A 144,179-nucleotide genomic window follows, 5' to 3' on the forward strand; every position below is an offset into this window, starting at 1 on the left:
AGGCCAGAATTTAAGTTAATAGTGTTAGAAAACTTTGAGAACCCTTCACAATGTGGTAAATGCAGTTACTGCAATTAACCATGAACTTATTCCGCTTAGCTTAATCACTAGGTCACGACCTCATAAGGTTTGGAAAGTTGTCATTGTTTATTATGAGATGTGCCAGTATTACTGACTTCAATGTCGTTTGTGGTCTATTCCATAAAAAAAAACATAATGTAGAGATACAGTAATGAACAAATAATTTACTTGAATCTTTTGTCGTATTTATTTTTGTAAAATATTCTTCAAGGTCAGGTTTAGTAATGGATTGAGAGATTAAACCTTTACTCAGTGTCATTACGTTTAGATTTATGAACATTTATTTTCGATGTCTTGAGATCAACAAAATGCTTTAAACAAGGCTTCAATTATTGAGTTCTAAATCGCATAGTTACTTTTTCCTCCTGTTACCTAAATGTTAAATGTACACTGTACATGTACAAATGTAATGGATATACTTGGATCCTACTTTCTATTACCTAAGTAGAATTTGTTTGTTTCCTAAACAAGAAAGGTCTGTATTTGCAACAATTCGTATTAATGACATGAATCAGTTTGTAGGCATACCAGCACTAGCAACTAAACTCTGTGCTATATTAAAGTGAAATAAACTGAATATTTCATCTAATGCCTTCAGTTACTTACGGGGTGGAAAAGCCAGTTCCCGATCCGTTCTCGTTAATTTCTTTTCACTTTATTTTAATTGCACTGTTGGCCTTTGTAAACAAAATCATCTTATTATAGAGAACTCGCAATGAGAGCGTATTATCTTACAATCATAAAGAGAAGTCACAGGAAATTTTACTATATTACACACATACACAGAGAACTCACAAAGTCTATTATATTATACACCTACACAAAACTTACAAGGAGAGTCTATTGTATTAGACATATGCATAGAACTCACAACCAGTCTATTATATTGCACACATACACAGAGAACTCACAAAGTCTATTATATTATACACCTACACAAAACTTACAAGGAGAGTCTATTGTATTAGACACATGCATAGAACTCACAACCAGTCTATTATATTGCACACATACACAGAGAACTCACAAAGTCTATTATATTATACACCTACACAAAACTTACAAGGAGAGTCTATTGTATTAGACACATGCATAGAACTCACAACCAGTCTATTATATTACACACATACACAGAGAACTCAAATGAAGGTACATTATTTTAAAGACATACACAGAGAACTCAAATGAAGGTACATTATTTTAAAGACATACAAAGACATCACTTAATGAAAGTCTATTATATTACACACATACACAGAGAACTCACCAAATCTATTACATTAACAACATACACAGAGAACTCACAATGAAAGTGTATTATATTAAAGACAGACACCGAGAACCCACAATGAAAGTATATTATATTAGACATATACACAGAGAACTCACAATGAAAGTATATTATATTAAAGACAGACACAGAGAACCCACAATGAAAGTATATTATATTAAAGACAGACACAGAGAACCCACAATGAAAGTATATTATATTAGACACATACACAGAGAACCCACAATGAAAGTGTATTATATTAAAGACAGACACAGAGAACCCACAATGAAAGTATATTATATTAAAGACAGACACAGAGAACCCACAATGAAAGTCTATTATATTACACACATACACAGAGAACTCAAATGAAGGTACATTATTTTAAAGACATACACAGAGAACTCAAATGAAGGTACATTATTTTAAAGACATACACAGAGAACTCAAATGAAGGTACATTATTTTAAAGACATACAAAGACATCACTTAACGAAAGTCTATTATATTACACACATACACAGAGAACTCACCAAATCTATTACATTAACAACATACACAGAGAACTCACAATGAAAGTGTATTATATTAAAGACAGACACCGAGAACCCACAATGAAAGTATATTATATTAGACATATACACAGAGAACTCACAATGAAAGTATATTATATTAAAGACAGACACAGAGAACCCACAATGAAAGTATATTATATTAAAGACAGACACAGAGAACCCACAATGAAAGTATATTATATTAGACACATACACAGAGAACCCACAATGAAAGTGTATTATATTAAAGACAGACACAGAGAACCCACAATGAAAGTGTATTATATTAAAGACAGACACAGAGAACCCACAATGAAAGTCTATTATATTACACACATACACAGAGAACTCAAATGAAGGTACATTATTTTAAAGACATACACAGAGAACTCAAATGAAGGTACATTATTTTAAAGACATACACAGAGAACTCAAATGAAGGTACATTATTTTAAAGACATACAAAGACATCACTTAATGAAAGTCTATTATATTACACACACACACAGAGAACTCACCAAATCTATTACATTAACAACATACACAGAGAACTCACAATGAAAGTGTATTATATTAAAGACAGACACCGAGAACCCACAATGAAAGTATATTATATTAGACATATACACAGAGAACTCACAATGAAAGTATATTATATTAAAGACAGACACAGAGAACCCACAATGAAAGTATATTATATTAAAGACAGACACAGAGAACCCACAATGAAAGTATATTATATTAGACACATACACAGAGAACTCAAATGAAGGTACATTATTTTAAAGACATACACAGAGAACTCACAATGAAAGTATATTATATTAAAGACAGACACAGAGAACCCACAGTGAAAGTATATTATATTAAAGACAGACACAGAGAACCCACAATGAAAGTGTATTATATTAAAGACAGACACAGAGAACCCACAATGAAAGTATATTATATTAAAGACAGACACAGAGAACCCACAATGAAAGTCTATCATATTACACACATACACAGAGAACTCAAATGAAGGTACATTATTTTAAAGACATACACAGAGAACTCAAATGAAGGTACATTATTTTAAAGACATACAAAGACATCACTTAATGAAAGTCTATTATATTACACACATACACAGAGAACTCACCAAATCTATTACATTAACAACATACACAGAGAACTCACAATGAAAGTGTATTATATTAAAGACAGACACCGAGAACCCACAATGAAAGTATATTATATTAGACATATACACAGAGAACTCACAATGAAAATATATTATATTAAAGACAGACACAGAGAACCCACAATGAAAGTATATTATATTAAAGACAGACACAGAGAACCCACAATGAAAGTATATTATATTAGACACATACACAGAGAACCCACAATGAAAGTGTATTATATTACAGACATACACAGAGAACCCACAATTAAAGTATATTATATTAGACACATACACAGCTTAATGACTATGAAAGTCGATTATACACACATACACAGATAACTCACAAAGTCTATTATACTAAACACATACACAGATAACTCACAAAGTCGATTATAGTACACACATACACAGATAACTCACAAAGTCTATTATACTACACACATACACAGATAACTCACAAAGTCTTTTAAACTACATACAACACAAATTTCTATGTTCAAAAAATTAGTCATTTTATTTATATTTCACTGTATGTATGTGTGTGTGTGTATGTATGCATGTATGTATGTATGTATGTATGTATGTGTGCATGAATGCATTTACATGATGCACAAACGGGCACTGGTAAAATGTAATTTTGTATATTCCGTCTATATTTGACCTCTAGGTATTAAGTATATCAACCGTATGCATGTTTACATTTTAATTCTACTTCTTCAATAGACTGAAACACAGGCCAATCGCTTGCATGTCAAATGCACATATATCGCGTGCAAACATGAAAATACGCCATAAAAAGCTGTTCCTCTGGCGTTAACCGTTTCTTAATTAACTTTCCAGAACTGAGGCAGTCAGAACAAGATTTCGTATTAATTAATAATGAAAATGATTTCCAAAGTTGTTTATTGGCCATCTTTTCGAGTTAATTAACCAATATATTGCCATGTGTATTTTGAATTCGAACCATATAACATTTGGGTTTGATATTGCATTACTGCATTTAGTCTTATACTGCGCGCATTAATTTGCGATAACTGTTCAGTTAGGGCTCTATGCAGCATAATGCATCGGCGGATTTAGGCATATGTTGTTAGCTAAATATCAGAGAGGATACGAACAGCTTATACTCTAATATGCCTGCGCATTATTTGGTGGAGATCAAAACCTACACTTTTCACATTTGTGTGCGCGTTATGCACGAAGATTTACAGTTCTTTCCAACATCCTGAATGGAGTACATTCGTATTTTTGAGTGTGAAGAGTTCGCTGTTTGGTCTATAGAAGAGTGCTAATCGTCATAACGTTTATTCATTCAGCCAACTGAATGTATTGCCTTAAAAAGAGGAAAAATAGTGCTTATCAGTAGTTGTTTCGTGGTTTGCTAAAACCTGCTTATACACTGGGTAAGCAAGGGGTTACATATGACGAAATCTCAATCATTTAATCAGGTTAATACAAATATGTCTGGAAGGATTGCATGCGCAAAGATTCCATAAAGTGCGTAGGTCCACGATATTCTAGTCTGGAGTGAGAGCGTGAGAACTGTATATCTTGATAAACAGACCATGGGTACACATGCAAAATCAAAGGAACAGATAAACTGGGCTAACATTAATAATTGAAGATTTTACATTTATTAAGGATGTAAGTTGCGGTTAGTACTAAATAAGAAAAGAAAAGTAAAGTATGCCTAAAATTTGTATTATGTGATTGCCTCTTATTATTTCTGAGTTTACTAGAGGTTTTATTCATCTAAGATTTAAAAAAAAAATCTTGATGTCTTTCCAAGCTATCTCCTGACCATGCATCTCTCTCTCTCTCTCTCTCTCTCTCTCTCTCTCTCTCTCACACACACACACACACACAATATAGGGCGAAATACTTTAAATTTAATCTATAACTAAGCCCAAAAAGAAGTTGCTAAATGGTATGTGTACTTAACGGTTTGATCAGCACGATACGATTATCATGAACATTGCTTTAAAAAAGTTAGAAATAGATTGCAAATGATATCAACAATAACCTGAGTTCTGATGAAAGCAAGTCCTTACAGATGTCCCTAATTGTTGGATTGAAATGGATTCAAAGCCGTACTCACTGAGAACTAGCAAGTTCACACTATCGGAACCCATGTTCCTGACATCTTATTTTCTTAAAACACATCGCAACGTTTTGCTGATTTTCAGGAAAATCGCTAACATTTATATAATCAGTTAGAAAACGAACACTTAGAAATTGACGGAAATAAGATAAATTGCACATAAAACTTAAAATAAATGGAAATCCTACAAGGAAGACGAAATTACTGCTTGCACTAGAGCTGACAGGGGAGGTAATATTGTCAACTTGAAAGTCCGGTATGCCGCACACAATAGATTACCGTTACCGCATCCCTAACAATATGATTGCTGTACATGCTATATTTGATGTCAGGTGTTCTTTTCTTTGTTACGTTTTATTTTAATTTTTTAATCTCATTATATATGTTCTGCACTCAGGTTTAAGTGGAAAGTTCATTTATTAATGCGGATTGTGAGCAACTCACCCTCCTTCGCTTCAGCCTTATTGCCAGAGATGTTCCAAAATACCATCACCAATTAATAATAATAATAATAATAATAATAATAATAATAACAACAACAACAACAACAACAATACTACTACTGCTACTACTACTACTACTACTAATAATGATAATAATAATAATAATAGTAATTGCCATAATGATGTGCTTATTTGCAATTCAGGGGATATGCCCAGGACAGAGATCCATCCATGATGCCGTGCAAAAAGGTGTTTTGGTGTGTAACAGTAGAATATTGTGTGTCTGTCAAAAATAGTACCCATACAATTAGTCATTACTGTATTTTTTTTCTCATTAGATTAAACATGCAAAGATGTTGCACAATGACAAAACAGTATAAATTAAAGACAGTCCTAAAACCTGCAAGCAGCAAAACAGGTTTTCGTGAAATTAAGAAATACTGAGCCTATGTAACAGCAGTTGATGAATACAATAGGGATCTCTTATCTCCAAGGCTTGAACAATAAACAGTAGGTTGATGGATTAATCAGTTTTTTTAATTATAAAAAAGGCTTTCATAATAAACAATGAGTTGATGAATAAAATTGGTTTTGTTCTAGTCTTTAAGGTTCTTATAATAAACAATGCCAAATCAATCATCGGTATTTTTCTGTTATCTTTCTGTATAAAAGCCATAAATCGTTTTTATCTTGGGTTTTTTATAGGAAAGAAGGTAAATACTTTCTTCGTAATTCTCTGTACAGCAGATATGTAGTTATAAAATAAAAATCATTTTCAACATTAACATTACAAATTTGACACCATTTTCCTTCATAACAAATATTTCACATTTTTATTTATAGCCTATGATATGGAAGTTACCCGCTCTAAGCACAGTGATTGTGTAACAAAGTCTCTATCTCCAAATAATTTAATATATCTTGAAAAAGGGAATCCTGTTCCCAATGACTTATACAAATGCAGTCTTTCCATTGACAAGTGAACCATATCCACAGTGACATATATAAACAGTCTTTCCATTGGCAAGTTAATCCTATCTTCAGTGACCCATATAAACGTATTCTTTCCATTGACAAGTGAATCCTATCCTCATTGACCTATATAAACGCAGTCTTTCCATTGACAAGTGAATCCTATCCTCACTGACCTATATAAACGCAGTCTTTCCATTGACAAATGAATCCTTTCCTCAGTGACCTATATAAACGCAGTCTTTCCATTGCTTCAATCTGACTATGAAGGTTCCGATATGTTAACACATTAACCCCCGGAGATTTTTGTCAAAAAGTATACTTTGTCAGTTTAACATCGAAAGTATAACTATATACCGGTCAGAAGCCATTACAGGTGTATTTGAGGGAAAGAATTTATTTTTACAAACACGGACCGGCAGTGGAAAATTGCGTGTTTATGAGTCCATTCTAGTTGTGTGTTCACCAAGTCTCAATCGTGTCGGAAGTGTTCAAATTTGAACAAGTTTACTTTGATTGGAATAAACAATATACATTATTCTCATTTGTACATATGATGTTGCATATATATATATATATATATATATATATATATATATATATATATATATATATATATATATATATATATATATATATATATATATATATATATATATGAAGGGATATGAAGGGAACAGTCCTGTATGATGAATCCTCCCCAGACTCATTCCCCACCAACAGCGGCGTGAAGCTGGCGCCGACCCTTTTCGGGATCTTCTTCTCGCTGCTCCTGTCCTCCTGTCCTGCGCCTTCGACTCGTCCACTGACGGCGTATATCTGCACACCAGGTCCGACGGGAGACTGTTCAACCTATCACAACTGCGCTCGAAGACCAAAGTAAGGTCGGTGCTCATCAGGAATATCCTGAAGCTGCTCTTGTGACTCACAACGAAGATGCCCTCCAGAGAGTGGGAGACCGATTCGCCGATGCCTGCAAACAGTTTGGGCTCACCATCAGCCCGAAAAAGACAAACGGCAGCGTGCAAGATACCACCATTGCCCCTTCCATCAAAATCGACGGTGTCACCCTGGAAGCAGTCAACAACTTTACTTACCTGGGGTCAACCATCAGCAACACTCTCTCGATTGATATGGAGCTGGACAGAAGGCTTGGAAAGGCAAACACCATCATGGCTCGATGAACGAAGAGGGTGTGGGAAAACAACGCGCTGACAGAGCACACCAAGATCCAAGTCAACTAGGCCTGCATTCTCAGCACACTTCTGTATGGAAGTGAGACCTGGAGCACCTACATGAGGAAATAGTGCAGGCTCAACTCCTTCCATATAGGGTGCTTAAACCGCATCCTGAAAATCAGCTGGCAAGACTGTGTCCCATACAGCGAGATTCTGCAGCGTGCACGTATCCCCAGCATGTAAGCCCTGCTGGGCAAACACCGCCTAAGATGGCTGGGACACGTCGGACGCATGGAGGATGGGAGGCCGCCAAAGGACATCCTATATAGACAAGCTGGCCACTGGCACCAGAAGAGTCGGCCGCCCCTCACTCCGTTTGAAGGATGTGTGCAAGAGGGACATGAAGGCATGCGGCATTTCACCCGACGGCTGAGAAGTGCAGGCAGTGGCCCGAGGCACTTGTAGACTGACGGTCCGCAAATGCATAGCAGTCGCTGATGTGAGGAGAGGCCAGCTGGCGGCAGAGAAACGTGAGAGAAAGAAAAGCGCTGCAGCAACCTCAGCAGCTCAGACTCCCTAGTATGTCTGCATCAACTCTAATAGGGACTGGCACTAGCGCATAGTCCTGCACAGCCACAATGCCAAAATCCCGGAGGCAGATGACACTCCGAGGTGCCATTCGCATGGTCTCTTGAGACTGAAGCGCCAATGATATATATCTATTATAAATGAAACAAGCATCACCAAGAGCAAGAATTACCTATCAACCAAATCACATTGAAAAAAATAATAGATCCATTCGAAACAATTGCAAAAATGATCAAGCAAAAAACTTAACAGCCCCAGGCACACAAAAGGCGACCTATGCAAATGCGGTAAAAAAATGGGGCGAAGAAAACTACACAAGAATCCAACAGAACCGTTATAGCAACAATACGAAGTCTAATGGAAACCCTCAAGGATCTGTTAAAAACTACACAAACAGAAGAAAGAATAGGAGATTCATTAGAATACAAAACAAGAACAGATGGAGGAAAGAAAAGAAAAGAAAAAAGGAAATCGAAAGAGGAAAAGAAATTGTGTTAAACCTTTCTAAACGAATTCTAACTAATAGTGATTACATTCTTCTAGGTAAGGGATTATCATATTGTTCGAGAACCAAAGTGCATGATAATATTAATTTAACAGAAGCATTTTTCAAATACACAAGATCGTTAAAATTAAAAGAATTTTTCTCACAATCATGTACATCTTCACAATATGAAAATAGTTTCCATCTACAAAATAAACCCTTTTACAATAAAAAAGAATCAACATTTACACCTTCTAGTGGACGAGATATTTATCTCGATTTTTATATTGAAGCAACTAAACAAGAAATTTTAAATAGCAGTCCTAAAAGAAAACATTTTACAAACATATTTAAAGAAGAACTAAATTCTTTACGTAGCTTATCGCAAGATGAAAGTATTATTATTAAAAAAGCGGATAAGTCTAGCACCATAGTAATAATGAATAAGGAGGATTATATTAAAGAAGTAGAAAGACAATTAAATGATGAAGAATATTACACAAAACTTTCCTATAATCCTTCTGAAGAAACGAAAGAAAAAATAAGCCAATGTATTAATCAAATATCTGTACACAATTGTTCCATATATGATGAACTAGATATCTTCCCAAATAAAATACGCACACCTCAGTTTTATATTTTACCAAAAATACATAAAACGGTTGATAAGTCACTACCTTTAGGATATCCAGGTAGACCCATTATTTCTACATACAACTCAGTTACAAATAATATATCGCAATATATTGATCACATTTTACAACCACTAATGAAATCACTACCTTCACACGTCAAAGATACTTTTGATTTCATTACCAAATTAAAATCTTTACCGAAACTAACTGAAAATTCATTCCTTGTTACACTTGATGTGGTTTCACTCTACACGAATATACCACACAATGATGGTACCGAAGCGTGTAAATATTATCTTGAAGATAACGAATCAAGAACATATTTGTGATTTGATAAAACTTGTGCTCGAAAATAACTTTTTTTAAATTTGGTAATACAAACTATCTCCAAAAAATGGGAACAGCAATGGATAGTCCTATGGCACCTGCTTATGCATCTTTATTTATGGGAAAATTAGAAAATGATTTTCTAAATCAATGCCTCTTAAAACCGGATGTATGGTTAAGGTTTTAGACGATATCTTTATGATTTGGAGTTATTCATTAGAAGATCTTTATTACTTTATAGACAATTTAAACAAATTACATCCAGCAATAAAATTTACATTCAATGTCTCTAAAACTAGTTTCATTTTTGGACGTTGATGTCGTGAAAAATGAAAATAATGTCATTACTACCATGGTTCATGTTAAAAACACGAATATTCATCAATATGTTGAAGATTCTTCATGCCATCCTAAATCATGTAAAAATGGGATACCATATAGTCAAGCAAAAAGATACAGAAGAATTATTTCGGATGATGCTGTTTTTAAATCATCTTTGACAGAGCTAGGTCAGCATTTTTTAAATAGAAATTACCCTATTGACATCATTAATACTGCTTTCCAAAAGGTATCTTCTCTTACACAGCTTGAATCTTTACAATATAAAATCAAAAATAGAAATGAAGATATCATTCCTTTTGTTATTGAATATAATCCAAGTTTGCCTAATATAGGTAAAATTATCAATAAATATTGGGATTTATTAAACTTATCATGTAAAGCAAGTGTTAAATCGCTACACGAAAGCAAACCCACACTTGCTTATAAAAGAACTAAAAATCTTAATGATTTCCTAATTCCAAATTAGAAAAGCCATCATATAAAATAGGATCATCAACTAAATGTAATAGACCTAGATGTTCACACTGTTCATTTATTAATGAAAATACTTCTTTCAATAGTAATAATACGAAAGAAATTTTTAATATGCGTTGTGATATTAATTGTGCAACATTACATGTTATTTATTTGATAACATGGAAAAAATGTGGCACCCAATATGTTGGACAAACCAGTCAACAAATATCTAAACGTATGAGCCAACATAGATCAGATATAAAAAATTATATCGATCAATCATTTTCATCTCATGTTACCGCACATTTTAACACAAATTCCCATACATTGCAAGATTTCTCCTTCCAACCTATTGTTAAAGCTGATTTTGAAATGGAACGTCTACTAAAGGAAACCTATTGGATTCACCATCTTAATACGCTATATCCAAAAGGTCTAAATTCAAAAACACTATATGACATTTAGTAAAATTTTTTTTATTTTTTTATTTTTTTATTTTTTTCTGAATTATGTCCCCTGTTTACAATTGGATATGAATATTTCATATTATTTTACTTTGCAGAAAATCTTATTTGGTGAAAGTATAATCTAATAACATAAAAATAAGTTTACTAATTCTTTAAAAGTGAAAGTGAATTTGTAAATTATTTTCATTGTAATATGATTAATCATTTATAAAATACTTGATAGTAAGCGTTATGCACACCATATTTTTTATTATATAAATTGAGTTCTGATACCTTCTTTAACAGTTGTAAAGATTATGATAGTATGTATATTTTAACCATTTATCTTAATAATTTTTTTATTTTTAAAATTAATTATTTTTCTTTCGCTTTTCTATGTATTTATTTTCTATACTTCTAAATATTATACATAATACAAATATTACTAAAACTGTTTATCTCTATTTATTAATAAATTTTATATATATGTATCGTTCCAGTTGCAATTACAAGTGGATGAAATGTTCCCGTGATTGTGGGTTGGGACGGGTGAGAAGTTGGGGATGTGTTAGTTCTTATTTTTACCGATGCTTACAGTATAAGGGAAACTACTTTTAGAATTTTAATGGTGAACTCGTAGACATTGAGTGTACTCTCCCTTTGGCTTTAAAGCTCTTGAAAAACAAATATGATGGACATGAAACTCGAGAATCCAGCTGGGTCCACTTGTCACTTTTTAAAATATAACCTTCTGCCCCGATATTTGTTTAATTCTTGTTATTTTTTGTTTTCATATAAGTTTGGAGAAACGTATGTGAGATAAAAATGGACATTACATAAATTAGTAAAATTATCTGAATTTGAGTTTTAGGTTGTTATATTCAGTAAAGCTAACCACCTAGTGACTCTCATTGAGAAAAGCTAAGCACCTAGTGACTCTCACTGAGTATGAGTAAAGCTAACCACCTAGCGACTCTCACTGAGTAAAGCTAGCCGCCTAGCGACTCTCACTGAGTAAAGCTAGCCACCTAGTGACTCTCATTGAGTAAAGCTAACCACCCAGTGACTCTCATTGAGCAAAGCTAACCACATAGTGACTCCCATTGAGTAAATCTAACCACCTAGTTACTCTCATTGGGTAATGCTAACCACCTAGTGACTCTCATTGAGCAAAGCTAAGCACCTAGTGACTATCATTGAGTAAAGCTAACTACCTAGTGACTCTCATTGAGTAAAGCTAACCACCTAGTGGCTCTCATTCAGTAAAGCTAACCACCTAGTGACTCTCTGAGTAAAGCTAACCACCTAGTGACTCTCATTTAGTAATGCTGGTACACCAAAATGCAAAGAAGTCAAAAGCTGACCTTCCTCAAGTAATTGTTTCTTTTTTTTTTTTATTCTAAACTATTTTTTTGGAAAGGTTCCACATCTCTTTAATCCTATGTATTGTTGTCAAATTGGATTTGTTTACACGCAGTAATACATATATAATTTCTGATCGTAAATATGTTACAAATCTTATTTTCTTCGACAATAAAACAAATTTGAATGAAGAAAATACATTTAAAAAAATACTGCAGTTCACACGAATTCCTTTCCCCATCCACGGCTCCCGATCCCCCAACAAAAGAAACCTTTCACCCCCATAAGAACCCCAAAAACAAAATACGACAACTTATATCGACTCCCATTTTATCTCCTGGTCTTTTAAAAGTAAAGGACAAATTGTGCTTATTGGGAAGAAAAATTAGATAGCCATATTTCAGTTTTCAGGTTTTAACGCTTCCTTTCTTCTTCTTTTTCTTCTTTATTTCTTCTTCTTCTTCGTCTTCTTCTTCTCCTTATTTATTATTATTATTATTATTTCGCGCACCTTGAACTGCGTTTAAACATGGTTCTAGCTTACATAATATTCAGAGTACAAAGCTCATATAATGTTAATCCGATCAGATTACAAAGCTGATACAATGGTAATCTGATCAGAGTACAAAACTGATACAATGGTAATCTGATCAGAGTACAAAGCTCATACACTTATAATCCGATCAGAGTACAAAGCTGATACAATGGTAATCTGATCAGAGTACAAAGCTCATACACTTATAATCCGATCAGAGTACAAAACTCGGGAGGAAGGGAGGGAGGGGGAGCAGTTTAATTTAGGTGTAGTGTATGTGTTTATTCTTTTCTGCACACTCCAAAAACGAAGGGTACATTGTTTTGTAACTGCATGATAAACTGTCCTATTTATCCATGCGTGATAAACTGTCCTATTTATCCATGCATGATTAACTAGCCTATTCATCCATGCATGGTAAACTGTCCTATTTATCCATGCATAATTAACTAGCCTATTCATCCATGCATGATAAACTGTCCTATTTATCCATGCACGATAAACTAGCCTATTCATCCATGCATGATAAACTGTCCTATTTATTCATGCATGATAAACATGTTCCCTGCTTGAGTATGGTTTGTTTAGCACAGAATGTAAATGCATTGGTGGGTCTGAAATTTGCGTGCGGAGAGTTTCATCCCTTATCTTTTTGTCATATTCATCTATATGTGATTGAATATGTAGATAATGTTTTGTCGGCTAATGAGATAAAATAACATTTTATATCTAAAACAGGCCATAGTGTTTTCACAAGTATGTCCAATAACTTTGAAACGTTACCAATAGTAAGGAAATAGCAAGCAAGAGAGCTTTGTGACTTCATTAATAAGGAAGATAGCTTTGAAGTTTCACCAGTAATAAGGGAATAGCAAGAAGATAGCTATTTAACTCTACCAATAGTAAAGGAAAAGTAAGCAAGTCAGATTTGAAGTTTCACTGATAACAAAGTGAATATCAAGCAAGATAGATTGAAAACTTCGCCAATAGTAAAATAATAGCAAGCAAGATAATTTTTTAACTTCACTAATATTATATAACAGCAAGCACGATAGCTTATTAACTTCACCAATAGTATATAAGCAGCAAGCACGATAGCTTATTAACTTCACCAATAGTATATAAGCAGCAAGCACGATAGCTTATTAACTTCACCAATAGTATATAAACAGCAAGCACGATAGCTTATTAACTTCACCAATAGTAAGGGAATAGCAAGCAAGATAGCTAAATCTATAGCTATGTATATTTAAATTTTGTTCTGTTTTTGTGCGGATTTTGTCGAATCGTTAGAATAATAGTGTTTTTTTTTTATATATACTATAAATATATATTTTCTGTACAGCCTCACAGTGTTAATATTCTGATATTACATCGTGCATAGTGAGTCATGGTTGGGTGATACGACATTTATCCATCTTTTTCTCTTTCCTTTACAAAATTTTTTTTTCTCTGATAAACTATGTCAGCTTTCTAAAAGAGCAGTTGCGCAGTTACAAATGGGTAAAGCCTTTGTACATTGACATCACACGGGAATAAATAGTGACGTATATCTCATATAAGTTTCATTTGTTATTGGACTTGACAGAACTCTGTTTGTTCAATTAAGTTGTCGTGGACTTTGAGACAACTTGCATGCAACATTTAAACTGAACGTTCGGATGTCATGCATTGCTGACAGATGAATGCTACACGACCAAAGACACCGAGCTATTTGAGGATCTAAACATCCGTTCGATATCAGCTTAAACTTTTAGGCCCATTTTAAACACAACAGCCCACAATCTATTTGCGAATAATATATATGACTTTCAAAGAGACGATCCCAGGTGTCCGCAAAAGATTGTATAACATCAAGAAAAGATCTGACGAGATGGATCATTTGTTATGAAACTACTTGCACAAATTTTCTAAAGGAAAATATTACAAGCAGATCTTTTTATACTGTGTACTTAAATTAACTTCCTAAATTTTTGTGATGAACAAGAGTTTGAGATTAAGTTTTTGTCGAATAGCATTAGAGATTAATACGTAATTCATGTGGGGGATTATCTTCCAATGGATTAAACGACGTTATGTAGGAGAATTCATTACATTGCACTGCTGTGACTTCGTTGACGAGTGCGTGATGACATAATCTGTTTTGATGACATCATGTATCTGAAATGGTATTTCAACTATTTGCAGCAAAATAAATATCATAGTTTGCACTAAATCATGTTATGATACAATTATAGATGTTTGTTTCGGTGAACACGAGATTTTAAGAACCAGCAAAAATAGGTCTATTGACCTCCCCTCTGCAACGGTCAGAATTATGTTCATTGCTTTATCAAACTTGATATTCATCTCATCCAAGGTCGATAACTGTAGGTTGTTGTTTTTGACGTTAGCTGTATTTCACCATACCGTGACATACAATTTTCATTAAGGAGAATTTATGACTTTAGTTGATGTGATAAAGGTGTCAAAGGTTTTTTATAATCTAACCTTGGCGCACATAACCTAAGATAATATTAAATTAAAATCAGAATCAATTTATTTCAATAATTTAGGCCTTAGGTCTATAACACAAAATTCTGTTTTTGATATACACAATTAGGACGCCGCATTTTCTTTATACACCTAAGACGTATTATACAGAACAAAACAAACAGCTAGAACACTTTGTTAGAAAGTTGATGACCAGTGGAGACCTGTCTAGAATAAACGAAAAGGAGTTTGTTTAAGTCTTCATGTTTAATTCATGACTTTTTCCTGACCATACATTTAAGACTTTGTTGGCATAAGTCAAAAAATGAAAAGTCGCAAGAGCCCGGCACGCTAACAACGGAACTACCGTGGCGCACGCCTCCATTATTAGTCTCATGTGACTGCCTCCATTATTAGTCTATTGGGACCGCCTATATTAGTAATCACTTGGAACTGCTTTAATTAGTAGTCTCTTGGGACATGTCATATGGTGCATGAAACCTATCCAATATTCCAGAACCTGCAGGGGTAAAGTGGGTAGGTGATTTTCCAGATGAAGAAAAAGGACGTTGGTTTATATGATGTCTGCGAGTTGTCAGAGTCTCAGGGTACTAAATATTATACATTTTCTCGAACCTGTTTTTAGGAAATGAAATTAAGTGACTAAAGTGATATACCCATCCATCCATCCACCCGTCTATCTATCTATCTATTTATCTATCTATCTATCTATTTATCTATCTATCTATGTAAGAATATAAATGCTGGACTAAAAGCGTTGTTACAAATTAATGACCTTGTCCCATCTCAGATCTGGCTAGAAGAAAGAAAAAGGAGAGGTTCTGTTTGTAACTTAAGTAATACATTGCCAAAAGATGAAGCTGTCTTGGTCACAACGCTTTGGAATCGTTATTTATAAACAAGGACACAAAACAAACATGTAAGTGATATTTCACTAAGGCAACGTAGATATTAGGAAATGCATTCTTTCCAGACCACGTCCTCGGCCGTCAAAACACTTAGACCTTTTGGGCTGTTGTTTTGATGCCCGACATGGCGGACGACTTTCTTTGAATTTAGTAAAATATTACGTTTTTCAACAGCAGTCGTATAAAACAAGATAAAAAGGTTTTGTAACCAGATTGTTCTTTATCGTATTTTGGTAAACACTGGCAAAGTTTCTCTACAAATGAACATGGTACAAAACTTTCAAGTAACTACTGTCATATTTTGAGAACCCACATGAATCATTTGTTCAGAATAGTAAGGTTGAAATGATAGCGGTTCGATCATTTATCTATACGTCATATATATAATGATGCAAGAATGTGGCCTGACAGATTTTACATGAAGGCATGAAGTATGAAAAGGTTACTGACGTCAGTTAAATAAAATAAAATTTGGAAGAGCGATTTTGTTAAAAGTAAAAGATAGTATACGTTCATGGACGGATGATGTTTAAGGACGGCTGGTCATATCATTTGGTCATACCATTGACATAGGGCAGAATATAATTTCATTAGGTCATACCGTATGCTTGAACACGGAGAACAATTTTAAAAATATCTGTGAAGCGGACACGAAATGACCTTTGATTCAATACTCTAAATTTTGTACAATACATATCAAGAAAATATCGGTCTTCACTCTCAAAGGTTTTACTCAGATAAACTAAAAGACGAGAATACTAAATAGTAAATCCACTGATTGATAAAATCTCGGTTTCATGTCCAGTTTTACGTGACCACATATGAGTAACTGTTTGCGTGGTGACGCACCTTGTGGGATTATCAATAATTGTGCCCACCCCAGTGTGCAAATTAATAAGTTGCACACGCCCTTGTGGGAAAGAGAGGCGATAAATTTATTGGACAGGTGAAAACACTGGGATCACGCTGGCTGATAAAGCTCAAAAATCAATATGCCCCTTTTAATTAGCGCTACAGGTATTTCGACTGGGGTTCTCCTGGGGGGAAAGTGAAAGAACGAACAAAAAACTTAAAGCTGAAAATGTCCAGCGCTTTTCTTTGTACGCTTGAAGTTAAACTTCGATAAAGGGTTTACAATATCAATATTTACTTGTCTGGCAGCAAGTACAGCACATTAAAAACAACTAGGAAATAGAAGGTGGGCAGATCTCCTGATGGTGGAAAATGGAGGCTTTGAGAAAGTCATCGTCGTTGATTGTAGGTCGTTTTAAACTTGCACGTGCAAGTAACGGGGTTCGAAAAATAGACCGACAAGGTATAAAGTGTACATTACTAGTCTTTTATTCGGAGACGAAGCTGCATATCCTTATTCTCTTTCTCCATTTTCATCATCTTTTTCATCAACAATTAATAAGTCATGCAAACAATATTTATCTGAAATGTTCTTGAACCAATGTTAAGCACAAAAAGGAAGTTCAAGATCTAAGTTCCAATATTACGGCATTCTATAACTTGCTGTAAACTGAAGTTCAAATGAATGAATTTTATATAAAAAAATAGTTATACGCCCCTATTCGTTAGTATGAAGGGGAATAAAATGTTCTTTCAAAAATGTTCGACTCTAAATAACGTTGAATATGTACGGCGTCAAACATTTTGTTGATAACTTTTGAAAGACTACTTTACGGTTCAAATCAAATTTAGTACTGTAATAAATGTAGGTATGTATTATTTGTATTTGGGTCTCGGTTTAGGACTGTTTTACCTTTTAGTGATAGTTTGTTGATTTTGGGTAGTCGGTGTTTCGAAGATATTTCTGAACTCGTGTAATTAGCCAATTTAAAGGGTCAGGCGTCATACTATACCATACTATACAGCATTCACTGAACTTTATAATATCATGGATTTGTGTCGTTCAATGGACCTTCTCCAAAAGTTATTGTGTTAGGGAATTATCTGGTAATTGTAGGCATACCTATTTAATTATTTGAGACCAGTATAATTCTTTGTATCAGGTGTTTGAGTAGTGTTTTTTAACTGCATGGTGTGAAGTACTAATATTCGACTTGGAAAGGCTTACTGGTGAATCACACAAATGTGAAACAAGAAGAACCATGCAAGTGTGAAGTTAGATTTTAATGATGTATGGTCATTAGGTAATTAGAGAAAAATTATTTGTAATTTGTAGTATTTACTGTTGTCTTGAGGTTCTTGGAAATAGGGAAAAAAACTGAGTTCAAGGTGCGTTCACGCAGATTTTTTAGTCCTTTGGTAGGGAAACCCCTTGCGTGTAACAAAAAGATTATTTGGTGGCTTCGGTAAGATTTGGCTTAGCACATGATATTTAGCTTTTTCTGTTATATATATTTTTTATGAAACTAACGTCAGGTTATTCTACATGACATTAGGAACAAAACCGGGCCTTTAGGAACTTCAAAGCTTCCCTGAAAGTTCACTTCGCGTCTCGTAACAATTATATAAAGAAAGAACACTTATTTCATCCTTTTAACCTCCATTCAAATGTGAGTAGATATACGTCTTTATGAGTCACTACGGTTGCCAGTATAATATAATCAGGCTTGGCAAGGCTTACTGGGAATAAAAACAAATGTGAAATAAGATAAAAACTCGAAAGTGTGACAATAGAGTTGCTTGATGTGTTGTCATTAAGTGATTAGAGAGAAAGTATTTATAGTATTCGCGCGTTAAAGAACATTTGAGTTGTCTTGAGGTTCTTATGAAATAGGGGAAAACAATGGATTTTAAGCAGCCATGCTCCGGCAGGTGTTTGGTTCCCTCAATAGAGAGGCCACTTGCTTGTAACGGCATGAAGCTTAATATCGAGAAAATATAGGCCAAGTTCTGTTCTCACTTTTTCACGCCAAATATTGATCTCGTAATTACTATTAGAAGATCGAGGACAAGTTTGATTCTCATCTTTTTCTGCAAACATTTGACCTAATAATGGCTCCTGTTCGACTAATATTAACGCTCTGTTATTATGAGCCTTATTTTTGCTCAGTACCTTTGAAATTAGTGCATGGAAGGAAACCAAAATCGATATGAGTTCTAAAGTAATAACCACCAAGTCAAGTTCATTTTTCATCATCTGTTGTTTCTTTCTGCTCGAAATGTTTTATTGTCATAGTCCACTGTTTTACGTAAAGTTTTGCCCTTTCATATTAGCGTGGCTGTCTGTATTGTTCGAACAACTTTGTTTCTTTTACTGTTCGAGTTTTTGCATCCTTAACTTGAGTGACATTTTTATCATCAAGTTATAATTTTAAAACATTTAACTGGATCTAGAGCCGTGTGCTTCAAAGCATTTGAGAAATGAAGGGTATGGATTGTGCAGAAACTTATTTGCTTCTTAAAACACTTTTACTGCGAAAAAAAAAGTGCTCACAAACATCGATACAGAATTACCAAGTCACAGGAGAAAGTTCTCTAAACCCTTTCTTGTGCCTCGATTGCATACCCTTATCAACATAACGATGTGTGGATTCGTTTTGACGCACTTTAGGGATTGGTATACGGCACTCCAACTTATCACTTCCGATTTACTTTGTTACTCTCACAGTTTCACCCTAAAACAAAGTTCCGAGTAAATTAAGTGGATTAAATTTCAAGGCTTTCACAATCGTCTTGACAAAATCCAAGCGAGCAACAAGGTAAGTGAGACAGCATATACAAGTTTAGATTATTAAGTCACTTGCGTTGTTGTGTTATGTATAAAGACAATATTTGCAAATAGCTAAGAAAGCGAAAATAAGATGTGAAATTTAAATATTTCTTATTATTTTTCTTTACTAAAACCCCATTGTTTATTACAACAATAATTAAGAGTTTGGTCATTTTCATTTAAACACACGTAAAAGCCTTTAGCTGTGCCGCTGTAAATCTTTTGGAATATGGTGGAGATGGATTGTTGTTGTTGATGTTGTTTTCAGTTTCTATTCTTAATGTGAATGTTTTAAGAATATTTATATTTAAAAAAAACGAAAAGAAAACAAACGACTTATACAAATTGAAGATGAAAAGATATAAAATAAGTACATGTTTCACTTTTTATGATTAAAATAACTGCAAAAGCTGTTTAAGTTCCTCATTGTCTCATGAAGGAAACATTTTTATTTGAAGAATTTTAGTGTGTGTGTGTGTGTGTGTGTGTGTGTGTGTGTGTGTGTGTGTTGGGGGAGAAGCTTCTGACACGGTATTTAAAGGTTGATTTTACTTTGAATATTACTAGCATACGGTTTGGCAATGATCAGTTCCTGTTTGAAGTTCAGTCAAGATGTTTCATGACCTTACTGTCAACATATATGACCTACTTCGTTTGAACGGAATCTTTTACTCAGATAATTTATTGCCAACTTTCAACCGCTCCGGTGGTCTAGTGGTTAGAGCGTCAGCCTCGGATGCGGGAGGTCGTGGGTTCGAGCCCCGGAAGAGTCATACCAAAGACTTACAAAAATGGTAATAACAGCTGCCTCGCTTGGCGCTCAGCACTGAGAACTTAGTGTTAGGACTGGTCGGCCTGGTGTCAGGATAAACACTATAAAGTGCCACACTGCAGGCATCGTAGCGATATGACTGAAAGATTGTTAAACCTACGTTAAAAATCAAAATCACACACACACACACGCACGAACACACATTGCCAGCTTTCATACTGCACTATCAGGTTTGTCCGAGACTGCCTCCAACAGAAACAACATAATGTTGTATGCTGAGATCATATCGCTAACATTGATATATCCTGAAAGTTATAGCAGTATTGGAACTCGATGTTAGGCGCAGCATGATAAAGTTCGGACACACACACACACACACACACACACACACCTCGCTTATAATTTGAATGCAAATTATAGATGTTTTTGGTCTTAAATGGTGTTGCTCTGGCGACGCACAGTTTCCGTCCTCTGACATTTGTCAGCATTAGAGTAACTCACTGCGGTTCTGCGTAAGGATAACACACATTTACGTAGATCCTCTGACTGTGGCCTGTGTACGTGTGTAACTTTCGATATTCTGATCTCAATACACCATTTCCATTTAGCTTACACATTTCGATAATATTTGATCTTTTCTCATTAATTAAATAATTTTCTTTGTAGATTCCCCTTGTCATTCATATACATAGCTCATGGTTCCCCTGTCATTCATAAACATTGCTCATGTTTCCCCTGTCATTCATAAATATTGCTCATGTTTCCCCTGTCATTCATATGCATAGCTCTTGTTTCCCCTGTCTTTCATATACATAGCTCATTTTTCCCCTGTCATTCATAAACATTGCTCTTGTTTACCCTGTCATTTATTAACATTGCTCATGTTTCCCCTGTCATTCATATACATAGCTCTTGTTTCCACTGTCATTCAAATACATAACTCATGTTTCCCCTCATTCATGCTACGTGTCGATTTTTATTTTCTGATTTGTTTCTTCCCTTGACAGAAAGCTTAAGTGTTGGAATCTGTTTTGTAACTGCGCCCTTGTCAATTTATTGTGTAAATGTGTGTGTGTGTGTGTGTGTGTGTGTGCTTATGAATACAGGTCCATCCACTTTAGTTAGATATTTTATTTTAATATAACATATTTTGTGCTCTTCTTCTTTGTAAAATACGTCAATTATGACTGCACTATGATATATCACCTTTACATATGTGTGAAAAGTTCGTGTCGACGAAATAAGAATGCTGCGCCACAAGAGCTGTATGGAGGAATATTATGTGGAAAGTACATATAGAAAGTAATCACTAAACCATATAGAAAGTAATTACTGGGCCATATAGAAAGCAATCACTGGCCATAAATAAAGTAATCACTAGGACATAAAGAAAGTAATCATTGGGTCATATAGAAAATAATCACTAGGCCATGTAGAAAATAGTCACTTGGCCGTATAGAAATTAATCACTGGGCCATACAGAAAGTAATCGCTGGACCATAAAGAAAGTAGTCACTTGGCCATATAGAAAGTAATCACTAGGCCATATAGAAAATAATCACCAGGCTATTGAAAAAACTTAGAATTTCAATTTTTCTCTTTTCATGTTGATTTATTTAACTTAAGCATATTTTCTAATTGTTATTAAATATGTATTTAAAAACTCAGAATAATCAGTATAAATTATTACACAAATTTCCTGTTCTATGTTTAGTTACAATGACAATAAAAAGTAATACAGAAACAAAATAGAAAACGTATATAACTGAGCGTTCATAAACCTATAAAGTGTATATTTAATGCGCCCCTGTAGTTTACCAGTGATTAATGTCAACTGCAGAGGTTGTCAAAGGAAAGAGCAAAGAGAGCAAAGAGTAGACATATATACACCCCCATCATGTCATCGAATCGAATAATAAAACCAAGTAAGTTTTAGGGGACAAAAGCTAACTGTTGTCTCTTTAAAATAAGCTTTGGGATCTTATGATTCTGCTAAACCAGACAATTCCTGAATTTATTCTATGGCATGAAAAAATGAGTATTATATATATATATATATATATATATATATATATATATATATATATATATATATATATATATATATATATATATATATATATATATATATATACACTTATCCCATGAAGATGGTTTACAAGATATTACGCTTCTTTTTGCATCCAATCTCTCAGTATCCACCTTACTTTTAAATACATATAATATGTCAAAAAATATAAGTAGGTGAAAATGTTTGATGCGTGACAATGACCTTAACATGCTTAAAAGGTGTATTACACATTCAGTGAATGAACCAGCATATACCATAATATATCGGAAGGAAAAGGGTCGTAAGAATAAATCGAGGCAGAAATTTGGCTTCTGGATTTGAAACAAACAGCAAAAGTCATCAATCCATAAACATAGGACTTTAGTGTATCTTTTTATATACAGTGGCATTCTTTAACACTGGGTTGACAGTTTCGAAATTCAAAATCGCCAAGCCATGCAATCTTGAATAAACTAGAAACGAAAATATTCTTGGAGGAGGTCAACTCGTACGTCATGTCGTAATGAGTGTGGACTTTGAACCGTGGATTTTCATGAAGTATGCCATGTCGTTATGGCGTGAACTTTAAACAGTTTTATGTAAAGGAAGTTTATTTGTTTTCATGTTTATATCGGCATATTTCTCTGACCAGATACCTGTAGACGTGTACACACAGGTGCTCGCAAACGAATCGTGAAAAGTTAGAAAAATCAACATTTTTGAAGTAAGTAACTGATCTACACACACACACACACACACACACACACACAGAAGATATTTTAAGTATAGTTTTTCTTTTCTTGCACAAACATGCATGATATAATATATACTGCAAATATATTCTGACACAATTAATAGTTAGTCACTGGTATTTATACGGACTGAATGTACAACAATGCGACTGAGTAAACAAATAAAAGGAATATATTCTCTTTAGATTATGCAGATCCACTGTGATGAATTTTTTAAAATGAATATTTTAATATCAGCCATTGAAAAGAAAGCGACAAATTTTTTATTTACTTATAGAAAATCATATTTGAAGCTAGCACTGTACACATGCATATATGGATTGTAACTTTATTGTATCTTATCCTCCCCAACACACACACACACACACACACACACACACACACACACGGATTTTATCTGTACAATCTCTCACCTGCCCAATACTTACACACACGTAGATTTTAACTTTTCTGTCTCTCACCCTACACACACACACACACACACACACACACACTCGTACATACATTATATATATAAATCTTTTTCAGAATATCAGTGGAAACAGAACGATGTCACCTATATACATTTTAAGCCTTTTTTCTCTGTACACTTTGTGTCTAGCGGTTCCCATTGGTGAGTACAGCGCTTTTAATGTAATTTTAATGATATGTATATAGGTCATTATATATGTTGGAGATATATTTACAAAGCTGAAATGGAAATAACTATTATAACTGTGTTCTAAAGCATTGCACGAATTTTTGCAAATGACTCTGGAGAAGAGCTAATTTTCTTCAAAGCTGAGAATAACATAAGATATATTACTGAATGCAAATAAGCACACTATAAGCTATTTATTTTTATTAGAATAATTTTTTTTTTCAATGCTAGCGTTACCTACTTGGCGAGTGAATGATTTTGCACAAAGAAATATAGGAACTTAACATCGATCCTTTCGAATAAAAAACTGTTCTCGTCAAGTCATACATTAGCAAATATAGCTTAATGTTATCGAGAGGTGACGTTCGTTTATAAATTATATCTGAATGTACATACATACACATGCGATTGACAGACCGTTCATCCATCAAAATTATTAAATTTCAAATATAATTTGTTTCGATTTATAATTCTATTTTCATCAGGGAAAGTATATAAATGTTTATCTGCAGTATAAAGTCATGTAGGCTATGGTACCAGTGGCGATGTTCAAGATTGCTGTCGAGCCATCGTGTAGGTTCAGGTTGTCCAACTTCGAAGTATTCACACTGACCATATCCTTTAAAGTATTCACACTGACCATTTACTTTAAAGTATTCACACTGACCATTTCCTTTAAAGTATTCACAGTGACCATTTCCTTTAAAGTATTCACACTGACCATTTACTTTAAAGTATTCACACTGACCATATCCTTTAAAGTATTCACACTGACCATATCCTTTAAAGTATTCACACTGACGATTTCCTTTAAAGTATTCACACTGACGATTTCCTTTAAAGTATTCACACTGACCTGACCATTTGCTTTAAATTATTCACACTGACCATTTCCTTTAAAGTATTCACACTGACCATATCCTTTAAAGTATTCACACTGACCATATCCTTTGAAGTATTCACACTGAACATTTCCTTTAAAGTATTCACACTGAACATTTCCTTTAAAGTATTCACACTGACCATATCCTTTAAAGTATTCACACTGACCATTTCCTTTAAAGTATTCACACTGACCATTTCCTTTAAAGTATTCACACTGACCATTTCCTTTAAAGTATTCACACTGACCATTTACTTTAAAGTATTCACACTGACCATATCCTTTAAAGTATTCACACTGACGATTTCCTTTAAAGTATTCACACTGACGATTTCCTTTAAAGTATTCACACTGACCTGACCATTTGCTTTAAATTATTCACACTGACCATTTCCTTTAAAGTATTCACACTGACCATATCCTTTAAAGTATTCACACTGACCATATCCTTTGAAGTATTCACACTGAACATTTCCTTTAAAGTATTCACACTGAACATTTCCTTTAAAGTATTCACACTGACCATTTCCTTTAAAGTATTCACACTGACCATTTCCTTTAAAGTATTCACACTGACCATTTCCTTTAAAGTATTCACCCTGACCATTTCCTTTAAAATATACTTATAGTCATCTCATTTCAAATTTCACTTCTAGTAGGTAAACTTACTGTATTGAATGACAGTGAAATCGAAATTGTTCGTTATCTGTTTTCGCGTGGGTGAAGTAAATAAAATAAACACACATGTCCAGAAATTAAATTTCCAGTACAACTGCAGTGGCGCAATACGCTAACCCCTTAAGGTAGGTATAAAATTAGAAATGTATATTCTCTTGCTGAGTAGGACATGGTTGCATTTTAGAAAAAGGAATATTGACTAGCACAGTAAGTCATGGCTATTATGTTAGAAAAAACAATATTTATTATCGCAATATCATATGGATATTATGTTAGAGTAAACAATATTTACTATGGCAGTAAGACTACAGGAATATTATTTTTTAAATATTAATATTTGTTTGGCGCAGACCCCTCCCCTCCAAAAATAACGAAGCTGGTCTTGTGTGGGAATCATACATTAGAGCCGTTTGACACTATGGAAAGATCAAATAAATGGTGATGTTCAGATACAACTGTTCCCATCGGGCAGATAATATATACACAACGAGGTGGCCATTTTACTGAAATGTACGATAAAGCAAATGATTAAAAGTTATAAACGCATACTAGAATTAAATATATTGAAATATTTATAGTTTAATAAATAAAAGAGAAGACTTCAATACCTGATTTACCAATACCACATGAAGTGATAAAAAATAAATCATACATAATACGCACTGGGGATAGAAAATAAGTAAGAAAGATTAATATAAAGAACGCCCTTCCCCTTTGAACTTTCTAACACTACCTACACATTATCCAGATCATTAAAAATCATACTTAATGAAAATAAATAAATCTCTCAAATAATAATTGAACTAAAAGTAAATGGCTCCTCTAAGACTGCTGTATACGACACAAATAATTCATTATCAGGTAAATATCCCCTATACAAAAACTAAGACACAATTTCAGAACCAGGATGAGGGTCAGATATTCATTTCCAGATCATTCTAACTTGTCAAAAAGGTCAGGTCTTTTAGCAGCTATGCAATCAGAAATTTGGTGACTTGGTTTTCCTAGGTGTAAATTTTTAGTGTATAACACTGTAATCGGCAAACAGAGGGAAAATATCAGAAAGAGAACAGTAGAAATACATAAAGATGAAAACAAATTTGTCAAATATCAGAATGATCTAAAATGTACAAAGATGACAGTTACTGACGATAACTTGGTTTACTATCAATCGCTGTTTTATGCAACAACATTACCCATCATGCTATTTGTTGATGTATCCAGTAACAATGCACATTTTATTAATCATGTTAATTACTGATGTATCTAGCATCACTGCCCATTTTATTAACCATGTCATTTGCCAATAAAACAATATCGTTTCTCCACCAACAACATTATTCCAGTTTCAATTTTGAACACAGTATGTCTTGTTGATATTTTACAATTATGTTTAAACCTCAGTCTTAACATTGCTTTCCTAGGACAAACAGCCATGTGAACTTTTCAATATTGACTAATACTGTCAAACAAACTGTGTATGAGATGTTCTATTTTAACCGTATTTGCATAAAATGCAGGTTACGTTAGACCGTTTGCTTTGATTCAGTCTAGCCTTCCCCGCATCCATTAATCTCTAGATACATTGCAGAAAGGCCGCACACAATTGTTTGATCTTTGTCTGCCATACAGTTCATTTCATCAGCTGACAGTGATTTCGGCATTCAACACTACTTGCTCCATTGTTGTGTTTACATTTGTTAGCAGCTAAAACAACAGCAGGTGTAGTCTTCCCGAAATCTTGGAGTACAACTTTATGTTCATTCGTACCATTACCGATTAATCTTTTCCTGTTCTTCATTTTCACCTGAAATATCTGAAGTCTGTAGAAATTTATAATTGTTGCAGATCAAACTAAATTGTGCCATATTTATGCTATCGGATTTGATTTGAATACCTTATCATAGGGTAAAGGTACCTTGTATTCAAACGCCATTATTCGCATCCTGAAATAAACATGAAGCCCGTTAACTATTTCTGGAACAAATGTATGAGCAAAATACCGGTAGGAAATAACACAACTACATACTGCCGCCCACACCACCCTGTTTAGCTGATTCTTCCAAAAACGTCATGCCAGCGCTCTTTATCTGTTCAGAATAGTTGTAATCATCAAAACTTAAAATGGAGTTTTCAAATTTGCTAAATAATTTGTACGCGAAAAATTGAGTTTCTGTTGAAAGAGTTGTGTATCACGTTGAATATATCACACTATCTTGGCTAAGGTGAGTTAATTTATTGTATGAAACGGAATGGCTAGATAAGGGTAAACTACTGCGCAAAGCTTTTTATGTTAAACTTATGCCCATCATTAAAATTTCAAATATTTACATAAAATTGGATTTTCATTGACAAATGTATTGAGTATATTTTAATGTTTCTCCACATCCATATGTAATTATTTGCAGATTAATTTTTTTTTCTTCAACATATTACCATATTAGTGTTAGTGATTTTGTACACTCTTTGTATCTCTGGTATTTTCACTCGACATTTTTGTTCTGTCATTTCTATTACATTGTAAAAAATCTAGAATTGACTGGGCCTTGCCCATTTGTATTCTACGTGTTTTGACTTGGTTCTGTTCTAGACTGTTAAATGAATCGTCATATCCTTTCAATTTGACGAGTACAATCTTTATGTCGTTCATTCGTATGGTCTTCCATTGTTTTTCTAGGTGTATTTGCCATCTTGTTTGGTGTATATTGATAACCTTTGTTCGCAAATGTATTTCTTAAAATCTTCCCGTCTGTAAGCGACTTGGATATTTGTAATTTGAAATTATGGCCGGCTATAAATATTTCATATACTGAGTTACCATATGTTGTCTTAAATCCAGCTTAAAACTCTACTATACATACTGTCTCTGGTTTTGTTGAATCCTTGTAAACTGATCTTTGAAAAATATATTCTATTACCTACTTTACATCTTTCATTACTGCACTGTGTAAACATATTGCTACAGGACTGATACTGCATTTTTGATTGATATCATCTTTAAACGTAATCCGAAAATCTGGACCTGTTGTAAAACATTGGAATATGTTTTTTAATGTTTAAAATCAACAAATGAACATATTTTTTTTTGAATGTTATTCATGAACACAACTAGCTTAACCACACTTTGATCCCGTCAAAACTTATAGGCATTAGGTCTAGTTCTGGACATTGTTACTTTCGTTTTAATTATGCGAAATATATCACCCCTGTAAAAACTGTTGAATACAATACAATTTAATTTTGTCACATCACTTGTGAGATCTTCATAGCCTGACTGGTATAGTGCTTATTAATTTGTGAAACACCATCTAATATGACTGGTTATGCAATTTTTAAGCATTTGGTAAATTGTTAGGACTGTGATTCAATTTCTGGCAATTTCTCAATGCATTTATTTATGGGTCGAGAAACAATGCAGTGTTTTACATTTAGCTATGTTTAATTACGGTTAAGTTGTGCACTATATATAGCAGAAGAAATTGGACTTGATTGCACTATGATGCAAGTTTGTTTCTACACAATTTATTCTCACCTTTCTCTTTATTATCGAATCTGACATGAATAATCGAGTTGTTGGCTTATTGTTGTTATCCAAGGTAATTGTTTTACTGCCTGCTGCTTAACTTTACATATCACCCATGTGTCCACATTGTTATCGTTGTTCTGCTTTCTATGAGCTACGTGATCTGAGATCATTCAAAGTTATTTTATTTATCTTTTCAGTTCATAGAACCGAAGGAGGCGTAGATAAGGTAAGATTTAAGCTTCCGTGTAAAAATATTTTGAAGGAAAGTAGAAAAAAAGCATGTATGGTCACAAAGTGAAATGAATGGTGTCTCTGTTATCGTACAATAAATCGAATTTGCTGTTTTATTGCTATTAATTTATTAATTAACTGCATATTTTACAATGACATACATTGGGAATAGGCCTCTCTCCCATGTAGACCAAAGTGTAAATTTACACGCAAAGCAAAAGCGTCGTTTTTTACATTAAAAAAAGTAAATTGGCTTGCAATATCAGCCTAAATATCACGAACTGTGATAGCTTTTTTATTATTTGGAAATATATATCATGAATGTGAATACAAAAACGACAAACAAAAAACGTACATTTTGTAATTGTACTATTATTTATCCCTGTATGGCACTAAGGAGAAGACGTACATTTATAATGGTTTCAGCCATCCCTGTATGGGACTAAACAGAGGACGTACATTTGTAATGGGGTTTTAGGAATCGTTGTATGGGACTCAAGAGAGGACGTACATTTGCAATGGTTTTTATCACTCCGTGTATGGGACAGGCAGGGACTTGGGAGTTGCAAGACTTAAATGATTTCCAATTTCCTTCTGTTTGAAAGTAATGCCTTCATGTACAGCAATTGACAAATTATGCTTCCTACGTCCTTAACATTTTGAGATTACTAATTGGGTGTATATTGGGTAGCTGCAGCATTTCAGCAATAATGAATAAATGAACGAGTGAACGAACGAACGAATGAATGAATGAATGAATGAATGAATGAATGAATGAATGAATAGAAAGATCTGAAATGTAAATTATTCACCCAGTAAATAAAAACACTTCTCTGCGCATCTATAAAGAAGCTTCATATTTAAATAACACATGATTGAAGGGTACTTGTTATTATTATAGGATCATATTGTAAGATAACAGTTCCACGTTTTCTGGATCATATTGCACGATAGCAGTTCCATGTTTTCTGGATCATATTGTAAGATAACAGTTCCATGTTTTCTGGATCATATTGTAAGATAACAGTTTCGTGTTTTCTGGATCATATTGTACGATAACAGTTCCATGTTTTTTCTGGACCGTATATTTCTATTTACTACGTATTTCATTCATTATTTAATCTCCCATTTGTTTGTGTTCACTTTGTTTCAGATCCAACTTATCAAAGAAAAGGTAGGACATAATTTTATGTAGTACACACTTCAAAAGCTTTAAAATTTCGCACGAGCCATATCATGTTTAATTAATTAATTAATTCATAATTGGTTAAAAGCCGTTTAAAGACACAGTTACACAGACATACACGAACTCTTTCTTGCAGTTACCTAAAAGCATATCAGTGGTCATAAAGCTAAGAAAGGTTCTTCTTTTTTGATGTAATCCACTTATAGTGGTACTTCTTGGAAACCTAATAATCTAGGTGTCTTTGGAGAATTAAGTTCCTTATGGCTTCGCGCTTCAAAGATTTGATTGAAACTTTGTACGTTAGATATGTGCCTGGTGTAGACTAGAAAGATTTTACTTTTTCATCTGTCCCATTTTGTTTCCAATTGTTTTTCCTTCTAAAACTGTGTTATTTTGAGAATTCAGATCTTCATTAATTCTCTTTCCGCACTGCTTATAGGATTTAATTGAAAATGTATATTCGGTTATCATAGATGTGCAGTTATCATGACACTTTAACTGTTTGCTTTGATGAGAGTTTTTCTTGGTAAACTGTCACAGCACTTTCGGTCTCATCAATTTATGTGATTTTTATGATTCAATTTCAGCTCTCCGATCTCCAGAGAGCGGTAAGACCCATTTTTGAACATTTCTGTACATAATATTGTACAGTTTTTTCCATCATATTGTACATTTCTGTCAATCATATTGTACATTTTGCAAGTCATTTCACTGTGATGAAAATTGTTCGTGGTTATAAAAAATACACATACACACTCTTTTGAAAAAGATATATATTTTGGTTTAGCGGCTGTTGTTTCTGTTTAATGTTTTTTTTTATTGAGATCACTCTCAATCGATTGCATTCAAAGTGATGTCTAGTATTACATTCAAAGGTGATATCTAGTATTACATTCAAAGGTGATATCTAGTATTACATTCAAAGGTGATATCTAGTATTGCTAGAAAATTTCAATCATGGACCCGAATTTAGACTACCAAAATTCTTGGAGATTATATGTTGCTCTTACCGTATTGCCACGGAGATGAGATAAATTCCCCGTATCTTGTATTTTATATTATTCTATGCTCGAAAGATATGTTTCAAGCGAAAAGGATTCCGTTAAACCAAGATAATCCATAGCGCATGAAGATAATCCTCAACTCACGAAGGTTATCCTTAACCCATGAGGGACAGACTCAACCAATCAAGTCACGTGTTGACATACATATACGTTTATATCAAATGAAATAAAGTGTTCCCATTTACATACAGAGCAAACATTTGCCAAAAAAAAAAAAAAAAAAAAAAACAGGAAAAGAAAAGATAAACAACACAAAACAAAAAGACAAAAAGAAAACAACCAAACTCGCTTCGCTCAACGATTAAAGTATCTTTTTTCTCATTTCCAAAGGGCGCAACATCGCATTTCCGTTTGGATGATCTGTGGTGGCTTTTATTTGTTCAATGTTAAATGAAGAGTTTGGCAATCTGCAATAGAAACATCCGAAAATAGTGAAGTTCGATTATGACAACTCTCCAATATTGTATCACTACACTTTTTCTAGAAATAAGTTGTATTTTATCCTATTTATGTTCCAATGAAAATCATTCAAATTTCCTATCTGATTTTACCCCCAAGATTTAATAACTTGGGAAGAATGTTGCTCGCATTCATTAGAAAGGTTACCTGCATTAATTAGAAAGGTCGCTTGCATTCATTGGAAAGATCACTAGCACTATAATTGTCAGGCATTAGAAAGGTACATTGCACTGCAGTTGCCAGTCATTAGAAAGGTTCCTTGCACTACACTTGCCAGTCATAAGCAAGGTGCCTTGCACTACACTTGCCAGTCATTAGAAAAGTACACTGCACTAGAATTGCCAGTCATTAGAAACGTGCATTGCACTACAGTTGCCAGTCATTAGAAAGGTTCCTTGCACTACACTTGCCAGTCATAAGCAAGGTGCCTTGCACTACAATTGCCAGTCATTAGAAAAGTGCACTGCACTACACTTGCCAGTCATTAGAAAAGTACACTGCACTAGAATTTCCAGTCATTAGAAAAGTGCATTGCACTACAGTTGCCAGTCATTAGAAAGGTACCTTGCACTAGAAATGCCAGTCATTAGAAAGGATACCTTGCACTACAATTGCCAGTCATTAGAAAGGTACCTTGCACTACACTTGCCAGTCATTAGAAAGGTACCTTGCACTAGAAATGTCAGTCATTAGAAAGGTACCTTGCATTACAAATGCCAGTCATTAGCAAGGTACCTTGAACTATAATTGCCAGTCATTAGGAAAGTACATTGCACTACAATTGCCACTACAATTGCCAGTCATCAGAAAGGTACCTTGCACTAGAATTGCCAGTCATTAGAAAAGTATATTGCACTACAATTGACAGTCATCAAAAAGGTAACTTGCTCTACAATTGCCAGTCATTAGAAAGGTACCTTGCACTACAATTACCAGTCATTAGCAAGGTGCCTTGCACTATAATTGCCAGTCATCAGAAAGGTACCTTGCACTACAAGTACCAGTCCTTAGAAAGGTACATTGCACTACAATTGCCAGTCATCTCAAAGCAAATATTTATTCTAGAAAATGCAACCGGTGCTGAAATTTTTATTTGCTGTATCCATGTAAGTATCTGACATAGGTAACATAGTCTTTGCTGGTGTGAATTTATTTCTGATACACTGGATTTCATAAAAAAAATGTTAAATAATGAATGAGGTATAAAAATAATATACATAATGTGGTAATAACAATTGATAACACTTATTCAATGATCGAAGTCTTTAGTGGTGATCCCTCATACGGCTAAGATGTAAACTCCATTGGTTTAAATAGATCACGTTTGGGACCTAAGCCTGCGATATTGACTGTACTAATTTATTTAAATAGGAAATGTTTTAAATACTAATTTGTCGATCTGTTGATCAATGAAGGGAACTAACCTATTGCCAGAGCAGAGTCGACCACGCCTACTCGTTAATAACCACACCTACTCATTAATAACCACACCTACTCATTATCAGAACATAAAATTAGAGATATTATAATCACACTTAATTCATGTGAATTAGAATAAAAGCATTTTTTTTTATTGACGATTTAAAATTTCTGTATGACACATACTAGCAGTCGGTTAGATAACTAACATTAGGCCCGAATGTTCGACAAAAGTCCAGTGCCCCTGTAAATCAAGTGATGCATCGTACATTTTGTTTTGTATAGCTATAATCGTTGTTAGGGCAAAAAAGGAATCGAGAGTCTTTGACCACATCGAATATGAATCGACATGGATAGATAATGTTATAAAACATGCCATTTAAAAACGAATTAGAAAATACACATAGGACAGCAAAAACAGTAAATACAATGTTGTCATGGCTTCTTTCATTTTAGTTACGGCAGATGGAATTACGAAAGCAGAACGACATAGTTCAGGAAGATGCTGTCGAGCCGATGAGTCCATCTACGTTAGCAACGACAACTGAGGACGCCAGTAAAGACACGGATGGTGGAGTTGATCTGCAGGTTTAATGAGAGAGAGAGAGAGAGAGAGAGAGAGAGAGAGAGAGAGAGAGAGAGAGAGTAAATCTCACTAAATGTCTACTGTTGCGAAAGATATTCTATTTAAATATTCTATTTGGATAATCTATTTAGATATTCTATTTAGATATTCCATTATATATTCTATTGAGATATTCCATTTAGATATTCTATTTGGATATTCTATTTATATATTCTATTTGGATATTCTATTTAGATATTCAATTTGGATATTCTATTTAGATATTCTATTTGGATATTCTATTTAGATATTCAATTTGGATATTCTATTTAGATATTCTATTTGGATATTCTATTTAGATATTCAATTTGGATATTCTATTTAGATATTCTATTTAGATATTCTATTTAGATATTCTATTTGGATATTCTATTTAGATATTCTATTTGGATATTCTATTTAGATATTCAATTTGGATATTCTATTTAGATATTCTATTTGGATATTCTATTTAGATATTCTATTTAGATATTCTATTTAGATATTCTAATGTACCCATTTTGAGTCATTCATACAAATACGTTGTGGTACGTTAGTACATTTCTAATCTCAGGTCTCCAGTGATGACACAGTTATCTTCCTAAACACATATATACATTTTTGCAGGCACAAATACTTGATAAATTGTCGTGATTTCAATGTATTCTTGGTATCTCCTGCAATTTAAATTCATTTGGGTTTTGCTGATTGATGGCAGCGCTTTCTCTACCTCGCCACGGCAATATAATACCTTCCTACACCAGCAACAATGCATGTGTACTATAGTTTGTTTCAGACAAGAGCTAACATAGATAAGCTGCAAGAAGTGTGACCGGAAGTAGCAACAGCCAATGCACAGGTGCATACTTTCTAGTTATTCTTAACAAACGCTAAACCGGGCAACCTAGGCATGTCTTCACTTGTAGTTATCATTAGTGGGCTTTGTGAACTGTCTCTTTCTCTCTCTATCCTGTGAAATGCCCTAAGCTCAACGGTTGTGTGAAAAGGGTCGCATATAGTTATCACCTTCACGTTTAACAATGCATGCTGATAAGCTTTATTTAAATTGACTGTATTTAGGCTTAGTTTCAGACGAACATCGACAATCAGACGTTAAAACAGAACTTTTATTTTCACAGGCTTTGAAAGAAGCATTGGATAAACTGAGACAGGGACATGATGATGAAAAACAGGAAGGTACACGATATTCAGTCTATATACAACAATTGAAACATTACTTGTAACAAGTCTTGAAATATAGAACCCAACTGGCTTTTTTAATGTATGAAAATCTGAGCACATTGACGAAGGTACTTTAGAAAGGGAATCTTGGTAGAGCTATGGTGACATACATCCTTGCACCTCTACAGCTACTGGCTACAATTCATTAATCAATCGTTTTTTCAACGTCATTGGTTTTCACACAAAAAATGAGTTCAATAATACCACATCAACATGACATAATAATAGAAGTTGCGAGAAATTGCTGTATAAATAAGGTCTAATTTGATGCTAAACCAAGAATCACGTGTAAGATTTAAATAATGCATACAAAGCCACATATACAGGATCGGATGGAATTTTACAGAGGCGCCACTAGGGTGCTTGAGTATGGTAAAACCTAGTCTGAAAGGAAGTGTTGTTTAGCGGATAGATTTATTCCGTGTTTATTTTCCTCTCAATTTTACCGTGAATATGTAAAAATTTGTTCATAAAAGCTGGTCAGCTAACTTGGACAACTTTAAATTTTAATAGAAGCAATATTTTTTTTGATGGTTGGAGTACGCCTTTATATGAAGTAATTCTGCTTGAAATTAGATCACGTATCAACTATTGTATAGAAACGTTTATGCAACCGCATACATTTTAGATGTTGCGACCTTTCTGGAGACACCAATTGAATTATCATCAGATCGTCAGAAAGAAATTGATCTTACGTCATCCTCCAATGACTGGAAGAAATTAGCTCAAGAAATGCAGAAACAACGAGACGAGCTATTCCTGCTGAATGGTAATGAATTGTTTCTACTCATTCAAACTATATTGGATCATTTTGAAGCGTAGGTCCGTTTGAGCATCAGTCGATCATTCTCAGGCATGCATACGTTTGACCATCAGACGATCATACCGAAGCATGCATCCGTTTGACCATAGGTCGATCACTATGAGGCATGAGTCCATTTGACCAAAAATGATCATACCGAGGCATACATCCGTTTGACCATTGGTTGATCACTATGAGGCATACATCCGTTTGGCTATCAGTCAGTCACTCAGAGGCATGCATTCAGTTGGCCAAAGTCGATCATACCGAGGGATGCATCCTTTTGGGTATCAGTCGATCACTCGGAGGCATGCATCCAGTTGATCATCAGTCGATCATATCGAGACATGCGTCCGTTTGACCATCAGTTGATAATTCTGAAACATGCGTCCGTTTGACTAGCAGTTTAAAATATAAGATAAGTATATTAGAGAATCGCAACGGAAGCAATTTGGACGACCGCAACATTTTTGCAAATAACGAATGTACAAACTGGTCGCTACATTTAGTTTGAAAAATGTCTTTCCTGTCCTAGAAAGAGGCATCCCCAATGTAAAATTGTCGCATACATTCATGGCATAACCAATGCATCAAGGACACACGGTACTAATGGTATGGCAAAATGGGAACCAGCCTAGAAATGGGTGAACCTAAAATAGAGTATATATGGGTTAGGCTGACTATGACTGGTTAATAATGTAAGTTATGTAGGAAAAAGAACCTTTTGAGAGCTTATCCTAGATGTAAGTGAAACAAAATAGAGACATTGTTTTATTGATGGAATTTCAGTACTTTAACAGTCTTGAGTTTCGAACACTCATTACTAAAATTAGCACCAGACTCTTTGGTGCGAAATTGAAAGCACATGTTTTAAACACATGCAGGTCCAGAAAATGCCGCGGCTCATATACTTTCCTCTACAAAGAAGCCGATATCCAGGTTTCATCTATACTGATATATATATATATATATATATATATATATATATATATATATATATATATATATATATATATATATATATATATATATATATATATAGGTTTGACAATGAGCGCTCAAAATTTTAAGTTATTGAATTTGTAATATCATGGTGTTTGCATAGGTTTACTATGGGAACTGAATTAGTACCGTGAGTCCTCAACGGAGATAGTAATAATGATTCTGTAGCCGACAGAAGCAGGCGATGTGCAGCTCTAGAGATTAAATTGCTAAGGAGAAGCAAATGTTCCCACACTCCTCTCCGCTAAAGAATCCCAAACGGCACCTGTTTTATAAAATCAAATTTTGAAGATAATGCGACTTATATAATATGAAAATTCAATATGACAGGAAACAGCCTTATGATATTCCATGACGCATTCAAGATAGATGTTTTTGTGAAGATCATAGACGATTAACATTTCACTCTTTTTGTACAAGAGTATAGTCAATAACCAGAATCAAAGTCTGTTTTTCCAGGCTCTGAAAATATATATTAATTTTGGAACTTCAATCTTGTACAGTATCGCTTATAAATGTGCCTTCAGTGCAAATGATAATGCAGTCACTGGCATTATATACAAATGATAATATCGGAATTTAATTTACAACAGGTGGAAAGTGGGCTGGTGTGGTCCCAAGTGAAGATAATGATAAATTAGTTGAGGCTCTCAGACAGAAAGGTAAGTATAATAGAAAAGCCAAATTAATATGTATATCTGTATAGATTACATACATACATACATACATACATACATACATACATACATACATACATACATACATACAAAAGTGCAATACACGCAAAAAGGTAAACTGAAAGTAATTAATGGAATGAATGTTTGCCAACAATAATCACTATCATAGAGTACATTTTTAGGTTTTGATTTCGCTTATATCAATTCAGATCCATAATTTGAAAGTTACAATAACTGCTTCAAAAAATGCCTGGTATATATTTGTCTTATTGGAACTTTCAGAAATTAAACTAGTGGAAAACCAGTTGTTGGGAGATGTTGAAAAGGCTAAGAAACTTGGAATATCCGTGAATGACATCATTAGTGATATGCAGCAGTCATGTGAGTAGACAATAATGAACCGACATATTGCTAAAAATGGAATATATACAGAACGGAAAGTGCAATCCCTGGATTAAAAAGTGAATGCTTGATAACAGTAGACAGAATTAATATTTAAAACAAATATTACTATCATACAGGTTAGAGAATTTTTATGTTTAAATTTTTAATTTCTAGGTCGTCCTGCAAGTGTCTGCTACACACGAGTGCATATAACACCGAATCATTTGCATCATTTTTTGGTGATGTGTGCTTAGTCGTGAGGGAATATGGGCTCGTGTGTGCAGGCAAATAATTGTGTGCCATTTACCCACGGACCTGGGTTCAATTCTCTGTAGAGTATGAATTAAAATTCTCTAACCTATATGCTAGTATTATTGGTATGAAATATATGCGATATTTTTTCTTTCTTTCATTTGGCTATATATTCGGATAATGTTTTGGGGTACATACCTAAAAGAATATTTGGTTTCTGCCGTTTGCGGAATGACTATACACTCATTAAAGCAAGGGAGACAATAATTTTCTTGCAGTTTGTTGTCTGTCTGCGCTCATGAAATTAAGGGAGACAATCATTTTATGATTTTAGTAATTATATTTTCTGCTTGTTTTTCCTCCATACCTATGATGATTGTATAACAGTGTATCCATGAGGGATAATTTTTCAAATACTTTATTACCGTCCAGTTATATAACGAATTACACAATGAATGGTCAGCAGAAGATTTCATCGGATGCATGCGTATTGGCGTTGCATTGGACGCATTCCAAGCGTGAGGCTATGCAAATATTAACATGGGTGTATGCACATCTTCATATATAAATAATATTTACCCGTATATCTTTGACCTCGCAATCGGTTTCTGCTAATATGTTCTATACTTTTCAATTACTGGATATCTGACCTGGAAATGATAAATCCTCCAGCTTGAATTTGAGATCAAGTGTCATACTGAACCAATCAAAAGTGATGTTGCAAATGTAAAGCAACGTGTGATTGGTTGAAAGAGAATCTCAACCCCAGTCTCAACAGTTGTGTGTGTGTGTGTGTGTGTGTGTGTGGGTGTCTGTGTGTGTGTGTGTGTGTGTGTGTGTCTGTGTCTGTGTGTGTGTGTGTGTGATAACGGTTTTTAACGTAGCTTTAAAAAAATTTCAGTCATATCGCTACGATGTCTGCAGTGTGGCAATTTATATTGATGTCTAGCACTGGGGCATCATGCCGCAGATATTTTTATAAGTCTTTGGTATGATTCGGACGGGGTTCGATCCCACGACCTCCCGCTTCCGAGGCTCTAACCAGTAGGCCACCGGAGCGGTCCAACAGTTTTATTATCTTCAAGCCTTGATGAAATAATAATGAGTATCTAAAATTCTACCCTATTTTTGATTAGTAATAATGTTTACTATTTGCATTATTATATCTCATTTTAGCTAAAACACTTGATTTAATTACAGTTTGAAAAAAAAAAAACATTAATTTATTGTTTTCTACAATCTGTGATGGACTGATTTGTTTTATGAAATATTTTAAAATCATTGATCATTGAATACATAATATATATCTTCAATAATCTGATATAATTAAACACATGATGTGATTAATGCTATAGACGTTCACGTCACTGATACAGTATTCCATCACTATACGGATGTCCATGTGAGCCATTGAGCATATACCACCTTATTTCGAGCCTGTCTTGCAACTGTTACGCCAAGGGAATTAAACTAAGTAATAAGACAAGATAAAAACAAACAGGCATTCAATTTCTAAAATATAAATTCATAAACAAAGAGAAAGAATTAAAAATAATTTATAGTGTAAGAATCCCTAGAGTGTTATCCTAAATTGTACAATCAATTTACATCAATCCGGAAACTATCCAAAGGTATTTTTAATGAAGGTTCTAATATTTATGTGTTAACGTGATGGCGTCACGGAAAAATTACAGTTCTGAATCCAAATCCAAACTAATTTACTTTAAGGTAATCCCGTGAAGTAGAATATCACTAAAGTCCTTGAAAGTTTCATATAACCAAACTGAATTATTTAATTGTTCAAGTACTTGAGTAATTTCGCATAATTCATAGTGTACTTTTATGGAACAACTGTTTTCCCATCCGTATGGCCAAATTTATCATAAATAAGTCATTATTTCCTCTCACTACCCTTACAAAAGCTGCATATGAACTGACGAATCCTAATATGGCGTTTTCATTCTCTTATATAATCTATATGTGCACAACAGATCAACACAATCTGAATTACCTAAAAAGATTCTTGAACATTTAAACTATCTGAGTGTGAAATAATCTAACAGTCAAGTTCTTACCTTCTCATATTATTGAGCCGATAATCAAATAAGGCGTGCATATTTCTACGGATAAAAAGTACTTCTAGTTTTACGTGATGTTTACGTGAGCTTGATGCTTGGCATACTTGGACGAATTATTTTTGCCTTGACATTGCTATTCTGCCTTAATTTATTAATACAATTCTGCACGTAATGTTCATGCACTTTTACAGTAACATAAACCAGCCACTGAATTTAATGACTTTAAATATAAACGTCAAAAACTCAAATGACTTAAATAAAACTTTAATATAAAATAAAACGGATATCCGTAACATACTGAAGAAAATTATATATGTAACGAATCTAAAAATTTGTTATAGGTGTTGTCTAATGTTGTAAAGCGCTTAGAGCTTCTAAAGATTAGGCGCTATACAAAGTCCTCATTATTATTATTATTATTATTACTATTATTATCAGAGGAAATGTGTTATAATGAAAGGCTTTATAACAGAAGACGTGCTATAATGAAAGGCTTTATAACAGGAAATGTGTTATAATGAAAGGCTTTATAACAGGAGCCGTGCTATAATGAAAGGTTTTATAACAGGAAATGTGTTATAATGAAAGGCTTTATAACAGGAAATGTGTTATAATGAAGGGCTTTATAACAGGAGCCGTGCTATAATGAAGGGCTTTATAACAGGAAATGTGTTTTAATGAAAGGCTTTATAACAGGAAATGTGCTATAATGAAGGGCTTTATAATGATGGAGTGTTGTATCAGTTATGCAAATAAAACACATCTATAATTATAATTCAAACGTAAGGCTCTTATTCTTTCAGCTCTGCTGTCGAAAAGTCCATCTCTGAGACGCTGAGGAATGCGCTGGAATCCTGCTATACCTGGACCATGTATTGCGGCAATTTGATGATCTAGCAAAAAAATATTCGAGTGGAATAATATTTAGTAGTTTTTGGTAATCTCGTGAGTTTTTAATGATATCATCATATATATATATATATATATATATATATATATATATATATATATATATATATATATATATATATATATATATATATATATATGCTTGCCTTTTTGAGGACTATTACAAGGTGTTATACTAAATCTCTAAGGCGATAAGAATATTCATCATGTTATTTCGGACAGAATAATCAGAGACGTGCAATTTAAAAAAAATCTGCTTTTTTAAGACTGAAATTTGCCTTTTTAATTATCTTGAATTACCTTGACCGCAGTTTGAATTAGTTTACAGAGAACTGAACTGAGATAATTCCGGGACCAGTGTTCACCATCGCTTGCTCTTGACGTACAGTAGTAACAATGGACTATGAAAATAAAATAAAAGAAGCTGTGAACACTTTTAATCAAAACTTTTATTAAAAAGAAATATTTTTCAACGAGTGGAGTTTTTCCTTTGTTTTTCCTCTTTTTTCGGGTAGAAAAAGTCAAAGTCACTTCTCGTGCCAAGGACTGATCTTGGGACACAATTTACTATCCTTAGAAGCTAGAATATTTGTGACATTAGGCAGTTCTAATCGAAAGATAACAGCATCAGTGAATTACAATAGAAATTTTAAGGTATTATTGGCATGATGTATTTCAAAGCAAAAGGTCAAGTATTCTTGACATTACAAAGTTCTAATCGAAAGGTTAACACAACATTGACAATACAATTGTAATCGAAAGGCTACCACATAGAAAAGGAAAAAGAATACAAAAATATATTATTTCACTGGCAGAGTTTTGTTTAAAATATTCTAAACAAATTTAAATCAATAATAAAATCGATATCGAAACAAATTTAAGTCATATCAAAATCGATATTTAGTCAAATTTAAATTAATATTATAATCGATATTTAGACAAATTTAAATCAGTATTAAAATCGATATTTAGACAAATTTAAATCAATATTATAATCGATATTTAGACAAATTTAAATCAATATTATAATCGATATATAGACAAATTTAAATCAATATTAAAATCGATATTTAGACAAATTTAAATCAATATTATAATCGATATTTAGACAAGATTAAGAGCATCCCTTGCACGCTGAAAAAGAAAAATGGAGGAATGTTGGTCTGATATTCATTCGGTGGTAAGTTGCGATCAGCATTAGAAGCATCTTGGAACAATCCTCAGTCTTCGAGAGAAATACCTCCTCAGTCTTCGAGAGAATTATTGTCTCAAAGTCTACGATTACTCATAATGTATTCACTTTTACTCTGATAAAATTCTTACATATTTCAATACCAATCCAGCAACGGAACATCGGAATAAATACCATATATAGTGAGTCGTACCATTAGAGAGTAAGCGAGATAGAATAAGGAGATCATATGTCTCTAGGTTGAACTCTCGTTCCTATATTTAATCAGTATGGACTATGGTATGAAAAGTCATTAGCAAAATAAAATCGGCTGTGTCGAACACTTAAATAAATCGGATGAAATTGCTATGACCTTTCCAGAAATCTCAAATAAATGGGTCAAAACATTCTGGTAAAACTCATCACAAGAAAATGATTTTGAAACTTTTTCCCGTGGCAATAACCAGAAAGGAAAGGTTACTCTAAATTTTAAATCTGTCACCGACGAAAATGTCAATATACCTTTCACAGTCATGGAGCTACAAGGTTCCTTTTGGACGGTCTTGTGAACAGTGCCAGACGATGTCCACAATCAACTTCGGAAACATTTTCACAGCTCGCAAAACAACTAATCTTTCAGTACAATTTGGGTAACTAGTCACTTTCTGTCCTCTTGACGCGAATCAAAAGTAATACCGGTATACAAATCTGAGAAACGTTCGTGAAGAAAGTACATTTTGTTACCATCTTGTAGAACTGGAGATAGCTTGCGATACAATATGGCGGTATTGCATATTAAATGGTCTATCCAAACTAGATCTACGGGATAAATAGCTACTTTGATATAAAATTTATTGAAACACAGAATGTTTACTGTTAAGATAGGCACCACCCTTTCTGGAAGCTCAACTCGGGATAGTGATGTACCTTAGGGCAGTATATTGTAAGTCAGCCTGTTTGACATAAATACATTAACAAGATAGGGAAATGTCCTCATTATTGACGGCTGTACCTTAGGGCAGTATATTGTAAGTCACCCTGTTTGACATAAATACATTAACAAGATAGGGAAATGTCCTAATTATTGACGGCTGTACCTTAGGGCAGTATATTGTAAGTCAGCCTGTTTGACATAAATACATTAACAAGATAGGGAAATGCCCTAATGGAAATGTCCTAATCCTTGACGGCTGCGTTAGTCCTATTGTGGAGGGGGAAGACCAAATTTTTAGAGTTTATTTTCGACCGTAAACAAATTGTCCTTCCACATGTTATAATCTCTAAGACAAGTTTCAGCGAGTCCTGGATGGAACACGATTCATGCCAGGTTGGTAGGTCTTGTTCTGGTTATACAGATTTCTAGTAAGATGTAAATTTGGCTCCCTCGATTGTGCATGGATCAGCTTGTAGGTTTTAAATGAAAATGCTTGATCCTGTGACTTACCATTTCGGTGAATTTAGAATCCCCCTTCAGAAAGCCTCGATAATGAGGCAAATGAATCATTACAATGTCTCAGACGAACAAAACTGGCCCTTCGGTACACTACCAAACTATCCACTAATCCATATAATCTAGGATATGACGGAGTCGTTAGGCATAAATACCAAACTATCTACTAATCCATTTAATCTAGGATATGACGGAGTCGTTAGGCCTAAATACAAAGTTATCCACTAATTCATATAATCGAGGATACGATGTAGTGTCTAGCCCCAGGGAAGCCAAATTCCATTCCACCTTATTCCTTATGAATTCATCCTCATTTAGGAAGAACACAAATGAATGTTGGAAATACTGCAAAATTCCATGTCCCAAATCACCATCCTGCTTATCGAAAACACCCTAAATTAATATTTGATCTTTCCCAATGTATGAAGTTATCAACAAGTCCTCTTCCCTTTCAGAATAAATTCAATGAAATCTGAGCATGCTATCGTAGCCATTAGTTCGTGCATAAAGACGGTTCGAAAGATGTCATCTTCCGTTGCAATGCCCGTTAGCACCATCTCGAGCCATTTACCGGATAATTCCTCCTGTTTAACCGCGGGAAAGGCAGTCATACTCACATCTCTAAATTACATTGAAACGGTTCCACAAAAAATTCATCATCTTGTCTGATTCCTTTTCCACAATGAAACCTTGCAAAACCATATACTTAACCATCTGAAACATTATTTGCCTATTCAATCTGGAAAAAGTATTTTCTACCGTTGGCTGCCTAGTCACTTTGGTGTTTACATAGGTAATGAAACGGCAGATAAAGCAGTCAAATTCCCTGAGCCAGAAATCTAAGATCACATATACTGACTTCAAATATTGAATAAATCTGCATGTTTTCTATACTTGGCAAAGTATGTGGAATGAAAACCCCACAGACACGAAATCCATAACTGGAGGGAGACATCCTTCATAACAAATCAAATGGTATTGTGCCGATTGCATATAGGACATGTGCCTGATTTATACCTAACTCTGGATAGATGAACCTTGACCAGAGTGCATACCCTGCCGTGTCCACTAAAAGTAGAATATATTCTTGTCCAATGTATCGACTGCCACTTTGTGAGGCAGATTTATGTTATTCTTTATATCAGTCCCATGAAATTATCGGCGTACATCAGAGCCGTACATCATTTAGATTTCGCTTGGGTCAGCCTACTTGTTTTTAGTTTTCTTGGGCAATGAGAGACACTTTGAGGAATGTGGTTAATGTTCTATAAATAGCCATATATTTTCACGTTTTCATACTTTACAGCTTTATATTTTATGTGTAATACCTTTTTTATTTTATAATGTACTTCAAGTTGACATGCGTTTGGTTTATTTTGCCAAAGGTTTTGTGGAATTATTCACTTTGAAACTTTTAGAGATTAACTTTTAATATAACACACTATTTAATTTAAATTCTGTAGAAGCTAATTATACAATAAATTGAAAGACCGCTTGGAATATGCACTGAGTTAAAAGGCCGACGTTCTAATTTGTTTGGTCGCTTTCATGATTACTGTTGATTTGACGGTCAAAGAAGCCATGACTGTATATACCCATATTTTACAAGAACTAGTACAAGGGAATAACGATCGATCGAGATGCTGAAGCACATACCCCTCTCGATGAACAGGTGCATGTCGATGTCCTTGCGCAGCTGGAGCTGCACGCCTGCGGTATTGAGCAATCATCATAGCTCATCTGTAGAGAACCGTAGAAGTGGGAGTGGTCCAGGCCGCATTTCGTCATTGTGTTGCGGGGAAAGCCTCGAAACGTCTGCCAGCAGAAGTATGCCCATTCTAGATCGACGTCATGGTAGTCTTCCATGTTTTGGCTGTTGAAACTGTCTCAGCAGATCATCTACTCGTAGGAGTACACGTCATGTGTGGCAACCAGGCTGAAGTCGTGCTCTGTGTAATGATTTGTGTTGTGGAACGATTCCTTATGATTCTTGGCGACCAGTGCTTGCATTTGCGGCAGAAGTGATTTCTATTCATGCATTTGCCGTACGAGTGCACCAATCAACCCAGATCATTGATCCAGATGTAGTGGTTTATGCCGGCTTCGCCTTCCACTTCGAACCATGAATCGGGTCAGACAGGTATGCCCTTGCCTTTTCGCTAATGCGTAACAGGTAGATACCGTTCTCCGAAACAAGGACTCTGACCACCATTACATTATTGAAGTTAACTGACAATATTTGTAGGGCCACTCTAAATTGTCGTCCAATAGGTGCTCAGCGGTTGTCGAGCATTTTTACATTGATGACTGAGCGAGGCGGAATACGCTTAGGTGTCAGAATGTTGCGTTACGAGAGGTAAGAGTGGTACTGCGTAATGCGGAGTTCTAGTTTCACACATGTCACAAAGTGCCATCCGGAACTCTTGCACATGCAGTTCTCAATGCGCACTTGAGTACCTCATGGCAGCAGTGGTGAGGCAGAGAAAATAGGCTGTGACCTGGACGGATTCCTGTTGAGCTGACGCAACTCTGTTTGGTTGGGACACCAGCATGAGGCTAATCATAATGCTGCCATAGTTACTGGTCTTCCAGCGATTCAAGGGTCATAGTCTCAATAAAGGCGGTTGAGCGTGCTTCACGGTTATGCATGGGTGGCACCAGGGCGCGGTAATCTTTTATGGCTGTGATACCAATACCCATCCGATTCGACAGAGATGACGAGGCAGGCGTTGGCGTCTCACGCTTTGGAGGTTTGTCCTGTCGTCTGTTTTGGTGGTGATCAATTCCTGGCGGTGTGACCTTTCGCCGTGGAGCTGGCGATGGCCTTTCGCGCCTTGGCACTGTTACTGGTTTATGATTGCAAGGATTTAGCGCTTTGATTCCTCCAAAACCTCTACCCCATTTGCTCAATTATGAGGGAGAGGTGGTCACATCCTGTAGTAGCTTTGTACGATTAGGCACAGCCACATCAATTGTTGTATAATGTGCTTTCTATAATTGTTATTTAAAAATCATCTGGGCGTACGCATGAGTGAATCCTATGCCTGCTGTGGTTTTTAAATAGAGTTTTCTCTCCAGTATGATGAGACCATTCAGCCGTTACTAGCTTTAGTCTTTAGTGGGTTTCCATTAGCTCCATCTTGTCTTGTGTCAGAGCTTTAAATCGTATGACTGTTGCCAGCTGGTCAAACACTTTTGGAGTACATCTTTCTGGCCTTTACTTTATTCTGTACTAGCTTTCTATACACAAAACCATCGCACTGATTTAAAATCCTATAATTTACTCATGCTCCATGCTTAAGCATGGTTGAAATTCACCCCATAGCCATAATAGTCACCAACAGTTAACTATGCATGCCCAATCTCACCATTAGTAGCCAAACGTTAACTATGCATGCCCAATCTCACCATTAGTAGCCATACGTTACCTATGCATGCCCAATCTCACCATTAGTAGCCAAACGTTAACTATGCATGCCCAATCTCACCATTAGTAGCCAAACGTTACCTATGCATGCTCAGTCTCGCCATTAGTAGCCAAACGTTAACTATGCATTCCCAATCTCACCACTAGTAGCCAAACGTTAACTGTGTATGCCCAATCTCACCATTAGTAACCAAACGCTAACTATGCATGCCCAATCTCACCATTAGTAGCCATACGTTACCTATGCATGCCCAATCTCGCCATTAGTAGCCAAACGTTACCTATGCATGCCCAATCTCACCATTAGTAGCCATACGTTACCTATGCATGCCCAATCTCGCCATTAGTAGCCAAACGTTACCTATGCATGCCCAATCTCACCATTAGTAGCCAAACGTTAACTATGAATACTCAGTCTCATCCATAGTCGCCAAATCTTTTCTAGCAATATCACTAAGTCATGGAAAGTTTTCTGTGTATGAGCAAAACAAACCCAGCATACCACAACTACTCAGGTAGGGGCTGGGTATCGGTATGACTGAAATACGCAACGAAAAAATGAAACGCAATGGGAATGATAATTTGTCTTTTAAATTTATAAATTAAAGAAAATCAAAAGACGTTTTCAACATCAGATAAATACATATCTGAATTGGATAAAGGAGAATGCCATTAATTTTAAATTTTAAAAACTGACGCCAATAATTATATGAAACGTGCGCATTTGAGAAAGTAAATCAATCGCCATATGCAATGGAAATAATGACTCATGAAAAAAGGTTCATTACCCAATTTGTTTTTGATAGTATAAAGCTTTAGTACAATTTAAACAAATGATTTATTTTGCTTTAAAGTGGATATTTTGTGAATTAAGGAAGGTTAACGAAAGTATTTCAATCTTAATACCAAATGACACGAGTTATGGTTAAAAACACACGAAGAGTCATCAGTCATGGTTCAAATTAGTTGGTTGAATTTTCTCCAGCAGAAACCACAACATAAATATATTCAAACTATGTTTAGTAATTTATAGACATTCCTTAATATACTTTCGAGGTGTTTCATAAAATAAGATATTTCCATTTAATTGTATCATTGTTTAAAGCGAGTTTGGAATTCGAAAGATGTACAATTAACAAATATTCATAAATAATAATATTTAAAATAAAGTTTATGGATTAATAATTTACTATGTTTGAAATTCCAATAGCGGAAGCGGATTTCTTTTATGTGGCAGTCCGTTAACATTCACGTGAATTAGTTAATTATTTTTTAATATTAAATTGTAAGTTTTCAGTTAAGAGTAAAACAATAACCAAGCAAACAATTATCCATACTACAAGATACATACCACTAAATTAAATGTACTAACTTCTAAAATCTCCACTGCGTATAATGATTTCCATTGCGTATAATGATTTCCATTGCTTATAATGATTTCCATTGCGCATAATGATTTCCATTGCGTATAATGATTTCCATAAGTCAGATGTACGTGACAAATTCTTTGAGTAAAACTGCCATTTATAGTAAATATTCATGTTTGATGTTTGATGTTTTGATGTCAATGTATCACCAGAAATCATATTCAGTTCAAACAGTGGAGAAAAGATGATATTACACAATTTGTATTATTTCCATTGCTGTTTTTATTTCCATTCCTTTTTTCCCCATTGCATTCATGTTTCCATTGCGTATTTTATTCATACCCTTGGGTATAACATTTCCACTACGGGTCAATGATGCTCATAGCTAGCCCAACTCCCACCGTCACATGCTAGAAAAATCCTACTGCTTATGAGAAGAGGACGAGCCTACCCATCAAATAAATATTATTAAGTATAACCTTAAAAACAACAAGAACAACTAATCTCAGAAAAATTATAAAATACTAAGATAAGAATAGCATAATATAGGTAATACACCTAGATGTGATAAATAAATAAAAGGAGACTGTGCCTTTAAGTTAGCTGTGGCCTATGAGTGTATATGTCCTGATGGCATTTCGCGAGGTAGAACGGCTCATATAAGAGACTATTTAAACTAGGCATAATACTGGATACATAGCAAACAGACACATCACAAGAAACATTTTCGTTTTTTCTTCTTCTTAATGGTAATTTTATTTTTAATAATAAATAAACAACTCAAAACAGACTATCCAAAATTGTCAGTCATGAAACGTGTACATATTATTCAGATAAATTAACGTTTTAAAACAAATATAGCATATATATTGTATAAATTGTAAATATGAAAAGGACAAATCGATCGATAACAAAGGAAAACTAATACATTTTACAATAGACGAGGAAAGCAGCCGTAGAGTGCAGTGCCTGAGGAGAGAGAGAGTGCAATGTATACAAACACCCGGGGACGGAACGAATGAACATGGAAACCATCTTAACAATAAAAAAGGGCAGGGGGCCTACTAGTTTCTCAATAGCTACGGATCTTGAGGTGTCTACACAAATCTTAACCTCGGGCTCATCTGGAAACTGTTAGATGAGGATATGTAAAAAATAAGTGGAAGGAGCAAAAGAGGACAAATGAGCGAGAGAGAAGGGAGAGGGATTTATCGCTCTTCGATTCATGATGGATGAGGGTATGCGCACGGTTAAGACAGCTGGTAGCAGAACATCAGCAACAACTACAACTACAACAGCACCAACAAGTGGAAGACTGGAAGATCTTAACAATCTTACTGTCGACAAATCCAGCGAATACTCGGATCAAATGTACCCTTATTCGCAGATCCTGGCCCTGGAGGTGCAGTTGTCCTTGATATAGATAAACGTCAACAATCCAGGACAACACAAACGTTACTTCTAAGTATGACCCAAATTCCTTCGAAAAGCGAGGTATTATTCGGAATCGTTTCCATTACATGTGTTTTATGCTTGTACATTTGTGTATGTATATTTGAGTTCACAGTTAGCTAAAACTTAAAAATCTTATGTGTGATAATAGTGTGCATATAAACACTGCTAACCTTTGTTTTGGCGTGGTGTGATAGTATGTCTGTGTGTGTAAGTATAGTGTGTGGAAGTAGTGGTAAATTAATGGTTTTGTATTTCGGTTACTGACCAGGGTCACCACTTCTATACCTCACGACTTTACCCCTGCTGCCGCGTCCATGCATGCACGTGTGTAAAGCGATAAATCAGCAATGACACTCAAACAGGGATCCTCGAACACACCAGTCAAAGAATTTAGACCGGAAGCACTCCCATTGTCGCCTCTTGCGGTAGCCTTGCTACGCGTATGATTGCGGGTCTACCTGTAGTATTAATTATTTTCGGAATAGCATTACGCTGCTATATAAGTTCGACACATGTTGTATGGGATGGTTTAAGAAAAGTTTAAGTGTCTGACGTTAGAGGAGTCGCCAGCGATGACAGCGACACGACCAGCGAAGACAGAAATGATGATTCATGCTCCGTCCCAAGCAAATTAGAGGGTACCTCCAGCTTATAATATACAGATGATATCTGCACTCCCTTTTCTTGAGAAGAGATACGAAAAAATGTACAACACCGCAGAAGAAAGGGAATGCAATCAATGGGAGATACTGAATGAAAGGTATCCAGGTATTCAAATGGAAGACCTTTGCTAAAGTATAATAGCATTCCAAGACGTTTGTTGTCATTAAATACAAACACTACAAACACACACAGAGTGACCATATATATGTTTGTGTAAAATTTGGAAATGGGTCTTGTGGACCAATTTGGCCTACTTTTACGTAAAGCACATTCTATTGTAACAAGATAAACAAGTTTGGCTGGACAGAATGGAGTGTGAGCCTGACCATGATGCAAAAATTTATATCATCATCGAAATCACTGTACGATTGATGGCATTGAAATTGTACACCATCGTCGACATTATGCTGTGTTTTCTCAAATGTTAAAGAACGTAAAGGAGAACATAATTGCACGGCAGCTGAGAAAGAGAAGAGGAATCCAGATAAATAACGTCTAGTACGTAAGAAGTCTGATAGCACTGGTACGGAACCGATTTGTACACAACAGATGTAAATGCGTTTATCTTGGAAAACACGAACTTTGGGGTAGAACATGCCATTACAAAACCAATAAATCTCACTCGACTGCGTTACTTTTGACACCGATTCTCGACCATGCCTTACATGTTGCATCGGAGTCAAGTCGCGTAATCAGCTATGCCGACCATAAGGACTGTTCATGAGTATCATCGCGTGCCCCGGCAAAGATTTGCCGACGCGAATGTGGATGCTGTCGAGAAAAAAGACAGTCGAGAATCAACTCAAGCAATTCGTGTTAGTCCATGCAGTATTGATTACCAAGAAGTACAAAAATGGCAGATAATAATAGCACTGTTAGGACTACCTCCAGACGACCCGTGCCCGATCATAAGGTAGCTGCATTCAACAACAACGCAATTCAGATCGAATTTCCTTCACAGGCCACTCGGGCCAAAATCGTACGTGTGGTGGCTGATGAGGAAAACCGCCACCATATCACAGCTACTATATACCTTTTCATTGCAGTTTTAATGGACGCAGCCATACGTGTATCTCATGACATTCCGCCATTATAATACTAATATAGCCCAGTGCTCTGTACTATGGAAGCTATATTAGCTATATTTGCATACATTAACCGTAAATATTACTAATTTGCATAAACATATGGCTGAGGAAACGATATTTAGCGAAATAATTGCCCCAAAGTACATTATTATTATACCATATAACATTTTCTATTTTTATTTCGTATAATTGGTTCGTATTGCATTGCATAATTTTTATTTTCCTCATTTATTATAAAGTGCCAAAACTTCAATCATATTTCTAATTTTATCAAAAGATTTTTTAATTTAATAATTTTTCCATATGAACCACTCCAACTAAATAGATGATAAGCTTTTACCTGTAGGTGTTTTATTGAAATTCGTATACCAATAAATAAACACATGGATAAATGAATTCAATAATTGATCATCTCAACAAATTATTATATTAATTATTTGATCAATTAATTTACTATGTCAAATTTTTAAATGCAAACTAAATTTAAAAACTGTTAACGAATTTACGTATCAAAGACTTCGGTCACATCTGTACGATTCTTTATCTCATCTTGTTTATTCTAATTCATATATTGAATTAGCAACTATACAGGTAATATTTACTAATTTTATTTATCAAAAATAGTGTGAAAGAAAATGTGATTTCTGTCCACAAACTACTTGTATTATCAAATCTTAAAATTAAGTTAAGCTTGATTTTATTGAAATATAGTATTATTGTAAGTGCTTTTCAAAGTTCAAGAAAAGGAAAATAAGCATAATCATAATATTCGTATATATATATATATATATATATATATATATATATATATATATATATATATATATATATATATATATTCTAGATTATGATTACAGGAAGTTAAACAATGAAACCATCAAATGCATCAACTGCGTGATATTCTAATTACTTGTAATTTCAATCACATTTACCTCTACAGAAAATTTATTAAATTTCAAAATTTCTTTCCAAGTGCAAATTTGGACAACTTATTTTTACATGAAATTTCTTGTTCCATTTAGGTTAATTGGAACAGTGTTTGCTTAATTTTCGTGCGCGATAATGTTTAAGAAACAAGGACCTTAATATTGTAAACACAAGTGTCCTAATGAATGTGTATTCTTTACTTACATTCTGATGTTGCCTTTTTGTAGTATTTGAGCGTATCCGTTCGAATACTGATGTGGAGATAAGGTAGATTTATAGCAATAAAGAAATACGGAAGTGTTTGCGGAATGTCCTGTTTTATTCAGACCTTTTCAAGCCAGTCATATGCTGAATGAGGAACTTCACGACCGAGAGTAAATAAATATGGAACTGTCTGCTGTCCCGAAGTTTATGTCACATGGGCACACTCGTGAATTTCAAGATTGTGAGGCAATCATTCTAAGTGCATACAAGGCTAACTGCGAATCAATGAATCTTCTTTCAAACAATCGTCCGGGTATCATATCAATATTCAATCAGGCAGGCGCAACGGGGATGTTGTCAGGGTCCAAGGTGAACATTATTCTCGTTGCGGATTTTACCATGCTAATTCTGTTCGCTTCCCAAACCAAAGGTTGAAATGAAGGTACCAGAAATGGCGTTAAAAGATCCTGTAGGTACTTTGCTAGTGGTGCCTTTATGGTCTTGCAACTCGAAGACTCCGAAACCATTAATGATGGAATCGACATGGTTTTTGTAACGATTCTAAGAGTGCTCATGTGGGTGTTTCATTGTACAAGCCTTCCCACGGGTCGAGTTATATTTCAACGCCAGCGTGGTTTTCACGGTGAGCAGTGAAACATGTCAAAAAACAACGACAACCGTTATTTGAAAGAGCAATCTTATCCGCGCTGAATCATGTAAACTACACTACAGATCAGCCGCGATAAAAGCAAAAGTATATGGTGAACTTGAACATGGCAACGATGAATTTACCGTAAAGGTTTCTGACATTGGTCAGTCTCAACGACTCAAACAACACTGGTATCACCGTTAATGTGTTCACCTACAACAGTGGCTTTCAGCCCATTGCATTACCCACAATGAGAAGCGAAGCTTCTATGCACGAGCGAACTAAAGTTGATCTTTTGTTTTTAGCAATAAAGATGCCTTGGTGACTAGACACCATTTCTTGTGTAATCAAAGATTTCCTACGAACGGCGTACCTGCATAGCAAAGAAAAGATAATAAATTTTCCATATCAAAGCAGCAAACATGTATTTAGCATGCAACAGCTGTTTGTCTTCCATGACTTTTACTGTGGGGGAGTGAGCGGAATTTCGCAGTGTAAGATTATGTCAGAGCCTGGCAAGAATGTTTTGAAATTCGCCTCGGCGGAACGGACGATGAAATTCGGATATGTCATTTACAACGGAGTTTGCACGCCTGCACGTTCATAAGTAAATTCCTGTTTCACCAATAGACGATTGCAACAATCAAAGGTTGTAGCCACCTCCCTGACGATTCAATTATATAGAACACCAGTTGCCAAACACGTCTGATGCGTGTTTTGCTACAAGGCTGTCAGATGTGACCGAGCCGCCAATTGTACCAAGTCAGGGGTGCTAGATCCACCAATACAGTTTTAGGTTTTTATTAAATCGCTCAGGGTTATAGCAAACTGATCAGGCAACATCTATCCTTGACTGGTGACACGATTATGTCCCGCAATGGCACTCTCTAGTTTGATGCGACAACTCATAGTTTGATTTGCAATGGTTACTTTGACCACGACGGCTCTGAAACCTGTGATCACTTAACATAATAGCGCGTACAGAGGAGCCACACACAGTGCATGCAACTTGTAGCTTCGAAGTAACCCCTACGTTAACTAGGATCAAAAGAACAACACACGTCTGCAAAGTTCTCCAAAAAGACTTCAACAGATTGTACCAGATTTATTCGTTTTCACTGGAACACCTCGAGCTGTAGAAGTAGTCATTGGTCGACATGTAATTTAATGTTCGTGTAATTCACCAGCCTCTTCCCAACTGCAGATGCATTGCTGTAATACTGTTGAAGGGCCCTGGTGAACAAATGACGGTCATTGACGTGAATGTAGGGAAGCAAACTATTTGTTTTCTCAGGTTCGTAGTTGTCAATTAAACCTGTAACTTTTCAAATAAAATATTGCATCAGCATCAACAAGTTACGTTGAACCAAGGTAAACTCTACAAGACAGCGATGAAAAAGAAAACACTTTAAACTTTCATAGACCAAGTTTTCCGGAAACACCCACTGATATTGACTCTGATACAGCTGCGTCATTTACAAGCGGCCAAGCACCAATTCTCAAATTGTCCGTAGCCGGGGTCGCCGCGATGCAACACGACGGAAGAGTATTTCCATTTCTTGCGAACATTACAGAATTGTTAGCGTCTCCGGCTCCTGCGATTGCAAAAGCGGCTCCGTTAGGGGCCGTCATAATCGTATATATCGTGGCTCTGATAAAGGCAGACGGTGATTCTAGAACAATTGGTTCTTGAAAACATCGCATGCACTTGCGAAAAGCGTGACAGCATGTGCGATAAGCCACTAAAGCCTGTCTCGCTTGCAGGCTCGTTCAAGATTAACAAGTTTGAAATAATAGAGATACGTGGGATGAATGTTGCGTACGAAGCGCTATTAACCGTCTTTGGTATTGCTATTTGAAGACTGCTGACCTTGTATACTTAACAGAATCGGTGACTTTAGGATACGTTCCAGGTGATAATGGAATTGAATCGGAAAACGGAATGTTGGATCAGCTGGGTGGCCATGCCAACATCGGACAATTTTTGTTCCACTTGGGTTCTAAAATCTGCATGATAACGGGGTTAACGAACAATCAAATTTAATTTTGCTCAGGGTCAAATAGAAATTGATAGTTGGAATCACGCTGATATACCAATACCCATTCGAGATCAACTTAGGATCATCTCATTAGCACACGAAAACGCATGTCGCTGACAATGCCATCAGAATTTAAATCACCCAGTGATTGTTTCTAAAATGATGAAGTGGATGTTTCCGACAAATCAACCGCGATTAAATTCTCCATCAGTTATCTTAAATCGATAATAATTTGACCAACGAAAGGAAAATCCATGCTTGTATTTTTAAAAGACGCACTTGTCTGTATAACAGTTCTTGGACGAAAACATGAATGAATGATAGCGACACAAAGCAACGGCATAGTCAGTGGAGTTCTAGGTGAACGTGGAAGCATGCAAACATTAATCGCGGATATAAATATTTCCAATGAAAATATTTTATATGATTGCATACCAGTAATGGAAGTGATTGATTAGAAGTGTGTGTGTGTGTGTGTGTGTGTGTGTGTGTGTGTGTGTGTGTGTGTGTGAAACCCGGCCGCGATATGTCTGGACCATGTATGCCTGTCGATGACACTTATACTTCACGATGATTTTATTTACAGAAGACCTGTGATGGACCTTCAAAACTACCGCCATTGAAGATAACTGAAGTATAATCGCAGCTACGAGAAGAAATCACTAAGAAAACAGTCACACACAAGAATTTTTAACCGTGTCTGCTGTCCAATATGCTATTTCTGCACGCACCGCTCAACAGTCTTTGGCTTGGGTGTTGCTGGATCAGTTTCAGAATAATAGTCAAGCTGTACTTCATGGCTATCAACGATATAATGACCACGGCGGAGTTCGAGAGGGTGTTGGTAGAAATTGAAAACGTCTGACAACGTCGCGCACAAATAAAGTCATTCGGCATGTATGTATAATATTGATACGTATTTAAAATGCGACAAAGACAAACAGGCCTTGCATCGCAAATTATTGCGGTAAAACAAAACTTGCATGTTTTCCCTGCAGAAGCAGTCCAAGAACGATATGGAATCAGCCAATCAGATCCAGGAAAAAGTAGAGCAAAGTGCAGAGATTGGTTGAAAGTATTGCTCGCTGACCTGTGATCAATAGAGCAGCAAGGGGCTGAAATGGACAGTGGGGCGCGATCGCATATCCTTGTTAGAATGTCTGCGGAGATTCATCGGTTTTGCATGCGCTTTGCACACACGCATGCATGGGCGTTTCAGCGGGGATAAAGTCATTCGGCATAAAAGCGGTGAACTTTGATAAGTAACCCTTACATCACTACTAATGTACATAAACACCTACGCTCGTGTGGGTGACAGTAGATCTCTATATATTTGATAGTAGGTCACTATTTAACACGTCTGTCTGCACAAAGTGTTACTACTCTAGGTCGTAAAAGGTGCAACAGAATAAAGCAAAACCAACATGTTTAGTTGTTATGTATATTTGATTTAATTTTTGTATCTGATTTAATTGTTTGTAAGTTTTAAAATCTTCCTATTTTTTTATTTCATTATATGTCAAAATAATGAAGTTCTGTTTATTAAGAACTCGTACGTTTTCCAGAAAATAGTTTGACCTTGACTGTTCATTTTAATAAACACATAAGGCTGACCTGGTTCTCGACCTTAATTCAAAATTGGTAACAGCCACGTGAACAGGCTATATTTTTATTTTAAAAAATTATTGTGCGAGTTATAAGAGTGAGATAGAGGCTGTGTTGAATACGTGACCCTAGACTTGTAAATAGGTTTTAGTGAAGTAAACAACTTTTATTCTCAGAGTTAAATGATTGGTTCTTATCAAGGACATACAGGGGCTACGTGATATTTTTATATGTAAACATGATCACGTGACCCTTATCCGGGGCGTAAAATTCAAGTTTTAAACCATCGTTTTCGATAAATAATCAGAGTCTGGGCTTATAACACTTGATATCAAGGCGTTCTTTTGTTGTGTCAGTTTGGAGTTATTTCGAATTATTGGGATTCAAAATGATTAATTCTTTCTTCCTGGAAATATAAGCGTCTTGAACAAAGACATCTCTTATACAAATTTATTCGGATTTCCAGAACCGGGGTGATATTTCTTGTTTCTACATGGAACTGTAGACTTCAGCACAATGTGTCATCGCCTTCCATCTAAGATTCTTCGTCGGGACTCGAACTTGAATTCATTAGAACATTTTTCTTATTAGGACTTCTAAAATTGCATTCGTGGATTGTTCTTGGATTATTTTTGGATTTGATTCTTAAAACTGTAAGTTCATATTTTATTCATTTTTACAGTATTTTCCTAGGGAAATAAATTATTTGTTAAATTTTTCAAAGCTTGTTGTTTTTGTTGTTTTCACTCTTTCTTGTGTTGCTGTTTATTCGAGCCTAAACACGTAACGTAAGAATTAGGCGCTCGTCGAAGGGATTAATTTGAATTTTGCCCAGAATATTTCAGAAAACTTTGTTTTTTGAAATTTTAATTCTCCATGTTTTTGAAATTTTTATAGAAATCTGCAAGCTTTTTCTAAAAGGTCATTAAAAGTTGAAATCTTTCTTTCAAATCCTACCCAGGAACAATTAGATCTTTTCACAAAAGATAAAGTGATTCAACTTGCCAGAAAATACGATCTTTCTGAGGTAAAGGCTTCCTTAACGAAACAGGAAATAAGAAATATTTTGGTTCATTACTAAGTATAAAAGAATGTTTTGGATAAAAGTGCGTTGGTTTCGAACAGTAAGTCTGTATCAGACTCTGAAACACAAGTAGGCCTAAAGGAATTAGAATTAAAATACAAGATGGAATTAGAGTTGAGAAAACTGAAACTTCAGAAGGAAGAGAGAGAGAGAGAGAGAGAGAGAGAGAGAGAGAGAGATATGCAAATGCAGTTACAAAAAGAACAAATAAAGTTACAATTTGAGAAAGATGAGAGAGAGAGAGAGAGAGAGAGAGAGAGAAAGAGAGGAAAGAGAAAAGAAAAACAGATGTAAATGCAGTTAGATAAGGAAGAAAGAGAGAAAGAAAGACAAATGCAGTTACAGCAAGAACAAATGCATTTACAGTTGGAGAAAGAGAAGCCAGAGAGAGAATATCAAAGAAGAATGAAAGGAACGGAACTGGCAAGTGAAAAGCACATTCATACTTCAAATCCAAATTTAAGTTTTGATCTTGCAAACAATATTAGATTAGTGCCCCCTTTCAGAGAAAAAGAAGTAGACAAATACTTTACACGTTTTGAAAAATTTGCTGAAAATCTGAAATGGCTGAGGGAGCATTGGACTCAGTTGTTACAATGTGTACTCACTGGTAAGGCTAGTGATATTTACAATTCAGTTTCAGTTCACCAAAGTGGTAACTATGATGTGGTTAAAGAATGCAAATTGAGGGGTTATGAGTTAGTCCGGGCTCCCTGAAGCTTATCGACATAAATACGAAAACTGTATAAAAGAAGCTGGACAAACTCATATCGAATTTGCTAGAGAAAAGGAGCAGTTATTTGATTGATGGTGATTAGCCATGAAAGATGAACGAGATTATGAAAGTCTCAAACAAAGTGTATTACTTGAAGATTTCAAAAACTGTGTCCATAGTAACATTAAGTCTTATCTTGACGAGCATCAGATTGAAACCTTGGAAAATGCTGCTCGAGCTGCTGATGAGCATTTTAATTCATAAAGTTCATTTGTAAATAAGACTTCTACTCAACAGCCTTCTGGCAGAAAAGTATTTCAGTCTAATACAAGCGCTTCTAAAACTCAAACTGGCACAACTTCTAAAATTTCAAGCTTCTGATAAGCTTGATTCAAAATCCTTGTCTCTTCCTTCGTGTACCTTTTGCAAGAAAAAAAGGACACCTTATTTCTGATTGTTACAAATTGAAAAATGGCATCATAATGAAGACAGACCTATTTCAAATTCTCTTATTTCTAAAAGGCCAAGGTGACGGTCATGTATTGAAAGCAATGCATTTGTTGGATTTAATAAACCCCAGTCTGATTTTATTATGGAAAATTATGAACCATTCATATGGAAGGGTTCAATATCACTCTTGGGCGATTCGGGCAATCCTATCCCTATTAAAATTTTACGGGACAGATGAGCTTATCAATGTCTTTTACTGTCAGGTACTTTGCCTTTTTCGGAGAAGTCTTCTAATGAGAGTGTTCTTATTCAGGGAGTAGAGTACGGCTTTGTTAATATTCCTCTCCATTCTGTACATTTGTCATCAGACTTAGTCTCAGGACCTGTGACAGTCGGAACAGTCTCTGTTTTACTAGCTAAGGGCAATCATTTATTACTAGGCAACGACCTAGCTGGAGACAAGGTTGTGGTTAATCCACTTGTAACTGACAAGCCTTGCTTCGATTAGAAAATAGATCCAATTGAAAAAGAATTCCCTGATTTACTCTCAGCTTGTGCAGTTACCAGAGCTATGGCAAGGAAAGCTCTTGAGAATGATGTTGATAAGGAAATTATTCCTTTAGCTGACAAATGTATTGGTCAGGCTTTTGATGACGTCACTTTCACTCCTTGTTTAGATCAGTCAGAATGTATTGATCACAGTGATCCTTTTTTAACGACTCATTGTCTTTATTCTAATCAGGGTGATAAACGAAAATCACTTGTCGTCGAACAGGAAAAAGATCTTGAGATCTCCTGTTTGTTTCAAAGGGCCATTAGTGAAACTGAAGCTACTGAGGTTCCTGTCTGTTTTTTCATTAAAAAATGGAATTTGTATGAGAAAATGGAGACGTACCGAGGTACCTTCTGATGACGAATGGTCAGTGAGCTATCAAATTGTAGTTCAAATACCTTACAGACAGGAAATACTTAGTCTGGCCCATGAAATTCCTTTGGTTAGTCATTTAAGGATCAATAAAATTTATCACAAGATCTTGACTCACTTTTATTGGCCAAAAATCAAAAGTGATGTTGGTAAATATAGTAGATCTTGTCATACCTGCCAAATGGTAGGAAAACCCAAACCCGTGCCTGTTAATATAAAAACCTGATGCGAGTTTTAGGTATGGCCGGACACCATCGAAAATTCTGTTCCAATTTTTCTATAATTGCTGAACCCATGAGAAATTTATTGAGTACGAAAAACAAGTTCCTTTGATCTGAAAAATGTCAGATGCTTTTCACAAGTTGAAAGCCATACCTAAAAGCGCACCTGTTCTTACCTCTCCAAATTTCAGCCACTCGCTTAAATTGTCTGTTGATGCAAGTGATGTTGGGGTTAGAGGAGTTTTGATTTAAGATGAAAATGGTACTGATCATCCAGTGAACTATTTTTTTAGGAAATTAAATAATCACCAAAGAAATTATTCAACAATCGAGATGGAATATGTGGCTTTGATATTGGCATTACAATATTTTGAAGTTTACCTTAGTTCAGCTCCTTCTTCGATTATTGTGTTTAGCGACTACAACCCCCTTACTTTCATCGGCAAGATGAAAAATAAAAATCAAAGTCTACTAAGGTTAAGTCTGTTGTTACAGGGATATGATCTTGACATCAGGCACGTCAAAAGAAAAGATATTTTAATGGCAGACGCACTTTCCTGTGATAAAACAATGTATTATTTCATGTACACTGTGTGTAATTTATATGAGTTCGTTTGAACCTCATGTATAATTAGTCTGTGGTAAAAAGAAAGATTTATCATATAAATCTTTCTTTTTCTTTATGGGGGAAATGTTATGTATTTTTGATTTAATTTTTGTATCTGATTTAATTGTTTGAAATTTTAAAATATTTTTGCTTTTTAACTTCATTATATGTCAAAATAATGAAGTTATGTTTATTAGGAACTAGTACTTTTTCCAGAAAAAAGTTTGACCCTGACTGTTCATTTTAATAAACACATAAGGTTGACCTGGTTTTCGACCTTAATTCAAAATTAGTAATAGCCACGTGAACAAGCTATTTTTTTATATCTTTTTTTATTGTGGAAGTTAAATGAGTGAAATCGAGGTTGTAGTGAATACGTGACCCTAGACTTGTAAATAGCTTTAGTGAAGTAAACAACTTATATACTCGGAGTAAAATGATTGGTTCTTATCAAGGACATTATATTTTTTTAAATATGTAAACATGATCACGTGACCCAAATCCGATGCGTAAAAAAACTTTTAAACCATCGTTTTCAAGAAAATAATCGTAGTCTGGGCTTATAACACTTGACTATTTGTATTCAAAAGGATTAATTATTTTTTTTTCTTCCTGGAAATATACGTGTGCTCATACGAGGTTTTTGAACAAAGACATCTCTTATAAAATTTATTCGGATTTCCAGAACTGGAGTGATATTTCTTGTTTCTATTAGGAACTGTAGAGTTCGACATAGTACAGGTTACAGCATACGTCATCGCCTTCCATCTTGGATTCTTCGTCGGGAGTCAAATTTGAATTCATTAGAACATTTTATTATTAGGACTTCTTTGTATTCGTGGATTATTCTTGGATATTTTTGGATTTGATTCTTAAAACCGTAAGTTCATATTTTTTCATTTTTGCAGTATTTTCCCAGGGAAATAAATCATTTGTTAAATTTTTCAAAGCTTGTTGTTTTCACTCTTTCTTGTGTTGCTGTTTATCGAGCCTAAACATGTAACATAGTATAATCAATAAATAATTTATTTCCCTAGAATAGAAAGCAAAACTCCAAAAAGGGACAGTATTCTGAACTAAATCACAAATAATCCTAAATGTTCTATCACAAGTCCAAAAGTATAGAATTTTCCTTAATGAATTTCAATAATTTAGAATGTCCTGATTTATCAAAAACCTCGAATGTTCTGCTATACCAAGAGTATTAAATTTCCTGATGTACCACGATACTATATTTCAGAATGAGTTCTCAATGGTCCCAAAGTAGTGTTTGGTCCACAAAGTCAAGGAGCACTTTGTAATTCTAATGAATAACTTAAAAAAACAATTCCTCCCAAATTATATCTAAACATACCTGCAAACTCTGATCATAGATTCCAAAAGACTGATATTAATCTGGAATGAATACTTATTTTTAAAATCTCTGTATATGCATATTTCACTTGTCCTCTTATGTGATAGTAATTTCTATGGAAAACCCCACTAACTCATAAACAAGGTCAGGTCTTGAACTCAAATTCAATTAAACTTCTTGTTTACTTCTTATAAGCATGACAATAGTCAGGTAGGCAAAACTCAAAATGACAAAGATCAAGTACATATTATCAATTAAATATGCATGAAAAAACTGATAAACAGTTTTCAAAATGGAGGCATAATGTTAAAATTTTGATAGTTCCTCCAACCAGCATCCAGTGTAAACCTATGGTATAATGTTAATCCTACTCCTCTTTCTGCCCTTGGGTGCCCTATATTATTACTAATTTGTTTTAAGTGTAAATGGTGCTGGTCTTAGATCCAATATGACTGCTATGATGGTTAATTTGAAGTCTTTTCACTCAAGAATATCTGAGATGGTTTCATAGCTTAACAGTTAAAAATAAATGATTGACTTCATCCTGGAGAAATACAAATTCAGACTGTAGAATGTCAGTCTGTTCCAGGCACTTTTTGTTTTTACTTGGATTTGCCATTGAGTTTATTAAATAATGTTTATTGAGTCATCAAAAGAGTTTAATCATTATTTGGATTCCACGTGCTTATAATAATAATAATAATAATAATCATAATAATACTTCTAATAATAATAATACTACTACTTCTATTAATAATAATAATAATAATACTTCTAATAATAATACTACTTCTAATAATAATAATAATAATACTTCTAATAATAATAATAATACTTATAATAATAATACTTCTAATAATAATAATACTTCTAATAATAATAATAATAATAACAATAATACTTCTAATAATAATACTTTTAATAATAATACTTCTAATAGTAATAATACTTCAAATAATAATAATAATAATACTTCTAATAATAATAATAATACTATTTTTATTATTATTAAATTACTATTTTTTATGTATTCGATGCACATAAATGTTCAACACCAGTTAAATGTGTATTTTAGCAATCATAGTTCAAAGCACTTTTATTTCAGATTGTATTAAGTAATGTTGGCATATAATAAAAAGGTTTAAAAATGTATACTCTATTAACATCACATTTTTATGATTCATGTAGTTTTGTCATTGGGGTTGTGTGTGCAATTTTACTTAATCTGTATATTTTGTGGTGGTAAGCATCATGCATATTATACCAGTATCCATAAAATTTATATTTGTACTGACTTTATACATGTGATACCGGAACCTTGTCGTGTACTTTAGGCTGCGCCATCTCTCAAATAGCAACGAGTACGCAGATGAGGTAGGCCATCATATTTTGGATATGGTTCAGTAATTTTATACCATTCTTTATCCATTAGCAGGAATACAATGCATTATGTTCACTTTTGGAAGTTTAAGGCTTAAATAATGTTATTTTTTTCCAGAAGAAAAGAGTTGGTATAATCCTGGTCTTTACGGGTGATATGTACGAACAACCTATTTTGATGTTTGCAATCATACTTTGTTTCAGACAGAATAATTAAGAGAAAGAAAATAGGAAAGACACAAGTACATAAAGAAGTGTTTGTCTGCACAAATGCATATGGTATGTTGCTTAAAAAAAGAAAACACCCGTTACTTTCCCGAACGGGGTACTACGCCTAGTCTACTAGGGTAATATGGTCTTATTCTGACCACTGCGATCGTTTACGTGAGATCGACAATTACATTATTGAAGCCGACTACTGTGTGCCTAATTACGATACGGAAAGCAGTCAATCGGGCTTCTTGCAACAAGTTTCATTATTCAAAAAGCATATAAATTGAGATCTTACTGAGAGGAAAAAAAAAAAGATTTTATTATGACTATATACGCAGGGGTAAATCCGACCGTGTTGTGGCTTATTCCGACCTCTGATATGTGTAATTCCGACCAACATATATGGACCGTATATACTCAAGTTTCATCTGTAAATACAAAAGAATTTGTTGATCTTTACAGATTTAAAAGCTTTTAATTGTTTTTATGGATAGCAGGTAGAAAGTGACATTGCTATATAGATAATTGTAGATGTTATAGAGATAACTGGAGAGAATTAACTTTTTTTTATTTTTATAAATTTATACCTTGAATTCTGTATTTATTTGTTTTTAATTACATATTTATTCATATTTTTTTCCTTCAAAGTTAAATAAAAACCGGTCATAATTTTACATTTTCTTTAAGCTTGTGTTCTTGGTTGGAATTGCCCTCTTATGATAAAGAACCTGGGGTAAATCCAACCACTATACAGAACATTGCATACTATTGTAATTAGTCATAAAACTGGTGCAATTTTTACTTTTTTGCGAGACAAAGCATTATTTAAAAGCTACAATAACATAATTATTATATTATTGAAAGCTATACAAATCTTGAATGATTGATGCCTGACTAGGGTCCTGAATAAATTTTTTTATGAATGCTGCTTCTGAACTCGCGAAGAAGAGAGAATACTGAAGTGAGAAAGTCATTTTGTCAAGTTATGGCCTGAAAACATCTTAACTAGTTTGCATATGGATGTACACAAATAATAACAACGAACACGGTAAGTAAACAGAAGGACGTAAATCCATGGTCGGAATTACCCTACTGGTTGGAATATGACCATGTTACACTATAGCCCAGAATGCTGTATTATCGTGGTACTTAAAGTTTTTATCAGTACGTATTAAAACTGTTTTGCTATTGCTGCTTACTTTAAATTTGTAAAGTTTCTATGACTTTCACACTTTCTATTCCTATAAAAAAATCTGTGTCAATTGAGGCACGTAAATGGTAATAAAACAACATATGGTGGCTGACCCAAGCTCAAATTAACTTTCCATGGGCAAACAACTCTATATTATCGGGGTATATGTCTAATTTAACTATGGTAATACACACGTATTATAATAAACATAAATTGCAACTTGCCTATGAGGGGCCCCGAGTGGCTGAGTGGTCTAAAGTGGATCACTGCCATCTCACCTCTGTCTGCGTGGGTTTGAGTCTAGGATTCGGCCAATGTGGGTATGTGAGAAAGCTTGCCAGTAGCTTCTCGTGGGTTGGTGGTTCTTCCTGGGGTTTTCCCCGAGTTCTTCCTCCACCATTAATACTGGCCACCATGCATGGCCTATCGTGTGCTGAAAAATGGCATTAAACCACACAACAACAGCAACAACTTACCTATGAGAAAGAATGTCCACCCTTGCACTGGCAGAATATTTCCTCCAAACAATGAGAGGATCCAATGATCAAATTGAACACACATATGTAATTAAAGTGGACATCCATTAATAACAACATTACAAATTACGAACAAATATTATTTAACTTGATATGAATTTTAAATGCATTGTGGGGCAGATAATAATATTGTATGCAAGATTATTTTATTATTATTATTATTATTATTGAAAGTTTAAGTTACCTGTTATTATATTCTTAGTATGATCATTAGCAACGTTTGGTCAAATTTTTGTCCAAATTGCTTACCATGGAATGCAATTCAAAGCTTATCCTTGTAAGGACATGTACATCATCATCGGTATATGACCTATATTCATCAACCATCAGACGATACACTGAGTTTATTTCAATCAATACCAATAAAGGTATAGCAAGTTCGACCACAGTTTTCTATGTGAGGAGGATCAGTTGAATTACATCGGCTTTACAAAAAAGGCAATGTTCATTGTTTTTCAATGTAAGTTTATAAAAAATGCAGACTTTTTAGAGGAATGTGCGCTATAAGATAGTTGCATCCTTACTGGCTACAGATTTATGTTTGTAAACAACCGCTAGATGGCATGTGTCCAGAATTGTTCAGAAAATCCTGTTTGCCACAATAATACAGAGCCCATGATAATTCAGCATTCGAGTATATATAGAAACAACAAAATACATGAAAAAAAACCAAAATGCACATATTTTGTATCCTAATACTCATGAAGATAAATACATGTATATATATATATATAATTATGATTTGTGTGCATTTGAATAATGACAAAAAAAGCAGAATAAAATTTCAGTGATTTTTACAGGAATTACATTTTTTTTATTGATAGCTTCATTCATGAAATGAAGTCACTTTATTGTACTTGATTGGACAGATCTGACCTTGTTTTTTATCATCGTTATGTCTTTATATACTTTAAATCACATATAATATTTTCCACTGCAAATATATAAATACACATTCTGAATCTCACAGTCATAATCTCATCCTTATATTTTAAGTTCTGACTGATTCATGATTTATCAATTCTGCCCAGTCAAATAAAATAAAAAAAATTCACTTATGCCCGGGTGACATGTTTACATGGCTTGTGCCCGAAATAGGTAAAAAGTAAATAATTTGGACCAAAATCACTTAAATGAAAGTTTGTTTTGCTTATTATTATTATTAGAAAAATATAATTACAAACCATAATATCATGGTGTACAACAAAAGTGCTTCGAATTGGAAATATCAGTGCATAAATGCTTGGGTGCATCTTCTCAAAATTTCTGTGTTACGGATAATATTGTTTTTATTTTTAAATAATTTGGAAAAATTCCTTGAAATTATTTCTATGGAACGTTTAGGACCTAATGACTATTTGAGACATCAGAAAAAAAGATGAGATCTACAGTTTTGGAGGAAAAAAAACTGGAGTCACTAGTGTGGAAAGAAAATCTAGAAAATACAAAAAACCGAAAATTTGAAAGAGAACTTGGAACAGCAGCTTAATTGCCAAATGAGGAAGTGGAAATTAAAAATGAACAATATTCCAGAAAGAACAAATTATGTGAATATATTTTATATGCCAGAGGTAATTAAATGAAAATCTAAGATTGCCCATTTAGTTAAATAAACTAAAGGTAATGGCATGGAGCAATCTGTAGAATTTCCAGTTCCATAGGTGTACTACATCCAGTAATTAATGAAAGCGGAAATTCTGAGGTTAATATAGCACTTGCCAAGGACAAAAAGAAACGGAAAGAAAAACATCAGATAATAATGACTGAAGATGTAACCTGACTAAGCATCGATTTCATTTATTGCCATGCTCACCAATGACAAAAATATAGCTTCTGCCTGATACTATTAGATTGCTGGGTCTGTGCCAAAACAAAAGCATGAAGAATTAGATTAGACCTTTTTGACAACATTGATATGACTGAACCAAAATCTTGAATCTCATGTTTATAGTTAAAAGGCAATTTTGGATTTTTTTTAAATTAAAAAAACTTAAGATATCCATGGCATATGTAAATATTTGCATACCTTTTTTATGGTGAGATTTGTGCTTTTTTTTTTAATACTTTGTGCAAATAACTTTTAATACTTACTAAAATTATAATGATAATTAAGTATCAGTAATTACAAAGGTTTGACACAAACATATAACTAAATCAGCCCATAATTAAAATGATACCATGCATCTTTTCAAACATGAACTGATCTTCATGTACATGGGCACTGTTGTATTTTTTTTTTATGAGTTGACACCCTTGAATAACAAATTTTAATTCTTGTTTTAAGCTTTGGGTAGATTATTCTGGTTGACACTTTTTGAGGGTGAGATTCAGACTAGATCAAATTAGACTGTCAGTAAGGAATCGCAGCAACCTTTGGTTAAAGGGGAAATGTAAAGAAAGTCAAGAACAGGAAAAACAGAAAAATCTTGCATACAGTATCACTGCCAGATGGTTTAAACACTAGGCATCTAAGACAGCAAAATAGTTTCAACTTTGGATTTCTAGTAATGTCAATATCTTTGAGTGGGAGAGTGGTCAAACGTGCTTGCCTTCACCAATCACTGCCATCTCACTTCAGTCCATGTGGGTTCAAGTCTTTGGCTCGGCCAATGTGGGTATGTGAAAGTTTGACAGTAGCTTCCCGTGGGTCACTTGTTCTTACTGGGCTTTTCCTAACTATGTCAAATTGTGCCAGATTTGTTAAAGTTTTACAGTTTGTTAAGTTACGAATACAATACAAGTATGCAATGCTGGTTTTTTCAATTTCAGTTTACAGATGCGGGTTCATGCTACACTCAGTGCTTGGTGGTGTTTCAGGGATGCATTTTGACTTCACCAAGGTGTGATACTGGATGACTCTCATTATCAGATATCATGACAGTTGTATCCATGTAGTGGTTAAGGTATGTGAAACCTATTACTGATGTTCTAGTTGAGCCAGACCTTTTAGGCTAGTGAGGTTTTGTACCTAACTTTCAAGATCTTGGTCAAGTTGTTTTTGCTGGTATGCTGGCTTCTTCCTATTCCATAATTTCCACAGAAATTACTTGCTGGACACTTGTACAATGTACCCTGTTCTCACCAACCTTATATACTTGCCTGTAAGATAAGACCAGCAGCATAGACCCAGATCTACCATGGCAATGTGCAGGCAGATCTGGATCTGTCCAGTTCACTAGGAGTAATCAGTGGAATAAACAGCATTGACCCTGATATGCAGGCATATTAACACTACTATGGCAGATCATGACCTTTTATTGTTTGCAGTTTGATTAGATGTATAAGCAAGGATAGACACTAGTTGTGCACGTCAAAATATGCCTAATTAATTGTATCTGTGCCTAGTTTTTTTAAAGCTGATCAGTGCGCATCAAAGCAGATGGATCAAATATTTCCCACATATTTAAAACAAGTGGTTAAGATTTTAGCTTGCAAAAAATAAAATTAATTACTGTGAATGCAATAATGTTTTGTGCTATAATGTTTTGGCAAAATTCATTTAATGACTATTTCTGCTAAACTGATCATAACATACATGTTGTTATTTATATGGAAACATAGACTGGTCTTTAAGCGTTGCACCATACTTGTTTTGCTCCAAACACAATATCACATTTTATAGTCAGTCATCTGTATAATTGATTTAAAAAAGCCAGAGACTCGTTACTGTCCATTAATCATTGTATAAAGGAAATGGACACTTAATGTATGTTGGTAAAGTGCCTTTCATTTATTTTGTTGCATTGGTGCATTGAAATCACAGGGTGATCCATTAAAACACTGGTCATTAATCATACTAGGTTTGTATTCTTTTAACTGTTTTGATTGGTCGATTAATTTGGTTGCTTTGCTCAATAGACAGTCAAAGTAGTAATAGAACTTGCACACACGTGACAGTTATCAACAACCATTTTCTGCAGTGTTCACAGGATTTGAATGATTAGATGTAGGGTAAATTCAAGCATTCGTTATGCCCAGATGAAGGTAGACAAAACAGTTAATATATTAAAATGAGCACTTGCCTGACTTGTTTTAAAATAATTTTAAAAAAACCACTTGTCTAGGACTAGAACATTTTACTTGACCTGCTTCAAAAAAAGGAATAGTCATTGGTGTCAGGCTATGGGATTTGATCAGCCCTGGTATAAGTAGCTCATTTTGTTAACCTAATTCAGTTAAGCTGTAGCTAGCTTTGCTAACCTAATTCAATTAAGCTGTAGCTAATTTTGCTAACCTAATTCAGTTAAGTTTAGAGCTTTTTAATGATGAGTTGAAAGTGGGACCTTTTGTCTACTTCTGTTATTGTGTATCCACTGTTATTCATGGAGTTCGGTTATAATGGATTTATAATTTCACAGACAACAATCCAACAAACAACAAACAATGATCTTTCTATGGGATCATTTTCCCACTCACGAATTTAGAATTTTACAAAATGTCATTTTACTGAAGATCTTAATTTTTGTACCCAAAACAATAAATCGGCTGCCACGTCAACCTCTGCTACTGAGACTATTGTTGCTATAATTAGCTTGATGTCCTCTCTGAATGAAAAAGGAAGGTTCCAAACAATAATTTGGCTTGATTTCAATTGACTGAATAACCACTGTCTTTTTCTTTTTCAGGTCCTGTAACAACAGTTTGGTGACATGAGATACAACAAAAAGCTAATATTGCTCCTTTTTATAGTGACACTATTGCTGATCATTCATCTGTTTATCCGTGGTAAGATAGTCATATAAATATCTAGAATTCAAACTCAAACTGAACGTTAATCCTTTGCTTCCCATACAAAATTCTATTACCTGTGCCTCCATTTTGAAGTTCCTGACAGCTTACCCTTTCTCCCCATTTATATGTTATTTACTACTTATTAAGGTCTCCTTTCATATCCGGTTAGCGTGTCCGCCTCGGATGCGGGACGTTGTGGATTTGATCCCCGGACGAGTCATACCAAAGACTTACAATAATGGTACTAACAGCTGCCTCGCTTGGCACTCAGCATTAAGAGGTTAGTGTTAGGACTGGTCGGCCTGGTGTCAGGATAATGTGACTGGGTGGGACATCATGCTACATGTCTGCAGCATGATGCCCCAGTGCTAGACATCACTATAAACTGCCATATTGCAGACATCGTAGTGATATGACTGAAATATTGTTAAAGCTACATTAAAAGTCTAAATCACAACACAACACACACCCCTTTCATATTAAAAGCATGTAAAAATTGTTACATTATCCATTCGCTTGTAAGTCAACTCAGTTATGAGTCAAACCCCCCTCCCACTTATAAGGCTAAAAAGCCAATTTCTCTTTGACCCTCCAATAAGTTAGGGTATATTTTTTGCAAGATAGATATGATAAATAAAGACAATCCTTATGTAAAATATAATTTTATTTTATGCTAGGCTGTGAATTACTGGATTTTCCAAGTCAATTAATTGTGATAATTTGCTGGAGTGACCTACATAGCCAAGTGGTAAAATGTCTGCCTCTCCTTAAAGCCAACTCTAGTTTAAATCCAACAAGGTGCTAATTTGTTTTTCCTAATGTGCTATTTTACTTTGAATTGGAAAGGAGAATTATATAACTGTTTCTCTTTTCTGTGTAAATAACCACAAATCACAGCACAACATAAACAGTAAACCATGGACTTCATGCAGGATTCAGTAAGAAATGTGCTACTTAAGTCTGTTATACAGACTACACACAGAGTACATCTTGCTGGCCAGTACATTTGAGCATAAAATAAAAAAGAAATTGCGTGCTGTGAGTGAATAACATAATGTACTTCAGTATTTTTACCCACTTCAGGAAATATATCCATTGTTCACTTGTTTTAAGCAGATATCCTCAATATATTATTGAGTGGAATATGTAACAAATAAATGTGCAACTTAAAGTTTGTTCATTTGCTTGATATAAAATCCATTAAAATCCATAAAGCTTGATGTTTTAAATCCATTTATTTGATAAATCCACGAATTCAGTTATAGGTCAGATATCGGTATACAAATTATAGTTCAGAATGATCTTATTCACAATATCCCATAATATTCCACACATCTTACAAATAATGACTGATAAGACCACATTTTTGTGATTCTCATTGTCTTGTAATGTCATTATCTAACGTCATTCTGTAACAATCCAAGAATTCATCCATTTGCTCCATGTAGGTCATTGGTTCTTACCAGGGTTTTCCTGGGTTCTTCTTCCACAAGGTATACTGGCTGCCATGTTTTATGAACTGAAAGAATGGCATTAAACCCAAAACAACAAAAAGCAACTGATTGTGTGAAAAAAGTTATGGCAACTTACATTGTTGTGTAATCTTTGTATATTGGCATCTAGTATTCGTAAATATTGTCCGACACCATTTCCTTGGCTACACTGTCATATGTCATCGCTTATATACAGACTTAGCTTGGGCTCTGTATGTAACCCTTTGATCATACAGTCTGTGAAATCTATTAAATGCATCAACTGAACATGTGTTAAGTGTGCGGTGAGATCACAGGAAGTTCAAATAACCACTTTCTTTTACTTGGCACTTAGCAAGTATCAAACTCACGGGTTGGTCAGAGAGTTGTCACATGGGAAAACAAAGAGGATGTTGCCTATACGAGCGAGGGAATTACGGTAAAATTGAACACAAAGTGAGGGCTGCCTTAAGGTTTTATCAGGCCACAAGCAGTGGCAGAATACTTGGGAAATATCACTTGCAAATTTTAATATAACTTTTGGAAAAGGAATATACAAATTAAATCAAAGCTTCTATTTCATGCAACACAGTGTTTATAAGCAAAACATAAATACTATCTCATATACATGTAATTTGGTTGGAAAAGGAATATGCAAATTAAATCAAAGCTTCTTTTTCATCCAGCACAATGTTTATACATCAAAACACATATATTATTTCAAATGAAGGTCATTTGGTTGGAAAAGGAATATACAAATTAAATCAAAGCTTCTATTTCATCCAGATCAATGTGTATACAGCAAAACACAAATATTATTTCAAATCCATGTCATTTCGTTGGAAAAGAAATATACAAATTAAATCAAAACTTCTGTTTCACCAGGCACAGTGTTTATACAGCAAAACACAAATGCTATTTCAAAAAGAGGTCATTTGGACTTGCATGAAAATGGAAGCAATACACTTGCTTATAAGCACCTATGTTTTACAACATTGATGGACACCACTTTGCGGTGGGTAGTATTTAATTTACTAGTAATATTTTTAGATTATTAAAATCCAGATAACTTTATACCAGTATTGTGTATTTAATACTGTATGAAATGAATAAACACAGAACATACCATACATGCATTTGTGAATGGGAATAGTGATATGAAAACTTAAAAGTATTGGAATTTACTCTATTGTTATAAAGTGTGACCCTGCTATAGCACGCTCTGTTATAACACGAATTCGGATATAATATGGTTGTGGTGTGGCTCCTGAAATTTCATATACATGTATTTTTCTCATATACCAAAAATATTCTTTCTTAAAAGTATGAGAAAAATGTAAAAAGTTTATTATCATTTTGGGGAAGAGATCGCGTATGAATAATACAAGATGATTGTGGCGTGGCTCCTGAAATTTTAACTGTATTTTTCTCGTCCACGCAAAAGTAGTTTTTTCTTCTTAAAAGTATGAAAAATAATGTGTAAAAAATTTATTTTGGGATTGCGTAAGGCTTCGCCAATGTTGCAAAGTTGGATTTTTTCCCTTATTGGTGGCAAAATATATGATCTGGGGATTTTTTTTATTGCCGACATTGTTGGCTGTTTAAACTTGTATATACAACCTTTGGTTTGGAGTGGAGAAATTCAGAGGCCCCATGAAAGGAACCTCAAACTGGATATAAAATGAACTGAAATTTATCTATTACATAAACAAATTCTTTGTCCATATTGACAAGCCATCTAAACAGTGCATTGTTATATCATAATCCGCTTATCTTGACATCGAGCATGAGTACTATATGTTGTGAGATATCCAGACTGGTCACAGTCTGTGTCTTACACAGACTGGTCACAGTCTGTGTCTTACACAGGCTGGTCAGAGTCTATGTCTTACACAGACTGGTCAGAGTCTATGTCTTACACAGGCTGGTCAGATACTATATTGTACAGACTGGTCAGTGTCTTACACAGACTGGTCAGGGTCTATGTCTTATACAGACTGGTCAGAGTCTGTGTCTTACACAGACTGGTCAGGGTCTATCTCTTACACTGACTTGTCAGAGTCTCTATATTGTACAGACTGGTCAGATTCTTTGTCTTACACCGACTTGTCAGAGTCTATATATTGTACAGACTGGCCAGAGTCTATGTCTAACACAAACTGGTCAGAGACTGTATATTGTACAGACTGGTCAGAGTCTGTATAATGTACAGACTGGTTAGAGTCTATGTCTTACACAGACTGTTCAGAGTCTATGTCTTACACAGACTGGTCAGGGTCTCTGTCTTACACAGACTGATCAGAGTCTGTATATTGTACAGACTGGTTAGAGTCTATGCCTTATACAGACTAGTCAGGGTCTCTGTCTTACACAGACTGATCAGAGTCTATATAATGTACAGACTGGTTAGAGTCTGTCTTATACAGACTGGTCAGGTTCTATGTCTTACACTGACTGGTCAGAGTCTATATATTGTACATACTGGTTTGAGTTTATGTCTTATACAGACTAGTCATGGTCTCTGTCTTACACAGACTGATCAGAGTCTATATATTGTACAGACTGGTTAGAGTCTATGTATTATACAGACTGGTCAGAGTCTGTGTCTAACACCAATTGGTCAGAGACTATAGTACAGACTGGTTAGAGTCTATGTCTTACACAGACTGGTCAGGGTCTCTGTCTTGCACAGACTGGTCAGAGTGTATATATTGTACAGACTGGTCAGTCTATGTCTTACACAGACTGGTCAGAGTCAGTATCTTACACGGACTGGTCAGAGTCTATGTCTTACACAGATTGGTCAAGATCTATGCCTTGCACAGACTAATCAGAGTCTATATATTGTACACACTGGTCAGTCTACATCTTGTACAGACTGGCCAGAGTATGTGAATTATACAGAATATTTTTGCTGTCAGATATTACAAAATTATAAGTATGAATAATTTTCATGTATTTATAATTGATCAGTGAAGTTTCTACCAAATTTCACCTTGCAGCTTGTGACCATGTACAAGTCATCATCATTTGATATTCTTCCAATCTGACATTTTTTCCAGGACAGGTTTGTTGACGAGACTATAATATTGTTCCTCAGACAGGTAAACATGAGTCATGTTGGGGGTGTTCGATTTACTAGGAAATTCTGCATGTGCCTCATTTTGAAACATCAAATTAGTCAGCTTTACTGCAGGAGATTCGTCCAACTAAACAGGCAGCTAAGAAGACCTGAAATAAACATGACATCTAGTCAGGCCCACCTCACAAAACTCCACATTTTGACTGGTTTTTCAAATCATTGGGAAACATACCTCCTCAGAATCAGACATTGATCTTGAGGCTGTAATGATCAGTGTGTTAAGTTGTCAGTGTCAGTTTTCTGCAAAGGTTGTAGTTAATGTAACGTTCATTGAATTTCCCATTTTTCCATATTATTTCTGAGATATGAATAGACATTGTAAAACTTAGCACATATGATTTTTGTTTTTGAAGCAAAAGGGACTTGTGCACGAGTAAGATCTAAGTGAGATATTGGGCTAATTCGAAGATGTTGGATAATTCTATTTGTACAGCCCTGACAACAACTGTACGTACTTAAATCATGGATCTGAGAGCTAAAGAGAACATTTTATTGAATTGGTTGTTGAACTCATTGTTTTTAAATATTTTTTTAGACTTTTTTGTATTTAGTCAACATCAGACAGCACAAACTTATGATACTTAATTGATTCTTATTAATATAAAGTTTATTGTACCTTTGAGAATTTGCCAAGCTGCCTAGTAACCAAACTGTAAATATTTGCAGATATAATAATGGTCAGTTATGGAGCTTTGTGTTTAAACCTTTGTTTGAATCTTCCAAACCTGAAAACTGCATTTATTTGAATTAAGAATTTATATTGCATGATTTGCAAATAATTGTGTTTCAAAGTATTTTAGTGGTGACCTTCGGTACAGGTATCTTCTGCCTCTGTTATGTAGGAACACTATTAATCTGCATATAATTTTCTTCAAAACACATGAGATATCAACATCTTGAATATTTTCTCCATAATTCACATGGACAAGTAACTTCTCAGTTGCATACAGTTATGAATATATATTAGTTTTCAACATATCTTTTGTTTTATATTTTGCCTTACACATGTTGTGACATATTTGTTTAGATGTTTTAATCATTTCTGGGGTTCCTTTCTTTTCAGGTGTGCAAAGATATAGAGCAGGTAAGTAATAACATTCTTACATCTTTTTAGTCCTCTGCCTCCTTGTTAAGAGTTATGATGGAAGAACAGAATTTACATGGCGTTTTGATATGTCAGTGTACGTAACCATTATATAGAGGATGTATGCTTGAAACAAGTGAATAATGGATAGATTTCTTCAAACTGAAATATATCCATTATTTACTCATAGCAAGCATTTTATGATGATTTGCACAAAAATCATCAACAATAACATAATTCTTCTTTCTAATTCAAAGTAAAATAGCACATTAAGAAAAAAAATCATGCCTTGTAAAAAATATTTGTAGTTGTCATTAAGGGCAGGCAGCCATAGTTACCTCTCAGTTATGTAAGCATCTTTGAATAAATTCAAATTTCATCGGTATAATGTTATCCAGGTCAGTTGACAGCCTGTGAAAATTATGATCCTTTTCACTACAGTGAAATGGCAACATTGTTTCTCAGAAAATCCAGTAATTCAGAACCTAGCATAAAGTAAAATTGAATGATAAATGTGAAAAATTAAATTTGGTGAGAAAAGACATCTGTCTTTGCTCATCATCACTCTAACCACATCTTTCCTTGGCACTCCCTGTGATATTCATTTGGGTTTCTGTTAATATATGGCAGTAGAAGAGGGAAGTAAGGAGGCAGGCAGCACAAGAACTGCCCTTTCAACTGGCCATACATCCTGCCCACATTAAGGCCCTTTCAACTGGCCATGCATCCTGCCCAGACATTAAGGCCCTTTCAACTGGCCATACATCCTGCCCACATTAAAGCCCTTTCAACTGGCCATGCATTCTGCCCAGACATTAATGCCCTTTCAACTGGCCATGCATCCTCCCCACATTAAGGTCCTTTCAACTGGCCATGCATCCTGCCGAGACATTAAGGCCCTTTCAACTGGCCATGCATTATGCCCAGATATTAAGGCCATTTCAACTGGCCATGCATCCTGCCCAGACATTAATTAAGGCACTTCCAACTGGCCATTCATTCTGCCCAGACATTAATGCCCTTTCAACTGACCATGCATTTTGCCCAGACATTAATGCCCTTTCAACTGGCCATGCATTATGCCCAGACATTGGTCTCAATTGTTAGCTGAGAGATAAGAGACTGAATACTGGTCTGCAACAGTTTCAACCTCTCTGAAATTTACGGAGGCAACAGGCCTCTTAGTTGAGGAGGAGGTTTAAAACAGCATATAAGAAACAAGGTTTCTCTTTCCCCAAGATTCCTAACAACTACCATGGACTAACCACCTTGACTGCCCACAGACTGCTTACCACTTGGCATGAAACTCCTTAATTTTCACTGGCATTGGATTGACCTATTTTCGTAAACTAAATGTGCAATCCATGTTGTCTCGAAGGAGCAATGGATTATTTTTTCCAGCCTCCTCACTTGTTATCTTACTCTATCATAATTGTTATTCCATCAGATTTGGAGTGTCAAATTACGCAGAAGGAGATCCAGTTTTTGGCAAGTGGGAGGTAGTGGAGATTCTTTGGAGGCCAACTCTTCATGTTTTATTCCAGGCTCATTCTAGTGTCAAAAACCAACTGTAAGCTCAGGCCATTTATCAGCCTCATCTGTATCAACAAATACATTACAGCATTGAAGTTCAGGATGAAAATGGCTCAATCAAACTTACTTTCTATTAAAGGGGAGGAACTTGCCAGGAGTCTGGACTTGATTGGCACATATTTTTCTGATCCTTATTCACTGGCCATGTGCAGGTGCCTATTGACAGAAGGAGTGTGTCTTCTAACAATTTTATCATGGCGAGAGTGTTCCTGCAACTCCTTGGTTTCTTCAGTACGGCAGCAGATCTCATGAATCTCAGTTGCCTCTACACGAACCCTTTGCAGATGGCATCTCAAGTGAAATCAAAATATTAAATGGTTAGCATTGGAAATTCCATTGGAATCCCGCAACCACAGGTCGCTATCTGCTCAGATGCAAGCTCCATGCTCTGTCCATGGATACAAACTACCGACAGTTTCATTTTGATGATTCAGTTATTTCGATGACACAACCAGGTTTCATTGCTAAGAACAGGCTTCTGTCTACTGGCTAGAAATAACTTTTCAGCCCCTCTCTTTGATTGATACTTCAAGAGAGGCTAGGCTACAAGACCTGTATATGCTCGCCAGATTTATCTGAAGCACACAAAGATAATCTGGTCCAGATGCCAGAGGCTTTTTCTCCCATTAATAGAGCAGGACATTGCTACACAAGTTTTAATGTCCTGACTAAAGGGAGCCTACTCTTATCTCTCACAGAAATAGGCATGTCTGATGAGGATCTCAACTTATAAAATATGACCTATTTCTACAAGCCTTGCCTTTCAATGCAATATCTCAAAGATATGATTGAATCAGTTGGTTGGCTTGTGCACTTTTTCCTCTTTTATATTTGTGTGAAATGGCCTCACATAAAGTTAAATCTGTTTGGTCCTGTGGTTGCTGCCGAGACAGTCACCAGACCATGCCATTCCTGACACAACCGCTTCATTTGGGCAGGACCTGTCAACTTTCACTAGATTTACCCAGGACATATCTTCCTTTTGAAATTACTTATCAGGTGCAGGAGTCCACATGTATATATGCTTATATTCGGTTGTATCAACTGTACAGAGTTTGTTTATCTAGAGGTTGGATGCTCAGCATTTCCTTTTTCTCTTGCCTATTTGCTAATGTTAACATGATTGGGTAATGTATTTGACAGAGAAAAGAAATTTTATTTGACGTTGTGTTTCTTTGAAAAACTTACCCAGTCATATTAGTATAAAGCGCTCCCAACCCTCCCAGCAATGTAAGCATCCTGTCTCAGATAGTACCCAATTTTAAACAGCTGACATTTGGCATATGGCGCACCACCTAGCAGGGAAAGGGAAGGTAATATGTAAGAGTTACTTCCCTTTGTCTATGCAAAGACTAGACTTTCTCAAGTCTACATCAGGTCTAAATTTGAGCGGTAGTAGAAGTAATTCACTAATGTTTTTCCATGTGAGTTAGTCAACTGATATTGATTTTGAGAAGTGGAGTGAGTATTATAGATTTCCCTATTTTCACTGACAGAAGGGATGACTGCTGAGTCATATTTTAGGTATGGCTACGCACTTTAAGTCAGCGAAAATCCAAATATTGATTTTGTATTTGAATATTTGCAAAAGATATTATTATTTAGATGTTTCCATATTCATTTTAGCTCTGTACCATTTTGTGGCCCACTGATTACCTTAGATTCATATTTGGTAGATGATGGGTTTGATTCCTGTCCATATCCACCTGGATTTGTTGCAATCCTCCATGTCGGTCTGTATATTATCAGCTATTCCATAGGTCTCTGTCAACTTTAAAAGTGCTACTACTTTTCAAAGAACTTACTTCATCTTAAATACTTAAGAAATGTTTTGACTAAGTATCTTATTTTGTAGGCCTACCTCTGAATGATGGAAGAATATGTAGGAGCAACTTTGGTGCCACACAGGAGGAAGATCTGCATAAGATTGAGAGCTATTCATTGCAATCTGCACTACCTCTCCTGAAAAACCTTGACCTTTTTCCAGGCAGCAGTAACCATAGCAACAAGAAGTTTGACATTCCTGCCTTGGTTACAGCAGCATCAGCCAATCACTTTTCAGAGCTTTTAGAGCTTGTCGAGAATGTGAATACAATGCTGAGAGTTCAGTACCTCAGGATGGATTTAATTGTTTTTGACCTGGGATTTACAGACAAACAGAAGATAAAGGTGTTTATAGAATGGACTTTCTTTCTCTTAGTGTGAAATTCCTGCAGCTTCACTGTATAATCCCCTTAGTTGTAACCAAAATAGCCATTACCAATAGCTAAAGTTTTTCTAAGATTGCTTCAGAATTTGTATGAAATACAGGATTCCCCCTCACACATAACTTTGTATGAAATACAGGATTCCTCCTCACACATAACTTTGTATGAAATACAGGATTCCCTCTCACACATAACTTTGTATGAAATACAGGATTCCCCCTCACACATAACTTTATATGAAATACAGGATTCCCCCTGAGACATAACTTTGTATGAAATACAGGATTCCCCCTCACACATAACTTTGTATGAAATACAGGATTCCCCCTCACACATAACTTTGTATGAAATACAGGATTCCCCCTCAGATATAACTTTGTATGAAATACAGGATTCCCCCTCAGACATAACTTTGTATGAAATACAGGATTCCCCCTCAGACATAACTTTGTATGAAATACAGGATTCCCCCTCAGACATAACTTCATTATACATGTACTATCTATCAAAAAAGATGGTCATAACCATGGATCCCTTAAAATTAATTCAGTTAGGTTTCCTTCTTTCAGTTATTTGACTTACAATAAATTAGTGAATATAATACATCTCCAAATTTAACACACATGCATGTATTACTGACAGTTTTTCTGTTGTGTGTAAAAAAAAATAGATTACCCACAGATGTACATGACCCACAGTATTTCGTAAAGAATACTAAACAACCAAAATCGTAGGGTATGGTCAGTCACCCTTTCTGTTTACCAGTGAATCCCTAAACTGTCTAAATTTCAATCAGTGTGCTCCACTTGATAAAAGGACATACCAGAGCAAAACCATTTCAACTGAACTGGGTCATTTGAAAATTAGTTGCCTCACCTCGAGCTGTCGCAAGCATTCCACTGTGATGCCACTTAGTTTCATTGTTAAGTGCAGGAACAAAGCCATACCTATCTATTAATTCAAAATAAAAAAATAAAATAATTATCTACTTGTAAATAATTGCCAAATGGCATGAACTACACCCATTCCGATTTTACAATAAACAGTGTAGTCAGGGTATGGCATCTCGGGCAAAAATAATGCCTGCTTTTATTCGCAGTGGATTGCATATAAGTGAAACCCTTCCAAAAGTTGACTCTTCTAGCAACAAATACAACTATGACAGCATCACGGGTCTCAACCATCAATGAAGCATGCCTTGCAGAGGTTTTTGATGTCTTTCAAGAGAGCGAATGTTGACATTCTAATTAAAAAAACTTGTATCACTCTTTAATAATATTGACATTCATTTACTGAGCTGTACAAGTTCATATTCGAAAATTACATCTACGACAATTTAAGATTTTAGTAAGAACAACAGCTTTGCCACTCTTCATAAATTAGTAAATTGAAGATATATGTTGATATTGTCTTCTTGCTTTTATATTGTCTTTAAACTTGTAAACATTTAGCTGAAATGTAATCAAGGTTAGATTTGTTTACTATTTTGAACGTGATGCGTTGTTTGAAATAGGAAACTGGCCTTAAAAAGTAATACAGCATGGTAATATGAGCAAGAATCAAATTCTACAACACTCGGACATATACACTCTGCAGGTAGGGAAAAACATGGATAACCCATGTGTTATATTCACTAATTTATGTTACTTTAGTGATCCTTGAACAATTTAACATAATTTCAGTTCTTGACTTTTGAAAAGCACTTTTAATGTACTTTGAGATTATTAAATAACCTATTTTTGTGTCATTTTAAACATGGTTTTGAGTCTTGTTGGAACAGTCCACAGTATAAGGTACCATCACTCACATTGCAGGTCACTTTTGTGTTTTTATGCACTGTTACTAGTCTTTTTGGAACAGTCCACAGGGTAAGGCACCATTACTTATAATGCAGGTTAATTTGTGACTCCCAGAGTAAACACTGTAACACTATGGCCACTGTCTTTTCTGTCGTTGTCCATTTTAAAAGAAAGACAAATGTTGAGATTATTTAATGTTGTAACGGAAATAGTTAATGGGGCCTTGACAAGAACACACAAATTATGCTACATAATATAGAGAATAATTCAGAAACCAATTTGTTTTTTTAAATTTGGGTATATATATCATTATGGGCAACTGCTTCAGTGGCATAGTGGTTAATGTATCTGCCTCAGAGGCAGGAGGTTGCAGGTTCGAACCCTCCGGGAGTCATTCCAAAGACTTATAAAAATTGTACTAGCAGCTGTCTCGCTAGGCACACAGCATTAAGAAGTTAGTGTTAGGACTGGTCTGCCTGGTGTCAGGATAATGTGGCTGGGTGGGACATGATGCTACATGTCTGCGGTATGACACCCCAGTGCTGGACATCACTATAAACTGTCACACTGCAGACATCGTAGCGATATGACTGAAAAATTGTTAAAGCTACATTAAAAATCCAAATCACACACACAGGCACACTCAATATGGGCATTTCTTCATGTACAGTTAATGTTTCCTCATTGGTATAGACACTAGGATTAGTTGATATGAAGATATGTTTAATTATAATGTTAACACATTAACCCCTGGAGGTTTTTGTTGTTTTCATCTGAAATTCGAGTAGGAAACACATTTTGAAAGCTATTTCTGATTACATCCTAAAACAGTGATTTTCCATTAACCTAATGCCAAGTTGTGTTAGAAACATCATTTTTCGTTGGTTATTTGACCCATTATTTTCGTATTGAGACCACTCTATATTCCAAATGCCCATCTTATCCTACTTTTTTTTGCAAAGGTTCATCTGTCTGTCTGCATTTCATACAGGTCTGCCTTAGATCTGAGACCAAAAAGTCCAAAATCCAGACAAAAAATCGGATTCCGACCACAAGCGAATTTTGGGTAGAAAAAAATCGGGTCCAAAAAATGAGTTTTTTCCCCTCTGTATGTTGTAGTGCAACTAGAAATTCCAGATTATTTGGTACCATTGTAGAGCTCATCTGTCTAACTTTCTATAATACCACCCACTTTAGTTAATCATATATGACCTTGACACTACAGAGCTCTGCAGTAGGCTACTATCTCCTGCCACGTAAACTCGTCACAAGGGGTTAATGTGTTAAAGGTACTGAAAGTCATATATTGCACATAATAGAATTGTATGCATATAGCACACAGTAACAATTGTTGGGATATAACATGCATAATAACACAATTTGTAGGAATATTACACATAACACAATTTGTAGGCATGTTACATAGATAATAATCTAATTGTTTGGCAGACAACATGGTTTGTTGGCATATGATATACATACTACAATTTGTAGGCAAATACATGCAGATAGTATTCCACTGAACCCCCATTTCAAGTTTCAAAGGTCAAAGACAAGATTTTATACTATGGTAATATGTCAGGCTTTTCACAGTGGTCATGCATCAGGCTTTTCACGGGTCAAAGACCAGAATAGTTTGTACACTGATCCTGTGTCAGGCTTTTTGCGGGTCAAAGACCAGAATAGTTTGTACACTGATCCTGTGTCAGGCTTTTCACGGGTCAAAGATCAGAATAGTTCGTACACTGATCCTGTGTCAGGCTTTTTGCATCAGAAATACTGCTAGAGACCTTTCTAAAATTTTGTCTTGCCTACAAAACATAAGTGAGATGGTTTTTTTTGTGTAGGCATCAGAGTTTACTTTTCATATTTATCTCGAGTTTCTTGGACACAGTTGTTGGAGGGTGCTGCTTGTCAAAACAGGTTACAGTGACCTACCTTTCACTGTTCACTGATTATAAGTTTTACATTTAGCTTAGTTTCTCTATGGAAATCTTACATTGCTTACTCTGAGCTCCTCTATAAATGATATATAGTAATTTTTTACATATTCAGTCCATTATTTTGTTGAATGGATTTTATAAGAAAAATATTGAAGTCTTTGTGTATTTTGCAGCTCAGACAGAACTGTAATTGCAACCTGGAAAGATTTCCATTTGAAAATTATCCCCATCATGTTTCCATATTACATGGGTATGCTTGGAAGCCACTGGTTATACAGGTATGAATTGCTGGGTTTGTAAAGTTATTTTCCAAGGTTGAGTTTTGTAAATTATTTTGTCCAGTCACATGAGTTTTATTAAGTTGAAGCATTTTTTCTTCAAATTTTCATCAGATTCAGATTTTAAATATCTTGTTTGTCTTGTAATAGGTCATGTCAGTATTTTTTTGTCAGAGCCAGAGATAGTAGGAAGACTGCTCCTCTGGCCTAGCAGTTAAAGTGTCTGGCTCGGATGCGGGGGGTCGTGGGTTTGATCCCCAGCCATGTCATAAGACTTACAAAAATGGTACTAACAGCTTCCTCGCTTGGCGCTCAGAATTACGAGTTAGTGTTAGGACTGGTCAGCCTAGTGTCAGGTTAATGTGACTGGGTGGGACATCATGTTACATGTCTGCAACACAATGCCCCAGTGCTAAACATCACTATAAACTGCCACACTGCAGACATCATCGCAATATGATTGAATTTTTTTTAAAGCTACCGTATATACTTGCGTATAAGCCCGTTTGCGTAAAAGCCGACCCCCCAACCTGAATTGGTAAAACTGTGATAAAGTGCATGACCCGCGTATAAGCCGACCCATAATTTCTAGACTACTGGTACATCACTTGATGCACAAAGTGAGTTCTGAATACGTTTATTTAGGCAAATCATATTATTAAAGAAAATGAAAGTAAGAAAGCTAATTTATATGTTGAAATAAAAACAGTTCGAAAGTGTTAAGTCGTAATGGAAGTTTAATTAATCCTCATTCTTAAATCATGAATTATAAAAGTTCTGTCACTTTTAGAATCCTTCAAAATCTGACTCTGTATCAGACTCACCAAACAGTTCACGAAACTTGGCTTCTGTTACGGGCGTGCTTTCATCATATACGTCGTCATTGTCATCCAATAGTGTGTCGTTCTCCTTGTCGCTCTCCTCGTCATTGTCGGATTGAAATATAGCATCATCCTCTGTTCCATCCATGGCATTGCTGATACAGCACTTCCTGAATGATTTTGCAATCATTTCCGATGGAATTGAGTCCCATGCTTCTTTTACCCACTTGGCGACCAAATCGATGTCAGGCCTCATTAAATTCCCGCCTTTTGTCATCTTCACAGCCCCTGAACAAACCCATTCTGCCCACATCTTTCGTAACTTGTCCTTAAAAGGTTTGTTAAGGCAGACATCAAGAGGCTGTAACACTGACGTTAAACCTCCTGGTATCAAAGCCAGTGTTGTTTTCATTTTCTTTGCGACCTTTTTTACTTCATCGGTCTTGTGTGCACGAAACATATCCCATACAAGCATTGAAGGCTTCCGAAGAATTGCACCTGGTCTCTTGTTCCATACTTTCTCCAACCATTCAATTTTTCCACTTTCGTCCATCCATCCCTTTTGCTGTGCACGAACGATAACACCAGCAGGAAATTTCATGCTTTTCGGCAACGTCTTCCTTTTAAAAATGATGACAGGAGGCAGCTTTGATCCATCAGCCAAACAGGCCAATACAACTGTAAAATGCGTTTTTTCATGGCCGGTCGTTTTTATCAGAATAGTTTTCTCACCAACAGCATTGACTGTTTTATTGCTTGGTAAGTCAAAGGTCATAGGCGTCTCATCCATATTTCCAATTTGTGATAGTTCAAATGAGCACTGCTTTCTGCGTTTAATGATGAACTGCTGAAATGATTCAATTTTTTCTTCCAAGTCTTTTGGTAGCTTTTGTGCTATCTTCGTTTGCTGCCTGAAGCAGAAACCATTCCGGTTCATAAAACGAGAACACCAGCCGGCTGATGCAACAAATTTTGAATTGCCAACTGATATTTATCATTTTTCGCCATCTGCATACCACGTAGACGAATTGCAGTTCATGTGACAATGTATCCATTTTGTCGATGTTCACTTACAAAATCACTGAGTTCTTTCTCCAATTCAAGGAAAGAGGCAATCCCAGTCCGGCGAGCCTTCTTGGATTTTGGCATTTTTTCTAATGTTGCTTTGCTTTTCCGCCATTCCTGTACTTGCTTCTCCTTCACAAAAAATTCGCATGCTGCAGCACAGTTGTTATTTGCTTCTGCATATTCAATAACTTTAAGTTTGAATGCTGCATCATAAGCAGAACGCTTTCTTTTACTTCCAACACTATTCATTTTATTTGATTGAATTGAATATAAACTTCTAGAGAGATTAAACTGAAATAATTTCTTATAGTGGTAGTATACTATTTATATACCTTATCCTGTAATTATTTCCATGTGTGGTTGGTTATCAATTTGTATTTGATAATTATTTATCATTGTTGTTTATTTGTGTGTTTTTTTAAACTACCGGTAGTGTGATTCAATTGATCAAAATATGATTGGTTTCAGCATGGACATTATTCAAGTATTGTGACAGTTTATAACTTTGAGCAGAAACCATGTCCACTACCATATCTCATTAAACAATACATCTGAGAGTTGGCATGTATTAGTAAGGTCATTGGCATTGTGAAACAAAACAAACCTATTATCCCCAAGGCATTTACCACAGATTAAGCATATGGTAGCTATTGTACACTCACCCGCTAACAAACCACTTTGCTTTACAAACAACTAAACAACAGTAGTATATAAACTGCGGCTGCCCATTACTTCTAAAACACCTGTCAGAGAAACTCCACAAATTATATTGTTTTACAATTATTCATACTGACTTGTATATTGCCCTGTTATGTACCCTTCCTAAGCGTGTGTGCAACAAACCCCTATGGAGCCTCTCGTTATTTTGCCTTTAAGTCTATCGTACATGTATTTCTACTCTCGATCAAAATGTTTGTCGTATATACCTTCAGTATCGTAATTCTTTTATTTTTTTACGTAGATTCTTTTCATATTTACACCGAAATAAGCTAGCATGCATTCATACGATACCGTAGAGTTTAATGATTACTGATTAGCTGAGGGTTAAATACTTGACTGGAGATTACTAATATGGCGGTTCTTTTGGAAAATACACGTACCACCTTGGCTCAAATAACACGTATGGCTGCATTTTCTGGTGGATGGACAGCTGTCAAAATAGGCATCAAGTACTTTAAAACATGTTTTTCATTCATTATCCTACCACTTAAGTTTTAAAAAAATATTTGTTTCACTTCACGACAGCACAAATCTTATGAGCCATGTGGCATCATTAGGCATGTGATCTCATCTTCAGCGATCGACAGAAACAATACATGCTGGAAATCGAGGGAAAAAGGCGTTAACAATTTCAGACTTGGACTTTGGCCCGCAGATAAGTCGACCCCCCTTCTTCCATGCCTTATTTTTTTCCTAAATTTTTCGGCTTATATGCGAGTATATATGGTATATTAAAAATCCAAATCACACACACATACACACACAGATAGTAGGAAGAATGCAAAATCATTATGTTATTTTTAAGTTAAACATGTTGAAATGATTTTGTTCTTGAAAAGAGAGTTGAAATTTCCACAGAGATGAAACATTCCTCAAGGTTAACAATATTTAGACTGTTTTTGTAGCTGACTCCTGCTGGCATTTTTGTGAAAAATTCATTTTACCAGCTCAATAGTAAGAAAGATAGATATTGAGGAAGAAATTTTGAGATGCTTAGAGTAAATGTGGTCTGGCCTGGTTTTAAATCTGGGCTCTAGTTTGATATACTGGACTTCTTGTTTTGGTGAAATGTCATCCACTTCCAGAATGCTACAGAGAACTCTATGTACATGAGTTTAACCATTCAGTCAGTTTTTACTGTTGTTGCATATTGAAATCAAAATGCAGAGAAAATAATTGAATAGTTGAGGATTTGGTACAATGTTAAGATCCATTAAAAACGTCATGATAAAAGGTACCCTTGTTCAAGAAATTGTTCAATCCACTTGCAAAAGATTAAAAGGTACTCTTGTTGATGGAATTGTTAAATCCACGTAGAAAAGATAAAAGATACTTTTGTTCAAAGAGTGGTTTAATTCACTTGCGATTGGAAGTAAGTGTAGTCTCAAAGTTTAGTGAATCTATAAAGAAACAAATTGTTGGCTCAGAAGGCCAACTTTTTTCAGAACAGGCTCAAACTGCTAAGTATTGCAGTTCAGATATAAAGGCAATGTGTCTATGAAAACAGTTGCTAGATAAGAATAGTGCTACATTTATTAGGGGAGATAATCATGTAAAAGGATCTACTAGAGACTTGTATCAAATAACCTTCATTAGAACTAGCATATAGGATTGTCTTATGCAGGATGGTGCACATGTACTTTTAGATTTCTAGATTGATTTTCTGATATGCTGTTGCTGGTAAGTGAAACTTTTGAAACTAGAAACCAGATGACCTTCTGATGTCTTTTTTATTGAGCCCTTGTGCTTACAACAGGAATTTCATCCTTTGGTTATCTCCCTTTGTCTTGAGAAGCTTCTTATCACGGTTGCTTTGAGAAAAAAATTAATCAAGGACAAATTAAACTTTGCTGGCATCAAGGACAAATTAAACTTTGCTGGCATCAAGGACAAATTAAACTTTGCTGGCATCGAGGACAATTAAACTTTGCTGGCATCGAGGACAATTAAATTTTGCTGGCATTGAGGACAAATTCAACTTTGATGGCATCGAGGACATTTAAACTTTGCTGGCATATTTATATCCTTGTGTAGTTTACCAGATTAGATTCTTAGGTCATTATACAGTTTGTAAAGTTTAAGCTCATGAACTTTTGGGCCTTTTTGTTTTTTACAAACCCTTGTAAGCATGATTATGTAAAATACTTTTTAGGTAGACAAATGGAATTTAGCAGCTAGATTTGTGTTGATGTGTAGGTGACCTGACAAGATAGGAGTTTTAAAATTGTCAGTACATTTAAAACATTGTTAGCCCCTTGCAGGCTTGGGATATAGAATGGGTCTGATGCATTCCCATGCATGTTGTACGAGGCAGCCAAGTCATGGGTTGTGTCACATGTTGGAGGAGAGGATCATGATAGTTCAGGTTGTTGCCTCTACATTGCAGCACACTACATCAGCCTTAACTTTAGTTAGATGGGTGGTCAGAAGTGTCTGGTCTCATAGTCAACTAGTTGTTCCAAGCTTCAGGGGCAATATGAAAAATTCAGTGTCACTGTTATCTACACTTCGGAAGTCATTATTGTGAGGAAAGAAATATTATGTGATGCTTCAGAAATCAAAGAAAGGACCTGGCCTCCATCAGCTGGTGTAAATCAAGTAAGATTTCTTCTGGAATATGTCAACCTCCGTAGCTTTGACATGAGAAATGAAGCAAATCAGCATGAATCACCATCTTTTTGTTGGGCTCCAAGTTAGGTGGGGAGCACGGGTGACAAAGAAAGAATCTTCAGTTATGGGAAAACCAGCAAAACCAAACATTAATACTGGTAGTGTGTGATCTGGTCTCAAAAGGACCAGGAATAATTCAGTTGGTGACACTTCCAAGTCTGGAAAATGGCCATGACTTCTCATCATTGAATGAAAAGAATGTGAAGCTCATGGAGCTGTCATGGCATTTGTGGTAGCAAAATCACGGAAAGGTTTAGCTGGAGAGTCAAAGAATGTCAAAGGACTTAATTCCAGCAGTAGCTTGTAGATTGCTTACTGTGATAATATGTTTCACTCAGAGTGTTTTGTAGAGATGCTCATTTATGTGTTACCAAAGAAATATCTGAGCTCTTCTAGAGGTGTCTTGAGATTTGGATGGTTGCAGTGAGATTGAGATTCTTGATTATCTCTGATCTCAGAATGTCTTCCTGGTAAAAAAAAAATCAGCATTTGCTGAAATGACAAGTTGATTACACTTTCATTCTGACATCAGACTGAACATCTTTTGACTACATCAGAGCCATGTTTTTCAATATTTCAGTTTACCCATTCATCTCTTGTACTTAGCATTGCTTTAACTGCCAGAAATATTTCCACCTCAAAAAGATGTAAGAGGAAACAAGGCTGTCCCAGATGAGTGAAAAATGGTCATGATGGTTTGTCCTGCACAAATTTTCTTGTACAAGTTGCAAGGGGAACCACTTCTATTACTCCTGAGACAGCCTAGGTAGAAACAGGAGAAGGAAATACAGCAAGTAAAGACCAGAAAGGAATGAACTTTCCTGAGGTCAGAAAGGTTGTAGAAGTCCTATGCCAGCACAGCTAAGGTGGAGGAAATCCTTTAAGAAATTTAAAATCTTGACACTTTCAAAACTTGTGCAAGTCACAACCCCAGCTGAGAGTGAAGCAGAAAGGCAATTAATCCATCTTGAGTATGACATATTAGAAACCTAATGCAATGTGCAAAAATCCAGTCCACAAAAAGAGCACCAAACACTAGCCCTGCAAGTCATATTAACAGTGACACATAAAAACCAAGGTTTGTTGAGTGAGAAACTGGTTAGATCTTATCCACCAAAAGAACAGCAAGCATCTGGTGCTGTTGGAAATGCATGTTCCAAACTGAATAGAAAGAAGATTAAAGAATCTTCTGTAAACTTTTGAAAGACTCTAATGATGCTATCAAGGTCTTCAATAAGTCTGGAAATCCAGAAATATGGACTCTGGAGATCACCCTGATAGTGCACAAGGGAAACTTTCCAGAAAGTCTCGTTCTTCCACCATAAATGTCTGGCACCATAGTTAACTGGAATTGCTGATGTTCATAGGCAAATATTGATGAAATAAGTCTTGTACTAAAAATATGACCCAGTGGCCTTCTGCCTTCAGCAAACTTTTTTAATGAAAATGATGGAGTTAATCTCAACATTTCATTGCATGCAACAACTTGCAAGAAACACTGTGATGGCTGGAGGATTGTTCATCATCGTAAAATATAAAACACCTAACAACCCAATTAATCTCAGTATAGTTGTTTGTGTACCCATAACCTCATTGTGTGTGTGTGTGTGTAATACTCCCTTCTGTGAATCAAATTTGACACTTTATCATTTTGACACTGCAGTGGATCCGGTACCCATATTTACTCTTTGATGGTGCCTAGGATACAATGTTGACCAGTTTTGCAATTCCTAAACACATCAACAGACCATGGTTTGATGATGCATTCAAAGATGCCAGCAAGGAACTGAAATGCATGCAAAGATGCCAGCAAGGAACTGAAATGCATGCAAAGATGCCAGCAAGGAACTGAAATGCATGCAAAGATGCCAGCAATGGACTGAAATGCATGCAAAGATGCCAGCAAGGAACTGAAATGCATGCAGAGATGCCAGCAAGGAACTGAAATGCATTCAAAAATGCCAGCAAGGAACTGAAATGCATGCAAAGATGCCAGCAAGGAACTGAAATGCATGCAGAGATGCCAGCAAGGAACTGAAATGCATTCAAAAATGCCAGCAAGGAACTGAAATGCATGCAAAGATGCCAGCAAGGAACTGAAATGCATGCAAAGATGCTAGCAAGGAACTGAAATGCATGCAAAGATGCCAGCAAGAGACTGAAATGCATGCAAAGATGCTAGCAAGGAATCTAAATGCATGGAAAGAAACCAGCAAGGAACTGAAAAAGGTCCTTAAAAATTTAGGTTTTAATACAGCAACAAAAAATCTGAATGAGTACCACATAAGCTGAGTAAAGCTTCTACTATTAAGGGTGCCTGAGTAAAATATGGAGATCCTATGTCTCTCAGTTGAACTGTTGCTTCTCCATTCAGTTAATATGGAATGTAGTAAAAGAAAAAAAAATTGTAAAAGTATTAAAACAACTGTATTTGACTTAAAGAAACCTGGCTATCACAATAAATAAAGCTCAAAGCTTTTGCCAAAAATTAACAACTCCCCTCCCTCAAGAGAATTAGTGTGAAAACTTCTTTGTGTCACAGATGTGAATGAAAATTTCCTTTAAACTTCAAACTTACTCAAAAGGTCAAGGCTGACCCTAACAAATGTCATCCTATGGTCTAGAAAGGGTCATACTGACCCTAACAACCGTCATCCCATAGCCTGGAAAGGGTCATACTGACCCTAACAACCGTCATCCCATAGCCTGGAAAGGGCCATACTGACCCTAACAACTGTCATCCCATGGTCTAGAAAGGGTCATACTGATCCTAACAACCGTCATCCCATAGACTGGAAAGGCCATACTGACCCTAACAACCATCATCCCATAGCCTGGAAAGGGCCATACTGACCCTAACATTTGTCATCCCATAGCCTGGAAAGGGTCATACTGACCCTAACAACCGTCATCCCTTAGCCTGGAAAGGGTCATACTGACCCTAACAATTGTCATCCTAAAGCAGTAATGAGCTGTATTTGTAAAATCATGGAATGGATGATAAATCACAGGATCACTTGTAGTCTGAGTCCAACAAACTGCAGTCAGACTGTCAGAGTGGATTCAGATGCTAAAGAAGCATAATAAACCTTTTAGTCCAGGCATATAAACCATCTTGTCTAGGCATATAGACCATCTTGTCTAGGCATAATAGACTCTCTAGTCCAGGCATAATAGACTCTCTAGTCCAGGCATAATAGACCATCTAGTCCAGGCATAAAAGACCATCTAGTATAGATATATAGACCATCTAGTCCAGGCATAATAGACTATCTATTATAGACATATAGACCATCTAGTCCAGGCATAATAGACCATCTAGTACAGGCATAATAGACCTACTAGTCCAGGCATAATTGACCATCTAGTCCAGGCATAATTGACCATCTAGTTTAGACATAGAGACCATCTTGTCCAGGCATGATAGACCATCTAGTCTGGACATATAGACCATCTTGTCTAGGCATAATAGACCATTTAGTCCAGGCATAATTGACCATCTAGTCCAGGCATAATAGACCATTTAGTATAGACATATAGACCATCTAGTCCAGGCATATAGGCTATTTAGTCTAGGCATAATAGACCATCTAGTCTAGGCATAATAGACCATTTAGTATAGACATATAGACCATCTAGTCTAGGCATAATAGACCATTTAGTCTAGGCATAATAGACTATCTAGTCTAGGCATAATAAACCATCTAGTCTAGGCATAATAGGCCATTTAGTCTAGGCATAATAGACCATCTAGTCTAGGCATAATAGACCATTTAGTATAGACATATAGACCATCTAGTCTGGGCATATATACCATCTAGTCCAGGCATAATAGACCATCCAGTCCAGGCATAATAAACCATCTAGTCTGGGCATAATAAACCATCTAGTCTAGGCATAATAGACCATCTAGAATATTTATCCCTTTCTGTTGTACAGATAGGTAAATAGACGTAAATCATTAGATTTTAGAACAGAGTTTGAAAAAGATGTTACAAAGATTTCAAATGTTCAGTATAACACAATCCTAAGTTGGGGGCCCCGAGTGGTCTAAAGCACTCACAGTTATGGATCACTGCCATCTCACCTCAGTCTGCATGGGTTCAAGTCTCGGGCTCAGCTAATGTGGGTATGTGAGAAAGCTTGCCAGTAGCTTCTCGTGGGTTGGTGGTTCTTTCCAGGGTTTTCCTGGGTTCTGCCTCCACCATAATTCTGGCCGCCATGTATAGCCTATCATGTGCTGAGAAATGGCATTAAACCCCATTACAACAGCAACAACAATCCTAAGTTTTTGCATTGTGCATTGTGTATTGGTATAATTCATGAACGCATGCCTGCCTTAATAGTATAAACTCGACTAGGGGGCTAGGGATGCATCTATGTGTTATATATATATATATATATATATATAGATGAGTGATTCAGCAAGTGTATTAATTCCTATTTCTTTTTACAGACTGTTCGAAAGAAGTATCCATTTGTAATGTGGATGGATGCGTCCGTGAGATTCACCACTAACAACATAACATGGCTTTTCGATCATGTCCGGAAAGTTGGAGTTATGGCCCTTGGAGGAGGTGTACCCATAGCATCAAGAACAAGCCTTCAAACCTTCACCTTTCTCGGAGAAGAACCATGTCTTTTTAAGGACAAAAATGAATTTGAGGCCACATACATTGTTATCTACCCAAGCCCATTAGTAGAAGAATACTTCATGAAGCCTTGGGTCTCTTGTGCCTTAATTGAGGGATGTATGGTCCCTTCATCATGGTCTCAGCTATTACATTGTGATAATGGTAAATTGTATCATAACTGTCACCGGTTTGACCAGTCAATCCTCAGCATTCTTCTCTATAGACTTTATCATCAAAATTTATCACAACACTATATGCATCATACATTCTTCCAGATCTGTAAAGGAGGTGAGGAACAGTGGTTCCTACCAAACTTCATGAACAAATTACTGATAAAATTTCACAGATATTGTTACTAATCAAATCCCACAAGCTGATGCCACATTTGGTCCAAATTAGTGAATAGTATAAAAGTAAAATCTATGTATTATACTATACAGAGACTTTAGTTGTCTTTGTAATTACATATGTCATTACATAGGTGTTAGAGCATGTTTGATTTGAGGTAGCTTGATAAATCCTAAATGTTTCTAATTGTCCAGAGTCAAAGGATTCATAAACTTAGTACAAATCTAGTTTTCTTTTTATTCTGTATAACATACAATTTTACATGCTCAGCAAAATTTTAAACTGAGTTGCTGGGCAGCATATTTTTCCATTACACTGTGAATAAACATATCATCAGAGATCCAGTATTTGCCTCTAATGTCAGGAAAATCAAGGTTTGACTGGCAGATACTGTAAGGCACTGGACATCATTGGAGTTCTCAAATGTCATATCAACTTGTCTCTCACTCTTTCATATGTTTATTCATTTAACTGCTAAATAAACATCTTAAAAACTAAATTTAAAGTTCACTAGGTGTAGTTTACAGATTGTTTCTTTGTCGGACAATAAAGAAAGATGCCGTTGACTAAGCCAAAATTCTAAAAGGTGGATGGTCTAATTTAAAGTTTCTTTATCAGACAAGCATAAGAAGTGCCCGCTACTAAGCTTGTTTGATCAGTATGCTTTCCCAAGTATTTAAAATCAAAACGCAAGACAAAAGAGGTCTCAACACTGTCCTTCTGGACATATCAAAAACCCTTTTTTTCTGAACGATTGCCACAGGGCCAGTACCAACAGAACTTTATACAGTGTGGTTTACATCTTGGAACAAATTATGCAAAGCCTAGACCCAAATTAAGAAAGAAAGATACTTGCTGCAGGAACAAGCTTTTATTAATATTCTCCAATAAAATACTGTTTTTGGTTGAAATTCAATGTAGATTTTTTCAAATAAAAAGATATTTTCAAAAGTAATTAGTTTGAGAGGAAACCCAGTGAATCATAGAAAGATAGTACTAACTCCAAAGCGGCAACAAAATGAGAACTGAAAAGGACATATTTTCTGGCACATTTAATAATTTTAAAACTTGTAGAATTAGCTGTCACTGAAGCAACAGACCTAGGTTACATATAGAAACCCATTGATACATACATATATACTTATATACATAAATACAGACCTGGGTCACATAGAAAGTGTCAACGCATTGATACATACATACATGCATACATACATACATACATACATGCATACATACATGCAGGCAGGCAGGCAGGCATGCATGCATGCATACATACATACATACCTAGGTCACATATAGAAAGTGTCAACGCATTGATGCATTCATACGTACAGACCTAGGTCACATATAGAAAGTGTCAACGCATTGATGCATTCATATGTACAGACCTAGGTCACATATAGAAAGTGTCAACCCTTTGATGTAAATGTCACATACAGAGAGTGTCAACCCATTGATTTATAGGTCACATATAGAAAGTGTCAACCCTTTGATGCATTCATACGTACAGACCTAGGTCACATATAGAAAGTGTCAACCCTTTGATGCATTCATACGTACAGACCTAGGTCACATATAGAAAGTGTCAACCCTTTGATGCATTCATACGTACAGACCTAGGTCACATATTGAAAGTCAACAAATTGATTTATAGGCAATATATAGAAATTATCACCCCATTGATTTATAGGTCACATATAGAAAGTGTCAGCCCATTGATTTATAGCTCACATTCAAAAGTGTCAACCCATTGATGTAAATGTCACATATAGAGAGTGTCAACCCATTGATTTATAGGTCACATATAGAAAGTGTCAACCCATTGATTTATAGCTCACATATAGAAAGTGTCAACCCATTGATTTATAGGTCACATATAGAAAGTGTCAACCCATTGATGTAAATGTCACATATAGAGAGTGTCAACCCATTGATGTAAATGTCACATATAGAGAGTGTCAACCCATTGATTTATAGGTCACATATAGAAAGTGTAAACACATTGATTTATAGGTCACATATAGAAAGTGTCAACCCATTGATTTATAGGTCACATATAGAAAGTGTCAACCCATTGATGTAAATGTCACATATAGAAAGTGTCAACCCATTGATGTAAATGTCACATATAGAGAGTGTCAACCCATTGATTTATAGGTCACATATAGAAAGTGTAAACACATTGATTTATAGGTCACATATAGAAAGTGTCCACCCAATGATTTATAGGTCACATATAGAAAGTGTCAACCCATTGATGTAAATGTCACATATAGAAAGTGTCAACCCATTGATGTAAATGTCACATATAGAGAGTGTCAACCCATTGATTTATAGGTCACATATAGACAGTGTAAACACATTGATTTATAGGTCATGTATATAGAAAGTGTAAACCCATTGATTTATAGGTCACATATAGAGGGTGTCAACCCATTGATTTATAGGTCACATGTAGAAAGTGTAAACCCATTGATTTATAGGTCACATATAGAAAGTGTCAACCCATTGATTTATAGGTCACATATAGAAAGTGTAAACACATTGATTTATAGGTCATGTATATAGAAAATGTAAACCCATTGATTTATAGGTCACATATAGAGGGTGTGAACCCATTGATTTATAGGTCACATATAGAAAGTGTAAACACATTGATTTATAGGTCACGTATATAGAAAATGTAAACCCATTGATTTATAGGTCACATATAGAGGGTGTCAACCCATTGATTTATAGGTCACATGTAGAAAGTGTAACCCATTGATTTATAGGTCACATATAGAAAGTGTAAACCCATTGATTTATAGGTCACATAGAAACCCATTGATTTATAAGTCACATTTAGAATGTGTCAACCCATTGATTTATAGGTCACATAGAAACCCATTGATTTATAAGTCACATATAGAACGTGTCAACCCATTGATTTATAGGTCACATATAGAACGTGTCAATGCATTGATTTATAGGTCACATAGAAGCCCATTGATTTATAAGTCACATATAGAACGTGTCAACCCATTGATTTATAGGTCACATAGAAACCCATTGATTTATAAGTCACATTTAGAAAGTGTCAACCCATTGATTTATAGGTCACATATAGACCGTCACATATAGAACATGTCAACCCGTTGATTTATAGGTCACATAGAAACTCATTGATTTATAGGTCACATATAGACCGTCACATGTAGAAAGTGTCAACGCATTGATTTATAGGTCACATAGAAACCCATTGATTTATAAGTCACATATAGAACATGTCAACCCATTGATTTATAGGTCACATATAGACCGTCACATATAGAAAGTGTCAACTCATTGATTTATATCGTCGTATTTATGCGTGTAAAACCACCATTGACAACTCGGATTCATCAGCAGGACCTGGAATTCGTTTGGGCGCATGCGTGATAACCAGTCCTACTAAATACCGCAAAGTCAGGCAAAGGCAGACAAATTTTTGTTTTATTTCTACATATTTGTATACATTATACTATATTTGCTTTGATATTTAAATTTTCAAAAAGCGTGATTTAATGTTGTTTGAAAGTAAAATTGGTACATACGTACATTTAGTAGAACAAAGGCAGAGAGAATATGATGAAGTCTTATAACACAGATAACGCATGACAAAGAGCAGCGGGGAGGGCGAACAACCTCTAAATGGGTCACCCGTATTTTCGCAAAATACGGCTTCCTGTGAGATCACAAAAATCGTATTAAAAAAAATGCGATATTCAGCGTAAGACAACTTCGTCGATGACAAATTGGCTTACCCGATTATCGCTGATAAGTTTTTTTTTCTTTGTTGTAACTTAAGGAAAGTACGCGATAGTGTCGGTGACAAGTTGAGAGCATCGCCCTCCCTGCTGCTATGAATTAAAAAATTATGTTATCAATAATGGCCAATATTGGAGAAGCGTATACTGCTAGATTAGCTCGAGAGCGGCTAGAAGCAATTAAAAAATTTCTTCCTGTGAGGGATTCTGTCAAAAAAAAACTTCGAGCAAGACAAGAAGCGCAAGTTGAATTTGCAGAAGGCGCGGAACAGTTATTTAAATCCGTTACAAAAGATACCAGTAAAATTGTGACGGGTATTGTAGGAGATATCGAGGCTGGCAAGGAGGGTATTCTTCAATTATCAAAAAAGACCGCGGAGGCTACAGTGGCATCGCGAGATGTTATCGGAACCCTGCCAACCCAAATTGCCGAAGCTGTAGAGGCTGCTAATAAAACACGCGCCGAAATCGGTGATGTTAAAAATATTGTCGACGATCTATCTAGACCGGAATTAAAAACTAGATATTTTACTCGGAATGATTACGAGGAAATAATGCAAAATCCTGTTAAGATTGCGGCGGCGGGATATCAACTTAAAAGTCAGTTAGTGAAGCCACAATTTCATAACACTCCAGAACACGAATGGAACGCAAAAGTATTTCGTGAGTATAAAGATATTCAACAGATCAGTAAAAAACATAAGCGCGAATATGATGATTTTGTTAGTCAAGTTAATAAACTAAAGGGTGTTGAAACACCGCCAGCGCGGAGACCTCGGTCACGGAGACAAGCATCGCCCGACTCGGGTGAAAAATCTGGACAGGGTTTTTCTACGGGAAGTGGTTTTATTCCTTGTCCTAACAGTATCTTCAGTGATGCGCAACGGCTAGAAGTTCTCATAGGAGGAAAGCGAGCTGGGAATAACACCGCGACATATTTTCATTGCTTTTCAAGATATTACACGAATGAACTCACAATTACGGAGTCATATGATATTTGATCCCCTCAGTGTTACTGACGTTTCTTTAAAAATAAACGGGCATCAAGAACAGTCTGAAAATATACAACTACATTTTGCTAATTATCATGTTGCACGTGAGTATTATCGCTTGATGAAATATCTATCGCGTGATCTAGATATTGATACTAGTTTGCAAATATCACAATTGGATTTTATGACGCATTATCCAATCTATTACTTTTCACTAGAGCATCTTGATATAACTAGACAGTCTGTCGTTGATGTGCATTTCAGAGCTCATGTGACAAGAGAAGTTATAGATAATTACAGAGCAATTGCTGTTATACTCAGCGATAAGACAATGTTACTTGAAGGTGTTGGTGGCCGAATGAGGGATGTTGATGCACCATTGGAAAACATGTAGACAATTAGATCAATCGCGTTTATTATAAAAATGTCATACAGTCACGTTAATGTCACTCTGACTCCTGGTCAGGCGAAAAAATTACAATCGAAAAACGGGAGCGCATGTGGGGCAACGATAACACTAAAACAAGATCAAATTGCTAATGGTGGCCCAAACAAGTTATCGCTGACTAAAACCCAGCTAAAACATTTCGATAAAGCAAAGCAAGCAAAAACCGGAGCTCAATTTGATTTCGCTCCCAAAGCCATCAAGGATATGATTCAAACAGGTGGTATATTTCCACTCCTTGCCTCGTTGCCAGGGATAATAGCTGCTGCTGCCCCAGCTGTCGCAAAAGCAGGCGCGTTAGGTGCTGTTGGAACAGCTGCTGGAATGGCATTAAAGAAAGCAACTGGGCGAGGATACAAAAAAAAAAAAATAGCGGGTCCAAGACTTCCAGGAACTCCGCCCTCATGGTACGGACGCGGCCTAAGACTTCCAGGAACTCCGCCCTCATGGTACCCCAAACGCCGTTGACACCGATGTCAAATTTTGATTTACTCGATGCTGCTAAACAATTTAAAATAAAAAAATTCAGAGGTGTTTTTATGCCAGATCAATTGCCATAACAACCGAATAATCCAGAAACTGGAATTATTAATCTCGATAACAGCGAACACCCTGGAACTCATTGGGTTGCTTACGCGATCGATCCACGTGGAATTATCTATTTCGATTCGTACGGGTTAGCACCGCCAGTTGAATTTCTAAAATACGCACGAAGTACTCCAACTCCCATTCCAGTTTGGTATTCAACGCTACTAACACAAACACTAACCGATCCGCCAATATGCGGCCGTGAAGTAATTAATGTGCTTGACGCGTTATCAAAATCAACCAAACCGCGTCACAAAGTCGTGCACGAGTATACCGCGGGCCGATTTAACATTTTAAACAATCCCTAAAGAATAATGGTTGATATTTACGGAAGATCTCTCATCGAAACAAAGACAAAAAAGAACGAGGCGACATAGATTTATCAAAATATGCAACCAAAGATGAAATCGACAATCTTTTAACTCTATCCGGAATAGACCCAGATGAGGTTGTTATTTTCAGGACCGATACGGAAAATTAAAAACCACTAATATCAAATGGAATGACATAGTTCGCAGGGTTCTTGGAGCTACCCCGGATAACATTCCCGTGTTTACTGACAGCGGAAAAATCAGAGACTCGGGTATATCGTTTACAGCCATCAGAGATGAAATCATACAGAGAGTTGCTAATCGCTTAAAAAATACCGGTGACACAATGACAGGTGAACTCAACATGAACGGGAACAAGATAGTAGCTGTAACAACTCCAAAATTCGACAACGACGCCGCAAACAAACTATACGTCGACAACGTAGACAGTAAATTATCCACGCTGCGGGTCGAGTATGACGTTCACGTAGGCGCTTTTGCAAGATTTCGCAGAAATTATCAAAAAACCGATGAGGTCATAGATAAATTCTTCGGCACTCCGCTCACTGTTGATGCAAAACTTTCTGATATCAAAACCAACATTGACACGATCAAACAAACACAGCAAGATATCGTAAGTGGGATTCCTGAGATCGTTAATAAAACCAGTTTGATTAAAATCCCACCTGGAGTAACTCCCGGGCATATTAACAACATAGTATACACTGTATCATCTGGATTTGCAATATGGCCTAAACAAAATAATACTATCAAATATACCGCAACAGTCACTAGAGTGTACAGGCTGTCTGTGTTCAGTGCTGCAAAATTTGAGATTTTCACAACATATCCATGGCAACATTCCACCCGCAAGTTTTCCGGGGTTGTGACTACCGTATTAAACAAGGGAACCGAAGAAGAATTTATACTGGAAGCAGCCGATAAGAAATTAACCGCAACATCTTATTGGTGGTGTTTGGAATTCGTAGCTGAAACACCTCAATTGGTTACTGCGTAAGATAATAAATGACCCCCTTAACAGAGTTAAATGTCCAGCATGATGTTACACAACATTATAGCTACGATCAAGTACGCGAATGGCAATCCGAGTTAAAAACCCTCATCGACAAATACACAACGCGAGTAGAGAAATATAAGCGACGAGCAGTCATTGTAAACCTTGCAGTATACTCGGTATCCGCGTTAGTTGCATCTACGGGAGTAGTATTATCAGCGCTAACGCCTGTAACAACTGCAATCGCAGTTTAAATTGATAAAATCCATCGCCTTTCCTTGTTATTTTCATACATCATTTGCTAAATTTTGGGTTTATTCAAGCATGATCCGTGTTTCTTCTTCGCCATAAAACACTCCAAAGGAGGCATCTGTTTATTGTTCACGTATAATTCTTTCAAAATATGTGACTAGGCACCCCCCCCAAAAAAAATTTCAGTACGTTTAGAAATGAGAATGTGGTGTTTCAAATGCACTAAAAGTCGCGAATCATGATTTTTAATAAAATTATATTCGATCTCCCAGACGAAAACTAAAAGAATAAACCCAGTAATATGTCAAGGCAAACTAATTTAAATGGAGGAAAAGCGAATAAATCTTACATATAGAACTGGGACGAATAATGCCTATGTACGTATGGCCGGTAACATGAGACATACAAAACGTGGCGGGCAACAAATTGTTGGTTTAGTGTGTATGCTACGTTAGGTCATTAAACATGATAATTACTATTGACCAAATAACATGAAGATTTAATCTCTTGGTGCAGTACAAGGCAGATTAAAAAAAATTGCACACACATTCATTAATGTGGATAGTCACTTTATGCTGATTGGAAAACATAGTTCTTGTTTATATCAAATGAGAAGAAACACTAGCCTTAGCTGTTAAATGGCGTCTGCCGATTATCAGTCTGGCTAACAGCGCCCCCATGTGTTTGTTTGGATTTACGCAAAGCTGATTTACATTTTGATCAGACTGTTTACTTTCCATACATTTCATTTAATACAACATCATTTGGAATATGAGTTGACCATTCCATTCTGTTCTTCAGACCATTTTAACGAATGCCAGATCGTTTGGACTCTGAATACATCTTTTCATTTTTTGGGTTAAATCATTTCATTTTAGACAATATAATTTCATTTAATACTACGTCATTTGGAAGCAGATATCATCAATCCGTTTTGTTCTTTAAATCATTTTATTTAATACCACATCATTTGGAATCAGAATTCATGATTTCATTTCTTGAGTTAAATATTTCATTTTAGAATACATCATTTCATTTAATAGCACGTCACTTGGAAGGAGATATTTTCATAACAGTTATATATATTTATATATTTATTTATGTATGATTGTAGGCTGCTTCATTGAGTGTCTATCATCTCCGTGTTATTGCCCGTCGAGAAAAATGTCTTTTACCGCCTTTAAAAAGTAGTTATGTTAAGGACACTTCAAGTCTTCGTATAGATTTCACTGCTCTAGGATTCTTGGAATGTGATTCACGCAACGAAACCGATACTTTCCAACCGTTTATGGCCACGGGTGATGGGAACTGTTTGTTTAATGCATTGTCTATTGGACTTTGTGGCAGTGAAACGTTAAGTGCAGAAATTAGAGCACGCACGTGCATTGAAATGTCCGTGAATTGTGACTGTTATAGCACGCAACATTACGCCAAGGACTTTTCATTATGTTCGCCATCGCTTGCCGGAGCAACCGCGAACTGTGCGAAACTTGGTGGGTACTCTAGTGCATGGATTATTCAATCCGCATCCGATGCGTTGCAGTGTACAATAAACGCTGTGTATCCGTTTGTGAATGTCGAAGCGGACTTCCAAGCTAAATTGCTGACAAGAACGCATAAGCCACGGCATAATGAAAATTCGTCTGAAGCGCTTTGTGTAATGTGGTCTAGACTAGGTTGCAGTGGCAGGATATGGCTTCCAAATCATGTGCCATTGATGACACGCAAACCAGAGAAGGTCAGTACGCCAGCCAAATCGATAAATGACGCAAGCATGACGTGCGATGAATCGCGCATAAATAATCATTCAATATTTCACGATGAAGAAAATGCTGTCAATGTTTCTGCCACCACGGCCAGAAGCAACATCGGTGATTTAAGTAATGATACTTACGCTGATTGTGACGACACGTCATCTTCTAGAGACAAACATATCGCAGGAACATACTCGTTACCAGCCGGTCGACCGCTGAGTTCAGAGCAAATAATGGACATTATTGTAAGTGAAATTCCGACCGTGAAAAAAATTCCTTTAGGTGTCAAAGAGAATGTGTATATCGTGCTTGACAATTCAGAAAACACAGAAAGGAAATCTGCAAAACAGCCAAAGCACTATTGGGACGATAGCGGTGCATGGGATTATAGAAAAGGCCGTTGTGTAAAAACAAAATTTATGATGAAAGGCGACGGACCGAAAAAAAAAATCGTGCAGGTTATAGTGAAGGACGATGTAGTAGTATACACTGAGACTCACGAAAAGGGTTGAAAAGCTGTGAACCAGGTCGTTCCACAACCAGAGAAGACATATAATCATATTTACCAGGTACTACACAGCATTAAAACGCCAACCATCTTATAGAAAGCGGGTTACACACGTTGACGGTACATTCAACAGAGATGTTGCCATTGTCGAGTATGCTGGACAGTATGCTACATCCGACGTGCCACACGGAAATGCAAAACTATGCACGGAAACATACGAACGAACCAATCTACAAACTCTTCAAAGGATTCGAAAAGAGATTCATCATAAAAAAAACATTGAGGTGTATGGAAAACTGACGGACCCCGCAAAGAATGAATCATTAAATTATCCACGCGATATCCGACAGTGTCAGAATGCTAAGACTCGCGTGAAGGCTGAAAAAAGAGGTGGAGTAGGTTCGAAGAACGTTGCTGACGAACTTTTGAATGTTATACATATGTTAAGCGATAAGCATCCGTATGTAGCTGAGATTATTCATTCTAGAGACAATCCCTTACCCTCAGTAATGTGCTACACTAATGAACAAATACTGGACTTGAAGTCGTTTTTATCATCGAAAGAAGGTGTTGTGGGCATCGATAGAACATTTTCACTGGGAAAGTGTTTTGTCACAACCACGGTATACAAATCGAACAAGGTACTGCGCAAGGAAACTGGAGACACGCCAATACTTCCGGGGCCACTCATGCTTCATTGGGATGGCCGCCAACAGAATTACTTCAGATTTTTTTCGCATTTGAGAGGGGTGCTTGGCATGGAAACTAAAAACATTGAAATAGTCTTGGGAACTGACGACGAACGGGCAATGATCAATGCTATAGACATGGCATTTCCGGACTGCTCAAGAAAACTGTGTTCAAAACACCTAAAAGACAATATACTTCGACAAATGACTGACAAGATCCCAAAGAGTACCATTGATAGAAAGGAAATCGTTGACATGATTTTCGGAGCAAACGGCGTTGTAACTGCAAACGACTCTGCGACCTTTGAGGAGCGAAACATCAAACTTAAAAACAACCTTGAAGAACAACGTCATAGTGACTTCCTGCAGTATTACGTTCGGCATGATGAGGACAAATTGGCGAACTACGTTATTTCCAGTGACGAATACCAACTTTGGACAAACAACAACACCGAAAGCATGAACCACAGATTAAAAGTGAAACTTAACTGGGAGCCCAGAAAAACCGACGAACTGGTTGAAAAGCTATTCGAATTGGTTAAAGTGGAGATGGTGGACCTAAGAAGGGCATTATACGGGACGGGTAACTTTTGTCTAAACACGCGATTTTCGAAATTTAAGATTACCAAACTTTCATGGACATCGAAGACAGAAGAAGAGAAATACCAACTCTTCAGAAAATTCCTGAGTGCAAGTACTACAAGTGTTTCAGGACTGACATCTTCGGATGGGAAATATACTGTCCATAAGTACCCAAAGATAGCCAAGAAGCCAAATCAAAGGACACGATGCAGGTCTACCAAGACACGAAGCAAGTAAACAGTTATATAATGTGAGATGTGGTAATCACAAATTTCGAAAATCGCGTGTTCAGACAAAAGTTAATCACGAATATATGATTATGAATGTTAATAAAATATTTAATTGTCAAATAATGTAAAAGAATACATATGCAAAAGTAAAAGAAATACCTTTGTTTGAGATTGTCGACTCCTGTATATAGTTAAAGATTGATTAAATGGTTACTGTTTGAACAGTGCTGCATGAATAGATTTGTGTATCTGCTGGAGACAATGTAAAATAGCCACGAACTGCTACAGGTGCGGGATATCACTAATTACCATCGTCTAATTTTGCCGACAGCGGCAGAATAATTTGTTACTGTTTGTAGCATAATCGATTCTTAATAAAAGTATTAGTACATCTTACTTTATCACAATGAATCTGTCTTTGTCATACAATATCTTAAGTTTATTACATCACATTGGCATGCTATATTCGATTAAATACTTATATTAAACTTATGTATTTTATATTACTTTCATAATATTGTTACGTGTCTCTTAATAATAAGACAATTATTATATAAAATTATTAAATCTGGCTTTGTCACATTGAGATTTCTTTTGTCACACGCTATCTGTGTTATACGACTTTGTCATACTCTATTTACACAAATAAGGGTGCGTATGTACCTTTTTTTATAAATTTAAATATCAAAACAATGTTAATATATCATAATGTATATGAATATGTATAACATAAACAAAAATAAACAGACTTTGCCTGCCTTTGTCATCGGACTTTGCGGTGTTTAGTAGGACCCCGTGATAACGCCTCAGTATGTTTTGTATTTTTGTGTTGTACGGGCTTGCACGACCATGTGAAGTCGTTGAATACCAAAAGAGTAAGTTTTGTTGCCACTTTCGCCTGTGAATTATGCTTTCGTATGACTTTTAGCAAATATTTGACCAGCAGGTCGATCTGTGCTGACTCTTCCATCTTCTTGATCGTTTGAGAGTGGAATGAATACTCTGACGCTAAGACACTCTCCTTATATACAGGGACCTGCTGCGTATGAAACCTAGTCAAATGTAATTTTGCAATAAGATGAAACGATTTCATTGAGAAAGTAAAAGGCAATGATGTACCGTATCGCCTCACACAAAACCTGAAGTGTTAGCTCAGATCCGTGTCAGCGATTTCGAAGACGACATAACTGAGCTTTCATCAATGCTCTCCATTTATGCCACAAAACCACGAATCCTGATTCACGCCAAAAGAAATTTCGTTCGGTCCATAAAAAATAGTATCACATTTGAGAAACGCAAAAACGAACTTCCAGAAAACTGAGAACGACGGCTTACACCTACAACGTGAAATGTATGAGTTCAAGTAGTACATAAAACTTAGTCAAATTAAATTTTTATAGTCAAGACGAAACGATCTCTTTTCGAAGAAGAAAGCAGACACCAAGCGACAATGGCGATCCGTATCACACAACACTTTTCAAAATGTATATGATCAGAGGTTTGTTCTAGCGATCTGCACGGTTAAATTAAATGTTGATGTATTTTGCAATAAGACGGACACAATTTCCATGGGATCGCCCATGGAACCATTGTTCGTGCATTAGTTTAATTTTTTAAAATATTTTTTTATATAAATCGCCTATAGGATAGACCTTGTAAAGCATGGCCATTCTCGTCACTGTGTGAATAGCTACTCAAGTCAATTCGAAGTGAACGCGGTAAGAAAATAAGTATAGCCAATGAAATGGCTTACAACGGGTGATGCATTGTTTTGTTCTAGGACTGTGTGGCATAATAATCCCTATGTTCTTGCGTTGTTACCCTTACAGTGCAGACAGACTGGAATGTGAACTTACAAGCCCTCTTTGTGTATTGTACCATTTCTTCTTACCACATCAAAATACCGAGCGTCACAGTATTGGTTCGCGTTTTCAAGCTGACCATTTTTTTATATCTTACTTAAACATTTTAACATACACACTCACACTCACATCGGTAGAGTCAGAACAGACGTGTTACAGTATTGAGGGGCATGCTATCTTTTTTTTTTTCTTCAAACTAATAAATTTGGGGTTTGTATGAAGTAAAGAACCGAAAGTACAGTGAAACTCAAGGATGATGACCCAATCTGTCTGTCTATTGATGCATGTATTTACTTAAGAAGAAATATGACCTCTAAAACACAAAGAGATACGGCAAGCATGATTAGAATGAACATAACGATGTTTTCCTTCACGCCCGTGTAATTTAGAGTTTCAGTCCTCTTTGAAGACAAACTTGGTCTCCTTTTGTAGGGTTTGAAATAATAAAAAACCTGAAAAAATCTTAAGCACTTTGCTATAGATAATTTCATCACCAGACTAAACAACATAAATACCGTTACAACACCAGAAAGCCTTAAATCTTCTATCAAAAAGAAATGCATCAAAACATTAAAGATTAACGATAACTAACCAATGAAACCGAATTTAACAAAGGCAGTGACATGTGAAGAAATGTCTCTCACTTTGGAAAGGTAGGCGAATGTACTCTGTCATGCACCATCAACTTGAAAAAAAATTATAAACAGAGAGAAACCTGAATTCAAAATTCAGTTGTTTTTTTCTTCAAAATTGTTTCGTTTCTTTTTTCTTTTTTTGGAACAAATCTAAGCACTAATATAGAGTGGAAAAGGGAAAATGCACACACAAGCTTTGATATTTCTGAAAATATGAGGGGATATTCCTAACGTTCATAACCACCTATGGACTTGGACTTGTCTGTGACTTATCCACAAAACAAGATGTACATATTTCTGGTCAAGCTGCAAGTGTGTGCGTGTTTTGGAAAATGGTAAAACTTGGATATACAATTTTCTCGTGACACTTATAAAGTGAAGAGTCTGTGCAAGTGTCAAAAGCCAAAGTCATATAAGTTTTGTATTTTGTACGGCATGTAAAGATTTCCACTTTAGAAAATGTGAAGTATCACAAGTTATTATCACAAACAGAAGTGGAACATAGGGGCTTGCAAGAAAGAAAATAACCCAGACAGTTGGTGTCATCAAGAGTGCTAGAGACGGTACCCGAACTTGCTTGCTTGCTTACTTGAATTAAAGTGATTTTCGCTCTAATGGAGCATATATCACTGGTTTAATAACGCACCGCGTGATTTTTAATTACTCCTGGGGAAGGAAAGAGAGCCTCATCTCCCAGGCTTTTATGTACTCACAGACTACTTTTAAATTTAGCCACTCAGGTGTAGGACTAACTAGTCCTTAACAACCTGACTGAAAGGCTTTAAACATGAGTGGGAATAGTCTCACCACACACTCATTTTTCTGTCCGAGCGTGGTAAAGAAGGAAAAAGGTGCTCAAAAAGACAGCCATGGGTGTTAAGTACTCAACAAAACGCTAGCCCGTACTTATTTCAAATCAAGTCGTGTCACCAAGAAAGACGACGTGTACGACATCAAAGGCATTGTCAAACGCAGAAACCGTAAAGTGGGCAAACGACGTGTCAAAGAAGTCAAAGTACGTTGGAAAGGATATCCACCCAGTTTTCATTCTTGCATCGACGCTTCGCACTGTAAAAAGAAGTGACCATCATGCCCTTTCACACAGATTCAGCTACTGCGATCACTCCTTCACCCAATTCTTCTCAGCAAGATTTACAAACACAACCCTTGTGGGTGTGGTATGGAAAACGTGTGCCTAAAACGCAAATCGTCTTTTTCTGCCAAACCTTCGTGGTGTATTGTGTCATCGGTGAGCCATTGCCAATTTGAGTTTGCAACAAGGAGACAAACACTTGTGGACCATTGTATTGAGCAGTTACATCGGTTACCTGCTTCCTAATCCCTCCCTAAAATTCTCCTCGAACGGGAACAACGGGAACCTTGTGTCCAGTGTCAGTGCCAGTCACCACTCCAACAACAACCCCACTTTGGGCGGAGACACTCCTCTAACTTCGAGTATCGCTTCGGAGAGCCACAAATCTTTGGAATTATGAGCAATAACAACCAATTTTACTTAACCTCACCCAGTGACAGTTCCATGGAGGTGTTTCCCAAGAACACATTGTGCTGTTACACGGTCAAATTACCTCAGACCATCCAGTTAGATCACGAAGCCCATTGGGAAGTGGCTTTAGTGGAAATCATTCACCCAACACAAATCAAAAACGTCACCGAAAAGCAAAACACTTTCGAGGTGGAAATCCTGAATGCCCAATTGGAGGAAGAAATCAACAAAATCGGGCTTTTAGGGGACACAAGACCAGCCAGCAATCCAGCCTTCATTATCTACACCTTGAAAATTCCTTCAGGTTATTATTTTAGTGGTGAACATTTGGTGGACACTATTGCGGACAGGTTCAACTTAGCCTTTGGCAAAGCACTGAACAGAGCCAAAAAAAGTGTGAAGATTGAGTACCATAAAGTGGCTCATCGTCTCGTGATCAAATTTCAAGATACGGACACATTGTCCCTCAGGTTCAATGGTAGTTTGTTTGAAATTTTGGGTGGACATGCAGAAATGGTCGCAAACAATATGAGCCCCAAGATCAAAAGTAATATGGATTTTTACAGAGCTTTTGGAAACCCGGTAGAACTGAACCAAGGACTGAAATTGATCTTTGTGTATTCCGATGTGGTGGAGTTCAACGTGGTGGGACACACCTCTGTTCCGTTACTGCGTGTCATTCCTTTCAAAGTGGATAGTACCACAAACAATGACCAGGAGGGTGCAAACACCTATCACGTACACCGTGAATTTGTACATCCTCACTATTTGCCCGTCAGTAAGTCGTATTTAGACACTGTCAACATTGCTATAAGAGGAGATCTGGGACAAAATATTCCAGTCTCCAAAGGGAAAGTTACAGTGAAACTCCATTTTCGAAAACGGTTCTCTAACGAATTGTAAGTCAAGACAGCGAGGAGGGACATTTTCACCCTATAAAATCCAGCCAGATGCGTGTGGAATTTCAGTTTGCAGAAAATCTACGCGCAGATAATACGGTGAACGTCATCCTGTATGCTGAATTGGACAATACGATATAAACCAACAGTTTGAGAGAAGTCATTCTAGACTATTAGAAGTCATGGAAGACTTTTATCAATGTTTGTATAGTAGGGATTCTTTGGACATGAAATGTGAAGATCCTGAGGAAGGAGAACCCCAAGACAAAGACGAAGAAGTCATCATGATGAAGGCTAGATGGCCAGAACAAGAATCACATTTAGTTTCCTGTTATGCTATAGTCTTGACAGAAAAAAATTAAGGAATTGATCAAGAAAGATTGCTATGGATGTCATAACGATCATCCCAGTCAAATTCAACACGATAAATGCCTGATGCTGAGTCAAGAAGAAAAATTGGACGAATATCTGGACGAAGCTTGGAGTCTCATCTCAGAAGAGGAGGTGTTACAACAGTGGTATAAAGGCTTGCGTGAACATTATTGGCCTCCATTAAAAACTCAAGAGATCCATCGCATCGAAGCTCTGTTGGATCAGAGTTGGGAGACAAGGCGAAGAAACGGTTACTTGTCAGACATTTGCAAGCAAAAAGTCAGGATTAAATTGACCACTTGTCATTACCTGTGAAGAAGAAAATAAACAAAAAATGGATACCTGAGAACTTTATTACCTTTTGAACCACAGTTTGTACACTGCTTCTTGAAATCCTGTCGTCTGTGCAAAAGATGAACTCCCTCATTGCACACCTCAAAACCATCAAGCTTATGTGATCAACACGGACGACAGTCATCTCCCAGGAACCCACTGGGTAGCCGTCTACTTTCCTCAAGAAGGATGTGTGGAATATTTTGATTCCTATGGACTGCCCCCTTTGGAAGACGATATCATTGACTTTATGAGAAGAAATGCTCAGACCACACGATTCAATAATGTGAAATAACAAGGCACATATTCCTTGGTGTGTGGACAGTACTGTGTGTATTTTCTGCATCATTGCAGCCTGGGCTATTCTTTAGAACATTTAGTGACTCATTTTGATCCTCGTCATTCGTCTAGAAACGATGTGAAAGTACATCGATGGTTTTGTGACCAGTATGCTTATCTTTTGTCTCTAACTAGGAAACGTAGTGTCCATCAATGGCCTAATGACTTCCAACAGTGGAAATCACAATTTCATTCACAACGTTGTCAGCCCTGTTTAAAGTAGAGTGTGAATTGAAAAAATGTTTGTGATTTGAAAAAAATGTTTGATGTTATAGTGTTGGATTATTGTTAAAAAATGTTAGAGTTGATTGTTAGTATGAATAAAAAAATGTTGTGATTTGAAGAAAAAAATGCCTTTGTGGTTTGTTTGGTTATATGAATCTTGATTCATGCTCTTTGACTTCTCTCTATACCTCCCATAACACTATTTGAACGTTCCGGCTCGAAAACCGTGTAGTAATGTTTTCTTTCACGTCCATAAAAACGGGGCAGTCTCCAGTCTGCCCATCCATTGTTAACTCATCTTCCTACGAAGATGTGCTCAAGATTAGCCAAGTTGAACGAAGCCTATGTCAATTTGCATAGGGTCATGACAAGTCTGATACCGAGACCTGAAGAGATAGACAATATTATAATGTTGAAAGTCACTGAAGTCACTGAAGACCTGAAAGAAGAGCTCTTCAACGAGGAATTCAAGAAGGAGAAAGAAGAATGGATGGAGAAGTACAGACTTCATAAACAGCAGAGAGAACAGCAACAGCAGCAGCATGAACCTGACAGAGGCTTTGTCAACAGTTGCATCGACACCAAAGAGTTCTTCTTCTCTTTTCCGAAGAAGCAGACCTTATCCTGTGAGAAATCCTGTCGTCAGAGGAGGCCGCCATCTTATAACCTAAGCGATCGCCATAGCTTCAAGTTCCAAAAAAAATTTCAGGGCTACCCCATACTCTCGAAAAGAAATAACATTCCATTGCCTATGATATGTTAGTCAGTTAGAAGAAAAAATACAGAAGTGAGTCTATCAGCACATGATTTCTTTATCTTGGTTAGAAAGTGCGACTCTAAGTCCTTCGTTTCCGTCGCTTATCAAACTTTTAAAAATAGTAATGTTCTGTAAAAAAGTGAGTGAGTGTTTCTTTTAGGTTTGTGCGTTTTTTTTTTGTTGGTGATAATATGGATAATGTAAGTTCGGGTACAACGAAATTAAAAGAATTAGGCCCAGAACTCGGTGTGGAGGGAAGAAATATACGCAACAGTAGCGGGAGCAAGAAATGCAGACCTAGCCAGTTAGCACTCCACCCACCTCGAGAACACAAATAACATCTAGTCAACAGCCGACTATACCTAACAAACAACCTGCCCCGGAAAGAGTGGTGGCAAAACAAAGGGCCAATTATGTTAGACAAACGGTATGGCAAACTCAAATGTAATTATCGGAGGCACTACGTTCTTTTCTGGGGCCCCGAGTGGCCGAGTGGTCTAAAGCGCTCTCCGTTACGGATCACTGTCATCTCACCTTTGTCTGCGTGGGTTCGAGTCTCGGATTCGGCTAATGTGGGTATGTGAGAAAGCTTGCCAGTAGCTTCTCGTGGGTCGGTGGTTCTTTCCGGGTTTTTCCTGGGTTCTTCCTCCACCATTAATACTCGCCGCCATGTATAGCCTATCGCGTGCTGAAAAATGGCGTTAAACCCTACAACAACAACAACGTTCTTTTCTCACTCCGATACTACAGGCAATCTCAGCTGAAAGAACAACCACAACAACAATAACAGCGACAGACACCATAGCAGCGGATTTGAAACTAACTACCTCAACTAAAGAATTAGTATCAGAACCAGAAGAGGAAATTGAGGCGGTTGAGGAGGAGGAGGAGGGGGACGCTGAGAAGTACACCGAAATGGGACTAGATCAAGCATTGTATGACGTCAACAAAGCAGGGTAGTTTATTAGAGCCATACAATACGTTGCATACAAATCTCTAGACACCTTTAAACCAAGACCTTCTCAATGGGGATTAGGGTCAGAGTTCTTCCCCAATTCTACAGAGAAACCTACACTGGATGCCCCCTCAGTCAACTGGTAGAAGCCGCTGCTTACATTGCCGCCCATCATGGCTACGCATTTCCTGATATCAAGAATCATGAGACTAGGAGTGCGGGAAAGAACGTGAAAGCAAAAGAGAGACGTGTTACCTTCTAACAGAAAAAACAGCCTTTTTTAGGGCTCCAAAAGATTGTTTTTTATTAACTAGGGAACCATATTTGGCTTGGTATCCCTCCTTGACTAAACTATTCTCGAAACAAACTTGACCCATTGGAACACCGCAACAAACTTAACTTTTTAAACCTAACAGTGACCAAACTGGTATATGTCTCTTAGACATAATAATTTAAATAAGATCAGTATGGCTATTTTTATGTACACTAAGTACTAATATTAGATACATATGTTGAGAAGTAGGAAATTTAACAGAATCGTTAGATTTGAACTAATTGCACAAGTGGTTAACACATTATTGGTACTTTTTACTGTCCATTAGCAAAAAACGGGACTTGATTTGAAATAAGTACGGGCTAGCGTTTTGTTGAGTACTTAACACCCATGGCTGTCTTTTTGAGCACCTTTTTCCTCCTTTACCACGCTCGGACAGAATAATGAGTGTGTGGTGAGACTATTCCCACTCATGTTTAAAGCCTTTCAGTCAGGTTGTTAAGGACTAGTTAGTCCTACACCTGAGTGGCTAAATTTAAAAGTAGTCTGTGAGTACATAAAAGCCTGGGAGATGAGGCTCTCTTTCCTTCCCCAGGAGTAATTAAAAATCACGCGGTGCGTTATTAAACCAGTGATATATGCTCCATTAGAGCGAAAATCACTTTAATTCAAGTAAGCAAGCAAGCAAGTTCGGGTACCGTCTCTAGCACTCTTGATGACACCAACTGTCTGGGTTATTTTCTTTCTTGCAAGCCCCTATGTTCCACTTCTGTTTGTGATAATAACTTGTGATACTTCACATTTTCTAAAGTGGAAATCTTTACATGCCGTACAAAATGCAAAACTTATATGACTTTGGCTTTTGACACTTGCACAGACTCTTCACTTTATAAGTGTCACGAGAAAATTGTATATCCAAGTTTTACCATTTTCCAAAACACGCACACACTTGCAGCTTGACCAGAAATATGTACATCTTGTTTTGTGGATAAGTCACAGACAAGTCCAAGTCCATAGGTGGTTATGAACGTTAGGAATATCCCCTCATTTTTTCAGAAATATCAAAGCTTGTGTGTGCATTTTCCCTTTTCCACTCTATATTAGTGCTTAGATTTGTTCCAAAAAAAGAAAAAAGAAACGAAACAATTTTGAAGAAAAAAACAACTGAATTTTGAATTCAGGTTTCTCTCTGTTTATAATTTTTTTTCAAGTTGATGGTGCATGACAGAGTACATTCGCCTACCTTTCCAAAGTGAGAGACATTTCTTCACATGTCACTGCCTTTGTTAAATTCGGTTTCATTGGTTAGTTATCGTTAATCTTTAATGTTTTGATGCATTTCTTTTTGATAGAAGATTTAAGGCTTTCTGGTGTTGTAACGGTATTTATGTTGTTTAGTCTGTTGATGAAATTATCTATAGCAAAGTGCTTAAGATTTTTTCAGGTTTTTTATTATTTCAAGCCCTACAAAAGGAGACCAAGTTTGTTTTCAAAGAGGATTGAAACTCTAAATTACACGGGCGTGAAGGAAAACATCGTTATGTTCATTCTAATCATGCTTGCCGTATCTCTTTGTGTTTTAGAGGTCATATTTCTTCTTAAGTAAATACACGCATCAATAGACAGACAGATTGGGTCATCATCCTTGAGTTTCACTGTACTTTCGGTTCTTTACTTCATACAAACCCCAAATTTATTAGTTTGAAAAAAAAAAAAAAAGATAACATGCCCCTCAATACTGAAACACGTCTATTCTGACTCTACCGATGTGAGTGTGAGTGTTTATGTTAAAATGTTTAAGTGAGATATAAAAAAAAAATGGTCAGCTTGAAAACGCGAACCAATACTGTGACGCTCGATATTTTGATGTGGTAAGAAGAAATGGTACAACACACACAAAGAGGGCTTGTAAGTTCACATTTCAGTCTCTCTGCACTGTAATAGTAACAACGCAAGAACATAGGGATTATTATGCCACACAGTCCTAGAACAAAACAATGCATCACCCGTTGTAAGCCATTTCATTGGCTATACTTATTTTCTTACCGCGTTCACTTCGAATTGACTTGAGTAGCTATTCACACAGTGACGAGAATGGCCATGCTTTACTGGGTCTATCCTATAGGCGATTTATATAAAAAAATATTTAAAAAAATTAAACTAATGCACGAACAATGGTTCCATGGGCGATCCCATGGAAATTGTGTCCGTCTTATTGCAAAATACATCAACATTTAATTTAACCGTGCAGATCGCTAGAACAAACCTCTGATCATATACATTTTGAAAAGTGTTGTGTGATACGGATCGCCATTGTCGCTTGGTGTCTGCTTTCTTCTTCGAAAAGAGATCGTTTCGTCTTGACTATAAAAATTTAATTTGACTAAGTTTTACGTACTACTTGAACTCATACATTTCACGTTGTAGGTGTAAGCCGTCGTTCTCAGTTTTCTGAAGTTCGTTTTTGCGTTTCTCAAATGTGATACTATTTTTTATGGACCGAACGAAATTTCTTTTGGCGTGAATCAGGATTCGTGGTTTTGTGGCATAAATGGAGAGCATTGATGAAAGCTCAGTTATGTCGTCTTCGAAATCGCTGACACGGATCTGAGCTAACACTTCAGGTTTTGTGTGAGGCGATACGGTACATCATTGCCTTTTACTTCCTCAATGAAATCGTTTCATCTTATTGCAAAATTACATTTGACTAGGTTTCATACGCAGCAGGTCCCTGTATATAGGGAGAGTGTCTTAGCGTCAGAGTATTCATTCCACTCTCAAACGATCAAGAAGATGGAAGAGTCAGCACAGATCGACCTGCTGGTCAAATATTTGCTAAAAGTCATACGAAAGCATAATTCACAGGCGAAAGTGGCAACAAAACTTACTCTTTTGTTCGTTGATTTGATGAGAGTCATACGAAAGTGTGTGCTAATGAAGTTTGCTATATCTGCAATGGTAAATGGGTATTTGTCTCCAGAACACCTGCTTCGTCTAAGAAAGAGAGACAAAAGTCACGATACCTAATATCGTTGTCAGGAGAAAGGACACTGGAATTCAGAGTGCCCTACGAGAAAAGAGAAGAAACAGAAACAAGACGCAACAGAGAAGAGGGATTCAGAAGAAGAAGAAGAAGAAATTGAAGATGATGAAGAACTTGTGCCAGTAAAGACATTGAAATGGAAAAATTGACAATGTGAACCGATGCGTTGGCCCTGATGTGAAATTTCATACTACCTTCTAAAAGAGAATAGACCAGAAAGAAAACGTAAGTGTCTCTTGGTCTTGACATTGTATAATAAAGATGGCGTGTTTTGTTTTTACTCACACTTTATGAAATTGTGCTCTTTCACCTCTCTCTATCCCTCAGGATCATGTTTTAGTTAGAATTGAAATGGAAGGATGTTTTCCTTCACGCACGCTCTTTAGGCATGCAAGTCCGTAAACAATAGTCAGTCTATTCATCCATCATTTTGTGTCTTGATGTTTCCTAAATCACACACTGATGCCATAAAATAACGGGTTAAATGGGTTTTGTAGTGTTGGGAGTGGGGGGTGGGGTGTAGGTGTTTGGCAGAGTTGGTCATTGCAGGTGAGGGCTTAGGTGCTTTCTAAAAACTTTTTCTTCTTCACTCTGTGTTGATGGAATATAATGGGTTTTTTTCTTCACTCTCTGTTGATAGTATATATAAAGGGTTATTTCTTCACTCCGTGTGGATAGTGTATAATGGTTTTCTTCTTCCCTCTGTGGTGTGCGTGTGTGTGTGGTGTGTGTATGTGTGTGTGTGTGTGTGTTCGCGTACGTTGTGTAGATCGTATATTTGGTTGTTTTTGTCTTCTTCTCCCGAGTGTGGATAGTATATTTGGGGTTTGTATGCGTTAGCGACGTTGTGTGGATAGTATATTTGGGGTTTTTATGCGTTTGCGTACGTTTGTGTGGATAGTATATTTGGGGTTTGTATGCGTTCGCGTACGTTTGGATGGATAGTATATTTGGGGTTTGTATGCGTTCGCGTACGTTTGGATGGATAGTATATTTAGGGTTTGTATGCGTTCGCGTACGTTTGTGTGGATAGTTTATTTGGGGTTTGTGTTATCTCCCCTCTGTGTTGATAGTATATTTGGGGTTTGTATTATCTCCCTTCTGTGTTGATAGTATATTTGGGGTTTGTTTTTTTCCTCTTCCCTCTGTGTGTGTGTGTGTGTGTGTGCATGTGTGTGTGCGTGTGTCTGCGCGCGTATGTTGTGTGTGTGTGTGTGTGTGTTTATTGGTCTCTGTCCCTATAAAACTCACTTTATCACTATCAGATACACTCTACCTACCTAACTACAGTAGCGCGTATTCAGGTCAGCCACTTGCAACACTGTTGCCATTTATCCCCTAGTGTTCAGTACAGTGACGTCACTGACGCTGGAAATTTTGAGACTATAAATATGGACTTGGGGATTTCCACATTTTGTAGCTATACATATATACTAGAGTTCATAAACAGGAACGTCACTCAAGCTGAGGCTATAAAAAGATAGTGGGATTTTCCAAAGGAATAACCCACAAGTTGGAGCTATAAATAGATAGTGGGATTTCATAGGAATTTCAGCTGATTATAGATACATAGGTATTTATCCACGATCGTCACACAAGTTGATATTGTAAGTAGTTACTAATTTTATCCATTTTAGTCTAAAATATTGTAACTTAATTTTCGGGGATATGTTTATTTTCCTTTAAATTCTGGGACAATTTCGTCATTTTAGTTTTACTTTTAGTCACATCCATTTTGTCGTTGAGCATTTCCTTGATTATAGCTATTTATAGCATCATTACAATTATGCAAATTTTTGAACACCCCAGCAAGATTTCAGGTCTTGGTAATGCTTTATATATAAATCTCACGCTTGTACTAGTGTATGTATGTTTCTGTCTCTGCTGTGTTTGACCCTCTACCATCATTGTCCCTAGACAATCCCACCATGTTCAATTCCCCTTGACGCTATACAGACCCACCATGTTCAATTTCCATATGTTAAATTCCCGTAGTCCCTAGATAGACCCACACTCTATTCCCATATTCAATTTCCCTTGACGCTATACAGTCCCAGCCTGTTTAAATTCCTTTGACGCTATACAGTCCCCTATTCCCATGTTCAATTCCTCTTGAGGCTATATCGTCCCACGATTTTTCTCCATGTTAAATTCCCTTGATTCTATATGTTCCCACGATTTTTCTCCATGTTAAATTTCCATTGAGGCTATATGTTCCCGGGGGGGGGGGTCTGTAATGCTAATTCCCATTGAGGCTCTATTATCCCCATTCACTACTGTTGACTTTAAAACATGGCTGGAAACATGTCTTGTTAACTAATTCACACACTAACCTTATTAGGAGTCTTAAATTGGGCTTATATTAACTTCCAAAATTATGACGTATCCTGACGGTGGAGAGTATCATAATCAGTCCAGAGTGGGGTTGACTAGAGATCTTTGGAGCATGAGGCGTAATGTTGACGAAACTGTATATTATTCTTCGTCGCATACACGTGCTTCAACACATCGGGGTCTAAGAATATTCGATTACTATGTCGAATCCCTAAAACAAAATGTCCCAGAAGCTCAGTGGAAGAAAATCAAAGCATTGCAGGTTATAAATTCTTTTTCTTAAGCCATAGCTTAATGAAAAGTCAATGAGAACATTTTAAGCCACAACCTCGTTTAGAATGAATGCTTTTCAAGGAAAATATATAAATGAGAAATCCTGTTAACCGACTTTGTATTTAACACCGTCACCATTGTATAAATGGCGGATGCGACTCTTGCAGAAGATGTTCCGAGCAAAAGACAATGCGGAAAGCAATGTATTGGATTAGCTTGGCAGGGCATGCCAACATCGACGAACCATACTGTATAAAAAGTGGCAGAGGCTGTATACACAACTGTCGGATATATGTTGATTTCATCCGACTGTTTTGTATATTGTCATTGGAGGTATTTGACAATAGGATACATGACAGACGATATGTGCTACATAATTAGCCCCTTGAATTTCAAGGGATTTTCTACAAGATATATCCATTGAATGTAAACATTAATCCGGAATAAGACACATTAAATGTGTAAATAAAAAATACGATTTGTGCCATCACCTTGTAGGTGGAGCGTGCCTTTTGCACTTCCAACACTACCACACAAAGTGCATTTCGTTTTTGTTTTCGTGAGAACGATTTTGTTACATGTCAAATATTATAGTAGCCAATTTTTCCTAAAACCATTCAGTTCTGCAATCAACGCAAGCACATAGTTACATCCTGGAATGGGGGCACCGAGTGGCCGAGTTCGTCTAAAGCGCTCTCCGTTACGAATCACTGCCATCTAACCTCTGTCTGCGTGGGTTCGAGTCTAGGATTCGGCCAATGTGGATATGTGAGAAAGCTTGCCAGTAGCTTATCGTGGGTCGGTGGTTCTTCCCAGAGTTTTCCCGGGTTCTTCCTCCACCAGTAATACTGGCCGCCATGCATAGCCTATCATGTGCTGAAAAATGGCGTTAAACCCCACCACCACAACAACAACATCTTGGAATGTTTCATTTTAATTTATTTGTTATGTTAATTAGTAATCATTGTCCTGTGGAAACGAAAATGGTGATAAACTAATTTTAGATTAACATAATGTTTTTGTGTTCTGCTGGGGAAATACACTGCAAGTGTCTGTGAAATTATTCAACAAACTGTATTTGTTTCAGGGTTTGTTTTCAGTTTCAAATGGAAGTTGAGCAACATGTCTAAGCAACAAGTGTACCGATATTTGAAAGATGAAAGATCTCGATACATTAATGGCATTTGAATTGATTTGTTTCGTTACCACTCAGCAACGCATTATGTACCTTATTTCGAGTCGTAATTGTAGTAATATCAATTGTGTTCTTGTTATTATTGCTATACATTCAGGTATTTTTGTCACGATATTATAAGGATATGTATGTAGTTACCGGTAATATTTATACATGATGGTGTTTGTACTTAGTTCTTTTTTTTCTATTACTTTTGTTTCGTTCTTCTTACTTCTTTTTCTTCTTACCACCACTACTACTACTACTAATATTACTACTGAGTGCGTTTAAGACTGAACGAAGACCGTCGAGACAATAATATTACAGATGATGTAGGCAGTGGTCGATAATTTGAAAAAAAAAATGTTACAAGAGATGGATGTTATATTTTAAAAACAATATAGCGGAATATAAAGCAGTAGGAGGGAATTACATCATTTTTTTTTGGGGGGGGGGGGGCACCAAACAGATTCCCCCACCTCCAATTGCCTCAATAAACAGATTCCCCCACCTCCAATTGCCTCAAGATCACGTTGGACTCGTCGCATTAGCGCAAGCCTAGCAATAGACCACGTCATGTGTTTCAACATCTACAGGCTGTTTTTATAACGATGAAAGGTGGAATTAACACAACCACCGCGTTAAAAGAAACTGTCCGTCAATTATACCAGGCCTTTACATTTTAAAACTAAAAACTTATGTAACATCGAGTAAGAACAAAATCTTAGACAAATAAAGAAGGTCATGCATATGCATTTCTTAAGGGCTTACGAATATCTCCAAGAAAAATAAGTACACAGGTGATTAGCAGGGTTTTAGGTAAGGTTGGAAAATGTGGTATATGCGTCCAACAGAGTTTGCTAGGTGTCCATTAGCCAGCATAGCGACAGTGGAATATATAGCGGGTGGAGCCTGAGATTGTGTACCTGGGTAAGTGGTTGCACAGTAATTTAATTTAGAACCAACCGCCTACAATTTATGTCGATAAGGTCTATTCATTTTTATTGCTGTTGTTACGTTTATTTTTTGCTTCCTTTAAATTTGAGCGTAAATGACAATTAAGTAATAGGAATATATCCAAGTGCAACGTGCTCATTGCGGGAAGAAAGAAGAAAACACAACAAAGCATTAAAATTTAAGTGTCGTACTAACCACAATTTGGAAAAGAGGAAACGCACTTTTGTCCCAATTCAAATACAAGTTTTTTCTTCGTCGGATTTCTACAAATGTATGGTAACGTGATAATATATATTGTTTTATCAGGTCTATTTAAAATAATTGTGCTGCAGTCAAATGCGCACGAATCGTATAGGTCATAAAACCGCTTGCTATTTAAGAATTAAAATTTTGTACTTCACAGAACTGAACGACTCAAGTGCTGAAGTTCATTCTTAAAATGAAACATAGTCATAGAAATAACAAATCTCAGAAATAAGTGACATGGCTTTATTTTTACATTGTTTACTAACATTGTCCAAAAAAGTTCGCGTCATTACGGCATCTGGGAAACTTAGAACCATTCATAGTTAAATGCTTATACTAGTACGTCATTTTGAAAATCATAAAACCAACAGTTTTCCCGCAACTTTAGGGCTTTCTTATTCATCCCGAGATTTTAGAAACCAAGCACGTTTATAAAGATGACACTTACACGTCATTATGGAAATCTTGAAACGAGCAGTGTAAATGAGCTTTTCTAAGGAATTAGCAGGCGTGTTTAGACCCTTATGCTGAAGTCTGGAAAATATGGAGTGACGCTAGTTCCTTGGTACTATGAACAAATAATTTGCCAATTAAAATGGCATAACACAAGCATGTTAGACGATGTATTGTTAAGCGTGTTTGTACGGCTCGTGTATTCGACCTCGTTTTGTTAAAGGTGTTTGTACAGCACGTGTGTCTGACATCATATTGTTTAAGGTGTTTTTTCAGCATGTGGGTTTGACATCATATTGTTTAAGGTGTTTTTCAGCATGTGGGTTTGACATCATATTGTTTAAGGTGTTTTTTCAACATGTTGTTTGCACATCATATTGTTTAAAGTGTTTATTCAGCATGTGTGTTTCACATCATATTGTTTAAGGTGTTTGTACAGCACGTGTGTTTAACATCATATTGTTTAAGGTGTTTGTACAGCATGTGTGTTTGACATCATATTGTTTAAGGTGTTTGTACAGCACGTGTGTTTGACATCATATTGTTTAAAGTGTTTGTACAGCACGTGTGTTTCACATCATATTGTTTAAGGTGTTTGTACAGCACGTGTGTTTAACATTATATTGTTTAAGGTGTTTGTACAGCACGTGTGTTTGACATCATATTGTTTAAGGTGTTTGTACATGAATAGTCTAGTACTTCATAACTGTGACTGGCTTATCTTCTGTGTGGTCCTCAGCCTTTGCAATTGACAATGTTAAACAAAATACAAAATCATACAAATAATTAGGCATCGTCGCACACCCAGTCATACATATTTAACATGAATGACTATGTGTGAATATACTGGGAAACATACACATATGAACAATATTATATACACATGTACATTCATTTCAGCATAAGTCGTACGTATTACATATATTGAAAAAGTCCTGGACATATCAAGTATGGACATAATGATAAAATTTCTATTTAAAGCCATTAATATGTAGTTCCAGCTGGTCAAGAAAGAATTTCTTTAATGATATTTTTAAAAGAAGCAAGGGAATTTGAATGACGTATCCTCAATGGTAAGGAATTCCTTACATAAGTACTGATACAGTATACGAGTTTTATTCTGGATATCGTAGTTAGTCGTCGATCGGTGTTTACGCTCAGTATTCAATGATCTTAGTTCAATTATGTTAGAGATATAATCTGGAGAAAGACCGTTTAAAGACTTGTATGTCATGATTCCTTAAATATAAAGAATACGTTGTTGTATAGGTAACCGTTGCAGATGTGAAAACAAACCATTCGAGGGAGTCATAACAGGAAGTTTCAGTATTTTTCGGGCTGCCCTTTTCTGGATTTTATCAATTCCGGACAGATTATAATTGGATGTGTTTCCCCATATGGTACAGCCGTAATATACCAGTGCTAGTATATATTCCTCCCCCCCCCCCCCGAAAAGGTTCAAGTGATTTGGGAGGTAGAAATTTTCGAAAGCAACTTTAACAGAGTTATTCTTTTGACTACCATGGCATATAGGTGACCAATATGTGCATTTCAGATGAGATCTTGGTCAATGTAACTACCAAGAAATGTTTGATTTTTGACAGTAGACCAGTCTAAGTTATTTTTGTGAGTAAAAAGGTAAATCCATGTTCATTCACGCTGACTTATTCCGATTGTCATACATTTCGTTTCAGAGATATTAGTATGCATTTTGTTTTGTTGTCAGCAAACTGATATATTGTTGAGGTCGATTTGAAGCTTATCTTGTATGGAGTCGAGAGATTTACTAGATTAATGCAATGTAGAGTTGTCATCAGAAAGATATTTGTTAGAGTGCGCTGAGCACAAGGCTGAGTCATCTATAAACAGTAGAAAAATAAGAGGCCCTAATATAGATCCTTGAGGAACACCACTTAATTACTTAATTAAGAAATTACGTTTGACTAATTTTAACACTAACCAAAACAATTTTCATTTATTGCAAAAGCCAACAAAAATTATAAAATTATTAATAACGATCAGTAATATACCTTTGTTCAAAATATGTGATTGTGTCTCTTTTAGTGGTATGTAATTATCAAAACTAGATACGTGCGATTAATCCTAACTTATGTCCTAAACCAGTTGTATGTAGTTTGTTCCACATGCTAATTTTACGTTGTCCATATTCATTCAGCATGCAAGTTTTGTTTGTGTCAATCAATCCCAAGATATCTAGAAATACTATTTTTAATCTCGAATGATTTCCGAAAACATTATAGATTCATTTACTCGGTAACTGGAGATCTCGGCCCATAACGAAGTCGGCCACAACGAGGTTGGCCCATAAAAAATTGGCCCAAAACGATTAGGCCCATACAAATTTAAATAAGAAATTTCCTCAAAACACGATCCCCCCATTACCGAGCCGGACCACAACAAAGTCGGCCTACACTTGATTTCCAAAAACATCATAGATTCCTTTACTCGGTAACTGGAGATCTCGGCCCATAGCGATATCGGCAACAACGGGGTCGGCCCATAACAAAATTGGCCCATTAAAGATTAGGCCTGTACAAATTTAAATTTGAAATTTCCTGATAACACTATCCGCCCATTATGGAGCCAGGCCACAACAAAGTCGGCCCTACCCTTGATCTTCGTAAGAATTGTTGCTATTAAGCAATACATAGCAATGTCCTTTTTGGAACAAAGTTTAAATGTATTGTGATCTTGTATGGCTATGTAACACCCCTTTATATTGAGGAAGAAATTTTTTTAATCAAAACATGATATTTATTAGTACTACCGCTCCCGTGGCCTAGTGGCTAGAGCGTCCGCCTCGGATGTGGGAGGTCTTGAGTTCGATTTCCGGCCGAGTCATATCAAAGACTTACAAAAATGGTACCAACAGCTACCTCGCTTGGCGCTCAGAATTAGGAGAGGTTAGTGTTAGGACTGGTCGGCATGGTGTCCGGATAATGTGACTGGGTGGGACACCATGCTACATCAGTAATACTAATTTAATTATATTGATCACTAAAATAAAAGTAATGTTTTAATTTTTCTTATCAACTGTTTACCCTTGGAATTAATTAAAGTGTATAGCAATGTAGTGATGGCGCGCATTTGCACAGAGTAAATTAAACATTAATTGTTGTTTAACGTATAAATACTAATATATCTTAATCAAATCAATTAAATCCGGATTTTTGAATGCTCGGCACCTTAAATGCATCAAAACATTACCGACGATAATTGTTTATTATACGGATATTTTACAGATATTAAATGTGTCGAAAGATTTTCAACAAAGCTTGGTAGATGTATTTCTCCTTACAAAAGATAGAACCTTATGGATATGGGCGGTCAATTATGAATGTCAGGTTCACTTTCAAAAAAACATACTTGTTTAATTTAATTGTTGCACAAAACTTAGTTTCTATGTTTAAGGTTCTAGTAGTCAGACTAGGGTAGAACTCTGAATCACACAATTAAACATATTTATTTGGAAGTCAGTAGCCTAAACGTTACGGGGAATTTCAAGAAAGTAGCGTAAAAGTCCTGGGGAATTTCAATGAAGAAGCGTAAAAGTCCTGGGGAATTTCAAGGAAGTAGCGTAAAAGTCATGGGGAATTTCAAGGAAGTAGCGTAAAAGTCACTGGGAATTTCAATCAAATAGCGTAAAAGTCATGGGGAATTTCAATCAAGTAGCGTAAAAGTCATGGAGAATTTCAATCAAGTAGCGTAAAAGTCATGGGGAATTTCAAGGAAGTAGCGTAAAAGTCATGGGTAATTTCAAGGAAGTAGCGTAAAAGTGATGGGGAATTTCAAGGAAGTAGCGTAAAAGTCACGGGGAATTTCAATCAAGTAGCGTAAAAAGTCATGGGGAATTTCAATCAAGCAGCGTAAAAGTCGTGGGGAATTTCACTTAAGTATCCTAAAAAGGCATGGGAAATTTCAATGAAGTTTGTACGACGTATCAATGATATACCACGAGATTTATAGGTTACTGCATTTGTATGGGAAAGTATGAACGAGTTTTCGGAATGAAAACTGCACGAACTTGTGAGTACAGTATATCCTTCCGACAAAACGAGTTCATATTTTCCCATACAAATGCAGTAACCTTTTTATTATATGCTCATTTTTTAAATTCTACCTAAGGTTTAAGTATATAAACAAAATACACTACAAGAAACAACGTAAATGAATGAATACCGAATTCCAAACTAAATACACACGCGCAGATTGACATTATAAAATGACATTATTATTAATGCGCACATAGCTCCGCCCAGATAAATTTGAACATAGTCGCGCGGTCGACATAACTTTCGAAAGAAAATGGCGTGTCTAGTTAAAATTGAAATTTGCAGTCATATTGTGAATGAATGCGCATTGCAACGACTTTTCCATTTGATCTGGAGTGAATATATTTTGGTATTTTGTTTCGATTCGACGAAAGTTTGTGACTTTGGACTGGATTCATCTGTGCAAATTATACATGAAATACATGGATTGAAGTGGCGCGGGAGAAGCTTGTTTACGTCTGCAAATGTGTTTCTGTTTCTGTCATTGAATGTTTGAAATCATAACGTGTGAAAAATATGAAGTCTTTCAATTGCAATTTTCAAAAAGACGCTATGGAATTTAATGTGTATTTCATTCTGAGTGCAGTAAGGAGGATGCAATTGCACTTATCATCGAAATTACAGCACACTTTAGAAATGTGTAATCCAGATTGAAAACCTATGAAATGGCTCATGTAATTCGGATTTGCAGAATTAAGAAAAAACATTTTGAGGAAATTCAGGATGTAAAACTGTAAGTATATTTTATTTTGCCATTCTTATCACCACTTAAAGAAAACAGTTATATGCCTTGTTATTTGTAAGGACCTAATCCGTCATTTCTATAAGGTAGCTAGCCTAAATCCATAACAGTGTATCAACGCAAAATGTCAAGACAGCTGTTTTTTTTTTTGCAGTCCACGAAACATGTTTTAGTTCATTCAGAAACAAATTTAAACAACCACAACGCAAAGAGCCTCTTACGCGAGTGCATATGATTTGTTTACAAATCGAAAGTGCTGGTGTATGCGTCATTGTTTACAATAGAAAGTAGTTCCTTCATTCACGTGAATGCTATATGTGTATTGTCGCGCGCGTTCAGTATCGGGGAATATTGAACGATTCGGACAATGTAAAGTTAACCGGGAAAAAATGAGCATATAATAAGTATAAATTTGTCATTAAAAGGAAACGATGCTTGCTAAGTTTCCTTTTAATGAAATATTTATACAACGAGTGGAATATCATTGATACAGCTACATACTATACATATATTTTATCTATATCACATACAAACACACGTATTTACCATTTGAACGGAGTTCAGATTGATTAGAAAATACCGTATGGACCGAGTGAATGAACTCTGTACATCACTTCCATATGCGACAGCTACACAATGTAGTTCTGTGCCTTTGTGGTTATTCACAATCACCTGTGGATGTTGATAAGTTGATTGTTTCATATTTTATGTTTCTATTTTTATTCACATTGATTAAATCAATATAAAACACACTTATGATTTAAACATAAAAGATGATCTTAATGAAGAACGTAGAGCACTACAAACACTGAACGCTCAGCCATTCACTCGCCGGCGCATGAAAATGAGTGTGACGTAGAAACTGATCCAAATGACGGACCAGTGAGAGGTTATTAAAATATTCAATATATTTACAGTTGATCTAAGTCATTATTCTACTTTAAACAATATTGCTACCGACCTTAAAATTCTCTCTGTCTGTCTGTCTGTCTGTCTCTCTCTCTCTCTTTTTCTGACCGCTCTGTTGACCTAGTTGTTTGAGCGGCCGCCTCGGATGCTGGAGGTCTTGGGGTCGATCCCCGACAAAGACTTACAAAAATGGTACAAACATCTGCCTCGCTAGGCGCTTAGCATTATTTTTTTGGGGGAAGGGGGCACCAGACAGATGCACCACCCTAATCCCCCCAAAAAATGGTGTTTTATATCTGTGTGTACCCCCTCAGATATGCTGTGTGTTGTTGTTTGATTACAGAAATTTTATAAAAAATTTATTTTGAATTTTTTTATGGGGTGTTTTATTCCCTAGTGGTTTTTAAAGGGTTGATCATCCGAGATTAGTTTCTGTCACCTTGCTCGGGATTCCTTCCCTTGTCAGTTTTTGTGACCTTTGCTATAGGTCTCCTAAGTCTCAGTGTTTGCTATATCTGATAATGCTATATTATATGCGTGCTATATGGTCTGTATGTTTGAGACAGCAAATTAAGTCAAATCTTTCCCCAGTTGAATTCCTATATTTCGGAATGGAGTTCCATTCCTGTTAATATAGTTTATTTCCAGTTTTAGAATTTGGACGATGGAAAGGTGTGCTAATTTTAAGAAAAAATACAAAATATGCTATTGTATTATTTGAGTGATAAAGTGTGTCTTTCCTCGTGTTTATTTAATGAAATGTTTAAACAGGTAGGTTATTTTTTGATCCACGCTCCACCCTAGTTTATTTCCAATGTGCTTCACCCGGATCGAATTAGGCCTCCCTTTTTTAAATAAAGATTACGCTCTAAGTTTCCTATTGAAAGTTTCAAAATTGTTTATTTGACCACTAACATTGGTTCACCATACTGTGCAGAAGCTGTATGATTTTTGGGATAGAGAGAAGTTTTTAAGGTCCTATTTTGTGTGTCCCCAAGTTGTTCTTTGTGCTACTGTTTTGTACGTACGTATGTTCTACATGGGGTGTTTTTTTCCAAGACTTTCATGTGCCTGTCCACTTCGCGTGGCGCCATGTGACTTAGCCACATGATGTCCTCGTCTTTTACATTCCCCATGTAGATTCCCTGCCCCTCATGAGTTGGTGGTTGTAGTGTAATATAATTTGGGAGTGACGGGAAAGAAACCAAAAAAAAAAAAAAAAAAAACAGGGGAAGAAACCCCGGAGGTGGTGGTCGGGCTTGGGCTATGTCCCTTTAGGATAATATCCACTGACGATATTATCATTGCCTCCACCCCTCCCTTTGTTTGCCTTTTATACTATTTCCCTATATGTTGTTAAGATATAATATGTTATCATAAATTGTGTTTCGTTTTGTTAAAGTTACCATTCAAGTATAATATATTTTGTTTCTTGTAAACGTCATTTTTGCATATTTCTGCTATGATCTTAACCCTATTAACGCTGGATTTTTCACATTGTGTCATCGTGTGTATTTTACTGAATGGTCCTTTTTTACACAAAGAACATTTAGGCGGTCCTCTGACCATGCACCGTCTTACTGCAACCTCTCCTGTCAACCATGCATTGTGAATGTATTTGAAGCAGAGGCTTTGGATTTTTAGGGAGCGTATTTTGACCCATTGCCCCCAAGATCAATTCCAGTTTACATGTATGTTTTCTTGTTCTTTTTTACTTTTAATTTTCGATGTAATCTCCTCCCTTATCGATTTGTATGTTAATTTGTCACTTAGATCCCATAGTTGTTTTTTGTCTCTATATTTTTGTAATAGTTCTTTATACTTCTAAATTTTTTGGGTATTTCGAGTTTTTTTTTAGTGAGTTCGTTATTTTTATTAATATTAAATATGTTTCTTAAAGTTTACCCAAACCAATAAATATAAATCCCTTCCAATGGCGCATTGGGTTCTGACTGTATTTTTAAAAAACCTCTTTAAAATATTGGAACATTTTAGTAGTATGGGACTTGGTAGAGCTACCCCCCTTTCCCTGACCCTATGCAGAGTTTCTTTATTAATGTAATGTGTTTTGAAATCTCAAATATAGTCTACTATCTTGTTATCAATTTTACTTAGTAAAGTATTACTAATATCTATAGATTTTAAAATATAATTCATATGGACATACATGTAGTTTTTGGCCACTTGGGCCCGTTCCATGAGGCATTATGGCGTTAGTGCCCAGGTTGTCACATTTTTCTCAATTTTCTCTTTTATTTTCTTACAGTTTTCCTTTTCGTCCCCTGCTCCAAAGTAGATAACCTAGTGCTTTAACTTTTTCTCTGATTAAATGGGGTGGGAGTGGGGTGTGGTGGTCCTGAGTGGTTTCCCCTCCCGTTGCCTATTTTTAGGATTTCAGTTTTGTCGTGGTTGATTTGGGATCCTGACGCTTTTCCAAACTTTTCAAATTCTTGTATGTGTTTAAAAGAATCTGAATCCTTTATAAAGTTGGTGCAATCATCCGCATGTTGTAGCATTTTTACCTTTCCTTTTATATTTGGAACCTTTATACCTTCAATATTTTTATTGAGTTTTATACTTATGCTTAGAATTTCGATTGCTATTACGTATAATATCATAGATAGTGGGCAACCTTGCCTCACCAATCTTTTAATTTCAAATTTACCTGTCCTTGCTCCAATTACCTGTACCCTTGAGGTTATTTTATTATACAGGATTTTGGTCCATTTTTGGAAGATTTTTCCAAATCCAAATTTCTCTAGCCCTTTTTATGTAATTTTGTTCCAATCTGTCAAAGGCATTTTCCTGATCGAAAAGTACCATGGCACCTTTCTGGCCGGTTTCATTTATATATTCTATGATTATGAGTAGTGAAGTGGGATACCGTAGGGACTAGGGGACTTCCATGTTAAATTGGAGAGTTGTACCGTAGGGACTATGGAAAATTTAACATTAGAGAATTTTTTTGTACCGCAGGGACAATGGGAATTAACATTGGGGAATAGATCGTGGGACTGTCTAGGGACAAGGGGAAATTTAACATGGGGAATAAATTGTGGGACTGTCTAGGGACAAGGGGAATTTAACATGGGGAATAGTTCGTGGGACTGTCTAGGGATAAGGGGAATTGAACAGGGAATAGAGTTTGGGTCTGTCTAGGGACAAGGGGAATTGAACAGGGAATAGAGTTTGGGTCTGTCTAGGGACAAGGGAAATTAACATGGGAAATTGAAACAGGGAGGGTCTGTATAGCGTCAAGGGGAATTGAACATGGTGGGACTGTCTAGGGACAATGATGGTAGAGGGTCAAACACAACAGAGACAGAGACAGAGACATACATACACTAGTACAAGCGGGAGATTTATATATAAAGCATTACCAAAACCTGAAATCTTGCTGGGGTGTTCAAAAATTTGCATAATTGTAATGATGCTATAAATAGCTATAATCAAGGAAATGCTCAACGACAAAATGGATGTGACTAAAAGTAACGCTAAAATGACGAAATTGTCCCAGAATTTAAAGGAAAATAAACATATCCCCGAAAACTAAGTTACAATGGTTTAGACTAAAATGGATAAAATTAGTAACTACTTACAATATCAACTTGTGTGACGATCGTGGATAAACACCCATGTATCTATTTATAGCTATAATCAGCTGAAATTCCTATGAAATCTCACTATCTATTTATAGCTACAACTTGTGGGTTATTCCTTTGGAAAACCCACTATCTTTTTATAGCCTCAGCTTGAGTAACGTTCCTGTTTATGAACTCTAGTACATATTTATAGCTACAACCTGTGGAAAACCCCAAGTCCATATTTATAGTCTCAAAATTTCCAGCGTCAGTGACGTCACTGTACTGGAAATTAGGGGATAAATGGCAACAGTGTTCCAAGTGGCTGACCTGAATACGCGCTACTGTAGGTGGGTAGGTAGAAAGTATTTGATAGGGATAAAGGGAGTTTTATTGGGACAAACAGAGACCAATACACACGCACACACACACACGCACACACACACACGCACACACTCACACCACAGAGAGAAGAAGAAAAACAAACCCCAAATATACTATTCACACAGGGAAGAGGAAAAGAAACCAACAAATATACTATCCAGACGTTCTTACACTAACACACACACAAACACAGATCGAAGAATAAAACCAAAATTAAAATATACTATCCATACAAACGTACGCTAACGCATACAATCCCCAAATATACTATCCATACAAACGTACACGAACGGATACAAACCCCAAATATACTATCCACACAACGTCACTAACGCTCACAAACCCCAAATATTCTATCCACACAACGTCGCTAACGCGTACAAATCCCAAATATACTATCCATACAAACGTACGCGAACGCATACAAACCCCAAATATACTATCCACTAAAACGTACGCGAAGGCATACAAACCCCAAATATACTATCCACACAAACGTACGCGAACGCATACAAATCCCAAATATACTATCCACACAACGTCGCTAACGCATACAAACCCCAAATATACTATCCACACAAACGTACGCGAACGCATACAAACCCCAAATATACTATCCATACAAACTTACGCGAACGCATACAAACCCCAAATATACTATCCACACAAACGTACGCGAACGCATACAAACCCCAAATATACTATCCACACAACGTCGCTAACGCGTACAAACCCCAAATATACTATCCATACAAACTTACGCGAACGCATACAAACCCCAAATATACTATCCACACAATGTCGCTAACGCATAGAAACCCAAAATATCCTATGCACACGGAAGGGAGGGAAAACAAACCCAAAATATACTATCCACACGGAAGGGAGTGAAAACAAAACCAAATATACTATCCATACAAGCTTACGCGAACGCATGCAAACCCCAAATATACTATCCACACAACGTCGCTAAGGCATGCAAACCCCAAATATACTATCCACACAACGTCGCTAACGCGTACAAACCCCAAATATACTATCCACACAACGACGCATACGCATACAAACCCAAAATATACTGTCCACACTGAAGGGAGGGAAAACAAACCCAAAATATACTATCCACACGGAAGGGAGGGAAAACAAAACCAAATATACTATCCATACAAGCGTACGCGAACGCATGCAGACCCCAAATATGCTATCCACACAACGTCGCTAAGGCATAAAAACCCCAAATATACTATCCACACAACGTCGCTAACGCATACAAACCCCAAATATACTATCCACACAACGTCGCTAACGCATACAAACCCAAATATACTATCCACACTCGGAAGGAAGAAGAAAAAAACAAACAAAAAAACAACCAAATATACGATCTACACAACGTACGCGAACACACACACACACACACACACACACACACACACACACACACACACACACACACACAGGCACACCACAGAGGGAAGAAGGAAACCATTATTCACTATCCACACGGAGTGAAGAAATAACCCTTTATATATACTATCAACAGAGAATGAAAAAAATAACCCATTATATTCCATCAACACAGAGTCAAGAAGAAAAAGTTTTTTGAAAGCACCTAAGCCCTCACCTGCAATGACCAACTCTGCCAAACACCTACACCCCACCCCCACCCCCACCCCAACACTACAAAACCCATTTAACCCGTTATTTTATGGCATCAGTGTGTGATTTAGGAAACATCAAGACACAAAATGATATATGAATAGACTGACTATTGTTTACGGACTTGCATGCCGAAAGAGCGTGCGTGAAGGAAAACATCCTTCCATTTCAATTCTAACTAAAACATGATCCAGAGGGATAGAGAAAGTTGAAAGAGCACAATTTCATAAAGTGTGAGCAAAAACAAAACACGCCATCCTTATTATACAATGTCAAGACCAAGAGACACTTACGTTTTCTTTCTGGTCTATTCTCTTTTAGAAGGTAGTATGAAATTTCACATCAGGGCCAACGCATCGGCTCACATTGTTAATTTTTCCATTTCCATGTCTTCACTGGCACAAGTTCTTCCTCGTCTTCAATTTCTTCTTCTTTTGAATCCTTCTTCTCTTTATCGTCTTGTTTCTGTTTCTTCTCTTTTCTCTTAGGGCACTCTGAATCCCAGTGTCCTTTCTCCTGACAACGATATTAGGTATCTTGACCTTTGTCTCTCTTTCTTAGACGAAGCAGGTATTCTGGAAACAAATACCCATTTACCTTTGCAAACTTCATCAGCACTTACACACTTTCGTATGACTCTCATCAAATCAACGACCAAAAGAGTAAGTTTTGTTGCCACTTTCGCCTGTGAATTATGCTTTCGTATGACTTTTAACATATATTTGACAAGCAGGTCGATCTGTGCTGACTCTTCCATCTTCTTGATCGTTTGAGAGTGGAATGAATACTCTGACGCTAAGACACTCTCCCTATATACAGGGACCTGCTGCGTATGAAACCTAGTCAAATGTAATTTTGCAATAAGATGAAACGATTTCATTGAGAAAGTAAAAGGCAATGACGTGCCGTGTCGCCTCACACAAGACTTGAAGTGTTAGCTCAAATCCGTGTCAGCGATTTCGAAGACGACATAACTGAGCTTTAATCAATGCTCTCCATTTATGCCACAAAACCACGAGTCCTGATTCACGCCAAAAGAAATTTCGTTCGGTCCATAAAAAATAGTATCACATCTGAGAAACGAACTTCCAGAAAACTGAGAACGACGGCTTACACCTACAACGTGAAATATATGAGTTCAAGTAGTGCGTAAAACTTAGTCAAATGAAATTTTTATAGTCAAGACGAAACGATCTCTTTTCGAATAAGAAAGCAGACACCAGGCGACAATGGCGATCCATGTCACACAACACTTTTCAAAATGTGTATTATTAGAGATTTGTTCTAGCGATCTGCACGGTTAAATTAAATGTTGATGTATTTTGCAATAAGACGGACACAATTTCCATGGGATCGCCCATGGAACCATTGTTCGTGCATTAGTTTAATTTTTTTAAATATTTTTTATATAAATCGCCTATAGGATAGACCCAGTAAAGCATGGCCATTCTCGTCACTGTGTGAATAGCTGCTCAAGTCAATTCGAAGTGAACGCGGTAAGAAAATAAGTATAGCCAATGAAATGGCTTACAACGGGTGATGCATTGTTTTGTTCTAGGACTGTGTGGCATAATAATCCCTATGTTCTTGCGTTGTTACTATTACAGTGCAGACAGACTGAAATGTGAACTTACAAGCCCTCTTTGTGTGTGTTGTACCATTTCTTCTTACCACATCAAAATACCGAGCGTCACAGTATTGGCTCGCGTTTTCAAGCTGACCATTTTTTTATATCTTACTTAAAGATTTTAACAGAAACACTCACACTCACATTGGTAGAGTCAGAACAGACGTGTTACAGTATTGAGGGGCATGTTATCTTTTTTTTCTTCTTCAAACTAATAAATTTGGGGTTTGTATGAAGTAAAGAACCGAAAGTACAGTGAAACTCAAGGATGATGACCCAATCTGTCCGTCTATTGATGCGTGTATTTACTTAAGAAGAAATATGACCTCTAAAACACAAAGAGATACGGCAAGCATGATTAGAATGAACACAACGATGTTTTCCTTCACGCCCGTGTAATTTAGAGTTTCAATCCTCTTTCAAGACAAACTTGGTCTCCTTTTGTAGGGCTTGAAATAAAAAAAACTGAAAAATCTTAAGCACTTTGCTATAGATAATTTCATCAACAGACTAAACAACATAAATACCGTTACAACACCAGAAAGCCTTAAATCTTCTATCAAAAAGAAATGCATCAAAAAATTAAAGATTACCGATAACTAACCAATGAAACCGAATTTAACAAAGGCAATGACATGTGAAGAAATGTCTCTCACTTTGGAAAGGTAGGCGAATGTAATCTGTCATGCACCATCAACTTGAAAAAAATTATAAACAGAGAGAAATGTGAATTCAAAATTCATTTTTTTAAAAAATTGTTTCGTTTCTTTTTTCTTTGTTTGGAACAAATCTAAGCACTAATATAGAGTGAAAAAGGGAAAATGCACATAAAAGCTTTGATATTTCTAAAAAAATGAGGGGATATTCCTAACGTTCATAATCACTTATATATGCTTGGACTTGTCTGTGACTTATCCACAAAACAAGATGTACATATTTCTGGTCAAGCTGCAAGTGTGTGCGTGTTTTGGAAAATGGTAAAAATTGGATATACAATTTTCTCGTGACACTTATAAAGTGAAGAGTCTGTGCAAGTGTCAAAAGCCAAAGTTATATAAGTTTTGTATTTTGTACGGCATGTAAAGATTTCCACTTTAGAAAATGTGAAGTATCACAAGTTATTATCACAAACAGAAGTGGAACATAGGGGCTTGCAAGAAAGAAAATAACCCAGACAGTTGGTGTCATCAAGAGTGCTAGAGACGGTACCCGAACTTGCTTGCTTGCTTACTTGAATTAAAGTGATTTTCGCTCCAATGGAGCATGTATCACTGGTTTAATCACGCACCACGTGATTTTTAATTACTCCTGGGGAAGGAAAGAGAGCCTCATCCCCTAGGCTTTTATGTACTCACATACTACTTTTAAATTTAGCCACTCAGGTGTAGGACTAACCAGTCCTTAACAACCTGACGGAAAGGCTTTAAACATGAGTGGGAATAGTCTCATCACACACTCATTTTTCTTAGTTGGTTTGAAATACCTCAGGTGTCAACCCAAGCAGTATGTAAAGCCCGCTACGATTGGTCGGTAGTGATGACGTCACATTAGGACACGTGGGCGTGTGGCAGGTGGAAATTGTTCCACATTCTGCCACGTGTACGATGTACGAGCGTGGTAAAGAAGGAAAAAAGGTGCTCAGCAAGCCAGCGATGGATGTTAAGTACTCCCCAAAACGCCAGCCCGTACTTATTTCAAATCAAGTCCCGTTTTTGATAATGGACAATAAAAAGTACCAATAATGTATTTTCCACCTGTGCAATTAGTTCAAATATAACGATTCTGTTAAATTGCCTACTTCCTAACGTATCTATCTAATATTAGTACTTAGTGTACATAAAAATAACCATACTGGTCTTATTTAAATTAATATGTCTAAGCAACATATACAAGTTTTGTCACTGTTAGGTTTAACAAGTTAAGTTTGTTGTGGTGTTCCAATGGGTCAAGTTTGTTTCGAGAATAGTTTAGTCAAGGAGGGATACCAAGCCAAATATGGTTCCCTATTTAATAAAAGGCAATCTTTTGGAGCCCTAAAAAGGGCTGTTTTTCTGCAAGAAGGTACCACGTTTCTCTTTCGCCCTCATGATCTTTCCCGCACTCCTAGTCTCATGATTCTTGATATCAGGAAATGCGTAGCCATGATGGGCGACAATGTAAGCAGCGGCTTCTACAAGTTGACTGAATGGGTATCCAGTGTAGGCTTGTCTGTAGAATTGGGGGAGGGAGAACTCTGACCCAAATCCCCATTGAGAAGGTCTTGGATTAAAGGTGTCTAGAGATTTGTAGGCAACGAATTGTATGGCTCTTATACACTGTCTTGCTTTGTTGACGTCATACAATGCTTGATCTAGCCCATTTCGGTGTACTTCTCAACGAGGGTCAGCGTCCCCCTCCTCCTCCTCAACCGCCTCTATTTCCTCTTCTGGTTCTCATACTAATTCTTCAGTTGAGGTAGATAGTTTCAAATCCGCTGCTATGGTGTCTGTCGCTGTTATTGTTCTTGTGGTTGTTATTTCAGCTGGGATTGCCTGTAGTATCAGAGTGAGAGAAGAACGTAGTGCCTCCTATAATTTAGTCTTGAGTTTGCCATACCGTTTGTCTAACATAATTGGCCCTTTGTTCTGCCACCACTCTTTCCGGGGTGGGTTGCTTTTTAGGTATAGTCGGCTGTTGACTAGATGTTATTTGTGGTCTCGAGGTGGGTGGAGTGCGAACTGGCTGGGTCTGCATTTCTTGCTCCCGCTGCTGTTGCGTATATTTCTTCCCTTCACACCGAGTTCTGGGTCTAATTATTTTAATTTCGTTGTACCCGAACTTACATTATCCATATTATCACCAAAAAAACAAACAAAAAAACACCGCACAGACCTAAAACCATCACTATTTTAAAAATTTTGATAGGCGACGGAACAAAAGGCTTAGAGTCACACTTTCTAACCAAGATAATGAAATCATGTGCTTATAGACTCACTTCTGTTTTTTTTTTCTAACTGACTAACATATCATAGGCAATGGAATGTTATTTCTTTTCGAGAGTATGGGGTAGCCCTGAAAAGTTTTTTTTTTTATTTTTTTATTTTTTTCTGAACTTGAAGCTATGGCGATCTTTTAGGTTATAAGATGGCGGCCTCCTCTGACGACAGGCTTTCTCACAGGATAAGGTCTGCTTCTTCGGAAAGAGCAGAACTCTTTGGTATCGATACGACAGTCGACAAAGCCTCTGTCAGGTTCATGCTGCTGCTGCTGTTGCTGCTCTCTCTTCTGTTTATGAAGTCTGTACTTCTCCGTCCATTCTTCTTTCTCCTTCTTGATTTCCTCCTTGAAGAGCTCTTCTTTCAGGTCTTCAGTGACTTTCAACATTCTCACATTGTCTATCTCTTCAGGTCGCGATATCAGACTTGTCATGACCCTATGCAAATTCACATAGGATTCGTTCAACTTAGCTAGTCTGGAGCACATCTTCGTAGGAAGATGAGTCGACAATGGATGGGCAGACTGGAGACTGACATGTTTTTATGGTCAAAGCGCGGACGCGAAGGAAAACATCCCTACACGGTTTTCGAGTCGGAACGTTCAATGAGTGTCATGAGAGGGATAGTAAGAAGTCAAAGAGCATGAATCAGGATACCTATAGCCAAACAAATCACAAAGGCATTTTATCTTTCTTCAAAACACAACATTTTTTATTCAAAATCACTTAACACTAACAATAATTAAACAATATAACATCAAACATTTTTTTTCCAATCACAAACATTTTTTCTCAACTAACACATTATTTTGGACAGCGCTGACAACGTTGTGAATGAAATTTTGATTTCCACTGTTGGAAGTCATTAGGCCATTGATGGACACTACGTTTCCTAGTTTGAGACAAAAAACCAGTATAATGGTCACAAAACCATTTATCTACTTTCATACCGTTTCTAGAAGAAGAACGAGGATCAAAATGAGTCACTAAATGTTCTAAGGAATAGCCCAGGCTGCGATGATGCAGAAAATACACACAATATTGTCCACACACCAAGGAATCTGTGCCTTGTAATTTCACATTATTGAATTGGGTGGTCTGAGCATTTCTTCTCATAAAGTCAATGATATCGTCTTCCAAAGGAGCCAATCCATACGAATCGAAATATTCCACACATCCTTCAGTGGGTTCCTGGGAGATGACTGTCGTCCGTGTTGATCACATAAGCTAGATGGTCTTGAGGTTTGTGATAAGGGAGTTCATCTTTTGCACAGACGACAGGATTCCAAGAAGCCGTGTACGAGCTGTGGTAAAAAAGGTAATAAAGTTCACAGGTATCCATGTTTTGTGTTGTTTTTTTCTTCACAGGTAATGATAAGTGATCACTTCGATACTGACTTTTTCCTTGAAAATGTCTGACAAGTAACCGTTTCTTCGCCTCGTCTCCCAACTCTGATCGAAGAGAGCTTTGATGCGATGGATCTCTTGAGTTGTTAATGGAGGAAAAGAATGTTCACGCAAACCTTTATACCACTGTTGCCACACGTCTTCTTCCTAGATGAGACTCAAAGCTTCGTCCAGATATTCGTCCAATTTTTCTTCTTGACTCAACATTAGGCATTTATCGTATGGAATTTGACTGGGATGATCGTTATGAAATCCATAGCAATCTTTCTTGATCAATTCCTTTATTTTTTTTCTGCCAAGACTATAGCATAACAGGAAACTAAATGGGCTTCTTGTTCTGGTCATCTAGACTTCATCATGGTGACTTCTTCGTCTTTGTCTGGGGGTTTTCCTTCCTCAGGATCTTCACATTCCATGTCCAAAGAATCCCTACTATATAAACATATATAAACACCACTAAAATAATAACCTGAAGGAATTTTCAAGGTGTAGATAATGAAGGCTGGATTGCTGGCTGGTCTTGTGTCCCCTAAAAACCCGATTTGATTGATTTCTTCTTCCAAATGGGCATTCAGGATTTCCACCTGGAAAGTGTTAGGCTTTTCGGTGATGTTTTTGATTTGTGTTGGGTGAATGATTTCCACCAAAGCCACTTCCCAATGGGCTTCGTGATCTAATTAGATAGTTTGAGGTAACTTGACCGTGTAACAGCACAAAGTGTTGTTGGCAAACACGTCCATAGAACTGTCACTGGGTAAGGTTAAGTAAAATTCGTTGTTATTGTTCATAATTCCAGAGTTCTGTGACTGTCCGAGGGGTTACTGGAAGTCAGAGGAGTGTTTCCGTTGTTGTTGTTGTTGTTGTTGTTAGATTGGTGACTGACACTGGACGCAAGATTCCCGTTCTTCCCGTTCGAGGAGAATCTCAGGAAGGGATTGGGACGCAGGTAACCGATGCAACTGCTTAATAAAATGGTCCACAATTGTTTGTCTCCTTGTTGCAAACTCAAATTGGCAATGGCTGCTATGATGACACCATACACCACGAAGATTTGGCAGAAAAAGACGATTTGCGTTTTAGGCACACGTTCTCCACACCACACCCACAGGGGTTGTTTTTGCAAATCTTGCAGAGAAGAACTGGGTGAAGGAGTGATCGCAGTAGCTGAATCTGTGTGAAAAGGGCATGATGGTCACTTCTTTTTATAGTCGATGACTTGCGAAGCGTCGATCCAAGAATCAAAACTGGGTGGATATCCTTTCCAACGTACTTTGACTTCTTTGACACGTCGTTTGCCCACTTTACGGGTTCTGCGTTCGAGAATTCTTTCGATGTCGTACACATCTTCTTTTTTGGTGACACGACTTGATTTGAAATAAGTACGGGCTGGCGTTTTGGGGAGTACTTAACATCCATCGCTGGTTTGCTGAGCACCTTTTTTCCTCCTTTACCACGCTCGTACATCGTACACGTGGCAGAATGTGGAACGATTTCGTAGCGGGCTTTACATACTGCTTGGGTTGACACCTGAGGTATTTCAAACCAACTAAGAAAAATGAGTGTGTGATGAGACTATTCCCACTCATGTTTAAAGCCTTTCCGTCAGGTTGTTAAGGACTGGTTAGTCCTACACCTGAGTGGCTAAATTTAAAAGTAGTATGTGAGTACATAAAAGCCTAGGGGATGAGGCTCTCTTTCCTTCCCCAGGAGTAATTAAAAATCACGTGGTGCGTGATTAAACCAGTGATACATGCTCCATTGGAGCGAAAATCACTTTAATTCAAGTAAGCAAGCAAGCAAGTTCGGGTACCGTCTCTAGCACTCTTGATGACACCAACTGTCTGGGTTATTTTCTTTCTTGCAAGCCCCTATGTTCCACTTCTGTTTGTGATAATAACTTGTGATACTTCACATTTTCTAAAGTGGAAATCTTTACATGCCGTACAAAATACAAAACTTATATAACTTTGGCTTTTGACACTTGCACAGACTCTTCACTTTATAAGTGTCACGAGAAAATTGTATATCCAATTTTTACCATTTTCCAAAACACGCACACACTTGCAGCTTGACCAGAAATATGTACATCTTGTTTTGTGGATAAGTCACAGACAAGTCCAAGCATATATAAGTGATTATGAACGTTAGGAATATCCCCTCATTTTTTTAGAAATATCAAAGCTTTTATGTGCATTTTCCCTTTTTCACTCTATATTAGTGCTTAGATTTGTTCCAAACAAAGAAAAAAGAAACGAAACAATTTTAAAAAAAATGAATTTTGAACTCAGATTTCTCTCTGTTTATAATTTTTTCAAGTTGATGGTGCATGACAGATTACATTCGCCTACCTTTCCAAAGTGAGAGACATTTCTTCACATGTCATTGCCTTTGTTAAATTCGGTTTCATTGGTTAGTTATCGGTAATCTTTAATTTTTTGATGCATTTCTTTTTGATAGAAGATTTAAGGCTTTCTGGTGTTGTAACGGTATTTATGTTGTTTAGTCTGTTGATGAAATTATCTATAGCAAAGTGCTTAAGATTTTTCAGTTTTTTTTATTTCAAGCCCTACAAAAGGAGACCAAGTTTGTCTTGAAAGAGGATTGAAACTCTAAATTACACGGGCGTGAAGGAAAACATCGTTGTGTTCATTCTAATCATGCTTGCCGTATCTCTTTGTGTTTTAGAGGTCATATTTCTTCTTAAGTAAATACACGCATCAATAGACGGACAGATTGGGTCATCATCCTTGAGTTTCACTGTACTTTCGGTTCTTTACTTCATACAAACCCCAAATTTATTAGTTTGAAGAAAAAAAAAAGATAACATGCCCCTCAATATTGTAACACGTCTGTTCTGACTCTACCGATGTGAGTGTGAGTGTGTATGTTAAAATCTTTAAGTAAGATATAAAAAAATGGTCAGCTTGAAAACGCGAACCAATACTGTGACGCTCGGTATTTTGATGTGGTAAGAAGAAATGGTACAATACACAAAGAGGGCTTGTAAGTTCACATTCCAGTCTGTCTGCACTGTAAGGGTAACAACGCAAGAGCGTAGGGATTATTATGCCACACAGTCCTAGAACAAAACAATGCATCACCCGTTGTAAGCCATTTCATTGACTATACTTATTTTCTTACCGCGTTCACTTCGAATTGACTTGAGCAGCTATTCACACAGTGACGAGAATGGCCATGCTTTACTGGGTCTATCCTATAGGCGATTTATATAAAAAATATTTAAAAAAATTAAACTAATGCACGAACAATGGTTCCATGGGCGATCCCATGGAAATTGTGTCCGTCTTATTGCAAAATACATCAACATTTAATTTAACCGTGCAGATCGCTAGAACAAATCTCTAATAATACACATTTTGAAAAGTGTTGTGTGACATGGATCGCCATTGTCGCCTGGTGTCTGCTTTCTTATTCGAAAAGAGATCGTTTCGTCTTGACTATAAAAATTTCATTTGACTAAGTTTTACGTACTACTTGAACTCATACATTTCACGTTGTAGGTGTAAGCCGTCGTTCTCAGTTTTCTGGAAGTTCGTTTCTCAGATGTGATACTAATTTGTATGGACCGAACGAAATTTCTTTTGGCGCGAATCAGGACTCGTGGTTTTGTGGCATAAATGGAGAGCATTGATTAAAGCTCAGTTATGTCGTCTTCGAAATCGCTGACACGGATTTGAGCTAACACTTCAAGTCTTGTGTGAGGCGACACGGCACGTCATTGCCTTTTACTTTCTCAATGAAATCGTTTCATCTTATTGCAAAATTACATTTGACTAGGTTTCATACGCAGCAGGTCCCTGTATATAGGGAGAGTGTCTTAGCGTCAGAGTATTCATTCCACTCTCAAACGATCAAGAAGATGGAAGAGTCAGCACAGATCGACCTGCTTGTCAAATATATGCTAAAAGTCATACGAAAGCATAATTCACAGGCGAAAGTGGCAACAAAACTTACTCTTTTGGTCGTTGATTTGATGAGAGTCATACGAAGGTGTGTAAGTGCTGATGAAGTTTGCTATATCTGCAAAGGTAAATGGGTATTTGTCTCCAGAATACCTGCTTCGTCTAACAAAAGTCAAGATACCTAATATCGTTGTCAGGAGAAAGGACACTGGGATTCAGAGTGCCTTAAGATAAAAGA

General features: G+C 36.2%; 2 protein-coding genes across 4 annotated transcripts; both read left to right on the top strand.

Moving 5' to 3' along the window:
- The first annotated feature begins 19,862 nt into the window (after window positions 1-19,862).
- On the top strand, window positions 19,863-42,111 carry LOC149792970 (uncharacterized). The gene is made up of 12 exons (XM_089966262.1): window positions 19,863-20,017; window positions 23,503-23,574; window positions 24,131-24,215; window positions 29,527-29,555; window positions 30,714-30,734; window positions 31,334-31,354; window positions 34,145-34,276; window positions 35,432-35,489; window positions 36,163-36,303; window positions 37,932-38,000; window positions 38,298-38,396; window positions 41,533-42,111. Exons 3-12 carry the CDS (start codon window positions 24,152-24,154, stop codon window positions 41,565-41,567), a joined length of 669 nt encoding a protein of 222 aa, XP_089822388.1. The 5' UTR covers window positions 19,863-20,017; window positions 23,503-23,574; window positions 24,131-24,151; the 3' UTR covers window positions 41,568-42,111.
- A 22,249-nt stretch (window positions 42,112-64,360) lies between these two features.
- Window positions 64,361-95,369, top strand: LOC149792971 (uncharacterized). Of its 3 annotated transcripts, none has more exons than XM_089966837.1 (7): window positions 64,362-64,413; window positions 69,130-69,263; window positions 70,986-71,085; window positions 76,769-76,789; window positions 80,238-80,551; window positions 84,505-84,609; window positions 94,345-95,369. In XM_089966837.1, the coding sequence occupies exons 3-7, from the start codon at window positions 71,010-71,012 to the stop codon at window positions 94,879-94,881; spliced, it is 1,053 nt and encodes a 350-aa protein (XP_089822963.1). In that variant the 5' UTR covers window positions 64,362-64,413; window positions 69,130-69,263; window positions 70,986-71,009; the 3' UTR covers window positions 94,882-95,369. The 3 variants fall into 3 exon arrangements, with proteins under 3 accessions (XP_089822965.1, XP_089822963.1, XP_089822964.1); XM_089966838.1 differs by lacking the exon at window positions 64,362-64,413 and adding an exon at window positions 64,678-64,698; XM_089966839.1 differs by lacking the exon at window positions 84,505-84,609 and having other exon boundaries at window positions 64,361-64,413.
- The last annotated feature ends 48,810 nt before the right edge of the window (window positions 95,370-144,179 follow it).

The sequence above is a fragment of the Sinohyriopsis cumingii genome, chromosome 8 (assembly GCF_028554795.1).
Source record: "Sinohyriopsis cumingii isolate HCF-2022 chromosome 8, ASM2855479v2, whole genome shotgun sequence".
Classification (NCBI taxonomy): domain Eukaryota; kingdom Metazoa; phylum Mollusca; class Bivalvia; order Unionida; family Unionidae; genus Sinohyriopsis; species Sinohyriopsis cumingii.

What these genes read in the sequence shown, in the direction of transcription:
- LOC149792970 (XM_089966262.1), top strand. Translation starts at nt 24,152, where the DNA reads ATGTCACCTATATACATTTTAAGCCTTTTTTCTCTGTACACTTTGTGT. An exon ending in GTGTCTAGCGGTTCCCATTG is followed by an intron (nt 24,216 to 29,526) that starts GTGAGTACAGCG and finishes TTATCTTTTCAG; the next exon opens with TTCATAGAACCGAAGGAGGC. An exon ending in TCCAACTTATCAAAGAAAAG is followed by an intron (nt 30,735 to 31,333) that starts GTAGGACATAAT and finishes ATTCAATTTCAG; the next exon opens with CTCTCCGATCTCCAGAGAGC.
- LOC149792971 (XM_089966837.1), top strand. Translation starts at nt 71,010, where the DNA reads ATGAGATACAACAAAAAGCTAATATTGCTCCTTTTTATAGTGACACTA. An exon ending in TGTGCAAAGATATAGAGCAG is followed by an intron (nt 76,790 to 80,237) that starts GTAAGTAATAAC and finishes CTTATTTTGTAG; the next exon opens with GCCTACCTCTGAATGATGGA. An exon ending in CAGACAAACAGAAGATAAAG is followed by an intron (nt 80,552 to 84,504) that starts GTGTTTATAGAA and finishes TGTATTTTGCAG; the next exon opens with CTCAGACAGAACTGTAATTG.